Below are 137,160 nucleotides of genomic sequence, written 5' to 3' on the forward strand. Positions count from 1 at the left end.
GTCACCTGAGTAGTGCAAATGCGTGTGGAATGAAGATAAGAAGCAAAACGTCTTCAAAGAAAAACAAAGTCCAGTTGCCTCGTGAAAAAACACCTTTGGGATAACTATGACCTGGATGACTGAGAACCTCCATAGACTTACCATAAGATAATTTGTTAGAGCAATAAACTGCATAAATCCTGACTGGTTTACAAATTGCTTAAACTGTGTGCTTGATTTCTCGCTTTCCTGAAGACTGAATGCTTAGCCTTAAGCATAAGGTTATTTCTCATTGTTTGGGCGTTTCCAAAAAAAGCATGAGCAAAATGCTATTGCTCACTTGACAACTAGGCTTACACCCCTAAAGTTGCAGCTATCACTTCCACAAACATAACATTAAATATTAAAATGAACAGAAATTAAGTTAAAAAGAACCATACTGTTTGCTATCTGTCACTTTGAAAACAACACATCCATTTTTCTTTAGCCACTTTAAACCTTCTGCATATAGTTAAATTTTCTGATCTTTCAGGACACATCCAGAAGAATGTTCTTATCAGCCATTTGTTCTGTGCATAATTATTCTGTGTATAATTTATTTCACATGCAAAGCTACTTCTCACTAGGAACACTGACACAGAGACTGTCTTTTATTTTTAAGTATGCGACCAATTATATCTTGAAGTTAATGAAAGGAAAGATAGAAGTGGGTAGCCAAGGAAATGAGAAGGAGGGCAGGAGGGCAAATGCAGTCAGATAATGCAGTGGGCCTTGGTGGAGCAGTGGGCTAATGCCTCCTTAAGTAACACCAGCTGCCTGCAATTATTGCAGGTTTGCATCCCACCACGCTCAAGGTTGACTCAGCCTTCCATCCTTCCGAGGGAGGTAAAATGAGGACCCAGATTGTTGGGGGCAATAAGCTGACTTGTAATAATGCCGCTTGGGGGGGGGGGGCGAAAGCCCTAATAATAAGCAGGCATATACATAGAATGAAGGCTATTGCTAAGCACATTTGATTTGTGCTTAGATTGTAAGCCGCCCTGAGTCTTCGGAGAAGGGCGGGATATAAATGGGATTAAAATAAAAATAAAATAAAATAAAATAATATACAGCAACTGGAGGCAATCTAAATTTTTGATCCTAAAAAGTTCAAAAATTCAGTTGTGTTTCTACTCTTCATTGTGTCACATTCCGGTTTCCCGTAGTTACATTTTTTCCACAGTTGGTTTCAGGATGGAAAAACAAGAGGAGTGATTATATTTGTCCGTTTTCTCTCTTCCCTTGTACTGTTTTCCATACCTCTGGTGCTATATTTACTAAAGTAGAACAAAGATTCGTGGACAACTACAGCAAATCAAGTTTCCACTTTGGCTTAGGTATATTGGCATATTTAACAACTCCATGTTCATCACAAAGCAAAAAAAGAAAACCAAAAGACCAGAACAGCTTTTTGCCAGCAATCAACAACCTGGTAAACAGGGATTAACACCAGGATTAACACCAGATAACCACTCAAGCCATAAACAATTCCCTAATTAAGGAACTACCAACTCAAGCCATAAACAAGAACCAAGCTCAGGGGCCATCAAGAACTTTGTAGTTCAACCTGAGCTACAAATATTCTCTTCTATTGCTATTCTTTTCTTGGTAATATGGGCATGAAAGTCACAAATATATCCTTAGGGTTATGAATGTACAAAGTTCTTACCTATCTATTTTCAGAAAATATCTTGCAGAAAGAGGCTTTGTAGTAGAGGTTCCACAACTTTTCCTTTAATTCAAGTGAAACACATTCAGGACTTGGAATTCCTCTGCCTTATATCTTCAAATAAGAAAACAGACTATTACGGTAGTTGCAAGTAGAAGCCACTTTGGTGATGAATACATTCAACAAACAATTTTTGAAGAGTTGCTTCAAGAAAAGGAGGCACTTTTGTTTTAAAATGCCTTTTGTGAGGAGCTACAGAAGTTGCATGCAGCAAGATCCTCTTACTCAGGAAGAGACCACTATTATAAATGTAGAGCCTGCAGTGAGGGAGGAGGTGAATTGGATGACTTGGAACCTCCATCCAAGTCTACGATTCAGTAAAATAATTAAAATAATGTAGCAGAGTACAGGTAGTCCTCGACATACGACTGGTTGCTTAGTGACTATTCATAGTTACGATGGACCTTCCTGGAGATATGACCTGATTCCAAAGTTCCACCCTCCCTCTGGTCACATGACCGTGTCAGGCCATCAGCAGCCAGCATGCATTTATGGTGAATTGCAGCAACCCGTGGTCAGATGAGCATATTTTACAGTGTTTTTGCCAAAAACTAACATTTCCTTCCAGTTTTCAGCAAAACCTGCCCACAGCAAACCATTGGTTTGCTTCAGAACTGCAGCATTCACTTTAGACCACCAGAAAAGTCATAAAATTGGTTTGATCACATGGGGGACCTGTTTTATGGCTGTCACAACTTAGAACCGTGATGGGCAGGCTCCATTACAGTCATAAGCTGAGACCTCCCTGTAGCTAAAAGCACAGGAATAACTTAGGGCTCATCAAGGCATTGTTACTGCATTGAGCTCAATTGTCTCCACACCAGGTGGCACTAGCTCTCCACAACCTGCCTGGTAGTATTGACCAATCTGGTCAGGGATGCAAAAATAATGGTCATTAGTTATTATTATTATTATTATTATTATTATTATTATTATTATTATTATTTATTAAACTTATATACCGCCCTTCTCCCGCAGGACCCAGGGCGGTTCACAACGCAATTAAAACACAATACAAAAATTAATAACAATTAAAATAGATTAAATTATCCTTAATTAAAATCTAAAACCCCTATAACTCTGATTAAAAACCCAATTACAATAAGTTAAAAAATTAAAAAATCCTCAGTCCTGGCCGGAAAGCTCAAAGAGCCAGGTCTTCAGGTCCCGGCAGAACGAATGAAAATCAGGGGCAGTCCTAAGCTCTACGGGTAACTGGTTCCAGAGGGCAGGCGCGCCCACAGGCGTGCCCACAATACTTTGCCGGCGGCACCCTGAGAAGGCCCTCCCTGTGGGAGCGCACAGGACGAAGGGAACTTGATGCCGGCAGCAGGTGTTCCCTCAGATATCCCGGACCCAAGCCATTTAGGGCTTTATAGGTCATCACCAGCACCTTGAATCTCACCCGGAGGGCAACTGGAAGCCAATGCAGCTCGCGGAGCAGAGGTGTTATATGGGAGTATCGGGAAGCCCCCATCACAACTCGCGCGGCTGCATTCTGCACCACTTGAAGCCTCCGAGTGGTCCTCAAGGGCAGCCCCATGTAGAGAGTTATTCCAGCCTCAACTCTTTTTTTTTACATAATGGGGACACTATAGAGATGGAAAGTAGGATCCCAGATGACCTTCTGTTCTGCACCATGACAAAAAAAATATGGTGGACGGGGATGATGCGTCCAATCTGATAAAATATGTCCTTAACAGTTGCCAAGAGAAATGCCTTGTGTCTGTGAAATCACCGGAAACTGAGCTCCACCCAAGAGGGAGAGAGATGTTACCTAGAATTGCCACAAATGTTTTGCATGAAACACCAGCAGCCACAGGTCTTAAATGTGAATTCAGACAATTCAGATTTTGGACAAGCCCAGCATGGTTGCTTAAGTGACACATGCTTAAGTGGTTTATGTAAAAATGAAGGACCAAGCAGACAAATCATCAAGCATCCAATAAAATGGAATATTAATTAAATATTTGTCACATCTGCACCAGGGCAAGACTGAATTTCACACAAGATTATTAGACCCTGAAAGCTTGGCCTTTGGCTCCAATTCAGCCCATTTCTTCCATGCAACTGATCCATTGCAAAATAGAAAAGGGTTATTTCTTTCCTTGTTAGAATGTCTATTTAATTTTAAATTAAGAAATTAGATGATGGGACTTATCAGATGGAATATTTAAAGATTAAGCACTTGTTTGAATATGGTTAAAGAAATAAAATTTTGGATATAAATGAATTTTAGTTTAAGAGGGATAGGCTTTTTAAGCAATATAATCAGGGCTTTTTTTCCTCATAGAACGCTCAGAATGGAGTTCCGGCACCTTTTTTGGATGGAACCTTGTAGGGTAGGCAAGGCGAGTTGTATGACATATGTGAGTTCCAGCACCTTTTTCTTTTACAAAAAAGCACTGAATATAGTATTCTTTGTTTATGATACAAGAAATATAAAAATGTTGGGATGATTTATACGAGGGAAATCTTTTAGACACTTAAGGATAATGGATTTTGAGAAAATTTTAATAAAAATGTTTTGACTAGTTTTAAAAGATTAGCTGTGGATTTATTAGATGGAATACTTAAAGATTAAATATTGGTTTGAATATGTTTAAAAAATAGAATTTTTTTGGACATAAATGTATTTTAGCTTAAGTATATTACTTTTTTCTTTTTGTTTTAAGATATGAGAAATGTAAAAGTGTTGGGATGGTTTGTATGAGGAAAAATACTTAAATACTTAAGTGTAATTAACTCCGAGAAAATCTTAACAGGGAAAAATGTCTTTTGAACACTGTGGGGAAAACAAATTTAAATGAGAACTTTAAAACCAGGATCTATGACAAGGTGATTAAGATGATTAATTAGAAAAGAAGATTTATATTTATATATATTTATATTATATTTATACAAGAGCCTTGGTGGAGCAGTGGGCTAATGCCTCCTTAAGTAACACCAGCTGCCTGCAATTAGTGCAGGTTCGCATCCCACCAGGCTCAAGGTTGACTCAGCCTTCCATCCTTCCGAGGTAGGTAAAATGAGGACCCAGATTGTTGGGGGCAATTAAGCTGACTTTGTAATAATGCCGCTGGGGTGTGTGTGAAAGCCCTAATAAGCAGGCATATACATAGAATGAAGGCTACTGCTAAGCTTGTAAGCCGCCCTGAGTCTTTGGAGAAGGGCGGGATATAAATGGAATTTTTAAAAAAAATTGATGTGGTTGTTACCTGTAGAAATATTAGAAAAATGTCTATATTCAGTTGTTATCTATAAAAATTACTAAGAAATGTACTAATTTAAGGTTGATAAAAGAGAATATTATTGGAAGAAGAGAAAATAAAGGAAAGCTATTATGTGGAGTATGGAATTATTGAAATTGTTATTGATTGTTTGTAAACATATACCCAGATAACACGCTGTTTACCAAATATTAATGATGATTGTTAAAAAAATCAATAAAATATATTTTAAAAAATAGTAGATTCCACACAGCTGCTTTCTGATTTCTTCCTTTTCTAATCCCAACAATTGTTATCACATTTGGGGATCTCCCTTCTCCAGCTTTGTATGGAACTGCTGAAACCTCTGGTGGGCTGGGTTACTAATTACAACTTCTTTGCATCTTTCATTTTCATTAATTATGTACCATCTAGCTGGTATCATCTCTTAGCAGCCACATGGATAGTATGATCTGTCCGCAGCCTGGCACTTCAGATCTTCCTCATTGTTTGAGTCTGTCCATGTTGAAATTGTCTTCTTTTCCTTCCAGTTTTCCCAGGACTATGGACTTGTCAAGAGATCAGAATTTTATATAATGTGCCAAAACATCAATTTGAACCTGGGCATTGGTGCCTTGAGTGAGAACTCTGGATTGGTTGTTCTATGTTCCATTTATCTGATTTCTTGGCCACCCATGATTTCCTCAAGAATCTTACAGCAAAGTTCAAAAGCACGAACATCCTGCTTCTTCAAAGTCCAACATTCACTTCCATAGAATGTCACAGAGGAAAATCCTTGATCTTCTATCTTGCTGGTAGACACGTCACAGTATCTGAATATCTTTTCCATGGTTTTCACAGCTATCCTATCAAGTACTATTTCTACAACAGGTTTCTAGTTTTACTTTCATATACATCTCTAATAATAATTCTTGATGTTTATCCTTTCATTTTTGTTTCATGACATCTTTTGAGCTGTGAGTGCTCATTTTCTATGGATTTTGTACCTTCTGATTTTTTCTTCCTTGCCTTTTTTCTTTTACTCAACAGCCATCTTTAACTAGTTATTGCGATGCTCTCACAACCAGCAATCTCCTACTTATCCAGTAGCTATTCCACAAGGTCTCAACTGTCCCTGTTTAATACTTCTTGGCTCCACCAATTTCTGTATAATACAGGACCTGAACTGTTGGCAAGCTATCCCAACAGATGGCTAATGAGTTTATTTAATTTACAGGCAGAGCCATTCAATGGTCCATTGAAAGAGCTTTCCATTGGTTTGTTCCTGAAGTTTTTTTTTAAAAAAAACTTTCCAATTCCAACGATGGTCATGATCTTGTGCTCTTTTACGCATCATCAAACCCAACCTTGCTTAGCAAGCATGACTAAGATCAGCTGAGCTGCTACCCGCTGAGGTACATATTTTTACAGTTATGATAAAAAATAAAAGACACTAACATTCCATAAACAGTTTTATTTAGGATTTGCAGGAAGTACAGGAAATTAATCTAAAATGTTATTGATTAGGCAAATCAAACAAGAGCGAAAAGTTAAGTCATGTCAGAATTCTCGACTGGTTCACTCAATACTTTCATTGATAACGTGGGTGGTTTAAGTTAACGTGACATATCAAGCCAGCCACTTTTAAAATTATTCCACGAACCAAATCTAGAAAAGTCATGGTTTAGTGCAGCCAAGCCAACCACATAGAAAAACTATTAATCCCAGTTTGGTGATTTTTATACGTCATTAAAATAGACCAATATCGTATCTTACTCTGTTCCAAAATTGTGTGTTTGAGGACAAAAGAGATTCATTGCTGTAAAGCAGCTCCTCCACCACTTCCAAATCTGTTAGATTAAAATAGCCAAATTTCCCATCCATTATTGGTAGATCCAGGATCTGAAGCAGTTCAAATGGTCTGGCTGTGAGATTTGTAACAAACAGGAGTGGAGATCTTCCAGCTCTCTTAAATATTGCTTAAAAGTTCCCAATTCCAACCGGCCCCACCATCCCGGCAAGTCTCTTAGGATGAGAGAGGAATGATCTGTATGCAGAGGTCTCCACTGAACTATACAGCAACTTTCCTGGGTCTTTCAATTTTTTCCTTCCTCATGTTTTGTTCTTTTTGCCCATCTTCCTGTTTCTATATTTTCTACGTACTCTCTTATTCTATATCTGAGCTACCAGGTATCTAATTACTTCTCTTTTCTAATTACTTCTCTAATCGTTACTCAATCTATTTTGAGAGACAACCTCTGTCCCAGTTGGGTTGCCAATCTATAATAAGAAGAGGCAACAATGAAGCAGGTGAAAAGGAACGATTGCAAGTGTATTATTACAAATTTAAAAAGATTTGTTTTTGTCTGGCTCTGCTACTTTCTGAGTGACATTCCTATCCTGGTCAAATGCAACTCCCAGCCCTCCAAATAATGACACCCATTTGCCGGTAAAATTTATCAGAAATCCCAAGTTAAATAACCTCAAAGGAATTTGTGTAATGTCCCCTTGGATAACGGGACCCCAAAGGGATACATCATAGAATGGCTTGGAAGATGAAAGGCCTGGAATTTAGGGCAAAGAAAATGTCTATTCTTGAACAAATGTAAAGCTGAGGGGTATAGTCAGAATACCCCATATAATTCATGTCTATAATTTTCAGCAATAACTCTGTAAGGTACATGATTATTAGAATATCATATTTATTTATGAGTATGCTGTGCAGGTAATTAAGTGAACTGGATGTAATTTAAAAATAAATAGCAGGACCACAGGACTAGGTTGTGTCTGAAGGGCCAGTCAATAACCTCACATTGGAACAGCAGTGTTCCAATATCTCAGGGGCTGCCACAAAGCAGAGGGAGCCAAGCTATTCTCCAAAGCACCTGAAAGCCAGACAAGAAGCAATGGATGGAAACTAGTCAAGGAGAGAAGAAACCTAGAACTAAGGAGAAACTTCCTGACAGAACAACTAACCAGTGGAACAACCTGTCTCCAGAAGTGGTGAATGCTCCAACACTGGAAGTTTTTAAGAAGAGACTGGACAGCCATTTGTCTGAAATGGTATAGGGTTTCCTGCCTTAGCAGGGGGTTGGACTAGATGACCTCCAAGGTCCCTTCCAACTTCTTCTTGTTGTTGTTGTTGTTGTTGTTGTTATTATTATTATTATTATTATTATTATTATTATTATTATTATTATTATTATTATTATTATTATTATTATTATTATTATTACCTGTAGCAAATGTCTGGTTTCGATAGAAGAATCAGAGAGGTAGAAAGGATGGCAACATAGGGCGGAAAGTACTAACTCTTCATTTGGGGGACACTAATCATCACAATGCAATTACCTCTTTTCTATTTGCATTCTGTTCTGATACATAATACCTAGGACAGCTTCCCTGATTTCAGGGCATCCAAACCTTGCAATGTGAATTTTTGGGTAATCCTAACAAGAAGAGTGTAAAATCCATTAGGGTTATTCATCCCTACACAGAGACAGAGACAGAGACACACACACACACACACACAGAGAGAGAGAGAGAGAGAGAGAGAGAGAGAGAGAGAGAGAGAGAGAGAGAGAGAGAGAGAGACAGAGACAGAGACAGAGACAGAGACAGAGACAGAGACAGAGACAGAGAGACAGAGAGAGAGAAACTGCCTCAACACTTCTGAGTAAAAATATGCAAATAGGATTTTCCAAGATGCAGGTCAGTAATTTAGTGCTTATGTTCGACCACTGATTCCTGACCATAAAAAAGCTGTGGCTTGCTTTTTGCAGTGTTTTTGAGTAACAGGGAAGGATTTCATTCCCCAGAGATGGGGGGACAAGTTTAAAGTAAGCTTAAACACATCCATGGAGATCAGATTAGCAACAGGTATATAGTAACTAGATGGTCCCCTCAGGTTAGAAGTAGCTTTTCGTAGGAACATAACTGACCATTTTGGGAACCAAGGTTAGAACAACCTCTCTGTTCTTTGCAAGGCATGTTGGCAGGAGGAAGGTGGTAGGAAAAAAAGACACAACATTCGTTCATTTTCAGACTGGCATCACATGAAGGGAGCTGCCATTTTAAATATAGCACAATGCCAAAGGGTAACACTCTGTGGGGGCACTGTGGAAAATGCAAAGGGCAACTTCCAGCCCCAATCAGAGGGCTGCTGCTAGTGAAGTCTACCAACGGAAGACAGCGTTCTTCAAAAGCTCTTTCCAGCTTCAAATCTGAAACCAATCCTGGCAAAAACGTTGGGATTGCACGTTGCATATGGTCAGAACATGGTTTCTTTGGTTTGGGTACTAATCTGGCCAAGTGTCATTTATTCTATGAATCACAACTAATGAATGAGTTGTGTCTTAGGGCAGGGCTTTTCAACCAGTGGTATGGGTACCACCTGTGGTACATTGGCACCTGGCAGGTGGTATGGGATCATCCTAGAAAAGTGGTAGCTGGGGAGGGGAATGAGCTGAACCGGTGGCAGCACCGCACAAGCCTGAGTGAGAGATGGCTGGAGTTGCAGGGCTGTCAGGGCTCAGCAGAAGCGCCAGGATCAGCGCCAGTCTCCAGCTGGAGCTCGGCGCTGATCTTGGCACTTCTGCTGAGCCCAGAAGAAGCGCCGATCAGCTGGAATGTTGCAGCATCTCCAGGGTCTTGTGATTTACATTCAGATGCTTGGCAACTGATTCATATTTATGACGTTCAGTGTCCCAGGGTCAGGTGAAGTGACCAAAACCTGCTGCAACCACCCAGCAGACGGGGGGGGGGGGATAAAAATCAAACACCCCCCCACCCCACCCCCGCTGCCAATCCTCAACAGAAATGCTCACAACAATGAAAACCTCGGACAGGAGGAAGAGTGCCGCCGGGCGGGCAGGCAGGTCTCTTGCTTGGCTGTGGCTTGGAGGGCACTTTTTTCAGTGCCATTGTAACTTCGAACAGTCACTAAGCGAACTGTTGTAAGTCGAGGACTACCTGTACTTCATCACTTTTTTCCTTTTTTTGGTCATCACGTTTTTGACACCTTGCTAGGCAACTGGGGGTACTCGGATGTTGCCATACCCTAAAAGTGGTACAATGGGTGAAAAGGTTGAAAATCCCTGTCTTAGGGCACATTGTGCTAACCTGGGTAGCTGATGCCTGTAAAGGCAGCAGCCTTAGATAAGAAAGGTGCAGCATTAAGGTTGCTGCTTTCTGGGCAGAAGCACCACCCACAGGAAGGCTACGGGAAACCCAGAGGCAGAATTCAGCCTTGGCCATCTGCTTTCAGCCAAGGTGGAGCGGGATAAACTGGCCACCCACTATCAGAAATGGGTCAGTTGCATTTTAACCCCAGTAGTAACAACTTACAGACACACTCAAGTGGGGCTAGAATTTCCATTGCTAAGCAAAGCAGTTGTTAAGCGAGTCATCCCCAAATTTAACCATTCTGCCACAGTTATTAAGAGAATCTCTGGAATTGTTTGATGTGGTTGTTTTTAGCAAATCCGGCTTCTCCCATTGACTTTGCTTACCAGAAGCCGGCTGGGAAGGTCGCAAATGGAGATCACATGACCCTGGGCCCCTGCAACTGCTGTACGTACGTAACAATTGCCAAGCACCCATATTGAGATCATGTGGGGATGCTGCATAAGTGCAAGGACCGGTCGCAAGTCACTTTTTTTCAGTGCTATTATAACTTTGAATGGTTGCTAAATGAATGATTGTACGTAGAGGACTACCTGTACTCAGAAAAGCAGCAGACAAGAGCCTGCTGTCTTTTCCCCAACTTCTTTTTCAAGGTGGGGTAAGGGAGGAGAAATAAGCATGAATTCCATCCTACTTTTCCTGTTCTCTCCTTTCCAAGTAGGTGCTAAAAAGGTCCCTGATCTCCCGGGCGGGTGGGTGGGACACGTACATCAGCTGTCTTTCAGGCTGCTGGTAAGATCTTGACACAGACCTCACCACCTCTTCCCACCCTTCCTGCAAAGGCTCCCCTTTGCTCTCACAGATGTTGTGCAAAATGCAGCAGGCTACAATGACCCGTGGGGCGTAGCGTTCTCGCACGTCGAGGCGGGAGAGGAGGCACCGCCAGCGGCCCCTGAGCCGCTCAAAGGCATAGTCCACCACTGTCCGGCAGTGGCCGAGCGTGCTGTTGAAGAGCTGTTTTCGGGAGTCCAACTGGCCGCTGTAAGGAGTCATTAGCCAGGGCAGAAGAGGGTAAGCAAGGCCTCCTAGGATAACCGGCTTTACTGGCTCCCCATCTAGGTCCATCGTAGTGCTAGGACCAAAGGTGCCTTGATTCATGGCCCGGAAGATGGGGGAGCTGCGAAAGATCCGGGCATCGTGAACTTTCCCGGATCGCCCAGCATACACATCGATGAATTTGCCTTCATGATCCACCAGGGCCTGCAGAACCATCGAGTAATAGCCTCGGCTGTTGATATATTCTGTGGCTCGGTGAGCAGGAGCAATGATAGGGATATGGGTGGCATCGATCACCCCAATGCAATGAGGGAAACCTTTGGCCGAAAAGCCTTTTATGACCTCCCGGGGCCTGGTCAGTAGGACCACATGGTGATAGACATCATAAAGAGCTTGGCAAACTTCCATGACTATCCTGGAGACAGTGGAGCGCCCAACGCCAAAACACTCTGCTACCGAGCGGTAGCTGTCTGGGGTGGCCAGCTTCCATATAGCTATGGCCAGCTGCTTCTCAACAGTAATGGGAGCCCGCATGTTGGTTGTCTGACGCTCAAGAACTGGCCTCAATCTGTCACACAGCTCCATGAACGTCTGCCGACTCATCCGGAAGTTCTCCTGCCAAAGATGGTCATCCCAATGGGGCAGCACCACCTTTTCCCACCACTCGGAGCGGCCTGGCTGCACCCAGAAAGCCCGCTCCATGATGTAGAGTTCGTCTATCAGCCCAGCAAGAACCGCCGGGGACTGGAAGAGGCACGAACACATCATGGCACGCAAAGAGTCAATGCTGGACTCCACCACTGCTCGGAGGCGCACGGCAGCCGCGTTTTCCACCATCTGCTCAAGCTCCAGTAGGTCACGACGATGGCGGGGCAGAAACGTCCGGCGGGTGGCCAAGCGGCTGAAAAGTTGTGACTGGATCCCGACAACAGTCTTAACAGCCGCTACAGCAGCTGTGGCCACAGTGACGGCCGCAGAGGCCACTTTGTCACCAGCAACAGTAACTTCTGAAAGTCAGAAGATAAGCAAGAGGAAAACTGTTTTTAGAAAACAAAGATCAGCCCATCTCTAATCTGAAAAAAATCTCCAGAGCACTTCAGCCGATCCTCTTAACACTCCACCCACTCTGAATTCATCTCAAGTAGCCTGATGATATTTTGGGGAGGTCAGCTTCCATGACTTACAAAAAGAGGTTATGTTTATTCTATCCACTGAACAAGTTATCTGCAAGTGTGTTTGGAATCTTTTATTTCACATTATACTGGGAGAGCTGGTTTAGTGCAGTGGTTGAAACCGGGAAACCATGATTTCTAGGTCTGCCTTGAGGCACAAAGCCAGCTGGACGGCTTTGAGTCACTCATTCTCTCTCAGCCCTAGGAAAGAAGTGAGGACAAACCACTTCTGAAAAACCTTGCTGAGAAAACTACAGGGAGTCACCAGGAATCAACACTGACTCCAGGACACCGAAAATACCCCTCCCTCCCAATACCGAAGCCATCTGCCATCTTAGCTAAATTTCAATCTCATTTCACCATCACTTTATAAGAACTCATCAGGCTGGCCGTGTAGGTTTCAACATATCTACAAAGCAACAAGTTACAGAAATGCGAAACCTACCTCATCTATGGATTAGTATCAAGTCTTCTCCTGTATCATTTTGCACTTGAGGAAAGATGCAAGAAAAAACCTTAATTCCTTCATTGACTCCTGGGAAGTCAATGATGGGCAGACCAATTATTTGTCAGCTGATGAACTCAGAATGATCCGCAGAGTTATCATTTAAAAATATTGTTATGTTTTTCCATCCACTTCTTTACCTGAGGTGGTCTCATTTCTCACTGTCTCTTCTCCTGTGCTTTGGGAATCTGGATTTTGTACTTCTTCCTCTTTCTCCATCCTAGATCTTAATTTAGACTTTAAGATAGGAAATCCTAAATAGAAAAGAACAGTTTTTTTAAAAAGGAAATGGAAATGAAAACAAGTCAGAACTGCAATTAGACATGGAGGCATTCCAGCAAAACTGTGAGAAGTTTCATGCATGAAACCTCTAAATGCTGAGGCAAGATGGCAGCTTTCCAATCATGGATTGTATTTTGGGAAAAATGTTACCTGTCCACATTCTGTAAGTACATTCAGGGATTTATGGTCCTAATGTATATGGATGCCAGTTTGGGGGAAGGTTTGATCGGGGAACTTAAATAATCTTAAGGGATTGGAGCTAGCTAAGATGGAAAAATTGACTGTTTTGGTTAGAGACAACAATTTTAACTATATTTCTTGCAGCTTAGAGGCCACTTTTAGATTTCCTACAGGAAAAGGAGAAAGCTGAAGTTTTGACTTTGGGATTTAATATTTGATTTGACCAGAGAAATATTATGGGTTGTTAAATGGCTATGGGTTTTCTATACTTAATACATTTTTAATGTGTTAAAAGTTAAATTAAGAATATGTAAATATTTTTTTTTAATATTGGTTTTGAAGAAAGGAAAAAAGGTTTTTGAAAGGCCCTGCTGGTGCAATTATTTTGGAGAAAGATGATCCAGCAGCCACGTATTAATGCAAAGTGAGTGGTGCCCAGTTCCTTATTTCCTGCTGTGGAGATGGGTGGCATAATTAATAAATGAATAAATAAATAAAAATAACAGCAGCAGCAGCAGCAGCAACCAAGATGAGTGCACAAACAGCTTTTAAAGGCAAGGCAGCTGCATTCAGCACCTCTTCCCATGCTGTGCCTTTTGAGGTCAGGCATTTCAAGGGCAACCCTAAGTAACTCCAGAGTGCGCCCTTGGGCATCGGCAGGCCAGCCTCCCCTGCCTCGGCCTGGGTGGCTCTCTCCGCAGGCGGTGGAGGATGGGAACGGCCGCCAGAGACGACTCAGGCGAGACGGGCTTTCGCTCCATACAAAGAAAGCAGCTTCTGCCTGCCGACTGCCCTGCCATTCTATAGGCGACACCCCGGACTTTTAACCTAGGCCGCATTTTCTCCTTGCGCGGTGCCTCCAACCCTTTAATCAGGGGTCTTCAAACTTGGCCCTTTTATGACTTGTGGACTTCAACTCCCAGAATTCCTCAGCCAGCAAAGCTGGCTGAGGAATTCTGGGAATTGAAGTCCACAAGTCATAAAAGGGCCAAGTTTGAAGACCCCTGCTTTAATGGTGCACTTTTGTTTGTTTCTCTTCCTCCCTCCCTCCTCCCGCCCAGCCGCCCTGGAGGAAAAGGGCTGCCCCTCACAGTCTCCGCTCCCTCGGCCGCGAGAGAGGCGGTCGTCGATCGTGGATTCTGCCGACGGCTCCTTCCCTCCCGGCTTGCCTTGGGAAGCCGAGCGACTGTCGGACCCCAAAGAAAGCCTCCGGCTTAGAGCAGGCGACCGACAGGGATCTTCTGCCGGTGCTGGGAGAAGCGGAGGCTGCCAAGGTCCGGGAGGAAGGAAAGGAGCCTGAATTTGCGCGAACAGCCCGACTTCAGACCCAGTTATGGTGGCGCTTCTCCTCCTCCTCCTCGCAGCCTCCGCGGTGCTCAATTATTTCGGTTCCCTCCAGGTCCTAAGAGGCAACGCTGAACAGGAAGTTACGGATGCCCTTGCAGGCCTTCCGCGGAGCCACAGTGGCTTGGAGGACGCACCCACGATTCCACCTCCTGCTCCGGATGCCACCAGGTCCCGAGGCCGCTGATTGCCAGCTTTTCAGCCTGGCCTAAATTCACTACGTCCCTCCAGATGCCAGCTGTTCCAGCTGTGTGGCGTAACAGTTGGATATGGCAGGGGTCTTCAAACTTGGCCCTTTTATGACTTGTGGACTTCAACTCCCAGAATTCCTCAGCCAGCATGCTGGCTGAGGAATTCTGGGAGTTGAAGTCCACAAGTCATAAAAGGGCCAAGTTTGAAGACCCCTGGATATGGTTTGGGGAGATCAAGGTTCACAGATGCCAGCTGTTCCAGCTGTGTGGTGTAACAGTTGGATATGGTTTGGGGAGATCAAGGGTTCACAGATGCCAGCTGTTCCAGCTGTGTGGTGTAACAGTTGGATATGGTTTGGGGAGATCAAGGGTTCACGTCCATCCCCAACTACAAATATTCGATCTTGGGGGCCAGTCACAAGCCACTCCAAAGGGCAATTAATTATGGGGCTAGCACGAAAAGGAGATTTCCACGTTGTCATCACCTTGAATCTCAGGGGCTGGAGGGGAGGGATGTACGCCTAATAAATAGATAAAATGAGTGGCTGTCGCTATCACTATCTTCTGAGCGCTAATTGTGTTTCTTGGACATGAGCAGACCCATAAGTCTTAGCTCTGAAAGGATGCACAGGTCAAGCATCATGCAAGGCATAAGTAGAAAGAATTGGATGAGAAATTGGCAACCTGCACAATGTGGTGTTCAAAGACAAAAACACACAGTGGACTTCTGTGCAGTTCCAAGCTATACCCAGGAAACACAAATATTTGTACAGAGAGTGGTCTTCCTTTGTGATGGCAAGCATAGGTGTGTATTTGCTTTTTGTGTGTGTGTTTCAGCAATGGTGCCCTGAAGCTGAAGGACCTCCAGTGCAAACTGCCAATGGTGGGGGACAGGCTTGCGTAAGGTATCCTTAGCGGGCTCCCTCTTATTATTAGAGCCTGTTTCAATTCACTGGATACACAGTGCTCCTAAATATATCTTCCTTGCTTAAGGAAAAGATGCAGTTATCTCCCTTTCATTACATGATCAGACTGCTAGTATTTTTTCATGTTGGTGCTGTCAACACTGGATATTGCATTATAGTAGCTATGACAACCTCATGGTGCAGCACAATCTGGTTGTACAATACCTGCAGTTCTCCAGGAAATGACTCCAGCTCCCCTTTATCACGCTGCTTAATGTGAGGGTCAGCCTCTAAAGATAATGTATGCAAAGGCTTGAGCATGGCTGGCTGAGGAATTCTGGGAGTTGAAGTCCACAAGTCTTAAAAGTTGCCAAGTTTGGAGACCTCTGATCAAAACAACACGAAGAGTAAAATCCCAGTGTTTTGCATGTGTGACATTTTAGTATGGTACCTGGGAGTTGCCAAACAATACACAGTACAGGGCCTGCTAAATATCATCCAAGTAAGTGATTATGTGTTGCTGACTCTTAATGACCACATAATTTTTCTCCACATGATTTATCCCTAACTTGCTCTTTTGGGTCTTCCAACAGTTGCGCCCATTGCCGTATAACTGAGTCCATCCACTTTGCTGCTGGTCATCATCTTCTCTTTCCTTCTACCTTTCCCAGCATTAGAGCCTTCTCCAGAGAGCTGGATCTTCCCAGAACATACTGTATCTGAAGCAGGACAATTTGAACCAAGTCCTTTGTGAGAACTTTTGGGTCGATGTGTCAATGATTCATTTGTTTTGTTGGCTGCCTGTGGTATTGTCAGGAGTCTACTCCAACACCAAAGCTCAAAAGCATCAATACTCCTCTCACCCTACTTCTTCAAAGTACAGCTTGAACTTCAGTAGGGAATGCTATGGTCTGCACAAGTTTGATCTTTGTAGGTATAGACACATCAGGGCACTGGGGTATTTTCCAAGGCCTTCATGGCTGCTGTACCAAGTGCTAGACATGGCATATTTCTTGACTGCTTGTTCGTTCAGCCACAAACTAGAAAAAATAAAAGCAGGATATAGGTACCCCCGTTTGCCCTCTCAAAGGAGAGGTAAGTATATGAATTTGTTAGTGGTAAGAGCCTCTCACATAGACGAACTGGACAAGTTTGACAAGTTCTCATAATCTCTCCCTACTTTTGTCAAAAGATAGTTATTTTAAAACAATAGAGTGGGAAGCAACTGCTACGGCATCTGCAAACAGAAATTCATCCTTTTTGCCAAGTTCCACATGGCTCCTTCTCTTTTCTTCTTTGCCCATGTAGTTTGTTTATTAGCTTCTTGGTGCCCCAGGGTGCCCTGACACTTTTTCCAATGCTTCTACTATGTTGTCTTTGATAAGCCAGGAAAATGTTCCTCCCCTTTCCAAGCAGAATGGATAATCCTATGCTGAAGATCAGCCCGGGCTTCATTTTCAGCACACGTTCATGGAAATGAAAATATCCTAGATAATATGCAAGAAGAATTGTCTTCCTATCCACAGCATAGCTTTTTAAACACATTATTTCACCTATCATTTATTGGAGCAATTAAGTTTTCCTAGTAAACATAGGTAATCCTCAACTTATGACCACAATTAGGACCAGAAATTCCTTTGATATGCAAAGGGGTTGTTAAGTAAGTTGTGCCTGATGTAACAACACTTTTTGGTCCAGTTAACGAATCACTGCTGTTGAATCATAGAGTCCTTAAGCTTCCCCCATTGACTTTGCTTGTCAAAAGTTGACTGGGAAGGTTGCAAATGAGGATCACATGATCCCAGGTTGCTGCAACCATTGTAAATACACACCAATTATCAAATGCCAGAATTCTGATAGGTCTGTCATAACTTTCAATGATCGCTAAGTGATCCATTGTAAGTCAAGAACTACAGTACCTGTAGAAACTAAACGAAGGATAAAATGAAACGGTAATTTTTTAATCAGTATAAAAGCAGCACAGTGGCAAGGGACATTGTATTTTATGTAGAAGGTTGCTGGTTCAAAACACAGCAAATTATTTTGAGAGCCAGTCTGGTATGGTGGGTTAAGGTTGGACTAGGACAGGGGTAGGCAACCTTGGCTCTTTTATGACTCGTGGACTTCAACTCCCAGCTTGGCTGGCTCAGGAATTATGGGAGTTGAAGTCCACGAATCATAAAAGAGCCAAGGTTGCCTACCCCTGGACTTGGAGGAGGGAGACTCAGGCCTTAGTCCCCTTTCAGTGACAGAAGCTCACTGGAGGACTTTGGGCTGATCACTGTCTCAGCCCAACTTCTTCCACAAGGTTGGTGCTGCAGGGGAAAAAAAATCGCTCCCCTACAAAAGGTGGCATATTAGCCAAATAAATAATAATTCAAACTAAAGAAAGAAAGAAAAGGATATGGATTCAAGAACACAAGTTCTCACCTTTCTAGTTAGAAAGTTGCCAGCATTCATTGACTGAGTTCAAACATTATGCTAAGCCATGATTTACTTCATCATGATTTGACCAAGCAACAGTAGCTGGCTTTACTTACACCTGTAAGACTTAAATAACAGGTTACAAACAATGGTTAAATTATCTAATCCTATGACTTGTGGACTTCAACTCCCAGAATTCCTCAGCCAGGCACACTGGCTGAGGAATTCTGGGAGTTGGAGTCCACAAGTTATAAAAGGGCCAAGTTTGGAGACTCCTGATCTAATCCCTTAAATTAAAATCCAACCAGCTACATGGCCCGAACCAAGTCATCAGGGACTGAGTCACTAAATCCCATTTAGTTTTAGTCACTAAAACTTTGAACTGCAGACACTGAAAACTGGATGCAAAATACTGGCAGACATTAGGAGAAAAAGGATTTATCTGGACACATGTTCAGCCCCAATATTTGTTCTCTGAACTAACCTCCTATGCAAATACTCTCCTCTTTAGCCCCAAAGCATTCTTGATTTCAGATTTTTATTTTAGGAGGAAGAAAGTGATTTTATTCTCACTATTGTGAAAACACTGGGAGTCAGGAGACCTTGCTGACTTACTGCAACTCACCTGAAGATTTATCAGCGCATCCCATTTTTCTTTCTACCCATTGCTTGGATATTGTAGAGTCTGCTGGACTAGATTTTCAAGCCTGGGATATATGTGTCATCACCATGAACATGGGAAAAATGCTTTTTCTCTGATGCTGATTCATCACAACCTATTCCTTGTAATCTGGAAAGCAAGGACTTTGTAGTCAGAAGGAATGCTAAGATAAAAATCTAGGAAAATTGCGTAAAAATTTGATCTTCTACCCATCCAAATTGGACAAGGCATTACATTTTGGAGCTGGAGTCTCAATTTTTCCTTCACACACACAAAAGTTATCAGCAGTGTCCATTTTTTCCTAAATTGCAAGTGGAAAAATATAAGAGATGAAAGGCACCATGCTAGATTAACTTGACAAAGCATGACTGCTGAGAGAGAATTAGTCTAAGCCTAGGCTTTCACCAGTGTATACATTTGGGTATTTTACTTCCTTTGAATGGTTATCTGAGTTTTTAGACTAGAGGCTGTATATTGTAGACATGCATACTTCCGTTATTGCATAGAGCAGCATCTTTGAAAAGAAATTGCCTCAAAATGGCCACTAAGTGGCAGCAGACGGAAAAGGAAGAGAAGGCTGGAGGTTTAAAAATGTAGATAGTATTGGTAAAAACGGACAGCGAGGGAAATATACTGGCTCTATATTAGAATGTATGAAAAAGCTTTGCTCCCCTCAGTCATAATCCATTTTCCAGTCCAATAACAAGCTAATCCAACAGGTTATAGGAGAGACCCACAATCCTTGAATGCTGTCCTAAATTCCTTAGACTGTATTTCAGATTTATAGCCAGCAAGTGGCTTATATTGCACCTTTGTAGTTCTTTAAAGCAGCTGTATCTTTTTCAGAAATTACACAGAAAAAGAAAGAACTTCCAGAAGCTTTTTCCTTGATTGTGGTATGTTATGTATCCCTAACGCTTAATAATATTGGATATTTTTCTGTAATATGATTCAACAAAATTAAATCTTACGTGTGCCCCAGTCATACTATTCAAACCACAAATATTAACTGGACAATATTCACAGAAAACACGGGGAGGCAGACAAAGGATTTATTTCTCCTTTTAAGTCTTAAATGAACTGTAAATTCATAGCAGTGTCAGTAGCCATAGTAACTTCAAAAACGTGAGATTTGCCTCACACAAATGGCAAGACACAATGGTTATGCAGTTTAGATGTGAGGACACAAACTTCATTCATTTGACTATGGCTTGTTAGATTATGCATCATTTAAGATACTGTAGGTCAGGGGTCTTCAAACTCGGCCCTTTTATGACTCATGGACTTCAATTCCCAGAATTCCTCAGCCAGTGTGCCTGGCTGAGGAATTCTGGGAGTTGAAGTCCATGAGTCATAAAAGGGCCGAGTTTGAAGACCTCTGCTGTAGGTGGACAGCCCTGTTAAGTCTATGGTGGCAAAATTGTATTGAAATGTATCTGATGAAGTTGGGTGCAAGTTCATGCTTCTGAATAAATTTTGTGAGTCGGAAAAGGCGTCACCAGATTTCCGACTTAAGGCTAAAGCGAAACAAATCCTCATTCAAAAGCAAAATCCATATCAAAAACTACCAGAAGGTAATAACTTCATTATATTTATATTTATATTTATTAAATTTTTATACCGCCCTTCTCCCGAAGGACTCAGGGCGGTGTACAGGGCAATAAATATTAAAAATTAGGTCAAGCCAAGGCCCCAGAAGCGCCTGCAAGCTTTCAATCTCTCCAGGACTACTGTGATGTGGACTCCATAGTGCCTGCGTTTTATAAAGCACGTATGAATAGGTTGCGAGTCAGAGATTACAGTTTGCAACTGGGTTCCGCCTGCAGATGACTGGACGAACTTCCTTGGGCCAGGTTCAACCCCCGGCGTTCCATCCACTAGCAACCAATAGGAAGGCTCATGCCCGTCTGTAGGAGCCAATCACGAAGCCCGTTTCCAGTTTAGAGCCGCAAGTTTTTTTTTTTTTACAAACTGGTTTGCGGTTTACATTTTCTTCTGGCTCCAGTTGCGGTCGTTCGTTTTCTCCGTTCTCACGTGTGAGCAAAAAAAAAATCACTCGCGCTCCAAGTGTTTTTTTTTATTTCGAAATAAGCATAAACTCAGATCACAACGCACGAGGAGATCAGGCTGAGAAAACATAGAAGCAAAGGGTTCATTTTATAAAAAACGCACCTTTCAAGAAATATGTGGCGCCTAATCCAGCATATCATATACTTATTTAATTTTTAAAAGTTGCAAAGGGGCAAAGGGTAGGAAAGCGAAACCTATTCAAAATGCTCGGCTGCTGCTGTTTGCTCGATCAAGAAATTAAAATAAGGCTTTCGAGGAAAAAATAAAAACAAATCTCCTTCGAGCCGGAATCGAACCAGCGACCTAAGGATGACTGACTCTAGCAAGCCTCTACAGTCCTCCGCTCTACCAGCTGAGCTATCGAAGGAACACGGAAGATACCTTGGGTTATTTCCTATATATCTCGTTGGTAGGAAGTGCTGGGTTTCACCCCACCTCCCCCGTTTCATTTCCCTTATTATTATTATTATTATTTTTTAATCCAAGTATATCCCTACAGCCATACAGTATATATTTCCTCATTCTAAAACCAAGTCACAGTCCAACCATGACTGGTAAACCTGATTCAAGTAATCTGAGAAAATATAAACAGATGGTTTTGGTTGTGCACTACGATTCCTTTGCGAGGTTGTTGGGTTTTTTTTTAATGCAATAAATAAAGACAGGATTCGGCAGACAAAGAACATGGCTGGCATTGGCGGAGGATTTGAGCTCGTTTTGGGAAAACATAAGTCGAGAAAGGACGAGCCTACTGAACAGCCCGCAGGGAAAGGTTTCCAAAGTGTGCCCAAGACCATATTAGGTGGCAGGAAAAAAAAACCACACATCTATGTGTGTGCACGTGGGTTAAATGAAACGAGTATATCTGAAGAGATCCAAGTGAATAATCCATCCAGATTCCCGGGAACAATTTTTTTTATTGAAAAGTTTTTCAGTACATTTTATCTTTAACAAAACAACCCCTCCCAACCCACCCACCCCCCTCCCCCCCTCCCCGACTTCCCAGAGCTAAATACAAGGTATAAAAGTAAAAAAAATCATAATCTACCATATGCTAACAACAATGAGTTATTAAGTCTATCGCACTTTAACTCTTGTAAAATGACTACAAGCAATATAAATATCACATCAATACTTATTCAAATGCTAAATGAAACTTTTTAGTCCCATATTTATTCTGGATGTAATCAATCCATTTTTTCCACTCCACAATATATCTCTGTTGCGAATGGTCCTTCAAATACGCCGAGATCTTTGCCATTTCCGCCAGGTTGGAAACTTTTAGAGTCCATTCTTCTATAGTCGGCAGTTCTTCCTTCTTCCAATATTGCCCTACTAAAAGTCTTGCTGCCGTAATTAAATTCAACATCAATTTAATGTCCACAACAGTAGTATCAGTAATAATACCCAGTAAGAACAATTGCGGAGAAAACTTTATCCTTCTCTTAAATATCTTCTGCATATTCCATCGGGAACAAATTTTTAATAGCTGAACAGCCAAACTGCACTTCGCTCATCCGGCCACTTAACCGGTTGCCATTCCAGCCTTCCCCCAGCAGAGGGCGTGGCGTCAACAAGCGGGAAGCTTCCGGGTCTCCCACGTGCTCGAGTCAGAGGATCCCGCCAGCTGCCCATCACCTTCCCTTCAGGTGCTCGAGGGCCTGTGAAAGTTTTGGGGCCCCTTCCAACTTTTCCAAAGTTTAGGCTTTCTTGGCATACATCACGCTTGCTTGGAAGTGCATATCAGTTTCAGCGATGTTTTTCAACCGTAGCTCTGAACTAAGCTTAAAGAGCAGCGCTGTCCGCTCCCTTTCTACCGAATCCCCATGGAACGCCTTAAATTTGGGGGTATTTCCTCCGATGACACACGCGCGCACACACACACGCACCCCAAAGTCGTATGCTCGGGGTTGCAAAGGGCCAACTCGTCTATACGAGGCTGAGTCGCCTTCTATTCCCCACCCCCACCTTTTTTTTTCATTTAGCTACGTGGTAGGATTGCGCCACTACTAAGCAGTTTCAAGTTTATTAGATAGTTTTGGGTTAGAGGGTGGACAGGAAGAGTTTGCTCAGTAGAGGTGTGTGCATTTTGATGTGTTAAGAATCATAAATAGTCCCCAATTGCAAAGGTCTCCCTCTTTCTTTTTCAAGGGTCCCATTTCTTCATACTTTCTGAAGGCAGCTTGTTCTGAATTGGTTTGTTTATTTGGGTCAGAAGCATTGCGATTATAATAAGACAGGGGTGTCAAAGTCAATTTCATTGAGGGTAGCATCAGCATTGCGGTTGCCCTCAAGGGGCCGGGTGGGTATGGCCAGGGTGGGCGTGGCCTACTGCTTGGGCGTGGCTAGAGTGGGTGTGGCCTACTGGGTGGGTGTGGCCAGCTCTACATCGTTCGCATCAAGGGTGCCTATGGGGGCCTGGGCAGGAATGGGACAGATCTGAGGGTCTTTGGCAGAAGGAGGGTCTCTGGGCCAGGGCCAAGGCAGTGGGGGCTGTTCCCTCACTGTTTCCAGGATGGCTTCGCGGGCCACATGAAACCACTTTGCGGGCCGGATCCGGCCCCCGGGCCTTGTGTTTGACATGTCTGAAATAAGACATACTATATGACTTAAAATATAAAACACAAGATTAAACTGTGTACAAATTAAACAGCTCTTGCCCAGAAACTAGCAACATTGTGTTCTGTCCCACTGCCGTGAGGTCCTCAAGTACACACCGATCAGGACACAAAGGGCAGGTAAACCGTATGTGTTGTCTGCATGTCACCACACTCACAAAGAACAGAAGCCATTGGATAGCCCCATTTGTTCAGAATGTCTCTGGATCTTGTACCTGTGCACAGTCTGTTTAACAATTTTCATACTTCCCAGCTGTCATCAGACCCAAGTGCCAGCTCCTCAGTGGGTTCGATCCAGTGTGCATCTGAATTGGTGATGGACTGAATTGTTAGTTTGAATTGGTGATTGACTGTCAAATGGGAGAGATCCTTGTGGTTCATAGCTGATACACTGAGAGAAAATTTTTTTTGAAGGAGCATGATTGACAACAAGTCCTTCTTAAAATTGGTCCTGGCCTTTTTGCTGCTTGGATCATCAGAAGACAAGACAGAGAGATGGGACACTTTCCTCTGCTCATTTCCCCTATGACCATTTCTCATAACTTAAAAGAAGTGTCTTTGCAACATTTCCTGTAGGAGACTGTCATTTGCCATTGAACACCTGCATGCGATTAGAGAATTCTGAGATGTTGGATGCACAATTAACCCGGAGTGATTGGTGGGCGTGCTGATTAGCACCCAATTTTTGCAAACCCGTAGAGACAGAAATGCAACCTGTTGTTCATTGCAATGGCAAATCAGCTGCCTCTCTGCGTATGTGTGTTGCTTCCCCAGGATTCAGCTGGAATAACCATGTGCCAAAAGACAATATGTTTTTTATTTTTTTAAAAAAAGAAACCACTAGCCACTTTTTTAAAAAATCCAATTTGGACAGAAAGGTGAAAAATCACCGGGTCTTGGAATATATCTGTGTCTTTATAATCTCATTTATTGCCTTGAGTTTTGTCCTAAATAAGATTTGCACAGAATGGGGATATTTAAATATCTGCACAGTTCTAGATTTTGATGGATATAATTCTTTATGAACTGGTGTGACATACATTGTTTTGAACATCCAGGGATAAAGCTCAAATGTATTCTGACATCCCCTTTCTTAGCAAAGATAGCACTTGGATACAACTCACTCAGTGATAATTAATTAGACTTTGTGATTAATCCTTTAATATTATCTTTATCCAGGTTTATGCTCCAACCACTGATGCAGAAGAGAAGAAGGCTGATTAGTCTATCAAATTCAATCTGAAATCAGCAAAGCATATAAGCAAGTTCTCCAGCTTATGCTCTGGTACTGGAATACTGAAGTTGGAAATATTTTTAGGAGGAAAGTAGTTGGGACTATATGCCTAGGAGGTAACCAAAATTAAACCTGATTTACCACTTTCTGCCAATCCAATTTATTACTAACAGTCTTCAAACAACCCGTGGATATCACCAGATGGCGTATAGTCACATTGATTATATTATTACCACAAGGAGATGAAAGAGTTCAGTAATAACAGCAAAGACATGACTAACGATTGATTTTGTAACAGATCATCAGCTGATAAAAATCAAGCTCAGGCAGGAAAAAACAGCCAATTATTTTTCATGATATGATCTTGAGCATATGACCCATCATTTTCAGGAAATTACTTTGAAGTTCTGAGTCTCACTGGTAAAGTCCAGAGTTTAGTTACACTATTTGCACTAACCTCTAATATAAAAGATACGTTTAGAACTGGTCATTACTAATTCAGAAGGCTCTAGGAATTGATGGAATGTCTACAGGAACATGGCAAACCACAGGGGGAAAAAAAGCAAACTAGGCCAGGAAATCTAAAGAATGACACAATGGCCAAAAGATTAGAAGAGATCAGCCTACATAGCAATTCCATAAAAAGGAGATTTAACACAGTGTAGAAGCAGTCATGCAATAGCCTTAATTCCAAATACTAGCAAAACAATGCTTATGAAAATTCAACACAGATTAGAGCTGTAATGGAAAGAGCTATGCTCAATCTGGTTTTATATAAAGCCAAAGAACAAGAGACATTATTGCTGATGCGTGCTGGACAATTGAAAAAGTCAAAGAATGACAAACAAACAAAAAGTCAATATGTGCTTAACTGATTACACAAAGGCCTTTCATTGTGTCAGTTAGCTGGAATGTCCTTAGGTAAAGGTAAAGGTTCCCCCGCACATGCGTGCTAGTCGTTTCCGACTCTAGGGGCCGGTGCTCATCTCAGTTTCAAAGCCGAAGAGCCAGCGCTTGTCCGAGGACGTCTCCGTGGTCATGTGGCCGGCATGACTAGACGCCAAAGGCGCACGGAACGCTGTTACCTTCCCACCGTAGTGGTCCCTATTTATCTACTTGCATTTTTACGTGCTTTCGAACTGCTAGGTTGGCAGAAGCTGGGACGAGTAACAGGCGCTCACTCTGTTACGCGGCACTCGGGATTCGACCCGCCAAACTGCCGACCTTCTGATCGACAAGCTCAGCGTCCTAACCCACTGAGCCACCGCGTCCCTGGAATGTCCTTAGGAAAATGTAAATCCTAGAAGATTTCATTGTTCTCATGGGAAACCTATACATAGGACAGAATGCCAGCAAAACAGGCTGGTTCTTCATCACCAAAGGATGTGAGACAAGGCTGCATATTCTCTCCTTATTTATTTAACCTTTATGTCGAATATATATTGAGAAAAGATCAATTAAAAGAAGACGAGTGTGGCTTTAAAACTGGAGGAACCTGTTTTATGCTAATGACACTATTCTCAATAGCTGAAAATGCAAATTATCTGCAAATACTGGTAATGAGAATCAAGGAGCACAGTGAACAAAAAAAACCCCACCCCAAAATATTAACAGAATACCAGAGTTGGACGGGACCTTGGAGGTCTTCTAGTCCAGGGCTTTTCAACCTTTTCACATATTTCATCACTTTTAGGACAAGACAATATTCGAGTACCACCAGTGCTTAGCAAGGTGTCAAAAACTTGATGACTAAAAAAAAAGGGGGGGTGGGATTTTGGGCTTTACTGGTTAGATTCATTTGTTATAGAAATGGCTAGTTTATAATATTATGGAAAAGTAAAAAGTTGAGGTTCAATGTTAATGATTCCTTCCTACTGCAACAGTGGAACTCAGAAGTCAATGTCTTTTCTTTTTCCCTTCCCCCCCTCACTTTTCCCTTTTTCTCTCACCCTTTGCTCACAACCCCCTCCCTCACCCTTTGCTAGAAAAAGCCTCTAGTTTGCTCTCATTCACTCACACGTGGCTTGCACAAGCTTCTCTCTCGCTCCCATTCACTCACATGTTGCTCATACAAGATTCTCACACCATTCGCTCACGTTGCTCGCAAAAGCTTCTCGCTCCCATTCACTCACATGTTGCTCATACAAGATTCTCACACCATTCGCTCACGTTGCTCGCAAAAGCTTCTCGCTCCCATTCACTTACAGGTTGCTCGTACAAGCCTCTCTCTATTCACTCACACGTTGCTCGCAAAAGCTTCTCTCGCTCCCATTCACTCACATGTTGCTCGTACAAGCTTCTCGCTCCCATTCACTTACAGGTTGCTCGTACAAGCCTCTCTCCATTCACTCACACGTTGCTCGCAAAAGCTTCTCTCGCTCCCATTCACTCACATGTTGCTCATAAAAGCTTCTCTCTTGCTCATTCACTCACACGTTTTCGCAAGTTTCTCTCGCTCCCATTCACTCACACGTTGCTTGCACAAGCCCCTTGCTCACTCTTTCACTCACCCTTTGCTCACAAAGGCCGCTCACTCTCTCCTCACCGCTTCGCTAACAAAAGCCTCTTCTCTCTTTTTCTCCGTGTTTTTTCCCTCTCCCGCCAAAGCCTGATTCTTTTATAGCTTCTCCTCTCTCTGCCCTCCTCCTCTTCTCTTCTGGGTGTGCCCGAAGCTCCAACCAGCATGCAGCCGCGTGCACAGATCCTGGGGCTTCTGCCGAGCCCTGCAGCTCCAGCTGGTCTCCTCCAGGCCTGCGCAGCACCGCTTTAGCTCGTTCCCTCTCCCACTACTTGGCTAGGGGTTGTGTACTGCCTGCCAGGTGCTAAACTACCACCAGTTGAAAAGCCCTGTTCTAGTCCAATATTAAATACTTCTGTGTTTGTGTGCGTATCAGTGGTGGATATTTTCTGCTTATTAAGTTTGGCTATGGGGTACCTTGGTGCTCTCTGAGGTTGGTTGTTTTCTTGTAGACGTTTTATTTCCAAACTGAAAGGGCAAGCCACTAGTTTATAAAATGACAGCAAACCCCACTGTCTACTAGAACTGATGATATTACCTAGTTGGGAAATGGAATGTTTGCAAGAAAACCAAACTCAGAGAGCACTAAGGACCCCACAGTTCAACTTTGAGCTACAAATATTCTCTTCTGTAAGTTTGACTATCTACAGAAAAGGAACCAGAAATCAAGAAATATGTCACAAATTAGATACATAGCAATAAAAGGGTTTTTTTTTGGAAAAACATATTCAAATGCCACAATGGGTCTATATCTGCAAAAATCAGAATGGCACAAAGAGTGGTTTTCTCTTTGTAAGTGCAATTTGGATTTTGAGGAAACAGGAACAAATACTTTGAACTTTCACGTTGGAGAAGATTCCTGAGAATGCCATGAAAAGTCAAGATAAGTGCATCATAGAATAAATCAACCCATACTTCTTACTCAAAGCAGAAATGACCAGACTCAAATTATTCTATTTTGGAACATTTGCAAAGACCTGAAAATCTAGGGAGCTCCTTGGTGCTCTCTGAGCTTGTTTTCTTGCAGATGTTTCATTACCCAAATTAGGTAACATCACCAGTGCTAGAAAATCTGTTTGCCCTAGGCCAGGGATCAGCAACCTGAAACAGTGAAAGAGCCACTCGGAACCGGTTCCCTCACAAAAGGAAAAACTGTGAGCCGCAAAAAAATGTGTGCACATGCGCAGAACAGGGTTTGACTGAAGAGTGGAGCCAAGGCGAGATATGCACCTACCCTGCATATTTGAATTGATTGGTTGAACTTTTTTAGTCCCACTTTTTTTTTTGGACTGCACATGTCAGAGGACTGGGAGCCGCAGGAGACGGCTGAAAGAGCCGCCTGTGGCTCCGGAGCCGCGGGTTGCAGACCTGTGCCCTAGGCCTTTCATGAGAGGAACAAGGCCTTCACTTCATCATGCTTGCTACGTTTTATATTTATTTGTTATGTTTCATTGATTTTATTGTAACTTCCTCCAGGCTCATTGAGAGTCAGGCAACATGAATACTGGTAATAATAATGTAACACTGTCAGACATCCACATCTGCCTATCCCACTTCCTTGGGGAGAACTCAGTAGATGGACAAAAATGGCAAATCCAGTCTGAACATCTGGTTGACTGTGACAAACAATAACAACATAATAATGGTGGAAGAGGAGGAGGACTAGCTGCAAGATGGATGGACTTGATTGCAGCGACTGTCTGTGTGATCACCAACGGCCAACAACAGTTTGATAACACATATGTAACTCCGTTAAAGGAATGTGCATGAATCTGTGTAACAATGGACAACTGCTCTAAAATCAAGATTTCCTATCAGAAGTCAGCCAAAGGGACATAAGCTTATCAGAAACTCAAAAATGGCTATCCCATGACCTTGGGACACTGCGACCATCATAAATGTGTACCAGTTGTGAAGTACCTGGATGAAGATGATGTCATTGTGGACACTGAGACAGTCATTAAGTTGGAAGGCTGGTTGTAAAGCTACTTTTTCAGCACTGCTGTAAATTTGAATAGTGGCTAAACTGAGCAGTCGTTAACTGAGGACTACATGTAGGTCAACTGGTACCCTCTATGATTAAGGGAGAGAAATCTTGTTGCTCTCCTGATGTGGGACTGCAGTACTTACCAGTAATTAACTGTGGCAGCCAAAGAGCTGGGCATCTTTATTTGGAGGATTACCAGTCTTCCGTTTGTAGTCCAGATTAGTTTTCTCCAATCTGGCAACTTCCAGATATAGATATAGCCTCAATTTAGCAATGGTCTTGTTGGCTAGAAATTCTGGCAGCTGACGTCTGCACATCTGAAGAACACCAGTTAAGGAAGGCTGATCTGTATGTTTCACTCCATCAACTTCAAGATGTACTGCTAATGGTAAGTGTAAAAACAAAAATCCAGAAGACATCTGTTAGGCATATGGTGCTAGCCTACAATGTTGGGTTGAAAATATATTAACCATAATGCTATGGCTTTAAGTTGTTAATTGGCCAATGGGTGTGTAAGTGTTCTCATGGCCATAAGAGGAAGCTAGGAACGTAGCTTCTCTCTCTCTCTGAATTCACTGATCTCTACTATTACTGTTTTTGCTCTGCTGTTGGTTTACTACTGTTGTAACCTGAACTGTGTATTGACCTCTGGACCGGTAAGAAGACTTTGTAGTTTGGATTACTCCTTGGACTGTTGCTATTGTGTATGACTTGGACTGTTTATTTTTGACTGTGCATTTTTGTTTTTACACCACCTCAAAGTAAAATACTTTTTGCTTTTAGAACTCAGTGTATTTCTGTGTGTGATTTTTACTGCTCTCAGTGCCCTTCCTTGTCTGTGCAACTCTTTGGTAGCACAAGGAGACCTCTGCACAATAAATTCCATAACACTGGTTATGGGCCCAGGCCTGTACTGAGAGTAAGTACACACAGTATTCCTAGCTGAGTTTGTATTTGGTGTAAAATGGCACAAGAACAGTTGTCAGGCATCTCCTGGATAACCCGGTTGGATGGGACAAACTATGTTTCCTGGTCCACAAAATGCTGCTTGCTTTTGTGCAAGGAAGGACTATGGACTGTTGTAAATAACCCACCAGATACTACTGCTTGGGATCCAGATGACGAAGAGGATGCAAAGAAGTTAGACAACTTTAAACGAAGCAATGAGAAAGCTCTTTGCATTATTGGACTAACACTGAATGACCAGCAGCTTGTCCATATTCGTGGTGAGGAGTCTGCTGCTAGGTGTTGGGATATTTTGCGAAGGCTTTATGTTCGAGACAGTGTGGGTGCACATATACACCTTACGCGTAAGCTGTTTAGGGCTCGTCTGCAGAAGAATGGAGATATGCTGACCCATTTAAATTACATGAAGGCAACTTTTCAAGAGCTTCATGAAAAGGAGCTGATTTTTTCAGAGTTGCATCAGGTCTACATTATTCTGTCATCTTTGGATGAGAGTTATGATGGATATGTTTCTTCTTTGGAAGTCCTGACCAGAGAGGAACTGACATTGACTAACATTACTGGGAGACTGCTGGAAGAGTCCAGAAGAAGGCGTGACAGAGACCAGCTGAGAGAGACACAGCCACGAGAGAAGCAGCAATTCACCACTGCTTACAACGTCAAGAAATGTTATTCTTGTGGGGCTAGAGGGCATATAGCCAAATTCTGTAGAAAGGGAAGAAAACAGAATGTAAATAGCAGTGAGAAGGCTAAAAAGAGCATTGGTTTGGCTATTTCTGATGAACCAACATCCAGAAATAATGAATTGTGGGTTGTTGATAGTGGGGCTTCACAATGCATTACTAAAGTGAAAAAGAGGTTTGTTAATATGAAAAACAGCAACCAATATGTTTCACTGGCCAATGGTTGGAGGATGAAGGCCTCTGGTGAAGGTAATTCCTATTGTCCATGCATTGATGAACAGTTACCTATGTTATATATACCTAAACTAAGATTCAACTTGTTATCTGTAAGGGAATTGGTTAAGGTTGGGTTTGTGGTAACATTCAGAGGGGAGCAATGCACTATTGAGAGGAATGGAACCTGTGTAACTGCTAATTTGAAAAATGGTTTATTCGTTCTCACAAGTAACCAGGTTAGTACAGTTAAAGCTAACTCGATATGTGAGAACAAGAAGCCACATGATGAATGTATACATTTATTGCATAGGCGGTTAGGGCATGTAAACTTTAACTCACTACGTAAAACAGTGGAATTAGTAGAGGGAGTTAAACTGAAGCCATGTAGTAAGTATTTGAATTGCAATGCCTGTAAGCAGGAAAAGAGTAAGGCAACTCCTGCAAACAGGATAAACAGCTTCAAAACAACTGTACCTTTGGAAGTTGTGTTTGCTGATTTAATTGGACCCATGAAACCAAGTTTAGGAGGGTCATGTTATATTTTAAGTATATTGGACCACTACTCTAGATATGGTTTTTGTTATCTGCTTAAGTCAAAGGCAGATACTTTCCAACAATTTGCAAACTGGCTGAAGTTCGTGGAGAGAAAAACAAAGAGAAAGGTTCAGTGCATAATTACTGATAATGGTACTGAATTTACAAATAAGCGCTTTGTTGATATGCTACAATCAGCTGGCATTGAGCATAAACATTCAGCCCCTTATAGACCTCAACATAATGCATTTGTTGAGAGACGTGGGCAAACGTTACAAGCCATGATGAGAACCATGTTACAAGATTCAGGCTTAACAGATAGACTGTGGGGGGAGGCAGCAAAATGTGCAAACCATGTTCTGAATATAGTTGTTAATACTTCTACTGGTAAAATACCATATATAATATGGCATGGTAGAAGACCAAACATTGATTACCTGCACACGTTTGGCACCCCAGCTTGGGTCCACATTCCTGCACAACTCAGGAGTAAAGGCCAACATAGGGCTAGGCAATTATACTTTGTAGGTTACGAAGCTAACCACAGATCCTATCGTTTCTGGGAACGGGGCACAACTAATGTATATAACAGTGCTAGTGCAAAATTCCTTGAGCACGTTGGTTGGGATAGGTTAGAGCAAGTAACTGTTAATACTGATCCTCTAGTGTTTGAGGACTCCTCTGATAACGTAACTAGTAATGATAATACATCTCCTGTAAATATAAAAGATGAAGAGGAGATAGGGGAGATAAAAGAGGAATCAGAGGAAGGAAAGGAGTCTGAAATTCAAAGCCCTGTAATTCCTTGGCGTTCAATGCGTATCAGACATCCACCTGATCGCTATGAAGCTAGTATAGTATGTCAAGTTAGTGTAGAGCCATCTAACTATGATGAGATCAGGATGTATCCTGAAAAAGAACAGGCATCATGGAAAGCTGCAATGAACAGGGAGTTGAAGTCTTTGCAGAATCTTAAGGTTTATCAGAAAGCAAAACTGCCACATGGTGAGCAAGCTATAGGTTGTAAATGGATATATAAAATAAAGAAGGGTGTAGACGGAACTATAACCCATAAGGCACGTTTGGTTGCACAAGGTTTTGCCCAAACTACTGAGGATTATGACGAGGTGTTTGCACCCAGTCTAAGGGCAACTACTTTAAGAGCAGCTTTAGTATGGGCGGCTAAAAACCAATATATGGTTAATCATGTAGATGTTGAAACTGCATATTTACATGCTCCATTGCAACATACTATTTATTTAAGAATACCACCAGGATTGACCAGTGATAGAGACCATGATTGTTGGGAGTTAAAGAAAAGCCTCTATGGATTGAAACAATCAGGCTATGAGTGGAACAAATGTATAGTTAATGAGTTGAGTGCAATAGGTTTTGTAGCCAGTAATGCTGATCCTTGTTTGTTTAGAAGAGAACACAACGGAGCATTATCTTTTCTCTTATTATTCACAGATGATATTGCAATAATAACAAAAACTGAGTTAGAAGCACAAACTATCATTTCAAGATTGCAAAATAAATTCACAATTAGAAATCTTGGAGAAATTAGCCGCTATTTGGGGTTAGATATTGTGAAAACAAATAGGGGTTTTAAGGTGTCGCAAGCCAGTAAGATATCTCAGTTATTAAAGAGATACAATATGGAAATGTGTAAACCAGCAAAAACTCCGATGGCTATGGATTTTAAGGACACTAATGTTGAGAGTCCTGTATTTGATAAGACTATGTACCAATCTTTGATAGGAAGTCTTATGTATCTGAGTAATTGGACTAGACCTGATATTTCTTACTGTGTAAATCAATTAGCTAGGTACAACAATAATCCAACTGTTAGACACTGGCAATCAGCTAAACGAGTATTAAGGTATTTGAAGCAGACTATTCACTACTCGTTATATTTAGAGCCAAATCGTGAGTTAATCCTTACTGCATATGCAGATGCGAGTTTTGCCTCTGATACAAACACTCGTAAATCTACTTCAGGGTTGGCTGTAATGTTGGGTGATTCTTTAATTGGATGGAAGTCTATTAGACAAAAACACATAAGCTTATCTACAATGGAGGCTGAATTTTCATGTCTATCAGTGTTATGTACAGAACTGCTAGTGTACAAACAATTATTGTTAGATATGGGTTTAAATGTAAATGATCCATTTATTGTGTATGAGGACAATCAAGCTGCGATAAAGATGGCTAATAGTGCTGCAGTAAGAACAAGATCTAAACATACTGATCTTCGTTATTTAAATGTCAGACAATGTGTCAAAGATAAATTAATACAGCTAGAGTATTGTTCATCTGATGTAAATATTGCAGACCATTTTACGAAGGTACAAAGTGCTGTGAAACACAATGCTAATTGTGAAAGAATGTGCATAAGATTGTAAGAGTTATATATTATTCTACCCAAAGGGGAGAATGTTAGGCATATGGTGCTAGCCTACAATGTTGGGTTGAAAATATATTAACCATAATGCTATGGCTTTAAGTTGTTAATTGGCCAATGGGTGTGTAAGTGTTCTCATGGCCATAAGAGGAAGCTAGGAACGTAGCTTCTCTCTCTCTCTGAATTCACTGATCTCTACTATTACTGTTTTTGCTCTGCTGTTGGTTTACTACTGTTGTAACCTGAACTGTGTATTGACCTCTGGACCGGTAAGAAGACTTTGTAGTTTGGATTACTCCTTGGACTGTTGCTATTGTGTATGACTTGGACTGTTTATTTTTGACTGTGCATTTTTGTTTTTACACCACCTCAAAGTAAAATACTTTTTGCTTTTAGAACTCAGTGTATTTCTGTGTGTGATTTTTACTGCTCTCAGTGCCCTTCCTTGTCTGTGCAACTCTTTGGTAGCACAAGGAGACCTCTGCACAATAAATTCCATAACAACATCCAATTGCCTACCTTTGAAAAGATAGGGAAGGCTAGGGGAATAAGAAGTCACCACAAGTAAGCTCTACAAGTAATAGCACTCAAAAAAGGAAATGAGAAATTTCTTGGCCTCCTCAATATATGAGGGCAATTTGGAAATAAACCTGTTTGGTTGTCAATGATAGACACTTGCAGATACAGAACTTTTATTATGCACATTAGAAAACTACACTACTTTTTGACATAATTGCCATTCAAATTGAGGCATGTCATAATGTCTTACATGGTTCAAATTCCTCAGTAGTAGTCACTCGGCGCCAAACTTGGGCTATGCAGGGGTGTGTGATCAAAAACATCCCAACGGAACTGCTTCAAAAGTTCTTGGGTGCATGTAGTGGTGTGCGGGTGAGCATTATCATGAACCAACACCACACCGGAAGTCAGCATGCCCCAGTGCTTGTTAAGGATGGCTCGTCTTGAGTTTTTGTAACGTTTCACAGTAGACTTCTGAATTGATGGTCGAACCAGGTTCCATGAACCTCACTAGCAGTACTCCTTTGGCATCTTCAATGAACTTCACTAGCAGTACTCCTTTGACATCTTCACATTTGGTAGGATTTCCTATGGCACCTCTTCCGTTGTGGTGTTGGTTCATGATAATGCTCGCCCGCACACCACTAGACACACGCAAGAACTTTTGAAGCAGTTTTGTTGGGAGGCTTTTGATCACCCCCCTCCCCTCCACACAAATAGCCCAGATTTGGCACTGAGCGACGTCCAAGAAATTTCAAACCTTGTAAGACGTTATGACAAGTGCCTCAGTTTGAATGGCGATTATGTCAAAAAGTAATGTAATGTTGTAGTTTTCTAATGTGTATAATAAAAGTTCTGTATCTGCGAGCGTCTGTCATTGATAACCAAACGTAGGTTTATTTCCAAATTGCCCTCGTATATTCAGATCCTGTCCTGTTCAGGTCATAGCAATGATCCAGTGGACTATCAGTTGCCCATAAAAAGCCCAGATCCCACATAATCTTCTGAAATGCAGCTGTTTTAGGTTAGTGAGCGGAATGTCTAATCTTGCCATTTCTTTATAATATATCCCAGTAGTTTTCATCCAAATGAAATCCAGGCTCCTTATTTGAAAAAAGAACCAAGCAAACAAAACTAGACGTTCTTTCTCTAAAAAATATTGTTAGTTCTCAACAAAAAGTATCATAACATCTGCTTGGAGAACTTCTCTCTGGGGCTTAGTTTGAGACGGTGAACATGGAAAAAAGAGAGGTTCGCTTTAGTTCTTTTCTGCATGTCCTTAGGCACTTGATTCTCTTTTCTCAGCACTGCCAGAAACTAACATAATTTTCTCTTTTGCAAACGGTTGGTTGACACAGGATTTGTAAACCATTCTTCGGTTTAATTGTTAATCAGATTGAACCTGCCACCTGGCAGGAAAAATGCCTGAGACTAAAAAATCAATCAGCATGGCACAACTACTCGGTTTTTTGGATGTTCTTTTCAGAGTACATTAGCCTATTGCCAAATTTTTAACATGCAATGCCCACATCTGTGTTTATATAAGGTTAAGGCACTTTCTGAGAGCCTTGAAAGCAGTGCCACAGTGGTGTTTTTCCTGAAAAATCAGTAAGGAAGGAAGAATGGCAATTCTCCACTAGTAGCTTGCACTAGTACCCTTTTACCAGTTGCTGCCGCTCCACAGGATTCTGAAAATTATGCGTGTGTGTGTGTGTGTGTGTGTGTGAGAAATATTGGTCAAGTCATTTGAATATGCCTTGCTAATTAACTCTTTCTTTCCTGTTTTGGCCTAACTCAAGGCTATCCACAGGATAGAGTCACAACTTATGACAGCTCATTATTTGTGTAAATTATTCAAATTGCTAATAAAGAATTTTTTAGGGAGGCTGAAATGATCATTTCGAACTTCTTATGTTCTCATCAGTCAGTCATACCCTTTTTATCTGAGATTCGAACCTGGGCTGATTATATATTAGGCAGTTGCTTCCTGAGCCACAGGTTCTTTATTAGCTAGGAAGCAAGGGAGATATATGTGTTAAATATTTGTCAAGTCATTTGAATATGCCTTGCTAATTAAGTCTTTCTTTCCTGTTTTGGCCTAACTCAAGGCTATCCACAGGATATAGTCACAACTTATGACAGCTCATTATTTGCGTAAATTATTCAAATTGCTAATAAAGAATTTTTTAGGGAGGCTGAAATGATCATTTCGAACTTCTTATGTTCTCATCAGTCAGTCATTCAAATGACTTGACAAATATTTAACACATATATCTCCCTTGCTTCCTAGCTAATGGAGAAAGAACCTGTGGCTCAGGAAGTTAAAGCAATTGCCTAATATATAATCAGCCCAGGTTCAAATCTCAGATAAAAAGGGTATGACAAATGCAGTATCTGGATTGTTCAATTTGAAATTGAATAATCAAGAAATAATCCCATAAAAAGCTAACCAAGTGGAATTGTGTTGCATTTGCAATACCAAAATAAATAGCAACATTCATTCTAAATAAATGCGAATTAAAAAAAGTGCCTAGAACCTGAGCAGCTTAGAATTTGGGAATTTCAGAGAGCAGTAATTTTTCAATTTGCTAAGGCAGCAAACTGCATATCCCCACCAATTAAGAGGTTGGAGGAAATTTAAGCAGTTTTGAGAAATATCTTTTTTTTTTGCTCAACAAAGCAACACCAGCTGCCCAGAAAAGAAGAGATCATTGGGAGTGCTAATGCGTCCTTCCATATATTTTGGTCAAACACATCAGTACTGAAATACAAGGAAGCTTCCTGGAGCTTTGACAGCTGGGTTACATAATAATGCTAATAATAATATAGGGCTTTGCATAAATACAGGATAGCAAGGTAGGAAGCAGGGATTGGAAAGAGAGAGGTGGGGGGTGGGATTAGGGTTGATTGCTTTTGAAGTGTTGGGGAAATATCAGCGGGGAAAGTGATGGTCCTGGGATTTCCATGACGGAATACTCCTTGTTGCTGTAGGGCAGTCTCTCCACCTCAGCAACCTTTAAGATTGTGTGGACTTCAGCTCCCAGAATCCCCCCCCCCCCGATTCCTCCTGATCTATCTTCATAAACCTGGAGGTAGAATTGAAGAATTAGAGCACTTGGGCCATTGAGTCTAACCCTCTGCTCAGTGCAACCCAAGCTCTAAAGCTTCCTCAAGGGATGGTTGTCCACTGCTTCTTGTGACTAGTTAGCCCTATCAAAATGCTTGGGGAAAAAAAACCATTACAGTGAAAAACAATTGGAATTTGTCTTCCTATAACTTAAACCCATTGTCCCATGTCCTGCACTCTGGAACAACCAAAAAGGAGGATCCCTTTTGATGTAAATATGTATTTGATGTTCCCCGAAAGACCAAAGCCACTTTGGATGCCGGGAGTTATTCCTGGTTCAAGTGGAGGGTAACAAATGGGTGTCGGAGGCCTCTAAAGAGACGACCTTATGCCCCCTCCCCTTTGCCGAATTACACAGGCTGTCTGAAAAGGAACTGGCTTTTATTTTATGGTGGAAAATAGCTTTTTTTTGGCTTCTTTAAGCTCTTCTCACCAATTCGTTGTGAACATAAAATTAGCGTCTCTCCATCAAACCACCTTGATTCAAACATCCAGATGTAGTGACACTTTTATTTTATTTTTTCAGCTGGAATTTTCAGCTGCAGAGATATTTTCAGGAACAGAAAAAAAAACAGCTCAGGACAGACAGACAGACAGAAAGGGAGAAGAATGGTGGCTGCTGGTGGGTTGTTTTTTTTTCTGCTGGGATCTCCCGCTGAGCGTCTTCCAAATCGTTTCACCAAAATCACAAACTGGACTGGGAAACGTGATCATTTCACTGTGACCTAGGACAAAACACTAATAAGGAAGGACAGTAGGCCAAAGGAGAGAGAGAGAGTTTGGGCTACAGATGGTGTGGATTAAGTTACACAGATCTGAGGATTCTGGAAAATAATAATAATAATAATAATAATGATTTATTTATTTCCATCCTCCTATTTTCATTTCCCTGATTGGTTGGCTGACTGAGCACCAGAGGAGAGAACCCAAAAAGAGATTTCCATTTTCCCTTCCCTTCCTCCGTGAAGTTCCAGTAGCTGCCTTCTACCGAAAGGAGATGGCAATATACTTGCAAACTGAGACATCAAGGCTGAGTCCCAGAAGAACAGCTCTCTTGCTGTTTCTAGTTTTAAAAATGGCAATTCTTTACCCAGGATCCAGCGGATCTTGACATTTGGGATTAAAACAACCTACCCCCCAAAAAATAAATCCAATGTTCCATTACAACCCTCTCCTCCACACACACACACACAAACCCTCCCCATCCAGATAAGATGGGAGTACAGCAGTTCTGAAGGGGAGCACATTGTAAATGGATGACTCAAGTGATCATTTCCGCATGTCCATTCAGGACATTGTTAAAGGTGAGCAAGATCACGCCGAAAGATCTGAGCTCTCCGTGGAGACTTTTCCACTCATGTTCTATACACGTGTCTGCCCTACTTTGCTCTCTTTTCAAATGGAAGCCTGACCTAGAAAATCATCACAGTATAGTCTCTCGCAGAGAATTAAAAGCGAAATCAACATACGAAACACGTCCAAATGATCAACCTTCCAGATGCAGGTCACAGTAGGTCATTTTTTAATTTTTTTTATTTTTTAAAAGAGAGCCTCATTCTCTGCAGCATTAGTTTTCTTTTTCTTTCTTTCTTTGCCCCCCCCCCCAAAAAAAAAGAAAAATCTCAGGACGTTAAGCAGATGCATCCAGCCATTCAAAGCGGTCTCCCCAAGGCACCGTTCTCCTACCTGCCCCCTTGCACCAACTAGAAGAGCAGATATACGAAGGGGAAAAACCTCCCCCGCTCACTGAAGTGGAATGGCAAAACGCAATCTTCCTTCCTCCGTTCATGAACGGAGATGGTCTTATGCAATGTTGTGTTTTTTTTAAAAAAAAAAGAAAGAGAAAAAAAGCAATAAGCATTCAAATAACGCAATATATATATATACCCTTTGGTGTGGTCTAAATTTTGGCCAAAGGAGGTGTGAAGTCGCTTCCTCATGCCTGCCTCCGTACAGTGGCATCTGGAGGAGCAGCTCAGTGGCAACTCCCAAAGGCAAGGATGGGGAAGGTGGACTTTGCCCCACTGAATAAGGCTGGACTCCTTGGTTGGAGAAGTCCTTTCGTGAGATGCTCCGATGCCTGCAGAAGTCTCCTCCCTCCGCTCTACTTAGCGCCCACAGTGTCCCAGATACGTAGCAGTGACCAATTCCAATATGGCCATTCAGAAAAAACAACAACACAGCAATTTAAAAAAATGCAACCGAGCCACCAGCACGCTCTGCCGCAGATCTGGATGGTGTTCCTACACCGTGGAAATTAAGGCAGCCTTGGGCAAGTTCTCCTCGTGAACCTGGGAAGAGAACATGGCAGCAACATCGAGACATCGGTCGGCTTCCTTTCAATATACAGTCAATAGATACCTTGGAAGTCTCCCTCACTTCAGATAACAAGCGGAGGCTGAAATGTCTGGATGTCCCCGCATGTGTCATAAAGGGCTGGCCTTGGGCCTTCCTCCCCCAGAGCCGTTTTCAAACTTAATGGCCCACCTGCAGCCCATCATTTCCCAACTGTGGCTTGCTGAAAGGGCCATTTGATAGCAGGCAGTGGCTAGAAGGCTGCAAAGCCAGACCTTCATGCATCTCATATGACCAGGTAAGAGGATGAGAAGAAAATGCCCGCCTCCATCCAAAACTTTATTTAAGCTACAGTTAACAGGTCCCAGCATGGAGCTGTAAAAAGGTAGCACGTTTTTCATGCTCTCCGACTACTCTTTATCTTCGTGCCCAAGTAAAAGCAATAAAAGAGGCTCTGACCTTCCTTTCCATCTCATCTGAGTGACAATCATATTAAGTTTGTTATTGTGCACATTGTGTCTCCATCGTCCCATTCAATTAGGGTTAAAGAATTAGGATATCTAAGAGATCAACATAAAAATGGCCAATATGGTCAATAAAGATGGTCCTTTTGAGGGGTTCAATGATCACCTGAAAGAGCTGCCTGCTTTCCAAACCTTACAGATGCCCAGGTGAGACGTGAAGCAGCAGCCAAGAGCTGAGAAAAAAAAACTTTTACTTTCTCCCTACAGCTTACCTGTGACCTAACAAGTTGAATGCAGTGTGCCAGTTTTGAATCAATAGTTTCTCGGGAACTTAACAAGTCCCCCCATTTTGCTTGGCTGGAATTTAGAGATACGCATGAAGTCTGTGGCCAAACTCGACTGAGGAGCTACACCTGCCTCATAAGGTCACATGTTGCTCTGGCCTGCTGTATCTCAACGAAACTGGGAGAATGTCAGTGGGTCACTGCTTTGGTTTTAGCATTCACTTCTGACCTCAAAATTTACCAATTTGGACAAGCCACCCAGGATCTAATCGGCGGACAGGTGGCAGCGTCAAGAAGGAAGACAGGCACTGGGGAAGAGAACAGGGAACTCAGAACGCTCCTTCTCATCTACGATGTTGGGGCTTCGGAATACCCCTGTAATCCATCCCTCCTGCCTTTTAACTCCTCCCCCAAATTCAGCGCACAAAACAATCCTCATTCCTGGAATGCACCTTGAATGCCACACAGGGGAAGGAAATACAGCGTTTTGCCCCCCACCCCCACCCCAGCACCCTTTTCCCAATGGGGTTTAGCATGCTCAAAAATCCTCAGCTGCTAACTCCAGCTGGGGTCATAGCCTGTCCAGTCAGGAGGAGGAGCCAGGTAAACACGGCGGCCTCGGTAAAGAAAGCTGACAATGCCCTGATAACCAGCACGGGGCACTCCTGATTTGAGGTCATCCATCACACCCAAGGCTTTTGCAAAAGCCTTGAAAGAGTCACGAGTGGTGTACTTCACTCGGACAGTACCTAACTCCCGGCGCTGGTTCCCCTGTAATTCTTCGACACGCAGCTCGGGGGCCCCATAGACTTGGGCCAAGAATGAGTGTTCATAGTTATTCTTCTTGAGGTAAGAAAGGTCCATCTGGGTGAAAGGCACAAAACGGTCATTGAGCTTGATGAACTTCAGATATTGGTCAAAGAACTGACCGTGGCTCACGCCTTTACGGCCAAAAGTCATTGTGCGTGACACTTCAGGCCTGATGCACGAACGGCCCTGCCGCTGTTCAGGCTGTCGCATCCAGTCGTCCCAGAAAGCCTTGGGCCACTTGGGTTCCAGCTCATCCCACAGGTCAGAGAGCAGAAGCCAGCCCAGGCCAGGGAAAAAATCAGTACGATAGAGAAGTTCGGGATGGGCAACATCTACCATCTGTTCCTTGCCATTATCGTTCCAGGCAGAGATACACCAAAGAGTTGGGTCAGCCAGGAGAAGTGGGAAACTCGCTTGAAAATATTCGAAGAAATCTGGAGCGACTTCCAAGTCATCTTCCACTACAATGGCTGCTTGGTATTTGAAGGTCCGGAAAAGTTGGCTCAAAGCCCAGCGATAGTGTCGAGCGATTTTGTAGTATCCCTGAAACTTGCGATGGTCGGTAGGCACAGGGATATCACTTAAATTGGGCTGCTTGATGTGCACGATAGAATCTCCATAGGAGGCAATGACTCGAGCTGTTTCCTCATGTCCACAGTCCTGGCTTACAATGATGGGGAATCGCTCCTTTGAGGGACGGTAATGCAACAGTTTATCTAGACAACGGCGGACTGTGCTGCGGTCGCAGGCAATCACCACCACAGGTAAAACAGCATCAGGTGATATCTGACTGTGATGGGGTAAGAGCGCAGCTGTGGAAGGCTGGACCGATGCCACAGCTGACAGGTGGAGATTTTTGGACTTCCGTATGTTCCAGAGTGAACTATAGCGGTAGATCTGATGTAAAAGCTCCTTCTGGCGCTCCAATTCTACCTCAGCATCCTGGGCCAGTCGGATCACCTCTTCAGTTAAGCGGCTATGGTCCGATAAAGACTGTGGCCGAGTCCACAGGAAGAAGAGGATGACAGCGTTCCAGGCCACAAAAAGCACCAGGCCCCAGAGAATCAGGTTACTTTTCTTCAGCATCCTTCACAGGCATAGGCCGCACTCTATCCTCTTAGGTCCACCCCTCGGATGAGCTTCAAATGGTCACCATCCACCTGAAAAATGAGTGATAAAACAGTATTACTGATTCATCTGTCTTTCCCCTCCTTCACTACTCTAATGATTACCATCCGGTTGCACTTATGTCCATCATGATGAAAACTTTTGAAAGGCTGATAAGAGGATTTTAATCTATCCAGCCTCCCTCCAGCATTCGACTCACTTCAGTTTGCTTACCGAGTGAATTGCTCCGCAGAGGACACTATTTCCTCTGTTCTATATCTGAGCTTGGCGCACTTAAGAGCAAAGGAATACTCATGTCTGAATGCCGTTTGTTGATTTTGGTTTGGCTTTTAATACAATTGCTCCTCAGCCTTTAGTAGACAAACTGGATCTTTTAGGTTTTAATATTCCTTTGGGCAACTGGAATCTTGATTTTCTCACTGATAAAGACTCCAGTATGTGCAAGTTGGGACTCAATATTTTTTTGAGCACAGGTTCTCCTTAAGGCTGCTAAGTCCACTGTTATTCACCCTGTTGACCCATGACTGTGGTGCAAAGTTTGCTACCAACCTTATGGTGAAGTATGCAGATGATGCAACAGTAGTGAGCCTTATTCAGGAGGAGGTAGAGGGTTTGGTGGACTGGTGTAATAAGTACAGTGTGGTTCCAAATGTAGGAAAAACAAGAGATCATCATTGATTTCAGGAAAGGCAGGCACACCCACATGCCTCTGTGTATGAATTATTCAACTGTGGAAATGGTTAGTAGTATTAAGTTTCTGGGTGTGCAGCTAACAAGTAGGTTAGCTTGGTCGCTCAACAGTGAGACAATGGTGCAGAAGGCACAGCAGCACCCGCATTTCCTGCGTATGAGAAGAGCACATCTTCTTTCCCCTGTCCTGACCACTTTCTACAGATGGAAAGCATCCTGTCATATGGCATTGCTGTCTGGTTTGGAAGCATTACTGCTCCGGACAGGAAAGCAGTGCAGAGAGAGAGTGGTGAGGATGGCAGAAAAGATTATGGGAAGTTCACTGCCTTCGATCCAGGATATGGCATGTAAGCGGGGCTTGACCAGTGTCCGCAGTATTATTAGGGAAACTACACATCCTCTCCGTGACCCGGTTTTCTTTACCTTCTTGGGAGGAGGCTTGGTGGTATCCGAAGCAGAACGCCTGGATTCTGTAATAGCTTTGTACCATAAAGTAACAACCTTGTTAAATCTCAAGACTCTTTTTTCCACTATGTATTCAAAATGGACTGTGATTAATATGTTTGTTAAGTATTTAGAATGCACTTGCTTGGTCCTAAACACGGGACAAATCTTATTTCCTGTTTCAGCCTACCCCAAGGCCATCTCCCTTGCTTCTCAGCTAACAGAGAGAGAGAGCCTGTGGCCTAGGGGTTAAAACAACTGCTTAAGACGCAGTCGGCCCAGGTTCGAATCTCAGAAGGGTATGGCTGACTGATGAGAACAAATAAGTTTGAAATGATCATATCTGTCTCCCTTTATTCTGTTAGCAAGCCAAAAAAATTTACACACACACACATCTCCTTAATAAGACTAAAAATGCCAATCCTGTGTGTGTGTGTGCATGTTAAAAAGAAAAAGAATGGAGCACCAGGATAGAAAAATAAACTGTTTAATACACTTAGCTTTCGTCGGCCAAACTGCCGATGTTGTCAGAGTAAGAATAGGAGATCCGGGAGTTTGCCTATATAGCCAGCTGCTTTTGCACCCTGCTCATTGAGCGGGTCACCGGTCTATTGACTTCAATCAGCCGTAGCGTTTCTAAATGTCCCACATTTCTTCATGTGCTTGAAGGATCAAGAGTTGTTTTCTTATTCATGGTCGAGCCGATGACCCAGTCGCAGTTGTTTTGTACCTCCCCCCCCCCTTCTTTGGTCGAACCTGAGCCTCCGTCTGAAGACCTAAAGCCGGGCATGTTGTGGATTCGTCCTTCTTGGGGATCATTGTTGTGGCCATGCCCTCCAAATCAGGATCTAATACAGGGCATGTCCCAAAGTCTGACACAGGGCACATTGAAGATTCATCCTTCCCAGGGATCGCTTTTGTTCTGCCTGTAGCAGTGTTGTTCAGGTCCTGCCAAGAGCAGGCTCGTTGTGCCCATCGTAAGTCATAGCGTTGTTCCTCCCACCCCGAGCATCTGGTAAGCAGGTAACAGGTCTATATGACCGTTAATGGAGTACAGTTAGGACCAAAGTCGAGGAGAGGAAATATCTATACCGTATATGCAGGCTTAACGGCTACCCTGCTGAGTTTGTTAGGAGATACAGCAGGCCACACAAATCTCGAAGTAACTGACCAGATAACATATCAACAATGCTGACCACACGGACGACACTCCCGTATATTAATGGAGTGTCCGAGGCTACTGCGCGGTTGTTAGCCCCTTACAATGTCAATGTTGCCCATAGACCGGAGCAAACCCTGCATGCCAGGTTAATGCATCCTAAAGAGCCACTCCCCAACGAAGAAAGATCATCAATTATATACAGGATTCAATGTAAAAATTGCCAATGCAATTACGTTAGGGAAACAACTAAGAGGCTCAAAACCAGGCTTCATGAGCATGAGTTGGCAATCAGGAGACAAGAACAATGCTCACAGGTGTGGGCACATATGGCTAGTTACAACCATATGTTTGATTTTGCCAACGCCGAGGCCATAGCCCGGGATAACACCGAGGGCGGACGGTTGCTCAAGGAGGCCTGGCTATCCGACGAAAACTCCATTAACCGTCATATAGACCTTTTACCCACTTACCAGACGCTCAGGGGGTGGGAGGAACGACGCTATGACTTACGACGGGCACAACGAGCCTGCTCTTGGCAGGACCTGAACAACGCTGCTACAGGTAGAACAACAGCGATCTCCGGGAAGGATGAATCTTCAATGTGCCCTGTGTCAGACTTTGGGACATGCCCTGTATTAGATTCCGATTTGGAGGGTGTGGCCACAACAATGATCCCCAAGGACGAATCTACAACATGTCTGGCTTTAGGTCTTGAGACGGAGGCTCAGGTTCGGCCAAAGAAGGGGGTGGGGAGGTACAAAACAACTGCGACTGGGTCATCGGCTCCCTGATGTGAATACGCTCAGCAGGGGAGCGACCATGAATAAGACAACAACTCTTGATCCTACAAGCACGCGAAGAAATGCGGGACATTTAGAAACGCTACGGCCGATTGAAGTCAATAGACCGGTGACCCGCTCAATGAGCAGGGTGCAAAAGCAGCCGGCTATATAGGCAAACTCCCGGATCTCCTATTCTTTACTCTGACGCTAAGTGTTTTGCATATTAAACAGTTTATTTTTCTATCCTGGTGCTCCATTCTTTTTCTTTTTAACATGTGTATATATGTATATATGTGTGTATGTGTGTGTGTGTGTGTATGGAATGGATTTTCTCTTATATCCCAGAGTGCATCATTTTTATTTTTACTAACTTCATGTGTGTGTGTGTGTGTGTGTATAATTTCATTTTAATGTGTGCCATTGTGTACCCAGAAAAGTGACAATAAAGTTTATCTATCTACCTTTTAAAATGGAATTCTTTGTTTCTCACGATTTGTTTTAAATATCAGATAAGATTAGATTTTGCTAAAGAGACTTACTGAGAGAATTTGCTGTGAATTAGATTAGCTGCTCTCTAATCTAAATGGTTCCCAAAGGTTTTTGGACTTGCTTCTTAATCTAATCAAAGAGTATATATGAACCTGCAATTCCCTTTCACTGTGGAACTTTATGTAAACAGGCACTCTCATTGATTTCTAGAGCAGAGGTATAAAACAAACAGAGAAAAAATTGCATTACACAAGGCAAGACCAATCTACCGAGATCAGGATATACATTTTCTTGACTGAAGGCCACAATTGCTCTCTAAATGACGTGGGTCAGTCTAGAATGTGAATAACATTTTATTTATTTCCATTTAATTCAATTCAATTAATAAAGTACAGTTAATATTACTCTCTAATCATGCTTCTCTTCTGTTAAATGTACGTTTTTGTCAGCAGAGAGAACGTACTCCATGCACTGTGTAAAAAGCCCATGTAAGCAAGTTAACAAGGAAGTTACATGCTTGCATTCACTTTAAACACCTCTTACATAAAATAGAACAGGAAATCTCACACGAGAATAAAAATGAGCTTGTGATATATGGTTTTGACTATTACTGACGGGCCAAATTATAGAAAGAACATGCTGTAACTTTGGAGAGAGTGGTTAAAATGCGTTTGTGCTTGTACCTTCTCTGAAGAATATCAGAAGCGACTTCTTAAGGTCATTCTTGTTTATTTTCTATTTTTTCTTTTCTTTCTGCTTTTTTATTTCTTTTTTCCTTCCTTCCTTTATATGTTTGTGCTAGTTTTTATATTCTTGTTTACAAGTTTTAATAAAAATTTATACACACACACACACACACACAAAATGGCAAAATAGAAAAACCAGCATATTTTTTTAAAAAAAATTCCCAATCTACAGCATCACCAAGTTTAAAATGACTGTTCTAGAACAAGGAACATAAAAATAGACTGTAAGATAAGCAAGTAAACATAACAGTGACTCAAGCCCTTATCCCAATGAGCAGTTCTCAAACAGCAGCCTAGGGAGAACTGAGGACCCCCAACATCTTTTCAAGGGATCTGCAAAGTCAAATAAAGAAATATTTAAACATTTCTGTTTATATTTCCAATACGGTAGATATTGATAGATATAACCCACACGAATCAATGTTCTTTGGGGTCCTCAAATTTTTTTTAAGAATGTAAAGGGATCCTGACAATGTTTGACAACCACTGACCAAGACTACTACAGTCTGTCTATATAGAGCTGCTGCTGGATATACCTGGCGCAAAATATTTCTGCCCACCTGCCGACAGATGAAAGCTGCCATGGCAGGAGAATTCCAATGCTTTTAGTAACTACTCTGGCTCCTGTTTTTCCCCCCGGGTTAATTCAAGATGCTGGTTATTACTGAGGTCCAGATTATATTCAAGACCCTTTGCTCTAAATGCCCAAAACTGTCTGGGGTCAGGTGGTTTCTAAATTTATTAATTAAAAAGTAAGCAATTAGAATCTGCTCATGAAGTAGGAGCAGGCCAAAGGCGCATGTAGTAGAAATAATAATAATAATAATAATAATAATAATAATAATAATAATAATAATAATAATAATAATAATAATAATAATAATAATTTTATTTGTATACCGCCCTTCTCCCGAGGGACTCAGGGCGGTGAACAGGGCAAACATATAAAATACAAAGGTACAAAAGTTAAAAAGAATTAAACACAATGCCCAAACTAAAACAATAAATAGATATATTAAAAACAACAATAAAATCCCAACCCATCCCCCATCAGGCCAGGCCGGCTTGTTCGAATAAGTGAGTCTTCAGATCGCGTCGGAAGGAGCGAAGGTCGGGCGCCATCCGGAGCTCGACCGGCAACCGATTCCATAAATCCGGGGCGCCCACAGAGAAGGACCTCTCCCTGGGGGCCACCAGATGACACCCTTCCCAGGATGTCAGTGGGTTGGGATTTGAAAACAGGCTTTTTTAGATATAGTCCTCTCACTATGGAGCAGCTTGCAAACTGACATCAACTCCTTTGTAGAATGTTTGGGGGGGGGGAAAGGGTGGCTTGGGGCAACTTCTGATTTCCATGCTGACTCATTGCTACGGGACAGCCTATATGTGTTTTTATAATGTGATGCTTTTATAATTCTTAGAATATTGTTTCATTTGTTACTGCGTCATTGTCCTATCACTTGTTGTGCTATGAGTCACCCAGTATTTCTTTGACTATTGGATGGAGGTGGCATGCAAATGATAAAACCAACTGAACAAAACCCATCAAGGTTTTATTTCTATCCTATACAATTAGGCTTTATAAGAATCAGAAAATATCTGAATTGTATTGCAACAGACTAACATGACCACCCCTTTAGAAATTGTATTGCAGAGTTTAGAATTCCTATATTAAAATTCATTCCTTCCTTCCTTCCTTCCTTCCTTCCTTCCTTCCTTCCTTCCTTCCTTCCTTCCTTCCCTTTTCTCTTTCTCTCTCTCTCTCTCTCACACACACACACACACACAATCACAGAATAAGTCCTGTATGCTATCTCATCTCCTGAAAGCACGTAAAAATGCAAGTAGAAAAATAGGGACCACTACGGTGGGAAGGTAACAGCGTTCCGTGCGCCTTTGGCGTCTAGTCATGCCGGCCACATGACCACGGAGATGTCCTTGGACAAGCGCTGGCTCTTCGGCTTTGAAACGGAGATGAGCACCGGCCCCTAGAGTTGGAAACGACTAGCACACATGTGCATAAGAACCTTTACCTTTACCATTAAATTATATTTCCAAAATGTGGACCATGTCCTTCTTGCTCATATTCATTCTCTCTCTCTCTCTCTCTCTCTCTCTCTCTCTCTCTCTCACACACACACACACACACACACACACACAGATGTAGTGACGATTATGCATTCTTGAAAGAACACACATACAAAAGCTGACATAATGGATCTGTCAACTCTCAGCTTTTGAATTGGCTGTCTATCAGCAGAGAGGAACCAAAGGTGAGATAATTCCATGGTCTAGATTTAATCTTCTGCTACAAAAACCCCCACAAAAAACTGAACTGTTGGGGGGGGGTCTGCTATAATAGTGGGGACTGTTGTTAACTAAGCCACAATTTTAATGAGCAGGATGGCAAGGTAGCTAACGTACTTTTATAAATAATGTGTGCTGAGCAAACGCATGGAAGGAAGTTCCAGAGAATATCAGCATGGAAACCTAACTGTGGGACTGGAATCATTGTGATGTATGTTGCGGTAAGAATCAGACAATATAAAATCGGGTTTGCCTGACATTTCAATTTCCTGTGACGTCATTTACGCCTAATTTACTGCGGCAAACGATATCTGGTTCACCTCCACCCTCAATTTGTGACTTTTGAGTGAATCGAGCTCTCTCTGTGAATAACTTACATCAAAGCAGGATTATTTCAGGGAAAACTGAAGAGAATGTTGTGGAAGAAAAAAAAATTGGGACATAAACTTAAAACAAATAATGACTTGACTCTATAGACCAGTTGGTCTCTTCAAAACAAATCCCTGATCGTCTTAACTCTGCTGTGGCCTCTGCTGCTTAGCAGCTGGATCAGTAGCCTTCTTAATTCCCCTTCAGCAAAAGTTCCAGCACTGCATTAAGTCTTTGGGGAGCTTCCCCATAATTAACAGGGCAGGTCTGCAGGCGCTTTGGTACCTGATCTTATTGCACTTTTTAAACAAATGGAAAGAAAACATTCCTACTTGTTACAGACGGTATCATCTACAGAAGGCACAGCTGTTACCTAGTGCTCTTTTTTTAAAAATTTCCATTTATATCCCGCCGTTCTCCGAAGACTCAGGGCGGCTTACAATCTAAGAAGCACAAATCAATGTGCTTAGCAATAGCCTTCATTCTATGTATATGCCTGCTTATTAGGGCTTTCGGTCCCCCCCCCAAGTGGCATTATTACAAAGTCAGCTTATTGCCCCCAACAATCTGGGTCCTCATTTTACCTACCTCAGAAGGATGGAAGGCTGAGTCAACCTTGAGCCTGGTGGGACTCGAACCTGCACTAATTGCAGGCAGCTGGTGTTACTTAAGGAGGCATTAGCCCACTGCTCCACCAAGGCTCTTTGTGGGATGTGAAACAAGTGTGTTGAATGGAAATAGAAGAGCCCCACGGCAACGCCGTATTTGGTTTACTCTATTGAGAACTGAAATGTAGCCAGAACTAAGGCACAACACATAATAATTAAAAAAAATAAAATGAACAGCAGTGTCAACTGAACTCCAGTCTTCTGCAGTCTAATTTTCTCCAGACAAATTAGCCTATGGTGATCTCAAGCTAGCACATCCAATCCAGATCAGGATTTCTAGCTTTTTTTTTTTTTTGAGGTCTTCTTACCCTGTCAACCAGCACTCCGGCGGTGAGTGCCGCCTCCCCCCACCCCACCGGGCCAAAAGCCAACTGGCAAAGCCAAGTTTTAATACCCTTCCGGGAGGCCAAAATAGTAGAAGATCGTTCCATAGGATCGGGGGCCACGGTGGACAAGGCTCTTTCTCCTTGACCCTGTCTACAGGAATTGCTTAATACATGGGGTTCATAGCAGGCCCCTTCTGCTGGAGTGGGGCAGGCTAGTCCCACTGGGTTGAAATGGCACTTCAGTTCTCCTGGCAAGATTTCAGAAGTGGTTTGCCAATGTCTGCTTCCTAGGGCTGAGAGAGAAGGACTGGCCCCAAGTCACCCAGCTGGCTTTGTGCCTAAAGAGGGACTAGAATTCTTGGTCTCTAGTCAAGTGCCTTAAATACTTCACCAAACTGGTTCTCTGGCAATTTTCCGATAACTGTAAACCCACAGGTTTCAATGGCATTACATCAGAAAAGTGTATTATGACTACGCTTTAACAGAGAAGAGTGGGAGGAGGAGAGAAACAGAATTGGGACAATTTCTCTGACATTCTGGGACATTCCCAGAAGTTGTTTTGAACAACAACAACAACAAAAAATGGCCCTCATTCTTGTAATAGGAATACGCTATATAAGGCTCCCGAATGTCTAAAGTTGGCTTATTTCAAAATGGTTTCTCCGGGATCGCAATGCCACTGTTTCTTTATTTAATACACACTGAAAGTTTTTGAGACACGCCACAAAGTTTACAGTAGAGCAAAACATGTACAGTATTCTGAAGTGCATCCATGACTTTGTAATAAAAGTATTGCCTTTATGTAACAGTGCATTCCTGCACAGACATACCTACATAATTCCAATTGCAAAGATTTGCCTTGTCTGATTTCAGCATTTTTTTTCAAAGGGTAACATGCTGTGCCTTTAGGCTTTGTCTTACTGGCCTAAGTTGCAGCTTTTGATGAGGAAACATACCAATACTTTTTCATATTTTGGAGATTTTCAGCAGTATGAAAGGCTCTTCTCCTGGACTTGTGACTCCTTCACCAAGGGGGCCCAGAACATGCCTCTTCTGCCGGCGTGGGTGTGGTGAGCTAAGCCCATCAGGATCACCCATATGCAGTCTTGTTAACAAGGGGTTTTACTATTTTATCTTTTAAAGCAGAAGAACAGTTTTCTAGATAGTAGTTTACTAATTGGGAGAAAAGGTCTTATTTTTCCTCCTCTTAAATCAATTGAAATTTATCCAAGCAGCAGCAAGTAACTGAGACTAGTCTTTTTTTTTAAAAAAAAAAATTCTCAACAAAACTGTTTTTCCTCTAATAAAAACAAAGTTCAGTTCCTTTTCAGAACAGGAAACTAGGTTTTTGCATTTGCCTTGCAAAATAAAGATTAGGATGTGCTGACAAAGAGTACTTCAGTATTAGCATTGTCTTTCCAGAATATTCCACAACACAAAACCTCTTATTATGTTTCAATTTCTTATTATGTTTCACCGAACAAAGTTTTGCCTACAGTGGAATCAGTGATTTGACCTACAAACATGACCACAAAGATAGTCAATTTACAGAATGTGAGATAATTGTGCTTAGGAATGAACACAACTTTTATTTTAGTAAATCTCAGAGACAATAATTCCATTAGGCATTCCTCTGAAACTGAGAACTACAAATCAAAATAATTCCTTTTCTCTCTCTTATACATATACACTCACCCATATAGACACCACAAGTAGTCCTTGACTTACAAATGGTCATTTAATGACCATTTGGAATTACAGTAGTCTCAGAAAGGGTGCTTTATGGCAGGTAAATATCTTCCTGCTGTTGTAAAATGTTGTGCTTCCACACATTTCGGGCACTTGGCAAGTGGCTGACATTATGATGGGCTGTAGTGTCACATGGTCACATGACAGTGATTTGTGACTCTTTTGCTGGCTTCCGGCAAAAAATGCTCAGATGGGAGAATGGATTCAGACTTATCAAGTGATTTGCTTAATGAATGCCATCCAAATGGTCATAAAATCAGGCCCGGTCATGTGGATGCCTCAACTTACAACTGTCATGATTTATGACTGAAATTCCGGTCACACTTTCAGTTTAAGTTGAGAATTACCTGTACTTTCCAACTACAACAAAAGAAGATTGTCTCACTTTGTCTAGTGCAGGGACAGGCAACCTTGGCTCTTTTATGACTCGTAGAGTTCAACTCCCAGAATTCATAAAAGAGCCAAGGTTGCCTACCCCTGGCTAGTGCTTTGACTTTGAACTCCTACTACATGTTTCTGATGGCCATTTGGACTGCGACTTACAAGAGCTGAAATTAACAATTCCTGGAGGACACCAGGCTGATTATCTCACTCTCACAGCAAAACAGAACAGAGGTTGATCCTCTAGAGCAGGGGTCCTCAAACTTGGCCACTTTAAGACTTGTGGACTTCAACTCCCAGAATTCCTCAGCTAGCCTGCCTGGCTGAGGAATTCTGGCAGTTGAAGTCCACCAATCATAAAAGGGCCAAGTTTGAAGACCCCTGCTCTAGAGGATCATCCTCTAGAGGATCAAGAAGGCAGTTTTAAAACCAACACAGGTTATTTACTAATCCAAGGCAGATTCAGATTTCAGGCAGGAACTATTGTTTGTCTCACAATGAACTCTTGCAAAGTCATTTCAATTGGAATGACTAATAATCATGTATTAGCACATCCATCCCATAAATTGCACTGTAATCATTATCAGTTCTTCAGAAACAAGAGGCAGAAAGATGTTTTTATATTTTGGGAGAAAATCAAGGATCATAGTCAGTGGTGGGATTCAGCCAGTTCGCACCAGTTCGGCAGAACCAGTAGCTAATTTTTTGTTGCCCAGGCCCAGAATGGACTTCCGGAAGCGGCATCCAAACAGAGGACCGGTTGTTCACATATCTGAATCCCACCACTGATCATAGTTACATTGGTTGATTTATATTTCAATGGAAAGCAAAATAATTTGAATTTCTCAAATATGCACAGAGCAGAACACACTATTTTACATTTCAAGTTTCTACGAAGATAATTTTTTTTAGAAAAACACATAAATCATGTTTTCACAAAAATTTTAAAAGCAGATGTGAAAACGGTACCCATATGCCCAAAATGCAAAAATTACAGCAACAAAATTGTATCTGTTTTATGTATTCGACCCTAAGAATCTCTAATGAAAATAGTGTGCTAAATTAATAAACTTTTATTTTAACCTTTATTCAGCATGCAGGATTCTGTCTTTTGCAGCTAAATAAATGAACCTAGGAAAGACAGTTTGGTGAAGGAACCAGGCTAGAAACCAAGAGATTGTGAGTTCTAGTCCCATTTAAACACAAAACCAGCTTGGGTGAACTTGGGGCAGTCAGTCACTCTGCCGCAGTCGTAGGAGGGAGGCAATGGCAAATCATTTCTGAAAAACCTTGCCAAGTAGACTGCAGGGATTTGTCCAGGCAGTCTGGAAACTAACATGATTGAACAGAAGAAAAACAGGTACTTAAATGTGGCATCATGTTACCACCCACCCCACTTAAAGAAAAAACATTTCAAATCCATATTGCATGAATTCGTAAGATGCAAGTCCTAACTGAGGGAGGCTTAATAGAATTCTTTCACATATGCCTCTGTGGAGTTCCAGTTTGAAGACCATCAAACTTTTAGAACCCAGTGGTAAGTAAAATCCCACTTTCCCTCACAGCCGAACTAGATAGAGAGTACATGATTGCAACAAAATTATTTTTTTCCTTCAAGAACGGCAGGGCATAGCAATCGTGTAAGCCACAGTTCTAAGCAGTAGAGGACAATGACAGCAAAGAGTGTCTTAAGTACTCACCTTCTGACATTCAATCCTTCGAGGAGGGGGAGATTATGTGTGTTGGACAGAAGTTGACTTATGACTGATGAGAACATAAGAAGTTCGAAATGATCATTTCAGCCTCCCTAAAATTCTTTATTAGCAATTTGAATAATTTACATATATATATACATATACAATATATGTATACATATACAATATATGTATATATATATACATATACAATATATACATATACATATACAATTTACATATTTATATACATATATATTTAATTGTGTTTTAATACTCAGGACTGTCCTTTTCTCATATATATATATATATAATAAAAAGTAATGTAAAGCTCATGTTACCCTTTGTTAACTATTTTTAGATTACCTTGCTAGGCCCCAAACATGGGACAAATCTTTATTTCCTGTGTCAGCCTAACCTGAAGGCCATCGACAGGCAGTAGTCACACCGGTGACAGCTCATATTTGTGTAAATTTTAAATTGCTAACAAAGAATTAAGGGAGACTGATATGCATTTCAAACTTATTAGTTTTCATCAGTCAGCCATACCCTTCTGAGATTCGAACCTGGGCTGATTGCACATTAGGCAGTTGTTTTCACCTCTAAGCCACAGGATCTCTCTCGCTTTGTTAGCTGAGAAGCAAGAGGAGATATATGATATATATATATATATTTCCTATATATATATATATATATAGGAAAAGGACAGTCCTGAGTATTAAAACACAATTAAACAAAGGAGTCAAGCCTTTGTGGATTCATGAGAAAGGAAAGGCCAGACAAATCCATCTAGGAGAAGTCAGTAACTCATGTTCTGAGTCTTACCACCAGGCCAGTGTTTTTCAGCCTCAGCAACTTTAAGATGTTGGTTTGACCGTTCTGGGAGTCGAAGTCAACACTTCTTAAAACTGCTGAGGTTGAGAAACACTGCTAGACTTAATAGCTACTCTAGAACATCGGGAGCATTTATCAAGCTGTCAGAGGAAAGTTTCTGGCAGCTGAACCAGATTGATTGCCTACCACTGAACTCTGACCTCATTTGAACAGGAAAAGGAGGTCAACAGATCGGGGGCTTCCCCTGCTTCATGTGGTTCCAGCTTGGAGCCTCAGAAGGGAAAATCTGGTCTAAAAAGAGAACACCAAGAGCACACGCAGGCCAATTTCTCAAAGTGCTTTGCTCCTTTGGATTCATTAAAAGAAAAAGAAAAAAGCATTCGCTTCAGTTACCTATCTAGTAAACATGCTTCCCTCAAAAACACTGAATTCAGAATTATTACCGTACATATTAAAACATGCATATACATACATATGCACCTCCACCTTGAGATAACTGCATTTTAACCTCCAATGTACTTCAAGATGGATTTAGTCTGAACTTGGTGACAATTTAGATTTATTTATTTATTTAAATTTAGGTCCTGCCCCACCTCGGCCCACCATAAAACAAGACAAAAGAAGTATAATATAGAGAAAAATAGACACACGCATACAAAAAAAAAATAGGGAACAAGATAGTGAATCTAACCAACAACCCAACGCATACAAACATATCCAATAGGTGCCCCAATAGCCTTAGGTCAAGATATCATAGAATAACCAGCTTTTTAAGACTTCCCAAGAGACCAAAAGTGTGGGAGCTACGTAGATATGGAATTCATTCCATAGGGGAGACACGCTTCCTGGATCTCAATAGATGACACTGTTTAATCAAAGGGACCAGCACGGCAGACACTAAGAGAGACAGCCATTCCCTCAGATAATCAAGACTCTATCCCATAGTGTTAGTCCTCATTACAGGTAGTCCTCATTTAACAATTGCCTCATTTAACAATCACAGTTCACACTTATGACAGTGATGAAAAAAAAATAACTTTACAAATCAATCACATTTGCGATCTTTGCAGGCCTGTAAAAAGCAAAGAAAAAGTTGAAGTAAGATCATAAGAAAGAATTCCAGTTTCACTTAGCATCAACCGCTTTGCTTAGAGATCAGGTTTTCAATTGTAGTCACTAAAAGAGGACTCCCTGTATAAGTCTAACCAAGACCTTGTCACCTGCCAATTGAATAGGAGTGGTAGGTCCAGAAAGATCCTGAAGAGGAAGTGCAATCCCATCTAAAGTTAAGGGGGGAATATTCCCAGATCCAGTTGGTTGTTAAATCCGTTCAAGTCTTGGTGGGATTGAGTTGGAGTCAGTTTCTCCCCATCCCAGGCCTACATAACCTCCAAGCGCTGGGACAAAACTCTGACAATATCATTTAGCAGGGCTGGGGGGGGGGTCAAAAGATATAAAAGATAAAGAGTAGTATCAATTGATGATCTCAGAACGCAAAACAGGGGATAACTTGGTAACTGGTTTCACATAAATGTTGAAGAGAAGGAGACAGTGTGTCAAGGCCTGTAGCACCCAAGAGGGGTGGAGAGATTGAACTGTCCCAACAGCCAACACTGACAAGAGAACACCCGTCCAGTGGCACTCCTGATCCCCAAACCCCCAGACCAATCTACTGAAAACCACTAAAAAAATCATGGAGCATGAGGACAGATGCACCACCTCCATCTCGGTTATCTCCATACTAAATCCTGATCTGAAGCTGAACTGAAACCATTCTACGGGTAGATAATCTACTTCCTCCAAAATCCCACATTTTTTTAAAAAAAAAATCCTGCCTTTTGTAAAAACATAAATAACTCAAAAGCGGTCACATTTCTAATACTCCTTCCTCCTCCGATTTTCCCCATAGCAACAACCCTGTGAATTGAACTGGGCTCAGAGAGAATGATTGGCCCAAAGTCACCCAACCTTCCCGCCTAAAGGGGGACTAGAACTCACAGTCTCCTGGTTTCTAGCCTGGTGCCTAAGCCATAAGACTACCTTCCCTTTTTTAGGAAAGACAAGGATAGAACCCCTGAGTGCAGGGATTGCCTCTTGAGGAGGGGGAGGGGCACTCTCACCTCCTTCAAGACTCCTTCAGAGAAGCCACCACCACAGCGTGGCCCCAACTCAAAGTCACCACAGATCATATAGTGAACAAGGTGCTGGTTATAATTGGGGAACCAGGCTCAATTTTGGACCAATTACGTAGTCACTAGTGGTCTATCAATTCAGCAGATCTCATAGGAAAGTTGTGGCAGGAAAAAAGAAAGAAATCAATGTCGATTGGTGGCCCCCAGGGGGAGGGCATTCTCTGTGGGCGCGCCAGACCTATGGAACCGCTTGCCGGTTGAGCTCCGGATGGCCCCCGACCTTCGCTCCTTCCGGCGCGATTTAAAAACTTATTTATTTGAACAATCTGGCCTGGTTTGATGGGGTTGGGGTTGGGTCTAATTTTAACATAGTTTTAATCATTGTATTATATTATTATTATTATTTATTATATTTTTATACCGCCCTTCTCCCGAAGGACTCAGGGCGGTGTACAGGGCAATAAATATAAAAAAGCGGAATACAAAAGTTAAAAAAACAATTAAATATTTAGCCCAGTTTAAAACAGTATTAAAACATATTAAAACCCCAACCCTAACCCATCAGACCAGGTCAGACTGCTCGAATAGATATGTTTTTAAGTCGCGCCGGAAGGAGCGAAGGTCGGGGGCCGTCCGGAGCTCAACCGGCAAGCGGTTCCATAGGTCTGGCGCGCCCACAGAGAACGCCCTCCCCCTGGGGGCCACCAATCGGCATTCTTTGACCGGAGGCACCCTGGACGGAGGGAAGTTGATGCCGGCCGCAGGTGTTGCCGTAGGTAATCCGGACCCATGCCATGTAGGGCTTTGTAAGTCATTACTAACACCTTGAATCTCACCCGGAGGGCATGTTTATTTAATTCTTTTAACTTCTTTTAACTTTTGTATTTATATTCTGATATTTATTGCCCTGTACAACGCCCTGAGTCCTTCGAGAGAAGGGCGGTATAAAAATTTAATAAAACTAAACTAAACTAAAACTAAATGTTACGCACTGTACCTGGGCGCCTGAAAGAAATATGTTGTTCTAATAAATAAATGAGCAATCGGTTCTAACATCACACTTTGCTTCCATTAGAATTAAACTCTATGAAAGTTAGGGGGCCATTTCTAAATTCTGAACTGGGTTTGGATCTTCTCATTATATTTATGGAGGATCTGAAGATATTTCCTCCATGTTTCTAGGGATTTAAATCTAATTACTAATAAAATAAATAGCTAATTCAGCAAATTGTAAAGCACAAGGCTGATCAAACTCCAATTCTCTTAAGTTTATTTCTAGCTCCATCTGGAGATGATAACTCCCTTTATCCTTGACTAGGATTATATAGCCCATGTGTAAACAGACAGCTGAAGATATATGAGAAACACTTCTCAAATAGCTTAACAACATTAATTATCTTTGACAGGAATAAAATTGGATAGGTGTGCTTCAGACATATTTTTAAAAAAAAGTTGTTTAGCAAATTCTAAATGAAGTCCTACCCAGAGAAAATGTGTTTTCATGCTGTATTGGGCTAAATAAACTACGGTAATTTGGGCTATTCAGGAATTCGGTGCAGCTGCAGCCTCAGCTTAAATTTGATGGAAACACCCTCTTCCATCCTGTTTTATATTCACAGGAACCCAGTTCTGCTCTCTACTCTGCTGTCCAGGAAAGAAATGAGGGGGGGGGGAAATTGAGAGAAAACAGATGCGTTCCCCTAACCCACAATTCTTCAATCTGGAAGGAAGACCAAAAAGCATTGAAACTTACAAAATTTCAGTTGCCTCAAAATGGTACAATCAGGTTCAGCAAACATTGTAGCAACAAAAAAAGTAAATAGCAACTATCAGCAAGTTATCCTAAGGTAGATTAGCGACACAGGCTATCCACAAGCAGTCCTTTAACCTTGAGTTTTAGTTATACTTCTACACACACGCTAAACAGTGTCCAGAAGCCACCACAAATTTGTTGCAATTATGGCACAGCTTCAAAGAATACATCCCTTAGTGCACATTCTGTTGGGCCAGAATGTGGAGAGATTAATTATAAATACATAGTATGTGATACTGCCAAATTATTCCTGCTTGTCTTCGTCTCTTGGGGGTGTAACTAAGCAAAATCACATCCATTACTTATTTTGGGCTATGTGCACACTGGACCCCTAGCTTGTTTCTCCCTTACCAAAGCAGCATTTTCAATTCTCATAAATAATATTTAGCAGTGCACAAAGCAAGGCACACCAAGTCTGTTTAGCACTTCTTACTAGTAGAAAAAAGCAAAGCTGGAATGAAAAATCAGTGACCATTCATGATTTACCTTTAGCTTCAGTCAGTTTGTGAGTATCTTGAACAGTTCTTTTTTATATATATAATCCATTCCAAGAAGACAAACTGAAAAGTGTCGAATACTTATAAATTCTTATAAATAAATTCTTATAAATAAATGTCACCTTTGGAGAATACAATTTCCCCACATTTATTGAAAAGAACACATTATCTAGTTTTATTATTCCTCAACTTACAATCCTTGGTTTAGCGACTGTTCAAAGTTACATCAAGAGGGACCTTACAACAGTGGCAACCTCTTCAAAGTCATGTCATCAAAATTTGGGTGCTTGCCAACTGGCATGTATTTACCATGGTTGCAGCATCCCCAAGTCATGTGATCGCCATTTGCAACCTTCCCAGTTGGCTTCCGACGAGCAAAATCACTGGGAGAAGCTGGATTCACTTAATGACTGCAAGATTCAGTTTAACAACCATGGCAGAAAAGGCTGCAAAATTGCCTGCGACTAACTTAACAACCACCTTGCTCAGCAATGGAAATTCTGCTCCCAAATGCGGTCGTAAGTACTGGCTTTCAACTCTCATTGCCCCACACCAATAGGAACCAAGACGACTGATGTGACAAAAGCACAATTCATTAAAGAAACTATTCAGGCTCTCAATGATTCTGGATATTTATTTTAGGGAAAATATATACAAAGGTAGCAGGAATCTGCGGGAACACCCACAATTCACACAGCACGGCTAGGAAATTATACTATTTTAAAGAATAAAAAGATACATGTGCTGTATATGGTACAGCAATTCAAGTCCACACCTGAATATAAATTCCTGCAATCAGTTATTTCCAAGATCACGCATTGTATTCCCAAATTTTTACACAGAGCCACAATCACTTTCCAAGACATATATGATTGCTTATATACTGTCCCTACGCACCATATTCCTTATAATCCTTCACGGAATTACTGAGTACAGCTGGAATTCATTCATTTTTAGAAATATGCAAAGGCCCTCGCAACTTTAAACTTTTGCTTACAGTGTTCCTTAATCCCTCTCTCTGTACAGCCATTCTTTGAGGGGGGAAAAAAAGTTCAGCTTGTACCATCATCACCATATCCCTGTCACACATTTGGTACCAGCGTTTTCCTCCCTCTACAAAGCTGTTTAAATCAACAGATACTAAGCAGATTAGTATCAAGCCTACTTTGGAGACACCACCTCCTGTGTCCTAACACAGAAACAGAGCCAGCTCGAGAACACTCTGCTGTTAAGTTCTGCCTTTACCTGTTTGCTCTGCCCTTTTCTCTACCGCTCTCCATTCTCACCCATTGTTATGAAGCTGCTGTCCGTCAGGCACCATGAATCGCTTGAACAATCTTTTGATACCAGGATCCAATTCCGAATGGCAAGAAGGCAGCAAAGTTGCCGTTCTCTGTCAGATCTGTGTGGGGATACAGAGCAAAAAACGGCAAAGCCAATGCTTGGGACAGCAGCCCTGCCAAGTCTGAAGCCCTGAATGCTTGTTTCATTTCCCCAAAGGGAAGTCGAAATCGTGACCCCTCCCTTGGAGGGGGAAGGAGGGCAGGGTTAAAGAGGTTGCACAGGACGGCCCTCGCAGTCAGGAAGTCAGGGCCCCTTCTTCCCTCCAACCTGAGCAGAGAAAAAGGCTGAAGTCTCACATGCCCAAAGCAAGCCACGGGGCTTTCGCTTCCAATACTCACAAACCTACGCAGCCAGCTGAAGATGGTAAGACAAGCTCTCGCACTCTCTACACGGCTGTGCTTTTAGTCAGGCCACCTTTGGAGTTGCTGCCCTGACAAACGTGGGGAAAGGCGAAGGCTTGGATTTTTTTTTTTTAATTTCCGTTATTGGTATCGCACTGGATGCCGCAATTCCACTAAAGTCGAAGCAGGAAACAAATTCCAATTCCTCCTTTCACATCATATGACAAGATCCTTATCAAGGTGCAATTAGCCAACCCGGGAAAAAATAAAATAAAAATCAAATCAAATGAGGTCCTGTTTTATTAGCCGTGCGTGTGGGATGGGGCTGGAGTTAGTACCTCCAATTAGCAATCTTAGGGAAAAGATGAATACAAATTACCGGTAGAAAAGGACAAGTTAAAAATGCTGGGGGGGGGGGGAAGGAAAGACTCTAGTCGAGAAAACAGCTTTCCTGGAGATGATTAGCTAGCAAAGCAAGCAAAGGACCACAATGAGCTAATTTCTGCTGCCACGTTTCACCACAGAGGAGAGTTAACCATTAACTATTCTCTTCCCAGTCAATTGTTGGCTTGTTTCTTTTGGGCAATCCGAAGGAAGAGAAAGCTGTTCAGGAATAAACAGGATACAGGACGGGGAAAGCAGAACTGAAGGGAAGCCAGTCAAAACATTGAGGTCTCTAGTGCATTAGATCCCCAACTCTGGCCATCCCACCCAAGTCCTGTAACGCAACAGAGGCTGGAAGATAAGACGGAAGCGCTAATCCGTCCTTCCTGTTGGGATGCACTGTTGACTCTTCCACCAGCACAATGAGCTCTGGCTGAACGGGAAGGCGCATCTAGCATAGCTTATAAGTACTTACGACCGCTACTGAGCCTAACATTTCTGTTGCTAAGCAAAGGCAGTCGTTAAAGTGAGTTTTGCTCCATTTTATGACCTTTCCTGCCACAGTTGTTAAGTGAATCACTGCAACTGCTAAGTGAATCTGGCTTCCCCCTGCTTGCCAGAAGGTCGCAAAAGGGGATCCTGTTACCCAGGACACTGCAACCATCATAAAAAAAAAAAAAAAAACCAGTTGCCAAGTGTCTGAATTTTGATCGTGTGACTGTGGGGGGGATGCTGCAACGGTTGTGTGAAAAATGGTCCTGAGTCCCTCGTTTCCAGTGCCATTGTAACTTCAAGCAGTCACTAAACCAGACATGTCAAACACAAGGCCCGGGGGCCGGATCCGGCCCGCGAAGTGGTTTCATGTGGCCCGTGAAGCCATCCTGGAAACAGTGAGGAAACGGCCCCCGCTGCCTTGGCCCTGGCCCAGAGACCCTCCTTCTGCCAGAGACCCTCAGATCTGTCCCACTCCTGCCCAGGCCCCCATAGGCACCCTTGATGCCAATGACGTAGAGCTGGCCACGCCCACCCAGTAGGCCATACGCACTCTAGCCACGCCCACCCAGTAGGCCATACGCACTCTAGCCACGCCCACCCAGTAGGCCACGCCCACCCTGGCCATACCCACCCGGCCCCCTGAGGGCAACCGCAATGCTGATGCGGCCCTCAATGAAATTGAGTTTGACACCCCTGCACTAAACAAACAGTTGTAAATCAAAGATAGCCTGTATTACCTGTTCTGTGACAGATGAATTCAAAGAGCTTTGTGGTGCTTTGAGTTTAACCCCTAAAAGGTGCTTCAGAACATGAACACAGCATCCACCTGCCACTCTTTAAAGCAGCTGTGTCCTGTCCTGGGAATAAAAGGCTGTACTCTGCAGTTGCCACGTAGTTTATGTGCACATGTAAAAGCACCCTTCTGGAACTAAGCGCTGTACTGCACAGGCCTGATTTAGATTACGTTAAAATTCTTTCCAATTAAAAGTGTTTGTAGGGTAGAGGGATTTTGATTTATTCTATTGGAAATCAAATAAATTTAAGAGGACCAGGTTTAACTGTAAACAGATAATGGAGGTCTTTTAGCATTTATACTTTGTGATGTAAAAGCAGTACTTCTAAACTGATTACATTTGGTTTTGCTTTCCAAGGCAAATCCATAAAATCAGTTATCGAGAGGTTTGGAAGGTAGAGAAAAATACTCTAAATTTTCTTTGTCCTCTTAATTAAATTGGCTTTTATTGGAATAAATCAAAATTCTACTCTGTCTGCAAGAGACAGGGAAGAAAGCCTGACATAAAATTAGGAAAAGACAATCTACCTCCATTTGCAGCACAGCTGCCTGATCACCAACGGGAAAGAGAAATCTGCATCAACTTGATCTTCTGTATAATACTGGGATGAATTAAAAAACAAAAGAACAACAACAAAAACCAGAAAATCCGAATCCAAAAGAGATGTAGTTCTAGGGAATTGTTTGAAATCATGGAAACCTCTATCTGCAAAGAATCAAATCCATCCTTCCTTCCTTCCTTCCTTCCTTCCTTCCTTTCTTTTTCTTTCTCTTTCTTTCTTTCTTTCTTTCTTTCTCTTCTTTCTTTCTTTCTCTTCTTTCTTCTTTCTTTCTTTCTTTCTTTCTTTGTTTCTTTCTTTCTTTCTTTCTTTCTTTCTTTCTTTCTTTCTTTCTTTCTTTCTTTCTTTCTTTCTTTCGTTATGGTTGCTATATCACGTGCCTTCTGACCATGGGAATAACATGTCTTTCCATGAGAATCAGCAGGAAGGAAGAGGGACTTGACAACCAGAAAGGATATCCAGAGAACTGGTATTATTTGATTCCAAGAAAGGACAAATAATTCTCCATTCTGTTTCAAAACCGGTTTCTTGAAAAGAAGTAGAGAAGCAGAAGACTGACAGCTCAATTTGGCCTAAAGTGTTTTCATTCTGACCTTCAAAAGGGAAAAAAAAAAGCTTCCCTCCTTAAGCCACTTTCTTTCATGTAACTTAAGACGTCAACAAACTGCTCTTCAAATTTTTGCCCGCCATTACCTACTTTCTTCAAACAGTGTACGAGGCTTTGGCAGGACTCTCCCATCCATCGCCTCAGCTGCTCACTCCCGTTTCCTTACATTTTGGCTGACACAAAGGAACGTGCAGCTGGGATGCTTGTAAGGGCAAAGCTTTTCCAAAGACTATTTTTGCTTAAGACGGAAAGGGAGTCGATCGTCCAGATTTTGATCAGGCCTAACGCAGGTTCTCCCACAGAAATAACACCAGTCGCTCTGACCCAAAATGCAGCAGCTACTCAGTTAGGTCAAGTACTTCCCTGGACTGTCCACAAGGCTAGAAAACAATGGACTTACAACCCAACAATAAAGGCACTTATAAAAAAAGAACTATACAAGCATTCATGTCTGAGCACAAATAGCAACGCTGAAAATTCAGCTCAGTCACCGATATTAACATCTCCAAATCCACCTGCACGCGATTCACAAATATTGATGGCAAAAGGACATTCCAATCCTTTACCTTCTAGCTCAGTGGTGGTGAACCTATGGCACGCCTGCCAGAGGTGGCACTCAGAGCCCTCTCTGTTGGCACGCATGCCACCGCCGCCGGCAGCGGATCCATTAGGCTACCACCGCCGCCCGGAGCAGGAGCCCCACCCAGCCTTGTATCGGCACCCCGCGGCACGGTCGTAGCCATTTTTGTGCCTTGCAGCACGGTGGCCCATTTTTGCGCCCCCATTTTTTTTGCGTGCCAGAGGTGGCACTCAGAAGCGCCTCCCTGCCCCCCCCGAGGGCACCACAATGCTGATGTGGCCCTGGCACTTTGCGATAAATAAGTGGGTTTTGGGTTGCAGTTTGGGCACTCGGTCTCTAAAAGGTTCGTCATCACTGTTCTAGCTTATCAATGTAGTCGAATAATACCTTTATCACACACTTAAATTTGCTCAAATGAGTCCAATCCTTCATGAAAATAACTGCGCAATATACATGATGCCTTAGCACTTTCGACTGTAACACATTTTTGTATGCAGCTACTTTTTTTTTTTTTTTATTGAAAAGTTTTAAAATACAATTTTCCTTTAAAAAACCCCCCTTCCCCCTCCCTCCTCCCCCCCTACCTCCCCTCCTCCCCCCTCCCTCCTCCCCCCCCTACCTCCCCCCCTCCCCCCCCTACTTCCCAGAGCTGAATACAAGGTATATATATATATAAAAAAGCAAACCTAAGCAACCATATACTAACAACTATAAATTCTAAAATCCATCACTCTCTAGCTTATATAGGATAAAACAAACCTTAACAATATTAAATATATATATAAAAAAAAAACTAGAATAAGAAAAGGACACTCTCTAGCTTGTATAGAATGGAACAAACCTTAATAGTATTAAACATATATTAAAAACAAAAAAAAGGAAAAAGAAAAAAAAAACCCTTCTCAACCCTATACTTATCCTAAATAAACTCCATCCATTTTATCCATTCCATGATATAACCTTCTTACAAATAATTTTCCAAATTAACCAAGGATCCCAAATCAAAAAACTTTAAAGTCAACTCTTCTGTAATCGACCGTTCCTCTTCCAGTACCACATCTATAATTATTCCAAACACAACAAAAAAGAAAAAAAAAAAAGATTGCAAACAAAACTTGAACTTTAATCCAAAAAAGCTCACCCTTTCCACAAAACCACCAAATATAAAAATATATTGCGTCTACACCCAAATCTTTTCCCCCCTCCCCTACTTGACTATTTGACTATATCGTAAAAGTTCCAAAGACTTCTGCGATTCCTGCTACTTTCTCTTCTTAGATCGTTTTGCAGCAGCACGCGTCACCCTCTGTTTTATAGATTCATCCGACGAGGTTGTATCTTGATCTCCTCCAACACCGTTGTCTTCTATCTGACCATCTTCGGCCTCTTGATGGACTCCTTCTCCAGATCCCTTTCCAGCTTCCAAAAGTGTTAATGGCGTTGCATTTAAAACATTATTGTAGAAATCACACGCTTGCATCACAGTAACCAAACGGTACTTTTTACCTTCATGCGTCACCATCAACCCCACTGGGATCTCCCATCTGAACCTTATATCTCGTTGCTTGAGCTCTTGCACAAGAAATGTAAAATCCTTCCTTCTCCTTAGAATCTTTGGAGGAATTTCTTTTAAGACCAAAACTTCTTGATTAGCAATCATAACTTTAGTATCATAAGCAGCTTGTATAACTTCATCTCTAGTTTCCCTTTTTGCAAAATATACCACCACATCTCTAGGCAACTTCCTCTGTCTGGCAATCCATGAATTCACACGAAACACTTTGTCCATGCCTCCTTTTATTTCAGATGCTGGCTGTTTCAACACTATTTCAAAAGCCTCAGAAACCAGCTGCTTTAGATCTTCCTTAGTATTCTCCTTTAAGCCTCTAATTCTAATGGCAAACTGCATCTGGAAATATTGAGCAAGACACAGTTCCTTTTCCATTTTATTTTCATTCTCCAATACTTTTGCTTCTAATATAGCATTCTTTTGAGTCAAGTCTTCTAGCTTTTCCTCCAATTCTTCCACACACCGAGCCACTTTACACACTGAAGTCAAGATGTCTACCCTCATCGCTTTGAGCTTCTGTTCCATCCTCTCCTCCATTCTCTCCTCCAATTTCTCCAATTTCTCCTCCATCTGTGCAAATCTAATATTAATTGATTCCAAAATTACCTGGGTATGTTTTTCAAGAGCATCTTGTAAGTCCTTTGATGTCAATACATCAGGAGGATGCAGCGCCTGCAATAATGATTGTTGCACGGGAGAAGTTCCAGCACTCCGAAGAGTTTTAGGGGGTGGTTTAGCCGCCATCTTTTACCAAATATGACGCACTTTCACTTCAGATTTGTAATCCAAAAAAGTCCATCAAGCTGGAGAGTAAAACATAGTAATCCTCTTTACCATTTCCTCTTGTATCGCTCTGCCTGCTCCTTTAAATCATAGTCATTCCTTCAGGCAGGGGTGGTCGCAGACGGCTGGCTCTGCTCCAAGAAGTCAGGAGCAGAGGCGACGGCCAGCTGGGAGCAGCCCAGGCTACGGGGGAGTTCAATCCTTCAGCCGCCCAAGCCATAAGCTCAGGCGGCCCTGGAGAACTCTACCCCTACCTGGGAGCTCGCCCCCTCCTCTTCTCCCGAGGAGGGGGCTTCGTATTCGCCCGAACAGCTGATCGGCGCTGTTTCGGGCGAAAAAAACAACAGCTGAGCCGCGGGCAGCCCGGGAAGGCTCCCTCCGTCGCCGCGGAGCCACCGGAAGTCCTATGCAGCTACTTTTGGGAAGCACACCAAAACTGCAGTCAATTCACAATCTCTGCAGATGCAGTACTGACTAGTAAATTACGGAGAGTATATTCAATCCTAATCAGTTTCCTTAACCAGTGGTCAGATTCTGAATACAACTCAAAGTGGTAATTATGACCCACAAAGCCTGATACTCTTATCAATTCAAACTGAGAAACCGCAAGTGCATCACGTGAGCTTTCTCAGATTTTAAGAATCTGCAGTAGAAGATGTGCTCTCTTTCTTGCTAACACTTGTGGCACGTTTTTTTTAAAGAGACTTGAAAGTGGGCCGTCTTGGCAGTTACTCCAGATTTCTGGAAGGCCATGAAAAGGAAAACAGGACTAGCTCCATTCTTTTGGTAGCTGAGGAAATTATTTTTATTCATGTAATATTCTTAAAGGGACGCGGTGGCTCAGTGGGTTAGTTAGGACGCTGAGCTTGTCGATCAGAAGGTCGGCAGTTTGGCGGGTCGAATCCCGAGTGCCACGTAACAGAGTGAGCGCCTGTTACTCGTCCCAGCTTCTGCCAACCTAGCAGTTCGAAAGCACGTAAAAATGCCAGTAGAAAAATAGGGACCACTCCGGTGGGAAGGTAACAGCGTTCCGTGCGCCTTTGGCGTCTAGTCATACCGGCCACATGACCATGGAGACGTCCTCGGACAAGCGCTGGCTCTTCGGCTTTGAAACGGAGATGAGCACCGGCCCCTAGAGTCGGAAACGACTAGCACGCATGTGCGGGGGAACCTTTACCTTTAATATTCTTAAGTCAGGTTTGCTGAAATACATTTTACAGACAGGTCCTACTCTTTTTTTTTTGCTTATTATACCGTATCTTAATTATAACAGCTTGTTTTCTCTGTATTTTTACTGCTAATGGTGTTCTTAATTAAGTCAGCTTATTATACAGTCCATCTGGTCCTGGTGATTTGGGCTCGTCTAGGGTGGACAGGTGCTCACTTACCATTTTACTGCCTATTTTAACTTGTGTTTCTAATCTGTTTTTTTATGCTACTGTTTTTGATATTATAAACTAAGTATTAAAAAAAATGCAGGGTGAAATATTAGTACAAACCCAGAGTCATATCTACATAAAGAAGAAGAGTAGGGGAAGCAGAGCAGAGAGCATTCCTCAAGCAACTGGGCTTGTCTGAAAAAAAAACAAAAAACCACTTAGAACTTTCAAGAAGGCACCAGATGTTAAACAGAAAAAAACAGACTCAGTTTATCTTTAGCTGAGCAAGACCATCAAAGACAGTTTCTAGCACTAAGGGAAAAAAAAAGCTGTTAGAGCCACTTGGAGACCACACTTTTCATTCTGGAAACTTCCTGGTCAACAACTTTTGGTACACTTGTTATCTTTAACGCCAAATTGCGTAACTGGCTTAGGGCTGTAGTATATTGAATATGTGTGGGCTGTTAGGCATAATTTGGTTCCTTTTTAGCAAGTCCCTAATTCAATCCAGCTTTGAACTGAAACAAATAGGGAGAAGCTTGAATGCTATAAGGAAGGAGGAAAAAAGCTTCATCCTGGATTTAAACCATTTATCGCAGTTACTTGACCTCAGTAACAAATCCAGAAGCTAAGCCAGGTTCTACAATTTATCTATGACAACTCCATAAATTTACTTACGTAAGGTTATTACAGAAGAAGACCCCAGTATATGCTGACCTAGAATTATGTGTGTGAACAGTCTTTCGATTGTCCTGTTATTATGAACAGTCGTTATGCTCTACATAAATGTTACAGTGAACGAATTCAAAGCCTTTCCATCCAATTTCCTTCCTTCTTTCCAGTGATATTTACTGTAACAGAGACAACGGCCTTTGCACTTCCCGAAGTAGATTCTAGCTCAGGGGTAGGCAACCTCGGCTCTTTTATGACTCATGGACTTCAACTCCCAGAATTCCTGAGTCAGCAATGGAAGTTGAAGTCCATGAGTCATAAAAGAGCCGAGGTTGCCTACCCCTGTTCTAGCTCATGACACAATGAATCTGATAACCTTTAAGATTTCACAAGATATTAATTTTTTTATAGTAGTCAGTAAAGTTGCCCGAGATGATTTAAATCTAAGTTGGGAAACTAGACAAAAAAAGAAAACTTGCTGGGCTGTCTTCTTAGAATGGATGAAATCCCACTACTAGACAATTTCTCCTCTCTGTTCTGAGTTCAGAACTATATGATGCTGTACCACTCACTATTTTGATTTATAACCACTCTTTTAAAGAAGCTGTTACACTGCCTTCCATTGAGGACCTGTGTACTGGACAGGTCAGAAAGAGGGCTGAAAAACTATCTACCAGATTCCTCACATCCTGGATATAAACTGTTTCAACTCCTACCCTTAGGATGCCGCTATAGAGCACTGCATGCCAAAACAACTAGACACAAAGACAGTTTTTCTCCCACAGCCCTGTCTTACGCCTAAGGATATTTACCCATGTAGTAGGGCTGTATTGCTATTATCCTTCTCATTTTTCCTATTACCTTCTCCTATTGGTATCTTGCAAGGGACGCAGTGGCTCAGTGGGTTAGGACGCTGAGCTTGTCGATCAGAAGGTCGGCAGGTTGGCGGGTCAAATCCCGAGTGCCGCGTAACAGAGTGAGCGCCTGTTACTCGTCCCAGCTTCTGCCAACCTAGCAGTTCGAAAGCACGTAAAAATGCAAGTAGAAAAATAGGGACCACTATGGTGGGAAGGTAACAGCGTTCCGTGTGCCTTTGGCGTCTAGTCATACCGGCCACATGACCATGGAGACGTCCTCGGACAAGCGCTGGCTCTTCGGCTTTAAAACGGAGATGAGCACCGGCCCCTAGAGTTGGAAATGACTAGCACGCACGTGCGGGGGAACCTTTACCTTTACCTTATTGGTATCTTATGCTTTATCAGTTTGTTGTTTCTATCTTATGATTTACCATGGTATCTTACGATTTACAATTTACGATTTATCACTTTGTTTTTTTGCGTGTACACTGAGAGCTTATGTTTGTATGTACACTGAGAGCTTATGCACCGGAGACTTAATTCCGTGTCTGTCCAATCACACTTGGCCAATAAAGAATTCTACTCTATTCTACTAACAAATCCCTACACATACAAGAAACTGACTCCTATTTGCTCCGTCTGGGGCACCGTGTTTGATAACAGCAAAGCAAATGTGTACAAAGAGACTGAATATCCGAAGCAGGTTTATAGACACACATAAGACAACATTCGTAATGTGTCATAAAATAGATTATTTGGGAGGACCATTTCTTTCAGGCTACATCTGTTTTATCTTTTAACGTTTTTTTCTGGGCCGGTGACTCCCACCATGAAATGCAGTTGGTGGCCTCATGACAAAGGACCTCTTCTAGTCCATGAATAACTCAAAGGCTAATGAAACAAAATCTGACTGAGTGCAACACATTCAGAGGTTCCGTTTATATGTGCCACTTGGGGCCCCTAGACAACATTTACAACCGGATGTAGCAAAAATACATGAATAAGCAAGTAAAATATCTGCTATCTTTCTGTTTATAAAACTCCTAAAGGCAGCACATCAGTCTCTAGGAAAGGAATAGATAACAGTCAACTGAACACAGAAGCATTTCCTGTGCTAGAGATCCCTAGGCAAATGTGCCTCTTTTAGTTTCCAACTACTACAATTGGCTCTCAAATTGTACCAATCTGAAAGTTGCTACGTCCTTGTGGACAGACACCTGTTGAGCTAAATGCACTCATCTTAGCAGCTCTCCTCTCATTTCAATTACTTAAAATGCTTACAACAATTTTATTTTAGATCAGAAAGATTTAAGTTGTCATTTCCGGTCCGGGTCTGGATGGGGAGGAACAGGCTTTGACTCAACCCTGACAAGACTGAGTGGCTGTTCGTGCTGGCATCCCGGGAAATTCCGATTATTCCATCATTGGCCATGGGGGGTGAGCTATTACCCCCCGTAGATAGGGCCCGCAACTTGGGGGTCCTTCTAGACTCACAGCTCTCTTTGGAAGAGCATATTGGAGCTGTGACTAGGGGGGCCTTTGCCCAGGTTCGCCTGGTGCGCCAGTTGCGGCCCTATCTAGACCGGGATGCCTTGCGCACAGTCACTCATGCGCTCGTGACCTCTCGTCTAGACTACTGTAATGCTCTCTACATGGGGCTGCCCTTGAGGTCCACCCGGAGACTCCAACTGGTGCAGAATGCAGCCGCGCGAGTTGTCTTGGGAGTTTCCCGATACTCCCATGTTACACCTTTGCTCCGCGAGCTGCATTGGCTACCGGTTGCTCTCCGGGTGAGGTTCAAGGTGTTAGTTATGACTTACAAAGCCCTTCATGGCATGGGTCCGGATTACCTACGGCAACACCTGCGGCCGGCGTCAACTTCCCTCCGTCCAGTGCGCTCCCACAGAGAGGGCCTCCTCAGGGTGCCTCCGATCAAAGAATGCCGATTGGTGACCCCCAGGGGGAGAGCGTTCTCTGTGGGCGCGCCAGACCTCTGGAACCGCTTACCGGTTGAGCTCCGGATGGCCCCCGACCTTCGCTCCTTCCGGCGCGATCTCAAAACATTCTTTTTTGAACAAGCTGGCCTGGTCTGACGGGATGGGGTTGGGTTTTTAAAACTAGTTTTAAATTTTAATATGTATTGATTTTATGGGCATGATGTTTAATGGCTTTTTAATTTTTGTATTCGATTTTTATTGTGTATTGCCCTGTTCACCGCCCTGAGTCCTTCGGGAGAAGGGCGGTATAGAAATCAAATTATTAAATTAAATTATTAAATTATTAAATTTCCAATTTAGCATTTCTTTTTCAGTGAAAATTTCCCCCACTCTTTTACAGCAAACATCTTGGTATTTTAACAGACCAATACATAAGACACACACATAACAAACCTTTGAAGCAATCTTTGGTAAATTTTGTAAGCAATTCATTTGTTCAGTTGATAGTGATAAGAATTGTTTCCAGATGAGGAAGCAAAGATGATGATGATGATAATGATGATGATGATGATGATAATAATAATAATAATAATAATAATAATAATAATAATAATAATAATAATGATGATGATGATGATGATGATGATGATGATGATGTTGGAAGGGAACTTGGAGGTCATCTAGTCCAACCCCCTGCTCGGGCAGGAAACCCTATACCATTTCAGACAAATGGCTGTCCAGTCTCTTCTTAAAAACTTCCAGTGTTGGAGCATTCACCACTGGTTAATTGTCCTAACTGTCAGGAAGTTTCTCCTAGGTTGCTTCTCTCCTTGACTAGTTTCCATCTGTTGCTTCTTGTCCTGCCTTCAGACACTTTGGAGAATATGATTTTGCATAAAGCACAAGCAATCCTAAAAGAGCACTTGTAAAAAAATATTAATGGGCTATTATCTTTGGCAAATCAACTGAAAAGTCAATTTGAATTGGTTCCTTTAATGTATGTTATCCCTTTTTTAAGAAACATTAACGATGTACTACTGTATTGAAAAAAGAATTAATCCTACCCTAAAGGTAGTCTTTGAAGCATAAGGCGTGTTGCCAACGGATCTTCAAAACTAGAACTTTCAAGTTAAGTTTATAATAATTATTATTTGGTTATGCTTTGTTCTTTTAAGGAATGTATAAACAGCACTGTGCTTTGTAGCAGCATGTCATTGTGCTGGGAGAAAAATAAAGTACCACAACAGCATTGTTTTTAAAAAAGTAGGTCTAATGCTTTTTTTGTATATCACATGTTTTAAAGGGTACAGAACGTAAACAAGATAGATTTGATATTTGCAATGAACTTGGGATGAAGCCACTGTATTTACTGTTCAAACCTAAAGCCAACATCTTAAACATGAGAATCCTTGTATTATGTTTTGGAAAGTGAGGTTTCCAAAAGGTTTCAGTCTATATTTCACTGTGCCCAGATTTAACAGGTTATTTAAAAAGTATATCCTAGGATTTCATCTATTATACAACTTAACTGACATTTTAAAGCCTGTGACCTCCTCGTATTTTTAAACAAATACATAATCTTCCTTTGGTGCCATATATGCCAAATTTATACACGCTTCCAAAAATTCAGAAAACCCCAGATGTCCTTTAAGAGGTATGCTATTCCACTCTTGAAGAAACAACTGAGCATCACCACTGTAGCCTGCTGTGTCATTATGATTTCCACATGTATCTGCAGAAGATGGAACATAAAAAGTCCTTACAAAAATCTGTCAGAAAGCTTACTTGTTATGCCTCAAACTGAGATGCTTAGGTGTATTTTTAATTACAGATTACATTCAGCTTAGTACATATGCTTATACACACTTCCTATCCACCCTCTCTATGTTGTTGTTGTTGTTAGTTGCGAAGTCGTGTCCGACCCATCGCGACCCTATGGACAATGTTCCTCCAGGCCTTCCTGTCCTCTACCATCTTCTGGAGTCCATTTAGGCTCACGCCTACCGCTTCAGTGACTCCATCCAGCCACCTCATTCTCTGTCGTCCCCTTCTTCCATTGCCCTCAACCTTTCCCAGCATTAGGCTCTTCTCCAGTGAGTCCTTCCTTCTCATTAGGTGGCCAAAGTATTTGAGTTTTAGCTTCAGGATCTGGCCTTCTAAAGAGCAGTCAGGGTTGATCTCCTCTAGGACTGACCGGTTTGATTGCCTTGCAGTCCAAGGAACTCGCACGAGTCTTCTCCAGCACCATAGTTCAAAGGCCTCAATTCTTTGGCGCTCAGCCTTTCTTATGGTCCAACTTTCACTGCCATACATTGCAACTGGGAAGACCATAGCCTTGACTATACGCACTTTTGTTGACAGGGTGATGTCTCTGCTTTTTAGTGTGCTGTCTAGATTTGCCATGGCTTTCCTCCCAAGGAGCAAGCGTCTTTTAATTTCTTGGCTACAGTCCCCATCTGCAGTGATCTTGGAGCCCAGGAAAATAAAATCTGTCACTACCTCCATTTCTTCCCCATCTATTTGCCAGGAATTGAGAGGGCCGGATGCCATGATCTTGGTTTTCTTAATGTTTAGTTTCAACCCAAGTTTTGCACTCTCCTTCTTCACTCGCAACAAGAGGCTCTTTAGTTCCTCTTCACTTTCTGCCATTAGAGTGGTATCATCTGCATATCTTAGGTTGTTGATGTTTCTTCCGGCAATCTTAATTCCAACTTTTGATTCATCTAGCCCTGCCTTTCTCATGATGTGCTCTGCATATAAGTTAAATAGGCAAGGCGACAGTATACAGCCTTGCCGGACTCCTTTCCCAATTTTGAACCAATCAGTGGTTCCGTGTCCAGTTCTCCCTCTCTATAGATAAAATAAAAATCATATACTTACGTTGAACTAATAAGAAAAAGCATAAAAATAAGACTACAATGAAACCCAGGCTTCTGATCTGAATAGAAGTCTGAAGAATTCCATCTATCTGTTAACCCATTAGAACATGGGTGTCAAACTGTCGGCCCGTGGGCTGGATGCATCATAGCGAAACCGTGCCCACCCCACTGCCGACAATGGCAAAAAAGTCACGTCACATGACATTGCGAGTTTGACACCCCTGCATTAGAACCTCATGATTGACACCTAGAAGTATGTTGCTTCATGATTCCTCCTCTTTTACCCACTATCACCTACATATATTTCTCCTACCATAGTTCCCCACGCTCTTAGCATATACACTTAAGCAGGGTACCAGATGATAGGTGACTGCAAATTCAAAGGAAATTACTAATGTGAACATTTACTTGGGATTTCACCCTTGTCTTCTTCCTCCACTTCTGCATACAGGAGGGACAGTGCGCAGCAAGCTAATGTTAGTGAAGTCATCACATGGCTATTTTCTAGGGGGTTACAAAGGAATCCTTGCTTACTGAAAGTTATTGGGATTGGGAACTCTGTCATTAAGTGATGCTGTTGTAAGGTGCAATGTCATGCAATCATACTGATTTACGACAACAGTTCTGGCAGTCCCAGTTGCCGGTAGGCAAACCCCATACTGTTGCAGCGACCTGTGATCCAATGATTGCCATTTGTGACTTCCTATCAGCTTCCCTGTTGTTGAAAGTCAGCACTGAAGGTCGTAAATGGTGACCACATGACTGAGAGACACTGTGACAAGGGCCTGTTGCAAGTAGTCCTTGTTCAGTGCCATTGTGACTTTGAATGGTTGCTAAAGAAGTGGACATTGAATGAGGAGTACCTGTATCAACAATGGAAGCAAAAATCGATCCATGTCAAAATGGGAGAATAAAGTAAGATTGAAAGGGTCTCTGGGTCTAAATATAATTTAAATATAATTGCATTACCATATGGAAGAATGTTATCCAATTTAGGATGATTATGACTAAAAGATATTATAATGGCAATCAGGATTGGGATTGCCATCACTAATGTTGCACTTTATAGCTGCACCGCTTAGCGACAGCAGTCCTGGTCCCTGAGTCCTCCGGGAGAAGGGCGGTATATAAATCAAATAAATAAATAAATAAATAAAATAAATAAACTATCACTGTAACCCAAGGACCACCTGTATGTTTTTGTACATAACCACCATTTTAAGCCGGACAACAAAAGTCTTGCATATGTCTGCTGATATGTCTCTCACAGTTGTGAGCAGTATTTCCTAACTACGTAACTACATTTTTGAGTTATTTTCCCCCAGAGAAAAATTTACATTATCCAGAATGAAAGCATATAAAAATGACAATGTCAAAATACTCAAAATCTGTTTTGGTTCATTTACAAAAATTTCTAGACAGCTATAACTGCTGAAAGCAGGTCACGGCTTATAACTACAAATGATTTAGTATTCCCTCCTTGTAAATATCAGAAGACCTTAAGAGTTTTCCAGAGAATGTAATGCTTACAAAAATACAACCTTCCAAAGTAGCTAATGCTCATCAGATTCCACTTTTCTGGCAGTGCTGATTGTGATCTTCCGAATTTTGTTAAATATTCCATACAATATGCCCACAGGCCGGTGGCATTCTTTCTGGATTGGATCATTTATTAGCATTGGCCACAGAATAGCGAGATCTGTTTTTTGCTCAACCACAGAAGAGCCAGCATTCATCCTAGAAAACTCTTCCATCCTGACCTATTTCTTTTAAGACTTGTCACCAATTGCCAACAACACTCTCTTCAAAGTTTTGCTGCTTTCCCCAATTAAGCTATATGACCTAGCTTTTCCTACTGGCAACTCAAAGTGGAGGCAAGAACAGGGTATCAGGAACAAAGTGTGCAAAAATATACAACCAAAGTGAGCAGTGCAACTTTAGTGAGCCAACCAGACAGAATGTTATTAAACTGGTTGAATGTCAATAGGGAGATGTTGAGGCAAAGCCAGCAGGTCAGGCTGTATTTTTATTGTGTCTACGTGCAAAGTTGATCGCTATAAAGAAGGTAACGGTCTGTAAGGGCTGTATTTTTTTTGCATTTCTCGATTGTTTTCAATTTGCTCCCTATCTCAGAAGATACAGGAGGCATATTATGTCCCAATAAACCTAAAATTCAATCTATCTGATGAAGTGGATACATCCCACAAATGTTTGCATCACTTATCTTTACTTTTTTATTTAAATTGTTTACGTGGCCACCTTTCTCACATCAGTGACTCCAGGCAGCCTGTAAAGATTAAAACACGGACCATTATTATATTAACAGGACATCCAAGATAATGTAGTTGCTAAAGTGCCACATTTTTTTTGATTGCATGGCTACTGTTATTTTAACGAGACAGAGAGAAACAATTAAATACCTAGCTAGCAAACACTTTAAAGCAGAGGTCCCCAAACTTTTGGGCACCAGGGACTGGTTCCATAGAGAAAGGTTTTTCTGCGGACCGGAGTGTGTGTGGTTTTGTGTGCTGCCTGCATCCCATGGATGGGGCTTTGCTTGTTTGTGCTGACTGGTTGCTGGCATGCAACCGGGGGTTGGGGACCCCTGCTTTAAAATAAGCACAATGACCTGCTGAATTTCTTATTTTTTTTAAAAAAAAAGCCTTTTGAAAAGTGAAAAGGGGAAGTTTGCATCTTCTGTGCAATCATTTTTTTAAGTCAAAAGGTAACGCAAGTCATTGCCTTAGAGCAGTGTTTCTCAACCTTGGCAATTTTAAATGCATTTGGACTTGAACTCCGAGAATTCTGGGAGATGAAATTCAAATATCTTAAAATTGCTAAGGTTGAAAAAACTCTCCTAGTAGTCAGGCCTAACATAGGCCAATGCACTTGTGGTAAGGAGTAGCCTTTATATTTACTATTACTCCTGTTATTCACGACTATGGCAGTGCCCAGGGGGTCATGTGATCCCCATTTGTGATCTTCCCAGCTGGTTTCTGATGGGTCAATGGGGGAAGCTGGATTTACTTGACTGGTTCACTTAACAACTCTGGCAAAACTGAGCGTGACTCACTCAACAATGCGCTTGCTTAACAACAGAAATTCTGCTCCCAATTGTGATCCTAAATTGAGAACCAATTTACTTATTACAATTCTGTTTGTTATGTTGAGGGAAAGTGCACCAAGACTAGCCAGAAATCTAAAGCTGTATTACCCAGCATCGCAATTCTTTAAACATTTATAATCAGCATTTTTCCAACTTGGCAACTTTAAGAAGTGTGGACCTCAACTTTCAGAATTCCCCATCTCGCACACTGGCAACCAAATGCTGAGCATAAAACCTCAGCACAACCAGTCAAAGATTTTTTAGCTTTGCAAAAAAAAAAAAAAAAACTCTTGAGCTTGGCAATGTTTATTCATAGATTCTGCCAAGCCACACAACTGCACTGAAATGGCTTTCAATATTTAATGCTAATAAAATTAGTTCTTCTCCAGAACTGTAAGCATTCCTAGAACACTGAATTCATGTTAGCCTGTGCTGAACCCTAAATCTCATCGCTTCAGAGAGTATAATGGTCATTATTCACATACTAGATTATATCAAGCTTGCAGGATCCAATCTGGGCTGGTCACTGAGACTAGTTTTGTCTTCCAACGCTTTCGGTCTCCTGCCGGAGCCCCCATCCTCAGGATAACTTCTCTGTGTCACCTTCCTGCAACATTATCCTGGGACACGTCTATTCGCCTTCATTTGTGTATCAAGCATGTTCAATAAACCCCAGCAATTCATGGCTCATCGCAAAAGTGAAGCTCAAGGCAGCTTTTTTTTTAAAAGATCAAGTCAATTTATAAATTTAGGTTTTTATTTATTTATATCCCACCCTTTTTATTTTTATAAGTAACTCAAGGCAACAAATATACCTAATATTAGTTCCTATGTTCCCCACACCCACCACCATCGGATGACTGAAAGTGAGGGACCGCTTTCATGCCTTAATTGGGACTAAACTCACAGCTTTGTGGGCCAGCACCTTAACCACTAGGCATTACTAAATAACTTAGCATAAACTAAACAATACACATTACTAAAGATGAAGTCTGATAACTAAGTGGAAGTTATCGCATATGAAGCCAGCACAACTCTGACCATTTGCTGATCGGGGGAAATGTCTTCATATTTTGTCTATCGCTTCCTAACTCTATTTGAGAATAGGCCATTAGCCAATCCAGTTAGTTGATATTATTATTCTTGTAAAAGATATTAAGCTTTTTTTTACAGTCTTACTAAATCATGTTTCTTTATTTAAAATAGAGTGATTTCTTCCTGGAGCAGTGGTTTTGCTGACAGCTCTGAAAGTAAAAGAGATCTTCTTGAACACAAGTCATTATTGACACATGAGCTTTTCCTGGATCCTCCCACATGTGACTCATATCTGAGCCAAAATGGTTAGTTCCAATTTCAGCAAAGGAAGTAGTTATATGCTCTCATACTGAATTAACTAGCCATGGGAAGACTCTTTAGATTAGAATCACACATGAATTCTTCATTTTATTCTGGAAGAATACAACTGATCTAAAAATGAGGGACAGCTTCTAAGCAATAAGACAGAATTTGAAATGTTCATACAGAATCAAGGTCACTTACTAGGGTGTATATATACTCATGGAGACTGAAGAAATTAAAAAAAACCCTGCATGATACAGTGTTTTAAACCTTAAAGGAACAATCACAAACCAACAAAGGGAAGAATTATGGAATATAAATTTACTCTAGATTGTAAGTTATGAAGAAACCAATGGAAAACATTTTATAGATGGTATACAACTCTGTCAATAATTGCCAGCATTGACAATATATATAGTAGTAATTATTGGAAATGTCATCAAACTGAAAAAAATTTTTTATCAGACATTTAAAAAGCCCCCTAGTTCTGGAAAGAAATACAGGTAATCACTTATAGCTCGTTTGAAGTTATGCGATAAGTGCCCCCTAGTGCTTACGAGCAAGTCCCAAAATTACAAATATTGCAGCACCACCGCAGTCGTTCACCCTTATGAGTGACCTCAGTGGCGCTGCAACATTCACCCTGGTTATTCCCTCCATCGCCAGCCCCGCCCCGGGTCTCCCTAGGCACCAGGCCTTCAACACTCACCTTGCGAAGATCGAGATCCTTCGCTTTCTTAGCTGCTCCAGGCCTTCAGTACATTCTCGAGAGAATGGAGGCTTAGAGTAACGCAGGATTGAGCAAGATCGGTGGGGCGAGATCTCATGCTACTGATCTCGTGTGATCTCATGGTATTTTAGGCCTCTGTTCTCTGCAACAGAGAATGGAACCGAAGCCGGGGGGTGCTTTTTGGCCCTCCGGCGGCCTGATCCAGGCCCCAGATGCCTTCTCTAGGCCGCTGCTGCCCGGAAATGGGCCACCGGAGGGCTGTGGAAGTGTCCCCTGGCCTCAAAATCCAGTTGGTGGTGGCCTGGAGAAGGCATCCAGCACCCAGATCGGGACACGGAACGTGCCCTGGCCTCAGATCCGGGCGGCAGCAGGAACTGAGGCAGAGAGGAGACAGATCTTTTCAAGGTGAGTCTGGTGCGGCAGGAAGGGAGGGGGAAGCATGAGGTATCTTAGTGGGTCGGGAAGGCCTTGGGGGCCTGCTCCATCACTAGGTCCCCCATGGCCTTCCTCACCCTGAGATACCTCATGCTCACTTAACGAGCTGCATGCATGCGTTTTAACGAGCCAGGGAGTGATCTTGTTGGAGGTACAAAATTCACCCCGAGTTTTCGAGTTACGAGTGGACTGGGCAGGCTCCGCTGAACTCGTAACTCGAGGACTACCTGTACAGAGCACTATTCAGAGAACTTTAGAAATCAGATTTGACTTGAAACCACAATTCTTCTTACTAGGCATCATTCCAAAATGTTAACAACAATAATCGCCAAGAGACATGTTTACGCCAGCAAGGGTAAATTTAGCCCAATACTGAAAAAAGTTAACCTGAATTCTGATAACCTGGGAATATTGCAATGGTCGTATGTGCAAGAACCGGTCACGTGTCACTTTCTCCAGCACCTCTGTAACTCCAAACGGTCGCTAACTGAATGTTTCTAAGTCAAGGATTACCTGCAAGCATCTGATAAAGGTGGACCAAAACCTCCTTTTGGGTACCAGCCTGACCAATTATCATGGAAGCAAATTCAGCATTGCTGATCTGTTCGTATACTGTGCAAACTGAACAGACGTACATACAATGTATTTAAACACAGAGGCTGCATATGTCTGATTACTCAAATTACTTCCTTCAGTATATCAACTGATCAGTTATGCTGAAGGAGACAATTTGTGAGAGCACAGTCTCACATGACTAAAAGCCAAGAGACTGATAAAGAGATCAGTCCATTACCAGAAATAGGGCCAGGTAGAAACTGTCCCTCCTAACTAATATGAAGTGGCTCCTAGACCATTACAACTTGGACATGTGAGAGAAAGAGGCACAGAATGTTTTATTACCTTTAATAGTATGTAATAATAAATTACTTAGCAAAGCTTTGGTGTCTTGAAGGTCTACCACAGTTCCTTGTCTTGCTAGTTAAGAGAGCTGATATCATTTCTCATTTCCCTGCACTACTGGTTGAAACAAAACCATACAGCCTCTTTTATTTGGCACACCCAGCATATTGGAAACATCTTTCTTGTCTTTTGTAGTGCTTTATTATTCACACTGTATTGTTTTTATAATGTAAGGCGCTGTGCAGCATCTAAATGAAATAAATCAGTTTATCATTCATCTTCTCACTCCAGTTCAAAATAACTGGCCAATTTAGTATTGAGAATGATTTGAAGATTTGAGAATGATTTGAATAAATGAAGAAATCCACATTCAACTCTCAAGAGAATTACGGGCTCTTCTGAAACTTGTTATGCTTGAAATAAATTATGCAGATATTTTAATAAATATGTATCATCAGGACCCCTATAAAGAAGGGTACTTAAATCTTTGGTCAAAACAAAACACTTGCATCAGAGAGCTGCAAATTACCGTACATAAATATAAACTAAAAAAACCTTTTTAGCATCTGCTGCTTTAAATAAAATAATGATATAGTTTATGCATAACAACTTTTACTTGTAAGATGTTGCAGATTTTAAGAATGCAACAATTCTTGATATAACTATCAAACCAGGATAGCTAGCTATTCAAATGTGGTCAAAACTGGGCTTGACAAATGTCAGGATCAAATTGGGCATTGTCCTATTCATACCTTTTCTCAGTACAAATGATTATAAAATCTGGCATTATTCAGAACATATGAATAGGAACACATTTTCACATTAAGTTTCCAGGAATCAGAGCTATAATGGTCCTGAGAATACTTATCAAATATGTCTCTATCATTCTAAAAGAATACATATGGACTAATATGTACAATTCACAATGTAATTATCCTATGTTATTGGCCTCCCCCCCCAAATTTATATATGGTCTTTCTCTGCCCTAAAAACTAATATAGTTCCAATTCCTGGATTCTCCTGAAATCCCTTTATGAAACTGTGGAAAGTTGTACATTTCTTCAAGAACATATGTTCATGCTATAGGACCATAAAACCTGTTCCTGCATTAATTATTGCTAACTTCTGGAGGTCCAAGTTCTATATACAAATATTCAAGTACTGCCATTAAAAATATTTTCACAAGAAACTTCAAATATTTAAAGAACTGTGACTATGAAGCTACATTGAAACACTGCCCAAGAATAAATAAATGAAAGCCAAACAAACATCAATTCATCAATCAACTTACCTTATATGCTAGAAGAAAATTACACACAAAAAGAAATCTAAAGAAGTTGGCTTTTAACTGATCCTACTCCTAGGACAGACATGTCAAACTTTTCATCAGAACTTTTCCCCCCATTGCCGGCAATGGGGTGGGCGCGGTTTCCTCGTGATGCATCTGGCCCGCGAGCTAGCAGTTTGACATCCCTGTCCTAGGGCAAGAAACTTAAAACAATCATAAGCATGTAGAAAATGTACTGAACGTTGACATGCAACCACATTCCTCCAGCATTATAAATAAAACACCTCAAATGAATTATACCCAATCCCATTCCACTATAATAAATCTCACCTGGTAAACAACTTTGCTCCATAGATGTAGGATGGAGAGTCAAAAACACTCTCTTGGGGGAGGGGGGCCCTCTTGACACCCCCCTCCCCCTTCCAAGCTGCTTCTTGAAGAATCAGTGCAGATGAGTGCACAAAATGAGTGATGCTTCTTTAGCTGCCTAGATAGATCTTCTTATGCCCGAAATATGAAAGAGTACTCGTGTAATCTCTGCCACTACTTCAGGGTTTATGACTTGGTTTTCTGATCCCAAGATAATTCCCCTCAAGTCTTTAAGGTTCTTAAAGAATTTTCCATCTCATAACATAGATGTCCATTCTACAGTACGATGTCCATTCTACAGTATGTGTACTGTTGCGTGCACAAGTCACAATGTCCCATTATCATATCCTGGCTGACTCCTCAGATCTTGTCCTCAAACTTAAATCTGTCCATGGAATAGTTCTCAAAGGCAAACACAAATAAACATATTTGTTCTGGATTGAAATTATTCATGCAGGATCTTCTTCCAGTTGTTCCAGTCTCAGCCACCGTGCCCTGCATAACAGGTAAATCCGGGTTAGAAAACATTCCTGATCTTGGGATAAGTTACTGCCACCTGGTTTGACCAGCATTGCTAATTCCAGAAGCATCGTTGGGCTTCAAGCTTTCCCTTGATCCAGCTTTCTTTTTTGGCATCCCCTTAACAAAATCTAAAATGTTAGGCTCAGCAAAGACATCCCCATGATCCAAAAGATGGAAGCAGCAGAGTTTCTCCGCCATCTCACCTCCAGAATTAAGGCAAGAAAAGAATCCGCCACTGGCTATCTCCTCACATAGGGGGTGCACAAGCATCCACTGTACACCTGCCTCTATAACCTGCCCAAAAAACCAGTTTGGGAGATATCTCCACTGACATCTCAGCTGCCAATCAGAAAGGCCAATACTAGACTAGACAAACCAATACCCTGGCCCGGTCTTAGGTAGGTAGCTCCCCCATGTTCATCTGTAGTTATTAATGCTGCGGTTGTTCGTGCACCCATCTTTAGGAGTTTTCCCCATTGGTTTCCCTTGTCGGAATTGAACGTCGGGACTTGGATCAGGCGCTATCCCGGCCTCAGCAACGTTGGGGGAAGGGGTCCTCTTCCTTCCCTCGCCACAGGTTTTATTAAAGAAGAAGACAAGTCATTCCCTGGAGAGAAAAGCTGGCGTCCCGAGCTCCACCAGCCCCGCGCCCCCTCCCGGTTCCTCCCCCAAACTGCCTCGGCCAGGCTCTCCCTCTGGGAGCCGTTGCCCTCCCTCCTGCGAGCAGTCAGGGTAAAACGGGACACCCGCCTGCTCCGTCCTCTCCCTCCCCACACCCTCGCTTACACTGAGCGACGGCGACGACGCCAGACACCAACCAGCAGCAGAATTCCAGCCACTTCCGCCCGGCAGCGCCGGAAGCGAACCCATGGCAACCAGCCGTCTCTCTCTCTCTCTCTCTCTCTCTCACACACACACACACACACCCCTCCCCACCCTCCCTGAAACCGCGCCCCCTTCCTTCGAGCGTAGTTTACGCGCCGCGGCGGGGGTGGGTGGGTGGTTGGGTGGTGGCTTCCCCGGGAGCCACGCCCTCTCCCTCCTCCCCTGCTTCTGATAGGGGAGAGGAACCGTTCTTTTACTGGGACGGCCACGCCCACTCCCGGATCGTAAGGCGTCTCCACCTGAAGTAGCGTCTCCTCCTCCTCCTAAACAGCGAAGCTCCTCCTCCCCTTCGTAAGAGCGACGTTTGGAACAATGACGTCAAAGCCATAACCCTTCGGTTCGTAGCCGCGCCCTCTCGGCTTCGAGCGCTCCAATCTTCACCCGGCAATCTCATCAAAGCCGCGCCCTCTTTTGGAACTCCTTTGCCCTCTTAGGTTGCGTCCGTGAGTCTCTTGTGCCCCCTAGCGGCGGAGAATAATCGCTTGAAATTCGGTCGGAGTTGAAATGGGGAAACGATCAGCCTCTAGAAGGCGGAATTGGGCGAGTAGTTGATGCCATTTTTGGCTTCTGCAGAAGCTCAAAATAATGCAGAGTAAAAACCCGTATATACGAGTCCAGTGTCCTAAATGAGTCCTAAAACTTCCCTAATTAATTGATTACATATCATCAAATCACTGTTGGCTCTTAGTGATCACATAGATTTCTCCATAATGAGTTGTCATCAACCTGGTCCTTCAGATCTTCCAACGGTGCCCCCATCGCCACTGTAACCGAATCATACGTGTTTTCTTGGCTGTCCGTGCTATTCTCAGGAGTCTTCTCCAACACCAAGGTTCAAAAGTAAATGTTTCCTATCCACCATTCATTTCAGCAGTCGCAGGGAGCAACACTGTTTGCACTGTTCTGAGCTTTGAAAGTGTATAAATAGTCCTTGACTTACAAATGTTTATTTAGTGACTGTTTAAAGTTACAACAATAGGTAAAGGTACTATTTGCACTAGCATAGTATTTAGACTTACATACTGCTTTACAACACTCTCTGGACAGCACTGAAAAAAGTGACAGGTCGTTTTTCACACTTACAACCATTAGAGCATTTCCACGGTCACGTGATCAAAATTTGGATGTTTAGCAGCTAGCATGCATTTACGGTAACCTCTGCGACTTTTTGACAAGCAAAGTCAATGGGGAAACCAGATTCATTTAACAACCATGTTACTAACTTAACAACTGTAATGATTCACTTAACAACTGTGGCAAGACAGCTTGTAAAATGGTGCTAAACACAGTTAACAACTGTCTTGCTTAACACCAGAAATTTTGGGCTCAATTGTGATGGTACGTTGAGGACCACCCATATACACATCATAGTATTAGAATATCTCTTCCAAGGCTTTCATGGCTGTTCTATCATGGCTAGTCTGTTTCTTCACTGCTTGTTCCTTTGCTGTTGATGATTGATCCTAAAAGGCAGAAGTTATCTGTAAAGTATTGGGCTTGTTTTGTTAAGGGAACACCAGGGGTAATTGCTGGAAGGTTGCTTGAGCTGGGAAGCTAACGGCTCCCAGCTCCTCAGACAACCCATCTCCAGCGCCGCTATTGGTTGCCTCTAGGGTGGCAATAGGTTGCTTTAAACCTATTGGCCGCCACCTAGAGACCAGGGTATAAATTGCTGCATTTGCAGCCCGGTTTCTCAGTTTTTTTTTTAAAAAAAATCCATTTATATCCCGCCCTTCTCCGAAGACTCAGGGCGGCTTACAAGCTTAGCAGTAGCCTTCATTCTATGTATATGCCTGCTTATTAGGGCTTTCATACACCCCCCAAGCAGCATTATTACAAAGTCAGCTTAATTGCCCCCAACAATCTGGGTCCTCATTTTACCTACCTCGGAAGGATGGAAGGCTGAGTCAACCTTGAGCCTGGTGGGATGCGAACCTGCACTAATTGCAGGCAGCTGGTGTTACTTAAGTTCAGATCCTGCAAGCAATAAACAATGATCTTTGCTGAACTCACTTGCCTCGTCTTCATCATTAAGCAACAAACCCAGTACATAACATTATCCATCACTGGATGTCTTCCCTGTCAAAAATTAGGTTGCTGTATCCCTTATGATAAACAAAACCTCTCTCATCTGATGAGAACAGGACACCCCCTCCTCACCCCAAAAGACAAAATACCTTGGCAAATACAGGAAGAATCCTGTATTTGTCTGTATTCAGACTAGTCTGAATCAGTGGCAGGCTGAGGCTAAATAAACACTTAACACACATGTTGCAAAGTATCAAATTTAAACCACAGGAATGCAGAACCAGCTAACAGCAATTAGAATTGACAGGATTAGAATAAAGACACTAAAAAGTACACAAGAAAATAATTACACCGGATCCCTCCTGGAACAAAAATTAACACTTTTTAGACAGAATTGATAAAGGAATTAACCCAACAATAGACACTGACCAACAAATCAGAAGAGACAAATTTTAAACTCACCAATTTCGGAAACCATGAAAGCGTATAAGAACTCACGTTTGAGGACCATTCTGTCTAGCTAGCCAGAGATACAGTACATGCTGAATTGTCACTCAACTTTAAACTCCGTGATTAAACCTCTCTTTCCAGTGTGGGAAGTCAGCTCCCCAGAGAAGGAACTATTAAAAGGGCAGAAAAGTATATTTCCTCAAAGGATCTTAAAGAGGCAGGAAAACATGCCCAGTTTTTCTTGATAGCCCCAGGTCTCCCTCCCTCAAGCAGAAACCAGTTCTGTACAAATGCAGATGTAAATCCAGGAAGGTTGCAGGCCCCGGGCTGGGAGATTAAGAAGAAAAAGACCTAAAATCTACATACCCCAGCCCCAGGGAAGCAGGACATGACCTTTGGACATAATAGGATTAACTCATCACCAGCAGAATATCAGAAAGGCACACTCAGACTCAGGTCAAAAGTTCATGACACAGGAAATAGCCTCAAACAGGAAAAGGAAGCAGCTCCAAACAAAAGGCTCCAGAGGGTATAAAAACCCACTCCCTACATGTGCTCAGTCCTTTTTTTTCTGCCAGACCATCTTCCTGTCTGGCTCACCTCTTCAATAAACTACAACCTTCTTCCTAAAGCAGTCGCCATGTTTATTCCCAGCTTGGATGGAACCATGATGAAGACTTTTCTTCCAACACCAGTAGCTGGCTTCACGTTCTATTTGTTCTCCTCTGCATTGCTTATGAGAATCACAGCTGGAAGAGCCTGAATGGGGGAATTCCTCCCAACACATCAAAATTATTTGTTGCATGAAACTCAATATAGTGTTTTGTAAGGCAAGAATTGAGAGTGAAGATTTGCCTCTAAAAGGGGAAGCATGGTGTGGCCCCAATGCTGCAGAAGGCTCCAATAGTCCCCCCACCCATCTTTGTTGCCCCTTCCTGTCTGAGGGGGGGTGGAGACAGGCAAATATTGATAGCTCTTTTCACATGCCTGTTGACTTGCCAGTTGGTGGGTTAAAAAAACATGAAAAAGCCAAATGAATTTTCAATACTAATCAAATTAGGGGGGGAAAACCCTTGTTTCTGGAATTTGCTGTTAAAAACAAAAGCCAGTATGACATTCTATCTTCCTTTCTCAAACTTTTTTTTTTATATATGAGCATATGCTTTAAATAAAATGAAGCATTAACAAGAGTGCCATTTTACCATCTTTGAAAACAAAGCATACTTGTGTGCTCAGAAATGAGAGAAAGCGTACAATTCCACTAAGATGTATTTTAATAAGCCACATGATTAAAAAAAACCTGTTCTCACTGTTTGCATTATGGAGCACATCCAGTTGCAGAAGTTGCCAATAAAAGCTCCTTAAAGACTGCCAAGCACCAGCAAATTAGCCAACAGGGCAGTTTATCTGAATCCAAGATTGTAAGCCAGAAACCTAAATGAGATCCAATAAAATCAAATAAAATACAGCATGTAGACGCCATACAAACTAAGCAGCAACAAAGCAGTCATCAAAGTTAGAGATAGTGTGAATTAATATCTAATTAGAATACAGATGAATGCAATTGAAAAGCCTGGGAAAATTTTAAAAATCTTTACCTGAGGCCAAAATGATGCTAATATTGGTGCCAGTCATGCCTGACAGGGGAAGGAATTCAAGAAATTACAGGTTTATTATGGCTTGTGTTTATCTAGGGAATCCACTTAGAGCCAGACAGTATAGCAATATTTGTAATGAATTAGTAACGTTGGAGTGTGGGAGAATGGTGTGTTTCTAAAATGTAGAAAAGATTGGAATTTAGCTAATGACACTGATTAGTTGGCCAGCAAGAAGACTTGTCTCAACCCACATACTATAATGAACTGGTGGATTTGAATATGTTGAGAGAAGAACCTGTTGTGGGAGGACAGCACCCCCACCCCACCCCCGAGAAAGAAATATTAAGGGAATATTAAAAGGCAGAATATATTTCCCCAAAGAATCGTAAAGGCAGAAAAGCAAGCCCAGTTTTTCTTAATAGCCCCAAGCAGAAACTAGGCAGAGGCCAGCTTTTAGAAATGCAGATGGGATAATCCTATTCAGAAAGGTTGGAGCCAGGAAGCTAGAAATTGATGAGATTAGGAAGACAAAGACCCCTAAAATCTACGTATCCCATCCAAACTCATGACCTTTAGGACATAATAGTATTAACCCACTACCATCAGAATACCAGAAAGACAGACTGAAGCCCAGGTCAAATTTCATGCCACAGGAAGAGGAAACAACCTCAAAAGCCCAAGAAGGTATAAAAACCCACCACACACGGCTACGTGTGGTCAGCTTTCCCAGAGCCATCTTTGTGTCTGGCTCTCCTCTACAATAAACTACAACCTTCTTTCTAAAGCAGTCTCCATTTTGTTTATTCCGGTTTTGGACTGGACCCTGATGAAGATTTTTCTTTCAACACTGTAATAGCTCTTATGTAAGTGATGTGCTGATCCAAACTGAGAAGCGATATGGCTCAACTTTCAGGGGAAGTAAGGTGAACCTAAGATGGCTCTGTGAAAGCAGAGATGATGACTGTGGTAAAGACCAAGGAACCAAGCAGTGAATAAACTAATTCTCTGGAAACTTTCTGGATAAGGAGAGGATTGGAGATTTCCCACATATGTTCCAAATGGCTGTTCCTCATGAGCAGATTGCAGGACAATGGTTTTATTTTGAATTTGAGTGCCAGAAGATTATAGAATCAGCCATCTTGCTCACAACCATGGCAAAGACTTTTAAAGGATATTGAATTTGTAAATCTCAGTTTCTAAGCATTTTCAGAAATTGACTATTAACTATTCTAAAAAAAACTATTAGAGCCCTGTGGAACAACAGGCTTGAAAAATCTTCATGGGGATAATTTTTCTGGAATTCTGAACCAAAAAATAAATAGATAAAGAATCACAAGCCTAAGAATTTAAAGAATGTGTAATAAACAGCAAATAGCTAAAGATTTTGATTTAAGAAAGTTATAAATGTATTAAGGTTCCATATACATTTGGTATATTGACTTTTACTATAAGAGATTGGAATAGAAAATAAAAAATAAACAACTTCTCATGGGAAACAGACTTATTTTGGCAACAAGCTGGCAATTGTAAGTCATGACAAAAGGTAAGTGTTGATTTTAGAAACTGTGACATAGAACAGGAGTCCCCAACCCCTGGTCTGTGGATTGGCACCGGTTTGCGGCCTGCCAGAAACTGAGTCACGCAAACAAGCGAATTCCCATCTATGGGATGCAGGCAGCACATGAAACCATGCCCCCTCCTGTCCATGGAAAAGCCTCTCTCCATGGAACTGGTCCCTGATGCCCAAAATGGTTGGGGGCCGCTGACATAGAATGATACAAAATGTTGTAGCATCAGAAATATTAAAGGAAATCTTTGAAGAATAGGGCCAAAAGTTACAATAACAACATAAATCCCTTTTAAATTTCATCCCCTTCTCTCCTTTAGTCACTGGGATAATGAAATTTTGCATTTGGGTGGTTGCTAAAATAGTCCTTGAGTGGTGGATTCTTTTGCTTTCTTTCCCCTCTCAACCTCACCAAGAAAACCTTTGGTGGAGAGTTCCTTTGAGATCTGGTAGGAAAAAAAGAAGGATTTTGCAGCTCTTCCAGTCAGTGGGAAATTGCACTCAACTTCTATCATTTTTGATTCTCCAACAAACTGATCGATCATTGAGCAAATCAACCCACTCAAGGCACTATCATCCAAGGGACACCCTCACATCCTACTATATCCACTGCTTCCCTGTGTAAAGGGTGGATCCCTTACCAGGTTTTTGCACAGTGGTGGGATTCAAATAGGTGAGCAACCGGTTCTCTGTGTGGATGCCACTTTCGGAAGTCCATTCTGGGTCTGGGCAACAAAAAATTAGCTACCGTTTCTGCCAAAGTGTTGCAAACCGGCTGGAAGCCACCACTGGATTTGCATTATAATAAGAATCGCACAAAGCTTGAAATAAGTGGGAGAAGTTTGCAGCACATCCTGCATATGATTTCACAAATGTTGGAGTGGGAATGACACTGATAGCTGTATTGATAAGCAGATCATCATGAAATAGAAAGACTAATAAGACACATAGATAATCTGAGATCCCTGACTAAGCAGCTTCGTGTATATGAAGATGGGATTGTTTCAAAGTAGGAAAAGGTCTTCCAGATGGAAGAAATAGACTTTATTACCACCTGGTTACTGGTGTTACAGTATTCTGCAATCTTTTAGAGAGAGGGCAGAACCAAATTGTCCTTTCAACACACAACGCCAGAACACCTGAAGGTCTTGCAAGTTGGAGGGAACAAAGTATTCATGTCATGGTCATATGAAGATGTAAAAGTTCCTAAGATCCTCAGTGTAGAATCCAGGTGTTCCACGCCACACAGAAAGATGGAGCATATGAGTCCTACATACAACCTTTAGGAACTCTGTGGAACCAACTGTGGAACCAACCCTGTGGAATCAACTCCCCCTTCAGCTCCGGATGGCCCCGGATCTCTGGTCCTTTCGCCGCGGCCTTAAAACTTTCTTTTTTCATCAGGCTGACCTGGACTGACGACAGGGGTTTTTTAAATGTTTTTTAATTTTAATTGTTTAGTTTAACTTATTTTGGGGCTGTTTATTTAATTTCTTTTAACTTTTGTATTGTTGTTTTTATTGTTGTTAACCGCCCTAAGTCCCAAAAACAAACAAACAAACAAACAAATAAATAAATAAATAAATAAATAAACTCAGGACTATCCAAGGACAGTTGGTGTCATGCATGTATGGCTGGCTCTAGGCTCACAGAAGACTTTCAGATTCTTACCAAAAAGTTGTCCTGCACAAGCTAAGTCAGGATATCAGTTAGAGAGGACAAGGTCTTGGCAGGATCAAGGCTGCTTGGTGGGTCTGAAGCCTTCTCCACAAGGAAGCACAAGAGTAATGTTGAGACAATAACACAGAGAGAGAGAGTAAGGAAGGAGAGGGAGGGAAAGAGTGTGTGTGTGAGAGAGGATGAGATAGAAAGGGGGTAGACAGGGTAGACAGCCTAATGCTGGGAAAGATTGAGGGCAAGAGAAGAAGGGGACGACAGAGAATGAGGTGGCTGGATGGAGTCACTGAAGCAGTAGGCGTGAGCTTAAATGGACTCCAGAAGATGGTAGAGGACAGGAAAGCCTGGAGGAACGTTGTCCATAGGGTCGCGATGGGTCGGACACGACTTCGCAACTAACAACAACAACAAGACAGGGAAAAAGAGAAGGGGAGAAAGAGATAAGTGGGAGGGGGAAAGGGAGAGAGGGGAAGAAAGGGGGAGACAGGAAGAAAAGTGGAGAGGGAAAAGGGGAGAGAGAGATTGGGATTGTGAGGGGAAGGGGGTAGAGAGAAAGAGAGGGGAAGAGAGAGAGGGAGACAAGGAGGAGGAGAGAGGCAGAGGGAGGGAGAGAGAGCAAATAAAAACCAGTTTGGTGTAGTGCCATGGTTTTCAACCTAGGCAGCTTTCAGATGTGGGGACTCCAAGTCCCAGAATTCCCTAACCAGCAGAGAAATTCCCCAGACATGTGTTTCTCTTGCTGGACATTTGGTAGCCCTCCCCAGGATGGATGGGATACATGTCTGGCCAAGATCTTTGCTCATTCTGCTCCAGCACCCTACAGGGTCTGTTTATGTCTCACCATTCCTGAATTGACTCTGCCCCCCCCCCTTTTTTGATGCTATTGAAGCCTGGAGCACCACCTGAAGGCACGTGTTGCCTCTCACTTCTTTCAAGTCCTCTTCAGAACTCACTCTTTCTGTGAAGTCTTTGGCACAATCCTTTCATCCATTCTGGAGGCTCACCAAAGAATTTGTGCATTCAATTAGATCCTGCCTGGGAGCAAATAAGGAAATCCAGTTGGAGACTACTAGGCTGGGAAACTGAAAAGCCTCTGAAATAACGCGGTGGCAAACTACTTCCATCTTGTTGCCAAGAAAATAGCTTGAATGTATCCAAGAACTGCCCAGAGTCAAGTTTGACTTGAAAACTATTCTTTTTTCCCTAGCAAAAGGCACTTTGGGATATTGTTCCTTCTTTTGCTCTTCCCTGTTATGTGCTCCTGGCCACTTTCCTTTGTGATCAGAGGCAAGCTCGTCTGCCCTATAAATAGCCAAGACACAATGAACACCTCTCTGTTTTGTTTATTGCAACAAACGGGGAGAGAAGCTTATCAAAGTTGGGTTCTCTCCAAAGTTTATAATCTCAAATCAACATCTTTATACATTCCTTGCACTGACCGTCCATCCTGCTCATTCCCCATTGGCTGTGGCACTATGAGGTTACATTCCCTCCAAATGTCTTCTACATATTTTCTGCAACCCTCCTGAACATACTAAATCATACATTGCATCTGCATTATAATTAGCAGGTAATAAAGGCAGCTAATATTCAATAGTCTATTGAGCATGCTTTCTTAGCTTGTTTTTGAGTTCTGGGATATTTTATGATTTCTTAGAACAATAGATTTTTTCCTGTTATTTAGTTTTAGTTTTGCCTTTCCTGTTATCCAATTGCAATTTTAATTTTTTTTTACAATATTAAATTTTGAAGAGCATTCACTTAATCCTATCATCCCCATTTTGTTTCTCTTTTTTATCATTTTAATTTTTACCTACATTGAATGTAGGTGGAACTTTCCTCTTGTTCCTTGTAAAGTCTTAACTTACCTTCCTCCTCCTATTTTCCCCACAATAACAGACCTGGGTGGTTGAAAAATTGGGCTGAGAGACAGTGACTGCCCAAGGTCACCCAGCAGGCATTCATGGCTACGGGAGAACTAGAACTCACTGTCTCCCAGTTTCTAGCCTAGTGCCTTAACCACCAGGTCAGGGGTGTCAAACTGCCGGCCTGCAGGCCGGATGCATTGTCTGGAAGCCCCACAAACCCCATTGCCAGAAATGGCAAAACCTTCCCAATACGTTTCGCGATGTCACGTGACGTTGCGAGTTTGACATGTCTGCACTAGATAAAAGCACTATTCAAACAAAGTTTCCTGATGAATGTAAGACCCTATTTATAAAGTTACAAATTTTATAAAGGTATAAATCCCTATTTAAGAAGCTACCAGGCCTGTAATTATTTCTGTTGGATTGTTAGTGAGTCCAGTCTGGTCAAGCTCAGTTCAAAATAGATCTAGATAAAATTCTGGGAGATAAAATTTGCAAAAGCTTCATGAACCTCTGAAGAATTGCTGAGCTGGATAGGATTATCACCACCTTCTTCCTTTTGCACATGATTATGTACCTTTAGGTTTGCATGACTGATACCAGTTTATTAGGTGGGTTTTCTCCTCCTCTCTTTCCAGTTCATTATCTACCTGCCATGAACCTATAAAATGCAGAGGAATAGTACTAGAAGATGCATGGAGTGGTAATTCCCAGAATAGGGTTCCCCAGTCTGGTGCTTTGCAGATATATGCTACTTTAGATCAGGGGTCTTCAAACTTGCCCCATTTATGACTTGTGGACTTCAACTCCCAGAATTCCTCAGCCAGGCACGCCAGGGCTAAGTTTGAAGACCCCTGATCTAGATCAACAGTCCCAACCTTTTTGGCACTAGGGACCAGTTTCATGGAAGATAATTTCCCCACAGACCAGAGTTGGGGGAGGAGTAGTGTGCAACCTAGATCCCTTGCGTGTGCAGTTTACAGTAGGGTTTGCACTCTTATGAGAATCTAATGCCTGATAATTTGGGGTAAAGCTGAGTCGGTGGTGCAAGTGCTGGGAAGCAGCTGCAAGTACAGATGAAGCTTTGCTTACTCGTCCACCACTCGCCTCTAGCTGTATAGCCCAGTTATTAACAGGCCACGGACGAGTACCAATTCATGGCACGGGACCCCTGCTCTAGACTGAATTCCAAGCTAGTGTTATTTTGTAGGATTCCTGGAGTTGAGATCTTAATGTATCTAGAGAGTAGCCGCTTAGGGAAGCTGCTGAAAGATTCTCTGAGGACTACAGTAGCTCATTAAAGCTTTTTGAAAACACATCGTAGTTAGCCACTGTTGGCAACTCATTTGGGATTCATCAATAAACTTTCTGCCCTTAAAAATTTGAAGATATATTTTTGTGGTTCTATAATTATTAATAACTATCAGTGTTAATATAAAGCACAGTCCTCTTTGGGTACAATTTACCAGCAGAGAAAAAACTAATGAGACTCATTGTGCCATTTAAAACAATGAGATGTAATGATGACCTCAACTGGGGATCGGCCCTCCTTAGATAATACATCTCTCCTTACTCATTCAAATGCTCTATGAACACAAATTGCTAAAAAAAAAGAAAGAAAGAAACAGCTCGGGAGATTCCACATAGGGTATTTCTGAATTTCAGATCTAATCAACACAAATGGCTGCATGTTTAACAGAAGAAACTTTATTTGAGATGAGGTGAAGTTAGTCCTTCCCCCCTGTGTGGTTTCATGGAGGACTTCCTTGAAGTTGCAGGATGTTTCCCCATCTCTTAAAGGGGTTAGCAACAGCTTTAAGAGCTGGCCAATCGAGAGCATAGAAATGGCATCATCCATCCAATTTCCCTAATCAAAATAAGGGAAACTTTGAAAACAAACACTTTTAAGACCAATGCTGAATAAACCTTTCTGGACTATAGTCCCAACAGATGTCTGTGGAGGTTCTCAGTCACCCAAGTCAAAGTTGTCCCAAAGGTGCTTTTTCAAGAGGCAACTGGACTTTCTTGGTTTTTCCTTGAAGGCGTTTTGCTTCTCATCCAAGAAGCTCCTTCAGTTCATGGCAGTTGGCTTTTGAAAAAGCACCTCTAAGCCCTACTAGATGGTCACCACTCTGTCTCAAGTGAGTAGAAGAAGTCTAAAGAAGTTAGTAGAAATCTAAAAGGAGATTACTTGAACCCTTTACAACTGGACTGCTACTATAGATCTGGAACTGAAGCAGCTGTGCCTGTACGTCATTCCAATAAAAGGTGTACAGTATTTACTCATATTTGTTCTGTTGGTCTTCACAACCACTTTACATACCAACATCAGTGATAATTTCAGAGTTTCTACTAGAGATAACAGAATAACAGATTTGGAAGGGACATAGGAGGTATTCTACCCAACCCCTACTCAAGCAGGAGACCCTTTCAGATAACCCTCAGATAAGGTTATCCATTCATTAGAGCAGGGGTCTCCAAACTTGGCCCTTTTATGACTTGTGGACTTCAACTCCCAGAATTCCTCAGCCAGGCATGCTGGCTGAGGAATTCTGGGAGTTGAAGTCCACAAGCCATAAAAGGGCCAAGTTTGAAGACCCCTGCATTAGAGGATAGTGGACATTATTATTTTGCAGTCGCTTTGATCCAACAGTGAAGCAAGTCCAAGAAGATGGTGGTATATGTGGCATCTGTTCCATTTCCTGGTTTATGGTCTCTGGAATTCCTGCATTTTTTCATCTCATTGCTTCTGTTAATTAGAATAATGAAATTGGAGATGTATATCTTCAATATGCTTGTCTACCAGCTCAGAATTTTCCTTCTCTTGCGAGTCTGGGAAGATTGTGGCAATCTTGAGGCAATCAAAAATGGAATTAGGGAGGATGGGAACTACCAAGTAACAATTTTATTCCAGGCAAGAAAGAAATTATGGTGGTCAACAAGAAAATCAGTGTCAGATTTGGAGTACTATCTGTTTTGAACAGGTTGACTTCATTCTTCTGAGCCTGGACCTGGCATTGCTTCTGAATTTATGGCAACTACTGCAGGAACAGCTTTTCCAGTGCTTCAGCTAGTGACCCACTTACATCTTTTTTGGGGTTATGAACTGGGGCTTTCTACAAAATCAGTTCTCTTTGAATTTTGAACACCAATCTATTATTATGAGCCTTGGTGGAGCAGTGGGCTAATGCCTCCTTAAGTAACACCAGCTGCCTGCAATTAGTGCAGGTTCGAGTCCCACCAGGCTCAAGGTTGACTCAGCCTTCCATCCTTCCGAGGTAGGTAAAATGAGGACCCAGATTGTTGGGGGCAATTAAGCTGACTTTGTAATAATGCCGCATGGGTGTGTGTGTGAAAGCCCTAATAAGCAGGCATATACATAGAATGAAGGCTACTGCTAAGCTTGTAAGCCGCCCTGAGTCTTCGGAGAAGGGCGGGATATAAATGGAATTAAAATAAAAATAAATAAAATAAAAAATAAAAAATATTAAACAGGTCCATGTGTTCTGGAAGCTCCAAAATGCAACTATCATTAATAACCCATCAATACCATTTATTAAATAATCATTTTGGGGGAGGCAACTGTTTTAAGAGGACTGAGATGGTAAGATCAGAATCAAACCGTTGAAAAATGTTAATGAAACCTGAGGCAGATGCCCTCTATGTTCAAAACTAGAGAAACAAGAGAAATTAGTTGCCATGTGAAAACAGGTGAAACAGACCTCAAAGTTAAAGCCTGTTAGATTTTGCAGTAGTTTATTTTAGCTGGAATAATTTTTATTTGCAGCTTCTTTTATTGATGCTTCAAATAAAAGCAATTTCTTTGTCTAGGTATTGTTGGAATGTTTAGCTCTAGATTTGAATTCCTAAAGAGAGATATATTGAGCACAGATTTGAATTCCTAAAGAGAAATATATTGCGAAGGAGTGAGACTTTTAATATAACCTGACTCCTTGACCTATTCTAAAAATGATACAAAACAGAAAGAAAATGGTCAAGAGTTTGTACGAAAAAAGTATATTAACAACAACATTGAGCATTTGTTAAAAGTATTAGTCTTGTTTTGCTAAATAAAGTTGTGACCTTCATTAGTCATTGACCTTCATTATTGATCATCTTTATTCTTGATTTTTATCATTCTTTGGATGGCTTTATGTACCTCTTTGTTCCTAAGAGTGTAGATCAGTGGATTAAGCATGGTGGTGACAAAGGTATAGAAGAGGGAAATCATCTTGCCTCGGTCACGGGAATAGTTGGACGGAGATTGGAGATAGCTGGAGATGGCTGAGCCATAGAAGAGTGACACCACCATCAAGTGGGAAGCACAGGTGTTGAAGGCCTTCCGCTTCCCTTCAGCTGAGCGGATCCTTAGTAGAGCAGCCACAATGTAGCTGTAAGAGATTGCGATGAGACCCAGAGGTAGTAGAAGGATCACCACACTTGAGGCAAAGAGCTCTGCCTCATTAACAGAGGTGTCCACGCAGGCCAATTTGATCAAGGCTGGTACCTCACAGAAAAAGTGGTCTATCTGGTTCTGCCCACAACGTGGAAGACTAAGGGTCATGACTGTCTGTACTACTGAATTGCTGAAGCCACTTCCCCACGAGATAGCAGCCATTGTGAAACACAGAGATTGGCTCATAATGGTAGTGTAACGTAGTGGATGACAGATGGCGGCATAGCGATCATAGGCCATGACAGCCAACAAAACACACTCCGTGGAGCCCAGAGCAAGAGAGATGTATAACTCACCCACGCAGGCACCATAAGTGATAGTCTTGCTTTTTCTCCAGAAGTTCACCAACATATGCGGCCCAAGACTGGTGGTATAACAAAGGTCAAGAAAGGAAAGGTTGCTGAGGAAGAAATACATGGGGGTATGGAGATGGGGATCTAATCTTGATACCACAATGATGGTTGTGTTGCCCAACAGGACCATCATGTAGCAGGTCAGAACAAGTCCAAAAAGCACCATCTCCAAGTATGGGCGGTCAGCCATTCCCAATAATATGAATTCTCCTTGATACTTCTGGCTACTTTCTTTCCATGATGCATTTCTGTAGAACATCTGCTTAAAAAACAAAGCAAAACAATAACAGAGTTGGAAGGGACTTTGGAGGTCTTCTACCGCAACCCTTTGCTCAAACCGGAGACACTACACCATTTCAGACAAATGGCTGTCCAATCTCTTCTTAAAAATCTCCAGGGATGGAGCACCCACAACTTTTGCAAGCAAGCTGTAACTCTGGTTAATTGTTCTTACTGTCAGGAAATTTATTCTTAGTTCTGGGTATGTTATCTCTTTGAGAAGTTTCCAATCATTGCTTCTTGTTCTGTTTTCAGGTGCTCTGGAGAATAGGTTGACCCTCTCTTCTCTGTGGCAGCCCCTCTATTATTGGAACCCTGCTATCATGTCACCCCTAGTCCTTCTTTTCACTAGATTAGACATACCAATTCCTGCAACCGTTCTTCATATGTTTTAGCCTCCAGTCTCCTAATCCTCTTTGTTACTATTCTCTGTGCTCTTTTTAGAGTCTCAACATCTTTTTGATTCAATGGTGACCAAAACTGGATGCAATATTCCAAACATGATTTTTACCAAAGCATTATAAAAAAGCATGATACATGTGGATATGGAGATGGGGATCTGACCATGACACTATTTTGATGATTGTGTTGCCCAATAGGGTCATCATGTAGCAAGTCGAAAGAGCAGCATCTCCATGTAAAGGCGGTCAGCCACACCCAATAAGATGAATTCTTGGTAGTTTTGGCTATTTTCTTTCCATGATGCATTTTAGAACATCTGTTTAAAAAACAAAGCAAAATAATATGCATGAAAATATATTAAAGCATTATAAAATGGCAAGATCACTTCATAGGATGTTGATTCTATATCTCTGCTAATGCAGCCTAGGACAATACACATGAAAATAAACAGATCACCAGCACAATGCCTTGGTCAGCCCACACTTGGAACACTGCATCCAGTTTTGGTCACCACGATGTAAAAAAGATGTTGAGACTCTAGAAAGAGTACAGAGAAGAGCAGCAAAGATGATTAGGGGACTGGAGGCTAAAACCTACGGTTGCTGGAATTGGGTATGCTCAGTGGGTTAGGACGCTGAGCTTGTAGATCAGAAGGTCGGCAGTTTGGCGGGTCGAATCCCGAGTGCCGCATAACAGAGTGAGCGCCTGTTACTTGTCCCAGCTTCTGCCAACCTAGCAGTTCGAAAGCACGTAAAAATGCAAGTAGAAAAATAGGGACCACTACGGTGGGAAGGGAACAGCGTTCCGTGCGCCTTTGGCATTGAGTCATGCCGGCCACATGACCACGGAGACGTCCTTGGACAAGCGCTGGCTCTTCGGCTTTGAAACGGAGATGAGCACCGGCCCCTAGAGTCGGAAACGACTAGCACGCATGTGCGGGGGAACCTTTACCTTTACCTTTACCTTTTAGTTTAATGAAGAGAAGGACAATGGGTAATATGATAGCAGTATTCCAATATTTCAGGGGCTGCCACAAAGAAGAGGGAGTCAAGCTATTCTCCAAAGTACCTGAAGGCAGGACAAGAAGCAACGGATGGAAACTAATCAAGGAGAGAAGCAACCTAGAACTAAGTAGAAACTTCCTGACAGTTAGAACAATTAACCAGTGGAACAATCTGCCTCCAGAAGCAGTGAAAGCTCCAGCACTGGAAGTTTTTAAGAAGAGACTGGACAGCGATTTGCCTGAAATGGTATAGGGTTTCCTGCCTGAGCAGGGGGTTGGACTAGATGACCTCCACGGTCCCTTCCAACTTTATTATTATTGTTGTTGTTATTGTTATTACAACATGGAAGGCTACAAAGAAGTGATATAGAAAGAATTGTGACTTGACTGAGCAGCAAATATAGCTTGGGACGTGAATCTATGATCCAGAATTATAGTTAATCTTGTTCCTAGCTAACTCAGTCTTTTAGCTTTGAATTCTCCATGAATTTCTATGTGAGAAAAGAATATAGTAAAAATGATTTTGCTACCCAGATATTTGGACAGAATTCCTTGTACAGGATTGAAGAAATTACTTTTCATTTACACATCTGTCTATCTTGATTAAGAGTCTAAGACAGGGGTCTTCAAACTTGGCCCTTTTATGAGGAATGCTGGCTGAGGAATTCTGGGAGTTAAAGTCCACAAGTCATAAAAGGGCCAAGTTTGAAGACCCCTGCTCTAAGACATACAATAGGAGTGCAAGAAATCCAATCATCAATATAATCATAGAACAAAGTTGAAACAATAAAAACCTGACACCTGTTTGGATGTTAAGACCTATCAAAATCACCTGTACATTTATGAAGCTACAGTTTGAATTAGAGTGCCATTAATAATGTCATAAAGAAATCAACAAACTTTTGATTAAGTCAATTAGCTGCTGATTTCTTTATGGCATTATTTCTTTTATAATCTCTGTGAACGTACGCAGAATTGACTTGGGAGGCCGGTGTGTGGTGTAGTTGGTTCGCATGGTGTGGTAGGATGGAGGGTTTGTTGTCACTGTGTGTTGGGGGGAGGGAGCACGGGGAGAGGCTCAGCTAATCTCAATGTACACACGTTGTACTTTGACAATAAAGGTTTATTATTTATTTATTATTATTATTATTCTAACCTTATTTGATTCTTCTCTTCGAAAGGTGGGCATTCATGTGAATTTCTCCTAATGTCTTCTCCATCTATCTTTTTCTTGCTTCTTTCTTTATCTGTTTCCAACCTTTTATCCTTTGAAGATCATCTTGCTTCCCTGTCTCCCCCTTTTCTCTCTTTTATTCTTATTTTCATCTTTAAAAATATTTTTTTAAAATGTAAAATTCCTTGAACAAATGATTATAGGAGAACAGTACTATAGTGAGCTTTAGCTCTGAAACATTATCTAGGGACAGAATTTTCATAACAAACCATCTATGACAGTACAGAACACACTGCAGGTTGAAAGTACAGATGCCAAATTGAAAAAAATATTCATACAATTAGAATGAAATAATAGAATAGAATAGAACAGAACAGAACAGAACAGAACAGAAACTCCAAACAAACACAAAAGCCCAAGAAGGTATAAAAACCCACCACTCCCAGCTACATGTGGTCAGGTTTTCTAGACCCTCATTTCTGTCTGGTTTTGCTCTTCAATAAACTACAACCTTTTTTCTAAAGCAGTCCCCATTTTTTTTTATTCCCGGCTTGGATTGGACCTTGATGAAGTATTTTCTTTCAACAACTTTTTTTTAATGTGCCTGAATTAAAGATTACAATTTTATTAAAACAAAAAACAAAATCTAGAAATGAGCTGAAAAGGAGATGGAAGGAACTGAAGTAGAGTGCTACACGAGAGAAAAAGAGCAAGAGAGTCAAGAAAAATGCAAAAGAAAATAGAACAGAAGAAGATGGAAAGGAGGAGATCAATGTAGAAAAAGGCTGAGAAGGTCTAAAAGATTAGAGACATCTGCGTAATAGTACTCTTGAATGTAAGAGGGAAGATATAGCACTGTCCCCTACTACTCACCCTGCCAGTTCCTCTTCTGATCAGCCTCTTTAATTCAGCCTTGGTTATCCTGGTTCAACACTGCATCCCAAGGTATCAGCTGTGACTATGTGGAGGGTCTTGTGCTGCAGAAAGTAAGGACTGTTTTTGTGGGTGTCAGCATGGAGAGGGAAGCTGTTATCTTCTCATTGTCTGCTGCATTCTGAAGAAAAATTTTCAAGAATCCTAGACTCCAGTCGAACACTAATTAGGGGAGAGATTAATCATTGCAGCCACATGTATTTCCCCTCCCCAAAAGGCCTTTCACCCTTGAGTAACATCCTCTGAAGTGCTGCTGTGCAGAGGGGATACACAGGGAAGGTCTAATTAATACTTTAAGTAAGATGAAAGTTTTAAAAGTTTTTTTAAAGTTTTATCATGATTTATTATCCAAGCAATATAAAAAGCCATTTGAGGAGGAGAGAAAGGGCCTCTGAGTTTTGGATTTTCATCAGCAGGGTACAGCCACAACTATATTTGTATCTGTAAATGTCTCTTTGAATTATTAAAACCTCAACCAATTTCACTTGTACAGTATATCCAGGATAACATCTTTATATATATCATCCTTGTAGCTTGCAATTTTTAAATAAACATTCAAGTCAATCTCAGTTTTGTCTCTTAGAGCTTGTTCCTCTCCTGTAACAACACCTTTCTATGATGACAGATATATGCTTAAAATGAACTCCATTCATTGTTCACACAGGTCTTTCAAAAGCCTAATGTTAGTGTCTTGCTTCATTCTGTTTTAACAAGTTGACTGTAATTCTTCTTCTTCTTTAATCTTTAGTATTGTCTAGTTCTGTCTAGTGTCCATTAAAGTCTCATCCTATTATTCCCCCCCCCCCCACAAGGAATCTAAATAACAACAGTATCCCATTAAAAGGATTCTTATAATTAATTTATTAATTTCAAATCCATCCAGATACTTAGTTCATTTTTAACTTTTCCAAATCAACACTCTTTCGCTGCTTATTCCCAAAAGTAAAAATAATTCTAAGGCCTTAAACTGAAAAATAGAGCATTGTAGAATGGAACAAATTCTTAAATTTGTTATCCCATTTCACTAAGAGATTCTTTATTTTTTATTAAACTTCACTAAACTTCACCATACATTCCTTCAAAATGTACTGAATTGGCATGGTATATGATAATGGATCCTTTTTACTTGAAAACATCTTTGATCACCTCTTTGCCACATCCAAAATTCGGGTTGCAGAGTATATATTTTAAATTGACAGGTAAACCTACATATAGGTATGATTTCAGGACAGTAGTGACTTAGTTTATTATTTATCACCAATGGTAGCTTGGTTTGCTTGTTGAATTCTTCTTTTAATGATTTTAATTGTATTACCCAAATTCTTTTAAAGTTACTTTACTTGAAAGTTATCCTAGATTTAATAGAGATACGTTTGGTTTAGAAAATTGATATAAAATATACAATAATGTTGTAAGGTTTTAATGGTGTACCTCTGACTAGGGTGACCCTGAGGTCACAGATAAAACCCCATGTAACCACAGTGGCTCTCAGCGAACAGTTGATTGCATAGAACACCCCCCTACACACACCCATACACAATTTTTCCATTTCCATTCCTTCCCTCCATCATCATGTGTCGGAACCTCCCATTATCCCTCCCACTAACTAATCTCAACAGTCAATGCCTGTCTTTCCATCTCCCACAGCATCCAATACAACTGATGAAGCTTCTAGGATAGGAAGTGGTTTGGGTCAATCTCAGTGGGGTGAGATGGTCCCTCAAGTAACCTGGACCGTACCATGACAGGCTTATAAGGTGATCACCAATACCTTGAATTGCACCCACAAGCAGACTGATAACCAATGCAGCTCATGAAGCAGTAGTGTTACAGGGGCCATTATTGGGCCCCCCAAAACTGCCTGTGTGCCGCACTCTGTACTAGCTGTAGCTTCCAAATGCTCTTCAAGGGTAGCCCCATGTAGAACACATTACAATAGTCCAGCCGTGAGATGACTAGGGACTGAATGACTGAGTGCAGGGAGTCCTGATCCAGGAAAGGCCACAACTGGTGCACAACACAAAGTTGTGCAAAGGCTCTCCTAGCCATGACTGCTGTCGCGTGCTTCACATAGAGACGGACACAGAGCTGGGGTAACGATGAGTTTATTCTGAACAGAACGAACTGGGGAAACAGGGGAACCTGGCGTCTATTTGTACCTGCCCAGGTGGATGGCATCCAATCAGTGCAAACCTGGGCTTCCTGCCAGGCTGACCATGCCTGGGGCTGTCAACAGCTTAAGTTGTTAGGCTTATCCCGCCGTGAGCGGTTATCGCCCAGAGCTGTCCAACGCTCCTGCTGATCTGCACCAGCAGCCTCCTGCTGTGCTGTCCTTTGTGTATGCTGGGAGGCATACACTGCACCCCTTCCCCCATAGTGAGGAGGATCCTCTGTCGTTCCTTCTTAACTATATACAGCTTATTTACAATTTTTACATTTAACCCTCCAGATTCCTCCTCCCCCCAGGCTTAAGAGCGAACATAATCACTGAGGTAGCTGGGGGCTCTGTGTGTCCTGTTTGATCTTCTCAGGCTTGGCTCTGTAGTGGTTTCGGTTCTGATTCCTGTTCCTTGGTCTGGCTGTGTTGGTCTGATTTGTGTGTGTGCATGTGTTTCTGTGTTGGCTCTTTGTGACCTGCTGCCCTCAGGCTCTTGCCTACTTTCCCTGTCAGCTCCCTGCCAGGCAGATGGATGCCCCAAAACCCTTCCTGCTGTTCTTCTGGGTGACTGTGACTGTGGCTGTGTGTGTGTTTGTGTTTGCTCTGCCTCCTCCCTTGCTGTTTCCCTTGATTCTCCACCCGTCCTCTCAGGGGCTCTCTTCCTTAGTTGATCTAAGGAGTCCCCCCTCCACCCTTACTCTGTAGGAGAGGGGGCCTGTCCGTTCCAACACTTCACCTGGCACCCATGGATGGCCTGTGCTGTAATTTCTGGCCCAGATCTGCTCCCCTATGTTGAAACTTGTTTTGAGGGTTGGGGGTTCTGTGTCTGCTGAAACCCTGTCTGGGTGGAGTCTGTCTAACGTAGTTATGAGGTGTCTGCCCCACCTGAGCTCCGCTGGGCTCTTTCCTGTGGCTGTGCAGGGTGTTGCGTGTTGATGGAGGAGGAATGTGGCCAGTCTCTGTTTCCAGTCCCCTTGTACTATTCATTTGAGTGCATCCTTGGTAGTCTGCACGAACCTCTCTGCCAACCCGTTACTGGCAGGGTGAAAGGGCGCTGAAGTGGCATGCCTAATCCCCAAGGTCCTCAGGAACACCTGGAAATCCGAGGAGGTAAATTGCGCTCCGTTATCAGATACTACTACATATGGTAACCCATGTGTGGCAAACACTCCCCTTAGTGCCTGTATTGTGCCCACTGATGTCATGTTGGACACAGGTACCACCTCCAACCACTTGGAGTGACTATCCACAATGACTAAGAAGGTGTGTCCCTGAAATGGCCCCGCATAATCTATATGGACCCTGGACCAGGGGGTGTGAGTCTGTTCCCACTTGTGGACTGGAGCGTGTGCCTGCTCAGGGCGAGACCTTTGGCATGTGTAACATCCTGCTACCAACCCCTCTATCTCTTTATCCAACCCAGGCCACCACAGGTAACTCCTGGCCAGAGCCTTCATCCTTACCACTCCCGGGTGACCCTCGTGAAGGGACTGAAGGACTTTCTCCCTAAGTTTTGTGGGGATGATGACCCTGCTCCCCCACAGCAGGCAGCCTTTATGGGTTGAAAGCTTGTGCCTCCGCGTAAAAAATGCTGTGAACTCAGGTCCCGGTGACTTGTCCTGCCACCCGCTGCTAACCCAGGACTGAATTCTGCTAAGAATCTTATCCCTGGGAGTTTCGGCTGCTATGTCACTAGCGTCTAATGGGCACTCAGCCAGCTCCTGTATTGCTAATATCTGATTAGCAGGAGCGGGATCCGGTCCAGCCTCCCTTAGGGGAAGTCTGCTGAGACCGTCGGCGTGTCCCATTTCCTTTCCTGGTCTGTGGATCAGCTTACAGGAGTATGCTGAAAGAAAAATGGACCAACGGAGCATCCTTGGTAAAAGGATCTGTGGCGTTTGCTTCTCCGTGGTGAATAATCCCAGCAGGGGCTTGTGATCCGTGTAAATGAGGAACTCCCTCCCGTACAGGTAGTCGTGGAACTTTTTTACCCCCGCGACCACTGCCAGCGCCTCCTTATCTATCTGCGCGTAGTTTCTCTCCGCCGCTGACAGGGTCCGGGAATAGTATGCTATGGGAGCCTGCGTGCCGTCCTCCCTTAAGTGGCTGAGGCCTGCCCCTATCCCATAAGGGGATGCATCGCATGCTAGGCAGATGGGCTGGTCCTCCCTGAAGTGAGTGACCGTTGCGTCCCCGGCTAGCATGTTCTTAAGGGTCCAGAACGCGCTTGTGTGTGTGTGGCAGTCCAGTCCCAGGGCGTTTGTTTGTCCAGGAGCCTGTGCAAGGGCTCTGCGATGGTTGCCTTGTGCGGCAGGAATGTATGATAAAAATTTAAGAGACCAAGCTGTAACACCAGCTGCCTGCAATTAGTGCAGGTTCGCATCCCACCAGGCTCAAGGTTGACTCAGCCTTCCATCCTTCCGAGGTAGGTAAAATGAGGACCCAGATTGTTGGGGGCAATAAGCTGACTTTGTAATGATGCCGCTTGGGGGGTGTATGAAAGCCCTAATAAGCAGGCATATACATAGAATGAAGGCTACTGCTAAGCTTGTAAGCCGCCCTGAGTCTTCGGAGAAGGGCGTGATATAAATGGAATTAAAATAAAAAAATAAATAAAAAATATTTGTTTGTGTGTTCACATGTGTGTGTATTACATAAGAAACCCCATTCCCCAACCTCACCTGTGTCTGGATTAGAAAAATTTGCTACCTCTTGGATCATCTGGATGCATTGACTTGGAGGATCTTAGATGCCTGTATGATCTCAGCTAAGAATCCCTAATTGTGACTCTTTTTCTACTTCTTATGAAGAATCAGCCTCAACTCAAGGAGCAGCTGATGTATTTTTCAGGCCAAAATAATTCTCACTGGAGCATCTCTGAATGGACCTTTCTACTCAGGAGAGTAGAGGTTGAGCTGAAAAGTGGGGAGACAGATGGCTGGGGAAGGGAAACTCCCTAAAAAGAGAAGAGAAGGAGTCACTGATGAAAGTGGATGCAAGCAAACAGAAATATTTAGATAGGAACAGAGGAAGAAAGAATCGAAAAGGGTTGTCAGGAATGAAGGTTGAGGCAATGAGCAACATGAAAATAGACTGAATAGCCCACAGAGCCCAACAAGGCTTAATCTCAAGCAAATGGAGATAGCATTGTAGCAAAAATTTCAGGACCATTTTTCACTTGATCCTATAGGGAAAGAAAGGTAAAAGCAAATGCATCCGTTTAAAAAAAAAGAAAGAAGAGAAAATACACTGGAGAGACAATAATAAGCAAGAAGGGGAAAACTTGCAAGTTGAAATTTGGAGTGTTGCTGTCAGAATCCATTTATATCATATTCATAAATGGAATGTTTCAAACATTATTCCATGGATTCTGCCATCTCCCGAAGAGGAGGGAAAGGATGTGTATTGAACCAGTATTAGGCATTTCAAAGGAAAGGAGAAGCCTTTTGAACTGGGGAAACAAAAGGGGAGGGCTAGCATCTGGCTTGTGTCACGGAAGAGAGCAATAAACATGAAGGGTCCTAAGTTCCTTTTTCCCCACGAGAGGGATGATACGAGATAAAGGATGGGGGACTGACCAAATGGGGTTAAGGGGGGTTAAACCGGGAACTCTTTATAAGGGTTTACTTCATGGAATAATATTAAGTCCTGTCTCGTTTCCTACAACCAAGCATGTCATAGTAAAGATTCTTTTTGGAATAGATTTGACTCCAAGAATTTTGTCTTCCTAAGACGTGGTTTGGGGGAATAGGCAACATCAAAGGAAATGGGAAAGGTAGAAGGGGAAGATTCCTTCTGTCAAAACTCTGATCAGCCCACCTTCTTCAGCCCACCATCTTGGCTGTTCCAAGTCAGTGGTGCTCCAGAAAATGTGATCTCATACAGACACACAATAATCAATCTGAGAAAGCAGAATGGTAGACTTTATGGGCGTTTTCTGGGAGTGGGAGAGGGAGGAGAAAGGGAGGAACATTTAATGAAATTGTTATGTAGTTAAGTTGCTGTGTAGTAAAGTTGCCATTGAGCCTCAGGGCACCAGGACTCATGATGATCAATTAGTGGCAAGCAAGACACTTCCCTCCAGAGTCCAGCAAAGCTCTTGAAACCATTTGCAAAGGCTCAGCCAGGAAGGATAGAGAGGGTGTCAGAAAAGTGACAGGAGCAAAAATGCAGGAGTGGGAGGAAGTGATGTTCAAAGGTTTGGACCAGCAAACAAAGGAGTAAATTTCAAATGGTGTCAGAAAATTGAATTTGCCATTGCAGGAACTGTATGGGGGAACAAATTTCTGTGTAGCTTTTGCAGCACAAGATGCCAGGTTAAGGATGGTTGGCAAGAAACACACACACACACACACACACACTTCAATTGTTTGCTTCTTATTTTATTAAAGTTGGACATACACATCTACACACAATTCTGGGTAAAACTTCTAGAATGCCTTTCCCACCACATCCAATCTAGACCCACCAGGAGGACATTGGGCCCTTAAGTCCTCCATGGACGTTCTACATTTTTTGCCACAAATTGTAATCCAAATGTTGGGAGCATTGCAAAAAGCACATGTGAATCCAGAAGGTCTTTATACTCTTGCTCTATTCTCTCTCTTTCCCTCTCTCTCCTCTCTCTCCCCCCCACCCCCCACCTACCTACCCCTGTCCTAAACAAAGCCAGCAGTGATCTACTGTGCGTTTTTGGTTCATAATGAGTCCTGCTGGGCCTGCATGGCTGGTACTCAAGGTGAATATTTGGATGCCAGTCGTCTCCATAGCAGTTGATATGGTGGTTTATATGTGTTTATAAACAGGATCTCTTCAGCTCCACCCAGCTCTGGCCTTCTTAATCTTCCCTTCCACTTGAGCTACTTACTGCTTTATTTATCAATTTGTTTTGCAATCATCTTTACACACACTCTTTGTGTGAATAAACTGCCACAATGTTCTTTGTTCATCCTGGTCATTCAATTTATTTTCAGCCCAGACTGATCCTATCACTTGTTTTATCACAGACTTTTCTGACATTCTCCATTCACACCACATTCAATTTATCTGTGTGTATTTCTTTATATATTGGGACGCGGTGGCTCAGTGGGTTAAGACGCTGAGGTTGTTGATCAGAAGGTCAGCAGTTTGGCGGGTCGAATCCCAAGTGCCGCGTAACAGAGTGAGCGCCTGTTACTCGTCCCAGCTTCTGCCAACCTAGCAGTTCGAAAGCACGTAAAAATGCAAGTAGAAAAATAGGAACCACTACGGTGGGAAGGTAACAGCGTTCCGTGCGTCTTTGGCGTCTAGTCATGCCGGCCACATGACCACGGAGACGTCCTCGGACAAGCGCTGGCTCTTCGGCTTTGAAACGGAGATGAGCACCGGCCCCTAGAGTCGGAAACGACTAGCACACATGTGCGGGGGAACCTTTACCTTTACCTATTTCTTTATATAACCAATTCTCATTTCCATATCAGTATCTACAAACAGGTCTTCTTCAGTCCCATAAATTCCCTCCAATGAGCTATAACTAGTGCTGTCTTCATTGTCCTTTAATGCCTGACAAGGTATTTTATTCTCCTGAGCCTTTTAATAGTATGCTAATATTGATGTGATTATGTACTTTCTATTGCTACTGTAACTTTTTTCATTGATAGTTAATTTCATTCTTTAGTTTATTTGGCATTTCATAAAATATTTTATTAACTGTTGTAACTACCACATATAAGTTCAAAACACTTTTAGCTTTATTTTCTAATGGCAAGCAGCAGAGACATGTTTCGTATCAAATAAATTAAATGTCAACTATTTACACCCTGTAGGGATCATGGAAGGGAAGAAAATCATGAGCAAACTCTTCTCTAAGGTTCAGGAATTAGGAGTGTCTGAGAAGGAGGGAAATGCAGACAGGAATTGGTCTAACAAAGCGACAGTGCAGACTGGATTTGCAGGACTGGAACGATATCATTAGTTCAAGTTCTTATTAAAATAAAATTGGAATAACTTCAGAATGTGCGTTTTTCAAAGGGGAATGAAACCTCAGAAACATAAAGGGACAGAGTTGACACAAGATAATAGTATCTTATCCACAACAAGCTAAACACATTTCAGAAAATAAGTTCTGAAGTTTGTATACTCTTTAATTTATTAATTTTGGGTACTGCTGTGGTACCAAGATGTATTGCACATTTATTATGAACAAAGAGAGAGAGAGGTACAATCAAAAATACTGCAAAAATAATGAAGACCATTCCTGTGGAATTTTGAAATGCAGTTTCAAATTATCGGTTTAGTTCTTCTTGATTAGTCTTTGGAGAGCTTTATGTACCTCTTTGTTCCTCAGAGTGTAGATCAGTGGATTAAGCATGGTGGTGACAAAGGTATAGAAAAGGGAAATCATCTTGCCTTGGTCATGGGAATAGTTGGATGGAGGTTGAAAATAATTGAAGATGGCTGTGCCATAGAAGAGCCACACCACCATCAAGTGGGAAGAACAAGTGTTGAAGGCCCTTTTTCTTCCCTCAGCTGAGCGAATCCTCAGCACCGCAGAGGCTATATAGCCATAGGAGAGCATGATGAGACTAACTGGTACTAGGAGGAACACCACACTAGTAGAAAATATCAGAACCTCATTAAGGGACGTGTCAACACAAGCCAGTTTAAGAAAGGCAGGGAGCTCACAAAAGAAATGATCTACCCGATTCCGTCCACACAGAGGAAGCCTAAGAGTCATCACAGTATGAACTAGTGAGACACTGAAGCCGCTTATCCAGGTGACAGCCACCATCTTGAAACACAGAGAATGGCTCATAATGGTAGTGTAGCGCAGTGGATGACAGATGGCGGCATAGCGATCATAAGCCATGACAGCCAACAAGATACACTCCGTGGAGCCCAGAGCAAGAATGTTATACAACTCAACCGCACAGCCGCCATAAGTGATAGTCTTGCTTTTCCTCCACATGTTCACCAGCATGTGGGGCCCAAGGCTGGTAGTGAAGCAGAGGTCAATGAAAGAAAGGTTGCTGAGGAAGAAATACATGGGGGTATGGAGCCCTGGATCGAGTCTCGAGACAACAATGATAGTTGTGTTGCCCAGAAGGGTCATCATGTAGCAGACAAGAACAAGAGCAAACAGCAACATCTCCAAGTGTGGCCGGTCAGCCACTCCCAGCAAGATGAATTCTCCTTGGTAACTTTGGTTTTCCCATGAAATTTCCCTGTTCATTGTCTATATACGAATTAGAACAAGTAAAGACACAGAAAAGGAATCCTGTACAAAAATGACAAAAATCCAGCATGGTCAAATGATTCCTATATTTGGAGTGAGGCTTTTATGTTGTACCCAGTAATCTAGATTAAAGTTGAATTAGTGGACTCTGTGAAAATGATTGGAGGTCCATATCAATTGGCACTGCTTTCTCAGCATTTTATGCCTTAAAGACCACAAGGGAATAATTGTGCATGGATGGAAATTTAAAACATTTACTCCATCCACTTTGTTGCCCATTGCCTACTCTTTGTCTAAAAGATTGATAATCTCAGATGATTTTCTTCTGTACATTTTGTTCACTTCCCCTGATAGGATGCAATTAGACAGGTGCTACATTTTCCCTTTTCATACATTGAATGTGTATAGCAATTTTGTGCAATAGTCTGACATTAAACCCCAGCAGAACTAAGAGATTTATTATTGCTACAGCTTACCTTTGGTGAATTCCACTGTAATAAATGAACCAAATTAGAGCATATTTCATGATCAGCATTAACTTGCTTGTAGAAAACATTCAAAAGATTTCTACACAGAACAAATTCTATGCCTTCATAATTTAGAAAAAGTACTCATCATGGAGATAGATGTTAGATGGATAGAAGATAATAATAATAATAATAATAATAATAATAATAATAATAATAATAATAATAATAATAATAATAATAATAATAATAATAATAGATGATAGATAGATGATAGATGGAGGATAGATGATAGATAGATAGATAGATAGATAGATAGATAGATAGATAGATAGATAGATAGATAGATAGATAGGTAGGTAGGTAGGTAGGTAGATAGATAGATAGATAGATAGATAGATAGATAGATAGATAGATAGATAGATAGATACATAGATACATAGATACATAGATACATAGATACATAGATACATACATAGATACATAAATACATAGATGATAAATAAAAAAGGAGAAAGAGATATGACCCTGTTACTTATAATATGACCCCATTACTTATATATTATATAAACTAAAACCCCAAAGCACTTTTATCCCCAACCTCACCTGTGTCTGTGTAAGAAAAACATTGCTACCTCTGAGCTCATCTTGTGCTGGTGTGGAATATCTTGGATGCCTGTATGATCTGAGGTAAGAATCTCCAACTGTGACTCTTTTTCTACTTCTTAGGAAGAACTGGCCTCTATTCAAGGAGCAGATGACACAGTTTTAGGACAAAATACTTGTCACTGGAGCATCTCTGAATGGACCTTTGTATTCCAGGGATTAGAGTTTGAGCTGAAAGGTGGGGAGAGGAGACAGATTAGCAGGGAGGTGAAATCCCCCCAAATGAGAACAGAAACAAGCCCCCAGGAAATAGATAGGAATAGAAATATAGAAACCGAGTCCAAGGAAAGAAGCAAGGCATGAAAAGGATGGACAGGAATGAAGGTTGAGGCAATGAGCAACAAGAAAATAGTCAGACTGATTATTCTACAGAGTCCCATAGGGCTCCATCTCAAGTTAATGGACCTAGCATTGCAGTAATAATTTCAGGACCATTTTTCACTTGTGCCTATAGAGAAGCAACACAGTACATTTTATAGGCATTTTCAGGGAGGAGGAGGAGGAGGAGGGGGAGGGGGAGGGGGAGGAGGAGGAGGAGGAGGAGGGGAAGAAGGAGGAGGAGGAGGAAGAGGAAAAAAAGGAGGAGGAGGAAAAAAAGGGGAAAAAATATTCCTGTCTATTTCTCACTATTTACTGAAAGTTGCTATGCAGTAAAGTTGTCATGATTCCCAGGAGACCAGGACTCAAGATAATAATTAGCAGCAAACAAGACACTTCCCTCCAGAATCCAGCAAAGCCCTTGAAACCATTTGCACAGGCTCACCCAGGAAGGATATAGAGCAGTGATGGCAAACCTTTTAGAGACCGAGTGTCCAAACTGTAACCCCAAACCCACTTATGTACCGTCAGATGCTGGATGGGCGTGGCCCATTGGATGGGCATGGCTGGGATGGTAACGGGAGACTGGGTGGGATTAAAAAGTTCGTTCAATCAATCAATTCCAACTTTGCAAGATCTTTTTTCCCCACAATAAGTTGAAATTGATTGATTGACTGATTGAAACTTTTTTTTTGCACACAGCGGCAGAGGCCCAAAGCAAAAAGCTGAAGGCCTAGGACAGAGGCAAATGGCGCATGTGCCCACAGAGAGGGCTCTGCGTGCCACCTATGGCACGTGTGCCATAGGCTTGCCACCATGGATATTAGAGGGTCAGAAAAGTCACAGTAGATGCAGGAATGGGAGGAAGAGATCTGCAAAAAGTTTGGATCAGCAAACAAATGAGTAAATTTCAATGGTGTCAGAAATTGTTTTTGCTATTGAAGGAACTGTATGGTGGAACACATTTATGTGCAGCCTTTGTATCATAAGATGTTATGTCAATGGTGGTAGGCAACACAAAAACACACATTTTGATTGTTTGCTTTTGTTTTTAATTAATGTTGCACGCGCACACACACACACACACACACACAGGCAATTCTGGATAGAATTTCTAAAATGTCTTTGGCCACCACATCCAATGTAGACCAGCCACGAGGGGATAAGGGCACTTACCCCTCCATGGACTTTCCATCCAGTCTGCATTCCTCTACCACAAATTTATTCCCAATGTTGGCAGCACTGCAAAAACCACAAGCCAACCCAGCAGGCCTATGTACTCCTTGTCAAAGGAGTAAATCAAAAACTCCTTATCAGAAGTCGATGAACCGTGGTTCATTTGAGGCATGGTGAACAACAGGTAAAGAAAGAAAACCTGAAACATATTTTACTGTAAAAACTTTAATCAGAAAATAAAAGAAAGACTCTTAACTGACTACATGCTCTGTCTCACCAGACAGCAAAGAGAGAAAGAAAAAGAAGAAACTTTTTGTTTGGACATGCGCACACAATAGTAGAGCCAGACATGAAACCAAAACATGGTTGAACATGTGACACTCACCATGGCTACAATGATAACAGTACAGCTGCAGAACAGACTGAAATGTGCTTGCTGACAAACACATAAAAATGCAGTGACACTCCTGAACTGCTGCTCAGCAGTAATTTCTCTCTTTTTCTCTCCATTGAGGTGCCACCATCTTTAGCACTGCCAAGAAATGGTAGGCAACTCGCTAAGTGCCTAGCTGCTTTCTTACTTCATCTGATCAATGTGGTCTCAGATTTGCCATTGTGGGATCCTAAAATTTTAGTTCTGAAAGACTTCAGCACCCATTTTCAATACATTTGTGTGTGGGTGGTGGTGGTGTAGCAATCACTACAGTGGTGGGATTCAGCCGGTTCACACTACTTCAGCAGAACCGGTACCTAATTTTTTTGTTGCCCAGAGCCAGAATGGACTTCCAGAAGCAGCATCCACATATGTTCACATATTTGAATCCCATACTGAGTGAGTATTATTCTCTGCAGAGGGATGGAGCAATTAGATTGGGCTTGTGTTGGGAGTTGAGGGATTCCAATGATTTCCAGAAATCCCTGGAGGATTTTCCAGTCAGTATGGCTGGTACTCAGGGTGAGGATTTGGCTGCCAGTGGTCTATCTTGCTGTTGGAATGGTTGTTATCTGTGTTTATAAACAGGGTCTCTTCAGTTCCATCCCACCGTGGCCATCTTAGTCTTCCCTTCTTCTTGAGCCATTAACTACTTTCTTACATGTATGTTTTATCTTTACACACTGCCTTTGTGCGAACTGCCCCAATGTTCTGGTCACTCAATTTATTTTCAGTCCAGGTTGATAGGCTTCTCCATTTTGATTTTCATTTTGTGAAATAAATGATGACATGGTGTAATATGTCATGTGTTGTTGTTCATCTGAGGTTGTATTTACTACTTTTAAGAACTGCTAAGGAGCAGAAGATTTTTACTATGTAAAACCAAAGAACTCAAAGAGGGTGTACTCTCTTTTTCACAAAAACTTATAAATAAAATCCCTAATGACTGCATTGCTGACTCTGGATGGTATTATAGTCCTCAAAAACTGCATAGAGGGAAAGTTTGGGAACTGCTCTCATAAGAGAAGAAAATCATGAGCAAAATCTTCATTTAGATTCAGGAACAAGGAGTGTCCAAAAAGAATGGAAAAGTCACAATGCAACTAGGGTTTGGTCTAGCAAACGTTACAACGGAGTTAGGACAGACAGCACCCAGGGTTCCATCTTAGACCCAGTACAGTACTCTTCAATATTTTTATAAATGATTTACATGAGGGTGCTGGAATACATGTTCACATGGTTTATGCAACAACTACAGCCAATCAGTAGATGGCAGTGTTTGCAAGTTTGCTAAGTATAATATAGTATATAAAAAGGTAAGGGACGCGGTGGCTCAAAGGTAAAGGTAAAGGTTCCCCTGCACATGCGTGCTAGTCATTTCCGACTCTAGGGGCTGGTGCTCATCTCCGTTTCAAAGCTGAAGAGCCAGTGTTTGTCCGAGGACGTCTCCGTGGTCGGGGCCGGCATGACTAGATGCCAAAGGCGCACGGAACGCTGTTACCTTCCCACCGTAGTGGTCCCTATTTTTCTACTTGCATTTTTACGTGCTTTCGAACTGCTAGGTTGGCAGAAGCTGGGATGAGTAACAGGCGCTCACTCTGCTACGCAGCACTCGGGATTCGACCCGCCAAACTGCCGACCTTCTGATCGACAAGCTCAGCGTCCTAACCCACTGAGCCACCGTGTCCCTTAATATAGTATATAGGGACTCCCCAAAAATTGTATTGATGATTTTGGATTATATAATAATCCTCAAAAACTCATGATAGCAATGTCACATTCTGCATAAAGAAAATGTTTAGGAACTGGTCTCATAAGGGAAGAGAATCATGAAGAAACTCTTTTTTTAATGTTGAGTAATTAGGAGTGTCCCCAAAGAATGGAAAAATCACAATGCTGACAGGATTTGGCCTGGAAAAAGCCACAAAGCAAGCAAGATTTGCAAGGGTGGAATAATAACGTTAGTTCAAATTGTCATTAAAAGAAAATTGCAAGAACTTCAGAAGATGCCTTTTTCCACAGGGGAACAAAACACCTGAAACATCAAGGGACAGAGTTGACTCAAGATGTGTGTTATCCAGGACAAGCTAAACACATTTCAGAAAATAAGTTCTGATTGTCGGTTTTGTTTTTTGTGTATTCTTTAATTTTACAGTCTTGAGTACAACTGTGGTACCTAGATAATAAGACATGCTTATTGTGAAATAGAGAAAAGAAAATGCAATGAAAATTACTGCAAGAATAACAAACAAACAGCATTTTTGTTGAATCTTCAGATGCAACTTCAACCCATGGGGTTTAGTTCTTCTTGATTAGTCTTTGGAGAGCTTTATGTACCTCTTTGTTCCTCAGAGTGTAGATCAGTGGATTAAGCATGGTGGTCACAAAGGTATAGAATAGGGAAATCATTTTACGTTGATCATGGGAGGAAGTGGACAGAGGCTGGAGATAACTGAAGATGGCTGTGCCATAGAAGAGCCACACCACCATCAAGTGGGAGGAACAAGTGTTGAAGGCCCTTTTCCTGCCCTCAGCTGAGCGAATCCTCAGCACCGCAGAGGCTATATAGCCATAAGAGATTGTGATGAAACTAACTGGTACTAGGAGGAACACCACACTAGTAGCAAACATCACAATTTCATTAAGGGAAGTGTCAACACAAACCAATTTAAGAAAGGCTGGGAGCTCACAAAACAAATGATTCACTTGATTCCGTCCACACAGTGGAAGCTGAAGAATCATCAGTGTATGAATTAGTGAGTTGATGAAGCCACTTATCCAGGAGACAGCAGCCATTGTGAAACACAGAGAGTGGCTCATAACGGTAGTGTAGCGTAGTGGGTGACATATGGCTGCATAGCGGTCATAGGCCATGACAGCCAACAAAGTACACTCCGTGGAGCCCAGAGCAAGGGAGATGTAGAGCTCAGCCACACAGCCGCCATAAGTGATAGTCTTGCTTTTTCTCCAGAAATTCATCAGCATGTGGGGCCCAAGGCTGGTGGTGAAGCAGAGGTCAAGGAAGGAAAGGTTGCTGAGGAAGAAATACATGGGGGTATTGAGCCCTGGATCTAGTCTCGAGACAACAATGATGGTTGTATTGCCCAGGATGGTCATCAAGTAGCAGACCAGGACAAGGGCAAACAGCAACATCTCCAAGCGTGGCCGGTCAGCCACTCCCAGCAAGATGAATTCTCCTTGGTAGCTTTGGTTTTCCTGTAAAAATTCCCTGTTCATTGTCTATACATATTAGAACGAATAATGACATACAAAAGGAATCTGGTTCTAACAACTGTCAGCAATCCAGGACGATCAATTGATTCCCATAAAGTGGGGCTTGAATTTTGTCCCCAGTAATCTGGATTAAACTTAATTAGTGAACTCTATGAAAATGATTGGAGGTCCATATACATTGGCACTGCTTTTCACCATCTCATGCCTTAACAACCACAAGGAAATTATAGTGCATGGATGGAAACTTAAAGATTTACTCCATTTACGTTCTTGCCTATTGCTTGCTCTTTATCAAAAAGATAGTTGAGAGTTGCTACGGTTGTATCAGAAACCAGATGTAATCAATACAAATAATGAACATCAAACAGTGTCCACAGTTTGCTGGATCCCTTTTCCAGTCCCAGAATGGATAGGATCAAATGTTTTGGTGATTATTTTTAAAGGCTATGTTGAAAGATAAGACTCAAATTGTCACCTCAAGCCATTGTTCTTATGCGTTGGTCTCCCTTGACATAAGATCAGTGGCTCAAAGCAACTTATCCTTTATAAAAAGCCCTTAAAATTAAAATATAAATAAGACAACAGTACCCCAGTTTGTGAACCCAAGAATTTCACCAATGGACAAGATGAAGAATGTTTATCTCATCCCTACTATTTGCAAGTTTCCTGCAGATGCTGTTTTGCCTTTAAATGATCCTCCTGACTGTGCACATTCCCCAAATGCATAAAGGTCTATAACAATATTTAGATCAGAACTTTCTTTGAAAACAGCCACCTCCATCCATAAAAATTAAGGATTGTGTTCTATTTATGTCCCCTGCTCTTGTCATGGATACAGTCTAAGAATTCTCAGATAGTTGGATACCAATCATAAGATTGAGCAGTCCTGAACTTGTTTGGGACAGGACTCAACAGATTGGAAGACTGGTTGACTTGGAAATCCAATTTTGTGCAATGGGGCTGGGCTTTCTTGAGATGGGGGAAAATCAAAACCCTAAAACTCACCTGAGTCTAGGGTGATGGAAGTTGTCCATCTCTGTCTTGTAACTGAGTGGACAAGGATGAATATCCTGATTAATCAATTGGCTGATTGATAATGTCCCATCCAGGGATTCTCACTCTTAGGGAATCACATAGATTTTTTTTACACAGCATGTTACAAAAATGTCCTTTTTAAAATTGGTTGAAAGAGACCAGGAAGAAGCTATAATAAGTCAGGGAAGGGAACACTTTCCAGCCATTTCAGATGACTCTAAGACTGCAAACAAACATATATAAATCTCTGCCTTTTCTTCAGCAAAGGAGAGGGAGCTGCATCAATGTGATCCTCAATTCTGGAAGCCATGGATGAGTCTCAGCACCGCATAGATTTGATTAGGATTTCAGGCATTAAATATCCTAAACTTCTGTGAGTCAACCACATCCTTCATTTCCATCACCATTTCCAAGATGTCATCACCTGTCTAGTACAGGTAGGTTTTCCAGAAGCCACCCTCAGGTTTCTATATAGCAATGGAAAAAAATGTCCCAGTTAGGTCTGTTCTGCCGGATCTTCTCCCCACCTGCAGCCCATTTTTTCCTTTATCCCAGTATTCATTTATTTATCACATTTATACATTACTAAAATCTGGCATCTCAGAGGTTTAAACAAAAAAGCTTGCTGAAGTGCTTCTTGGCAAATGAAGGAAAGTTTCAGCAAAAGGGGAGAAAAGATGTCATCTCCTATCCTACAATAATCACATCCACAAGGAATTAAGGACAGGATTAGGAAATTGACAGCTAGGAGCAAAAGAAGATCAAGTTCTGACTTCCGATTTGCCGATGCAGCCACCATGGGCGCTTGAGAGACAAGCTCCATCTCCCTCATCCAATTTCGTATCGCTGGGATAGGCATCCTGAACATCAGATGTTGTGGGGAATTCTGACAAAGGGAATTGGGGCCATTTAAAACTTGGAAATGATTACGAATAAACATTAAACTTCAATATTAATGGGAAATTAAAACTGGGAAATTTCACTAGGTTATTGATGGTCTAAAACAGTGGTGTCAAACTGCCGACCCGCGGGCCAGATGCATCATGAAGAAACCGCACCCACCCCATTGCTGGCAATGGGGAAAAAGTTCCGATACATTGCGCGATGTCATGTGACGTTGCGAGTTTGACATGTCTGGTCTAAAAGATGGAATGTTAAAACAACTAAGACATACATAAACTAAAAGTTATTGATAAATGTAAGAAAGCTATGTTGTATCTGATTGATAGAATAAGAAGTATACTAATAAGAGACAGTACACATTAAGGGAATTAGAGAGGAATATTGGCTGAATAGATGGAGATTTGTATTAATAATATCCGTATGGAATTGAATCATTGTAACTCAGCCACCACGTTGTTTTTCAAAGATACAATTGTAACATTAAAAAATAAATAAAAAGTTTAACTAAAAAAAAAGATCAAGTTCCTACAGGTTTAACGGGGAAGGAATTTCAGCAGGTGCAGAATCAAAGAATGCGAAAACTGAAGCAAATGTTTGTGTGCAAGAGAGGAGAAATGAAAGAATACTCCAGCCCCTCCCCCCTCCGCCCTTTTCTTTTGACCATTCAGCAGCCTTGCCTGTCCGATGTCTGACAAGTCTACTTTTCTCTCTTTCACACTATTTATGCATCATGTTCGTATCCGACCTTCCATTCAGGAGCTCAAAGCCATTGTATGTAATGCCCCTTCCTCCTTTCTTTCCCACAAGTGCTCCACAAAGTAAACTGGCGTGGAAGTGAGAGGAGTTATGTGAGGGAAACAGAGAGAGAGTCACTCAGAAAATGTCTCTTACTAAACGTGTACTTGAACCTGGATCTTTGAACCCAAGTTTGTCTCTTGAGCAAACACAAAAGACTGGACCAAAGTCGCCCAGGAAGCCTCCACTGTGTATATGTGGGAGAGATTACAACTTGGGGCAAGTCTTTTCCATATTTTAACTAGTATCTTACCCTGGCTATGTATGATGAAGGCATAGATATAACATTTCCATGTAATGTTCCATGCAATACTCCTACAGGTCTCCATTCATTCATGTAAATGCAACATAACAGACAGAAGACGGAACCCACAAGGACTTAGCTTGGCTTCTCTCTTGAAATTGCACAGCAGAACGTTGGAAGATGCTTGACAGGTGCTATGCTGCATGGTCACAGCTAACCTAACTTTTAACTTTCATGTAGAACAAGATACAGACCAAATGCATAGCTTAATAAGTGTGCAGACTGGCAATGCACTGTGCAGGTGCTTTAATCAGGTGTACATCCTACAGCACTTTATGTTTTTTCAGCAATAACACCTTAATTCTGCTCCATAAGCCTTTCATCTTTACAAAAAAAAGAAAACAGTCCACCCTAAAGTAAAATAGGAAAACAGGACTGAGGTTAATAAATGTAGGCAAGCAATTTATATTCAGGAAAGGTTGGAATTGTTAGAAATGGGTATATGGGTTAGGTTCAGCTATGGTCAATTTCTCAGTAACTCTTCAGTTTGCCCCTTTCCAATTTGATATCACTTTCTCATTCTGGTAAAGTCCAATTTTTTAAAAAAAAATTACACATTTTAATTTTTCTTACACTTGCATATCTGTGCGCATTTTCTATAGTTTTCTATCATACAGTTATTACTGTTCATATTTTAAAAAAAATATATATTCCTATATCCCCTTAAAAATGATATTTATATAAACATGCTTGTGTATGTGTGTGTGCAGTTAGAAACCACTTGACAGTTTGTGGATTGCATTATGTAGCTGCGTTCCATTTTGTATATTAATTTGGGATGAATATTTCCCAAATCAATACAAATTAAACAAAGGTCTTCCTTATTTCTAGGACTATTATCGGAGGCTTGTCAAGAAATATGTCTAACATAAAGTGACATTTCATGATGAACAGACACATTCAACAATCACCTTAGCAACTTTGAGTGGATCCTACCAGAGATTAGGACAGGATGTTTAATGAATTCGGCTATAACCAGTGGTGGGATTCAGCCGGTTCGCACCCATTCAGCCAAACCGGTAGTTATTTTTTTGTTGCCCAGGCCCAGAATGGACTTCCAGAAGCGGCATATACACAGAGAACTGGTTGTTCACATATTTGAATCCCACCACTGGCTATAACCAATGAATATTTACATGACAACATGCAGTATTTCATAATCAAATGAAACAACAAAAAACATTCAAGGGAGTTCTAAAAAGAAAACAACAACAACACTATACCTTCATGTTGGCTCTTTCAGAACAGTGGCGCTCCAGAACATTTACAGATCTCACAGACACATAATAATCAACTTGAGAAGGTGAGAAGTGGAGCAGGATGGTAGAATCATAGTAACACAGGGCTGGAAGGGACCTTGGAGGTCTTCTGCTCCAACCTCCTGACCAAGACAGGAGATCTTATTCCATCCTGGACAAATGGTTGTCCAATTTGTTCTTGCAAACCTCCAGCGATGGCGCACCCACAATTCTGGGAGGTAAGCTGTTCATTGATTCATTGTTCTCACTGTCAGACTTTATAAACATTTTCAAGGACAAGGAGGAGGAAGAAGCCGGATTATTCCTGCCCACTTGAAGAAAATAGTTGTAATGTTGTCACAGACTCGTGATGGAACAAGTAGGAGCAAACAAGGCATCTCTCTCCCCAGAGTCCAGCAAAGCCCGAGAGCTCCTTTTTTGCAAAGCTCACCCAAGAAGGGATAGATAACATCAGAGAAGTGACAGGAGCAAAGATGCTGGAGTGGAAGGAAAAGACCTGCAAACGTTTGGCTAGGATCAAAGTGGAGGACTTCTCAGATGGTATCAGAAAATTATATTTGCTATTCGCAGGACTATTATGATGGAATAAATGTGCCTGCAGCCTTTGTAGAACAAGGCGCTACATCAACAGTTGCAAACAACACACCCCATAGACATTTTAATTGTTCTCTTATGTTTGTATTATATGTATGCCCACATATATACATGCAATTATCGGTAGCACACTTCTAGAAGCATATTGACGCAGTAGTTACTTTGTTACTCTGAGAGTAACAGAGATGGTGCAAGAAATTGAAGGCAAGCTAAAGGAATTTGGTTGTTCAGCCTAGAAAAAAACAAAACACCAAGGCTTAAAGGAGATCTGATAGCTGTGTTCAGATACATTAAAGGGAGTCTTAGGGAAGATTGTCAAGAACTATTTTCCAATGCCACAAAAACTAAAACCAGCTCCATAGGAGAACGTTTCCTGATATGGTGCCTGCCTTGTGGAACATAATTTTCCAGAACTTGAAGGACTGAACTGGGGAATCCAATGGGTTCCATAAATCCCTGGAGAGTGGTTGGTGTCCAGTGTGAAGATTTGGCTGCCACTGAAGCACACAGCAGTTTTAGACGTGTATCTGAAAGGAACTCTTTCAATTCAATCCAATCATGAGGAGCCTTAATTTTTAATATGACTTTGGAGACTTTGTATATATACAAAGAGACTTTGTATATATGGCATCCGGAAAGAATGCATTGCTGACTCTGCTTATATATGATCTTCAGAAGCTTGTGGTGGGAATGCAATGGTCTGCATAGAGGGAAAAATTGGGAAATGTTCTCATAAAGGAAGGAATCATGAGGAAACTCTTTCCGTGGAAGTAGGGATAGGCAGGAAGGCTGCAAAGTACAGCACAATAAGCACAACGCAGCCAGGATTGGTGACAGCAAAAGCTATAAAGCAGACTGGATTTGTCGAAGCAGTAATAAAATCAGCTCCAATTCCCATTAAAAGAAATTTCCAAGAACTTCAGAAGATTCCTTTTTCACAGGGGATCAAACAAAATTGAAAAGAAATCATGGGACAGACTTGACACAAATTGTACATGTGCTAGTGACAACAAACTAAACAGATTTCAGAAATTCTCTCTTTATTGCATGAAAGTGAACTATAAAATGAGGACCCAGATTGTTGGGGGCAATTAAGCTGACTTTGTAATAATGCCGCTTGGGGGGTGTATGAAAGCCCTAATAAACAGGCATATACATAGAATGAAGGCTACTGCTAAGCTTGTAAGCCGCCCTGAGTCTTCGGAGAAGGGCGGGATATAAATGGAATAAAAATAAAAAAATAAAAATAAAATAAATTGTGTGATCATCTCTGTGGCTTTGGGTTTTTTTGCTCTTTTATTTATAGTCTTGTCTATTGCTGTGTAAGGTACAATAAAAAAATCCACACAAGTAACAAATAGGGAGCACTTATCATTCACCTTCAAATGGGGCTGTGAATCATGGGCTTAATTCTTCACTGTTAGTTTTTGGAGAGCTTTGTATACCTGTGTGTTCCTCAGCATATGGATCAGTGGATTAAGCATGGTGGTGACAAATGTGCTGTATAGAAAAGGGAGAAAAAATTGCCTCAGGAACTGACAGGCTGGAGATAATTGAAGATGATGGGTCCATAGAAGAGGGACACCACCACCAAGTGGGAGGAATAAAGGTTGAAGTCCCTCTTCCTGCCTTACAGCTTCTATAAAGCCATTACAGCAGGGATGTCCAACCCAATCGCATCGCAGGATGTATTGTGACATATCGGGATTTTTTTTTTGCAGGGCTGGGGTAGGCATGGCCTGCGCAGGCCGGATGTGGCCTGCAGGACATGTGTTTATGATAAAACTAATTAGTGCTAGAAGGAACATCACACTAGTAGGAAACATAGCTTCGTTAAGTGAAGTATCAACACAGGCCGTTTTTAGAAAGGCAGGAACCTCACAAAATAAATTATTCTTACTGGTCTGTATGAAAGAGTTGCTGAAGCCATTCACCCAGAAGACAACAGTCATTCTGCAAGGGATGACACACTGCAGCATAGCAGCTATAGGCCATGACAGCCAACAAAATATGCTCCGTGGAGGCAAAGCAAAACAGATGTCCAGCTGGCTCAGGAATTCTGGGAGTTGAAGTCCATGAGTCATAAAAGAGCCAAGGTTGCCTACCCCTACCCTAGAGGGTCTTGAAACCATTTGCAAAATCTCATCTTTGAAGGATAGATTGCATCAAAGAAGTGACGGGGGAAAGATGTGGGTGTTGTGTAGTGAGTTCGTTGCGCAGGAATGAAGACAAGGCGAGTGAGTTCAGCAATAGTCATGTTTATTTGTTACAGGATCTGAACTGAGGAACTGAGCTGCAGTCTGCAGCAATTTATAGCCTGGCCCTTAGGTGGCAGCCAATAGGTTTAAAGCTACCCATTGCCGCCTAGGGGCAGCCAATAGCAGCACTGGAGACGGGGAGTCTGAGTTGCTGGGAGCTGTTAGCTAGCTCTAGCTTTTGTTACAATTAAGCCCAATACATAACAGTGGGAATGGGAGAAACAAATCTGCAAAGGTTTGGCTCAGTACAGAGTGGAATAAATCTCAAATGAATGAGATAATTGTATTTTCTATTTGCAGGAATTTCCTGATGGAAGATGTCCACGTGCAGTCCTTGCAGCACAAGATGCTAGGAGAAGGGTTGTGAGCAATACATTACACATACTGTTGTGTCTGTAGATAAATTCCTAAGGGTTTCCCCTGAAGCGGGAAAACTTGGGTGCAGTTATTGGTTAGTGCATTCTCGGCGGGGGATTCTGGGCCGGGGATTGGCTACTGTTCAAACGTATCTGGGTATTTAAGACGGAGTTTAACGGTTACTAGTTAGTTGACTTATGTGTATTAATAAACGTTCTTGTTGTAAACCTCACTGTCTCGCTCGTCCTTCCGAACACAACACATACCATCACCCAAACACTTTTATTGATTATATTTTTGTCAGATTTGTTGATACACATCTACACAGCACACAGGAATTATTGGTTCTTGAAAAAGTTCTAAGAACCTCCAAGATCACTCCCACCAACACTGACAGAGCAAGCCGCTAGTGAAAGCAAACCCCACTTCTTCCTAGCACTGAGAATGTTAACCTAGTTTGAGTAACGAAATGTCTACAAGAAAACCACCAAGCTCAGAGAGCGCTAAAGTCCCCACAGTTCAACCCTCAGCCACAAATATTCTCTTTTATTGGTATTGATAGAATGGAATGTATTAGCTTATTACAAACAAATGTTTCCTTATCTGTGGCAAAAACAGGTGCCTCCTTATGTATACTTAATACAGGTGTCTCTTTATCTTAGAGTTAAAACAGAAGTGTCCTTAAATGGGCATTTTATCTTTCTACACATACGTTTTTCTAGGCTACAGGTCTTCCTTTACATGGGCTTTGCTATTTGATGTGCCCATTTATTTATAACAACAGGAACCAGCCTTTCTAAAATGACATTACTACTGTCTGTGCAATCTTTCTTCATTTCTTAATTTTTAAACGCACTAGGAAAGCATTCCAACACAGGTTTATAGAATTAATTCTGTCTTTATCTTATTGTGATAAAGTTGAAGTTCTGTAGTTTCTGTTCCGTTTATTCAGAGTTACCAGATCAAAAGCAAAGGTGAAATGGAAGATTTTCATGGATGTTTTTCAGGCTGTGTAAGCAGCGCAGAGGACTTAATAGAACAAGGCATGCTAGTGCAAAATATAAACAATTCTGTAACCATCAAAAGGCCCAAATTCAAGGAGCATTCAGACTTCAGTGGAAAGAATAGAAGAGTGGAGGAGAATTACAGTGGAATACCATAACTAGTGGTATGGAATATTACTAGCAGTACTGATTTGTAAATTTTGATGGTATTCACACATGTCATAGGTGTGATTCATAATGAAATACAGTATCTTTTGAATTTTATATTCATGATGCATGGAATGTCAACCACCCTTATTCTCATCCTTAAGATAACCCTACACATTACCTGGAAGAAAGAAACATGGGCTACAAATATTCAACCTGCCTATTCCAGTGAAAATGTATGTTCAACCTAGATTCAGGGTGGGTTTTACAAAGCACTGTGCTGATGTAACCCAGTGAATTTGATGCACAGCTGTGTCTACAATTATTTGGAAAGGCTCAAAACAACTATTAGAACTCACATGTTTCAAATACAGAATGTCTGTTCTAGAGAAGAGTGATCAGTTCATCATCTCCTGTTTTAGATGAGATGAAATAGCATCTCTTAGTGACAAAGTATTTAGTGGAGTTTTAAAAACTTCAGTTAAACTAAAAGATATAATCAGGAATGCTTCTTCAAAAGAATAAAATAATCTCTGGATGTAGGTTTGTAGGTTGATGTATGGCTCAAAGGCTGTTGGGTTCTCTCTCTCTCTCTCTCTCTCTCTCTCTCTCTCTCTCTCTCTCTCTCTCTCTCTCTCTCTCTCTCTCTCTCTCTCTCTCTCTGTCTCTCTGTCTCTCTCTCTCTCTCTCTGTCTCTCTGTCTCTCTCTCTCAAGTTATAGGTTCCTGGGGATGCTCTGCCTCTGTGAGGTGGCCTTTGGGACTTCATTACCAATTGCCACCTGAAGAATATGTAGTTTGGCCCTAGGAGTTCACTCTGAGTTCTGATTCTCTAGAGCTCTATGGCAATTTTCCAACTGATGTCCTTGTTATTTGCAATAAATGTATATACTAGAGTTCTGGCAATCAGATTTCCTTCCTTTTTTTAAAAAATATAAAGGTAGGAAATCTGTTGCACATACAGGCAAAGACAGCAAGGTTCAGCTGTGCAGAACTGAATGGCCCCTCCATGATACAATGCAAGTGTTGTGATGAAATAAATGGTCAATCACGGTAGGAGTTGCAAGGGAGATCACCTTCTTCCTTGCTTTTTCTCTTTCAGCTTGACTGTTAAACTTCAGACTCTTAACTTTCTGACATTCTAAATCCTCACCACCATCTTTCTACCACTGTAGTCGTTTTTTGCTCTTATTTTCTTCCTGCTTCCATGTGTGTTACACGTTTGGCATCATCTTTTTTCTTTATTCTTTCACTAATTGTAATTCCTAGCTTATTTTTATTACAACCATAAGGCCAGAAAATGGATCTCATAAAGCCTGGGTCCATGTTCCAAATAAGCTAAATTTGCATCAGTCCATGTCTTTTGTTTCTCTCTTGACCAATTGGGTCGTTACTTTCTCTCCTTTTGTGCTTCTTCCCACTCTATTATTTTTGTGATTCCAAGAATGTCTGGGGAACCCGATGTCAATATCTTCCATTTGTAATTTTTCTACATTTTTCTACTTTTTCCATTTTCTTGCTCATTGCAAAAACATCTGCATAGCTGCAGAATGGCGTATCAAACATAACCTTTGGAACTGGCCATCAGGAACCTCACAAACAATCTTGCATTTTTATTTTAATCCCTTCCTCCTTCCATGTCTTTATCCCACAATTGTCTTGGCCCCTATTTGTTCAGCTCTTGTCCTCTTGTAACTTCAGCCTGGCTCTTTTTTGCCAGCTTCTTTCCCTGAAACTAGATTTATGTAGTTTTATCCCATTGGTTTTGATCTTCCCCTCAACTGAGTCTTCATCAACTTGTACATGAAAAATATTTGGCTTCAACTGTTGTGTAGCTTTTGCCTTCAACTGAATCTCTTCTGCTCTTCTGTTGTTTCTGGAGCTCTTTAGAATCAGTCCAAAATGTTACTGTGAATAGTTTACTCTCATCAAGGCCTCTCCTTCATGGACAATACTTCCATGAGACCAAGACAATATGAGACCAAGTAAACCATCCTCCTCAAGGAGAAGATGACAGTAGAAATCCTCCAGACTTTCATTCTGTACATGGGTTTTTATAAGAGGTTAATGTTTGGAGTGTTTTATTGCAAAGGACATTGTCTTACCAGCAATGTAGAAGTATTGCAAGATTCAACTCCCACTGACATGAAACCTTGGAAAGCTTCTCATTTTCTCAGAACAAGGAAGAGTAAGGAGAATCTAAGAAAGAGGAACATCTAAGAGCAGTTTTGCTGGAACAATTGAAAGCCCATCTCACTCCAACTTTTTATTTCTTGCAGTGTCCTGCCAGATGCCTCTCTGGGGTACTCACAAGCAGAAGCAGAGAATGTACCCCTCTCTCATAATTATTTTCCTGCAACTGGTATTTGGAAGGATGCTGCACCCAAATCAGAAGTAATCATGAGTTTTAGGATAAATAGCTATTGAGAGATATGTCATCCCTGCATTTATCCAATCTTCCTTTTAAGCTATACAAATTAGCCTATAGTTTGTGGGACTGAACTCCAGATTAAGACTGTTCTGTATGGCCTGGAAAGGTGGGGGGATCCTAAGTGTTTTGAGAGTGGGAGAAAAACTCCTATCTATTTCCTCTACGTAATGCATGATTTTATTTAATATGCCCTCAAACTGTCTTTTTTTTTACAAACTAAAGTATCTCAGTTTTCTAGCCTCACAAGGAAGGTTATTTTTTCTGCACCCCCAATTATTTTCATTACCCTCCTCAGGGCTTTTTTTTCTCATAGAACGCTCAGAACGGAGTTCCGGCACCTTTTTTGGATGGAACCTTGTAGGTTAGGCAAGGCAGGTTGTATGACATGTGTGAGTTCTGGCACCTTTTTCTTTTACAAAAAAGCACTGACCCTCCTCTGTGTGTTTTTCCAGGTCTATAGTAACCTTTTAAAAAAATTTGAACAACCAGATGTAAATGAACCAAGGATTTGTTTCAGGGCTTACAATGTTAATATATTTATTTCCAATACAGTTGACAGCAATTCCTAGCATAGAATTGTCTTTTTTCACAAATGCCATACTAAGTTGATTTCAGCGTGTTATCCATTATGACCCACGTAAGTTGCAGGCAGTTTATACCCCAACAAAATGTATGTAAAATTGAGAGAAGTAGATGCCTAGTGTGATAACTTCACTAACTTAAATTGAACTCCCTTCCTTCATCCAATTTAAAGAGATCCTTCTTGATCTCTTTACAACCATCTTAGGATTTTACCATTCTGAATTGTTTAATAACAATTGTTATTAAACAGTAATAATTGTTCTGCTATTCTGTTTTTTTTTCTGAAAACCAGACACTGCTTACCCATCAAAATAATTTATGAACAAATTAAAAATATCAGTCCCCACACAGATCCATGAGGGACTTCCTAAAGAAAAGTACTCTTTATTCTTATAAATAGAAATGTTTGCTTTGCTTTGTTAATTTGCAGTGCATTAAACACCAAATCCTCTTAAACCACAGCCACTAAGTTTTTAAGAACCCCTATGAGAAATTTTGTCAGAGTCTAATGTAAAATCTATTATATCCTTAGAGCTTTTTTAAGACTGTACAGATTATGATGTCAACATCTGATTTGCATTATCTCAAGCTCTGCTTTCCCAGATGTGTTTCTATATTACTTTCAGGGTAGTTGACAGTTTCCCTCAAATTTCTCTTGCTGTTTTTGAGCTTTCTGTCCTGGTCGTAGCAGTGAAGGGGGTTGTTGCTTTGTGTTACACATTTTTCCGTCTTTCTGAAGCTTCCCTGGCTGCTGACTATTCTCAATCTGGAAAAGGTGGAGTGGAAGGAATTTCACCTTGATAACTTTCTATGGATTTGTTCTGATGTTCAGAGAGGACTGGGGAGATAATTGTACAATAAAGGGCAATGTATTAATCTACGCTCTTTGGCTACCTCCATTAAAGAAGTGGAAGAACAACATTTTCTTCTCATTGTGAGAAATTTTGGAAGTGAATTCCCAGCCATCAGAAGACATTTCTCCAAGGCAGCCTTCAGCTGCTTGTTCCCTGTGAGTAAACTAGCTGGAGATTGAACCCTTTTAAGAAATGCTTTTCGGAATTTCAGCTCTTCCTCGGTTTCAGCCATAATGATGCATAGCCTTCAATTGCTGGTTTCCCCAGAAGTCAGGACCAACTTTTTTCTCTACGGGAGAAGGGGGGGATGTCTTTTGAGGACTCCACTCTTTTGGTCACTGGGCCTAGAAAGGGAAACAGAACTCTTTGTCAATTTCATTCAGTAAAAGGGGAAAAAGCAACAGTCAGCATTTCAACATTCTACTACAGTACTGATCCCACCATACCAATTCTTTCATCAGAGGCCACCCAGCAGTGTTGTATAAAATGGAGGCCAATGGCAAACAGCAAGATCCAACTGAGGATGCCCCTGTTGAACTGTAACAGAGATATTTGTGGAGTCCTTGGTGCTTTCTGAGCTTGGTTGTTTTCTTGCAGAAGGTTCATTACCCAAGTAAGTAATGAAAGATGTTTCTAGTTGAGTAATGAAACATCTGCAAGAAAACAACTGAGCTCAGAGAACACAAAGGACTCCACAGTTCAACCTCAGCTACAAATATTCTCTTTATTGGTAGAGATATTTGTGTAAGACAATAAGCACAACAAGTGATTGAACTGCCCCAGTTGCAGCAGCAGGAGAATCAAATACTAGTATTAATGTGGAGCAAAAAAAAATGAGCGAAAGTCATCTTAACCATGAGGAACAAGGACTTGTACTTCTGCCCTCCTGAAACTATAACGGTTTGGGGTAATAATGCGCCAGCAAGCAAGATCAGCTCTGAATAAGAACTAAAAAAAAATGGGAGGGGTTTTTTTTGCTAGAACTACTGAAAATCCAGGAATATTTTTGACAGAAGGCAACACCAAAAATATTCTTGGATTAATCAGAGCCAAAGTCAGAACTCAATTCAAATGTGGAAATCATTGGGTGATCCTCAGTAAACCTTAATATTTCACTTAAATTACTTTCATTCAAGTCAGCATCCATAATCTATTTCCATTTCTTCTGCTGCTCTTTTTATTTCCCTGAATTTTTTTTAGAGGATGTCCAGAGACTCAACATGGGAAAAAGGAAACCAAAGCTACCAAGGAGAATTCATCTTACTGGGAGTGACTGACCGGCCACACTTGGAGATGGTGCTCTTTGTCCTTATCCTAACTTGCTATCTGATGACACTGTTGGGCAACACAACCATCATTGTAGTATCAAGATTAGATCCCCATCTCCATACCCCCATGTATTTCTTTCTCAACAACCTTTCCTTCCTTGATCTCTCTTGTACCACCAGTCTTGGGCCCCATATGCTGGTGAACTTCTGGAGAAAAAGGAAGACTATCACTTATGGTGCCTGCGTGGGTGAGTTATACATCTCTCTTGCTCTGGGCTCCACGGAGTGTGTTTTGTTGGCTGTCATGGCCTATGACCGCTATGCTGCCATCTGTCATCCACTGCGTTACACTACCATTATGAGCCAGTCTCTCTGTTTCACAATGGCTGCTATCTCATGGGGAAGTGGCTTCAGCAATTCACTAGTACAGACAGTCATGACCCTTAGTCTTCCACGTTGTGGGCAGAACCAGATAGACCACTTTTTCTGTGAGGTACCAGCCTTAATCAAATTGGCCTGTGTGGACACCTCTGTTAATGAGGCAGAGCTCTTTGCCTCAAGTGTGCTGTTCCTTCTACCACCTCTGGGTCTGATCACAATCTCTTACAGCTACATTGTGGCTGCTGTACTGAGGATCCGCTCAGCTGAAGGGAAGCGGAAGGCCTTCAACACCTGTGCCTCCCACTTGATGGTGGTGTCACTCTTCTATGGCTCAGCTATTTGTAGTTATCTCCGATCTCCGTCCAAGTACTCCGGTGATGAAAGCAAGATGATTTCCCTCTTCTATACCTTTGTCACCACCATGCTTAATCCACTGATCTACACTCTGAGGAACAAAGAGATTTGGAAAGCCATCCGAAGAATGATGATCAAGAATAAAGAATAACAGGTTTTGAAATAGTGAAGAAGGTTAAATATCTAGGAGTATATATTGCAGCCTCAAATGTAAAATTGTATAAGAATAATTATGAAACACTATGGTTGAAGGTACAAAGGGACTTAAATAATTGGAAAAAATTACAATTATCATTACTGGGAAGAATTGCAGTTGTTAAAATGAATGTTCTACCAAAGTTTCTCTTTCTGTTTCAGATGATACCTATATTGAAAAAGGATGCCAACCTTGATCAATGGCAGAAGGGTATTAACGAATTTATCTGGGTGGGGAAAAAACCAAGAGTTAAATTCAAGATTTTACAAGATGCCAGGGAAAGAGGGGGACTCAAGGCGCCAAATTTGAAATTGTACTATGATGCGGTTGCCTTGACCTGGGTTAGTGATTGGCTTAATCTAACTAACAAGAGAATACTGCATCTTGAGGGATGGGATTTGGTATATGGATGGCATGCATACTTGCTTTATGATAAGAAGGTAGACAGGGCTTTTAAATCTCATATTCTTAGAAGTGCTTTATTGCGTGTCTGGAAAAAGTATTATTATAAGTTAAATTATAAAATACCGATTTGGGGAATTCCTGGACACGCGATAGAGGGCGTATCTATGGGAGTGAGTATGGATATGGTTTCTTATAAGGAACTACTTAGATTGCAAGGGAATGATTGGCAACTTAAACCAGTAGAGGAGTTAAGACAAGAAAACATAAGTTACTCTTGGTTTCAATATACCCAATTGAAAGCTAGGTGGAAGTCAGATCAAAAGGTTGGCATCACAACTACAGATCAAAATTTAGTAAAGCAAATTAGAGATTCAAATTGTGCACATATAAAGAGGATATATAATGCTTTAATTGAATTGGATTCGGAAACGGAACTGGTTAAAGACTGCATGATAAAGTGGACACAAAATATTCAGGAACCAATTTCATTGGACACCTGGGAGATAATTTGGGTCAGAAATGTTAAATTTACCCAGGCTCAAAATTTAAGAGAAATTTTTTATAAAATGTTTTATAGATGGCACCTGGATCCCAAGAAGCTGTCCAACATGTATCCTAATCTACAGTCTAAATGTTGGAGGTGTGGTAGTTTAGAAGCTACTTATTTTCACATGTGGTGGACTTGTAGAAATATAAAAGCTTTTTGGATTAAAATTTGGTGGGACATTCAAAAGATTTTTAAGAGAAAGATAAAGTTTTCCCCGCAATTGTTTTTATTGGGCATTGTTGTAGATTGTGATGTTAAAGAAACTAACTTGATGTTGAACATGATAACAGCAGCAAGGTTACTGGTGGGACAATATTGGAAGAAGGATAGTTTGCCCACTATAGAAGAATGGGTGTTTAAAGTTTCGAATCTTGCAGAAATGTCTAAGATTTCTGCTTATCTAAAGGATCATTCACAGGAAAGATATATTTCAGTTTGGAGGAGATGGATAAATTATATTCAAAACAAATATGGGACTAAAAAGTATCATTTAGCTTATGAGTAGATTTTAGTGGGATATTGTTATTGGTACGTTGTTTGTAGTTATGTTAAAAGAGAGTTAAAGCGCATTATGAATTTGCAGTGGCATAGCGTGGGTTGTCAGCACCCGGGGCAAGGCAAGTAATTTGCGCCCCCTAACCTGTGGATTTTAGCACTCGAGTCTCTTCCACTAGCTCAGGAATTCTGGGAGTTGAAGTCCATGAGTCATAAAAGAGCCAAGGTTGCCTACCCCTGAGTTAGGTTCAAGGCAAAAAAGGGTCTCTGGAGAAGAGGGAAAATGCTAGTTTAAAACTGAAACAAGGCAACTTTAAGGTGCCTCAGCTGTGATTTAGGATGAGACAAAGAGAGGACATGGTGTTGAAAATGGTTAATGGGGCATGTTTGTTCCACTCTTAGTGGATGTCAAGATAAACCCCATGAGAGAATGACCTTACAACAGATGTGAATAGGCTTGGACTACGTTTGTAGATTGAGTGCATACATCACATGGAGCGATGATGGGCTTCATCAAGATTTATGATCCCACAATTGGCTAGTTTTCTCCATCTTGTCCTAAACCCTGGATACCAACCACGGTTTATGGCTTAGCATGTGGTGTGGGGTGACCCAACATGTTAGGCAACAAACAATGACTTCCAACTTACAATGCCTCAGCTTCCCAAGGTTATTCCAAAGCCGGAAAAGCCAACCAACCCACCCTGCAGCTTTGCCTGCTTAGGCTGAACCCCAGGAGTTCATACTTGCTGTGGCGCCTGACCTATTTTCTGCCCAGACGCTGCTTATCCAAGCCAAGCCGCCTCCTTCTCTTTGGCACCTCGCCCCAAAGATTCGCCGGACTGGCTGGAAACTCTCGCTGCTGGCGACGTGTGTCGGGGGGGCGTCCTGATCGCCTCCTGCAGGGGGAACCGAGTGGCCACAGAGAGTCAATACGGCAGGAGGAGGAGGAGAAGGAGGAGGAGGAGGAGCAGCAAGCAGCCGCAGGTGCGGCGGCTGCAGTTGTTACCTTTACCTCCGGGAAAGGAGGAGACGGGGGCGGGAGCTGGGTCGGGGGGGGCGGGCTTGCAGGTTGAGAGCCAAGCGGAGGAGAGCCGCGGCGGGAGAAAGAGAGGGAGGCGAGATGCCGCCAAGCCTCCCCACCCCCACCCGAGAAAGGAGGCGATCTGCAGCCGCGAGAGGACGGGATCCCGCTCTGGCTGGGCGCAGCGAATGCGGTTGCTTTCTATGCTCCGCCCACTCGCTCGCTCCTCCGACCCTCGGTGAAGCAGAATCGTCCCCCTCTGGCGAGCTTAATGGGCGCCCCCCCCAGATGTTGCGCCCGGTGCGGCCGGCCCCCCCTGCACCCCCCACGCTACGCCACTGTGAATTTGGTTAATTGTATATTATGCATAATTTTTATTTAGAATATGATTATTGTAACTATAATCCTGTATTTAGCTCTGGGAAGTGGGGGGGGGAAGTGGGTGGGTTTGGGGTGGGAGGGATTTGGGGATATATTGTAAAATTTTGTTTTTGTAAAACTCTTTAATAAAAAAAAAGAATAAAGAATATCAATAATGAAGGTCAATGTCTAATGAAGGTCATTTATCAACTTTATTCAACAGACCAAAACCAATACTTTTAACAAATGCTCATTCTTTGTTACTCCAAACGTGCTGCAAAGACTAATGATGAAAAACTAAAACTAGTAGCTGCTATTTCTTTCAGAAAAAACATGATTCATGATAATTACAATGATGGTGATGTTTATAATTGCAGGGACAGTGTGCTTTATTTTTTATTGCTCATGTATATCACCTTTGGAATAATCCAACAAATTACACAGTGTTGGGAAAAATGGTATTTAACTATAAATGGTGTTTAATTTAAAAGCACTTCAAGAGTTTAAAAATAGGTAATTTACTCATTCCAGATCTTAGTTAATCTGAATTTCCACAAATATGCATTCTAATGGTCTATAGCAGCGGTGTCAAACTCACGTCACGTGATATCTTTTTTTTCCATTGCCAGCAATTGGGTGGATGCGGTTTCGCCATGATGCATGCAGCCTGTGGGCCGGCAGTTTGACACCCCTCGTCTATAGTGTGTACACATAAATGATTACCTATTTTAATTATTTGCTACTTTTGATCTTTAAAACTCCATAAAACAGTATATATATCCACATTTCTGCATAGGTCCATTCAACCCCTTAGCTATTTCCTTGACCCTTTGCATTAAATATATAGTCAGTGTGTGCTGTAGACAGAACTTCTTCATGTGGAATATCCTCTCCAAGATAATAAACTGTGATTCATGCTGTTGCTGCTGGTAGTGCTTTAAATCAAGTGCTGAAAAAGAATAAAATAGGTGATTGCTGGAAAGGCTCCTAGTTTAATAAACCCTACCTTTAACAATGTTTGAATAGTAAAAAGATGAGATATAAGTTAAAAAATACATATGTGTTTATGTGTGAAATAAATAAAACAAGGTTGTGCAGTCCTTTGGAAGAAGTGTATTAAAACACGCTAGAGCAGGGGTGTCAAACTCATTTTCATTGAGGGCCGCATCAGCACTGTGGTTGCTCTCAGGGGGCTGGGTGGGCATGGCCAGGGTGGGTGTGGCCTACTTGGTGGGCGTGGCTAGAGTACGTATGGCCTACTGGGTGGGCGTGGCCCACTCTACGTCGTTCGCATCAAGGGTGCCTATGGGGGCCTGGGCAGGAGTGGGACAGATCTGAGAGTCTCTGGCAGAAGGAGGGTCTCTGGGCCAGGGCCAAGGCAGCGGGGGCCGTTCCCTCACTGTTTCCAGGATGGCTTCGTGGGCCGCATGAAACCACTTCGCGGGCCGCATCCGGCCCCCAGGCCTTGTGTTTGACATGTCTGCGCTAGAGTGCAAATGCAGAACACATCTGCAACTCAAGTACTGTAGTGAGTTTTTCAAACAGCTGAGGGGAGGTTTTCATTTCACTTTTTCAGATCCATTCTCTTCTTTTACATTTTTTAAAAATTAAATCCAAACAACAACAGAAAGAATACACATAACTAGCCTTTGGATATTGAT

General features: G+C 41.8%; 5 protein-coding genes across 17 annotated transcripts; 1 reads left to right on the forward strand and 4 right to left on the reverse strand.

Moving 5' to 3' along the window:
* Window positions 1-9,574: 9,574 nt before the first annotated feature.
* LOC308663583 (uncharacterized protein) lies at window positions 9,575-15,133 on the reverse strand. Of its 3 annotated transcripts, XM_081320136.1 has the most exons (4): window positions 15,121-15,133; window positions 14,367-14,913; window positions 12,954-13,067; window positions 9,575-12,143 (listed from the first exon to the last, which is right to left on the reverse strand). In XM_081320136.1, exons 3-4 carry the CDS (start codon window positions 13,030-13,032, stop codon window positions 10,771-10,773), a joined length of 1,452 nt encoding a protein of 483 aa, XP_081176262.1. In that variant the 5' UTR covers window positions 13,033-13,067; window positions 14,367-14,913; window positions 15,121-15,133; the 3' UTR covers window positions 9,575-10,770. The 3 variants fall into 3 exon arrangements, with proteins under 3 accessions (XP_081176262.1, XP_081176261.1, XP_081176260.1); XM_081320135.1 differs by lacking the exon at window positions 15,121-15,133 and having other exon boundaries at window positions 14,367-14,962; XM_081320134.1 differs by lacking the exons at window positions 14,367-14,913; window positions 15,121-15,133 and having other exon boundaries at window positions 12,954-13,122.
* Window positions 15,134-38,158: 23,025 nt separating this feature from the next.
* Window positions 38,159-84,517, reverse strand: LOC308663589 (alpha-1,3-mannosyl-glycoprotein 2-beta-N-acetylglucosaminyltransferase-like). Of its 11 annotated transcripts, XM_081320154.1 has the most exons (4): window positions 60,986-62,320; window positions 46,377-46,430; window positions 43,207-43,277; window positions 41,243-42,689 (listed from the first exon to the last, which is right to left on the reverse strand). In XM_081320154.1, the coding sequence occupies exon 4, from the start codon at window positions 42,613-42,615 to the stop codon at window positions 41,275-41,277; it is 1,341 nt and encodes a 446-aa protein (XP_081176280.1). In that variant the 5' UTR covers window positions 42,616-42,689; window positions 43,207-43,277; window positions 46,377-46,430; window positions 60,986-62,320; the 3' UTR covers window positions 41,243-41,274. The 11 variants fall into 11 exon arrangements, with proteins under 11 accessions (XP_081176277.1, XP_081176280.1, XP_081176283.1 ...); XM_081320151.1 differs by lacking the exons at window positions 43,207-43,277; window positions 46,377-46,430 and adding an exon at window positions 38,159-38,401 and having other exon boundaries at window positions 41,469-42,689; XM_081320157.1 differs by lacking the exons at window positions 43,207-43,277; window positions 46,377-46,430; window positions 60,986-62,320 and adding exons at window positions 83,049-83,582; window positions 84,396-84,517.
* Window positions 84,518-97,787: 13,270 nt separating this feature from the next.
* LOC308662953 (putative olfactory receptor 2B8) lies at window positions 97,788-117,950 on the reverse strand (the record flags this gene model as incomplete). The annotated part of the gene is made up of 2 exons (XM_081319098.1): window positions 97,788-98,657; window positions 117,867-117,950. 2 exons carry the CDS (start codon window positions 117,948-117,950, stop codon window positions 97,788-97,790), a joined length of 954 nt encoding a protein of 317 aa, XP_081175224.1.
* LOC308661324 (olfactory receptor 2G3-like) lies at window positions 110,712-111,650 on the reverse strand (the record flags this gene model as incomplete). Its single annotated transcript, XM_081316247.1, has 1 exon — window positions 110,712-111,650. One exon carries the CDS (start codon window positions 111,648-111,650, stop codon window positions 110,712-110,714), a length of 939 nt encoding a protein of 312 aa, XP_081172373.1.
* A 13,722-nt stretch (window positions 117,951-131,672) lies between the features above and the next one.
* On the forward strand, window positions 131,673-132,623 carry LOC308662954 (olfactory receptor 2G3-like; the record flags this gene model as incomplete). Its single annotated transcript, XM_081319099.1, has 1 exon — window positions 131,673-132,623. The coding sequence occupies one exon, from the start codon at window positions 131,673-131,675 to the stop codon at window positions 132,621-132,623; it is 951 nt and encodes a 316-aa protein (XP_081175225.1).
* Window positions 132,624-137,160: the final 4,537 nt, after the last annotated feature.

Source organism: Vipera berus (genome assembly GCF_964194415.1).
Source record: "Vipera berus genome assembly, chromosome: 2".
NCBI classification, from domain to species: domain Eukaryota; kingdom Metazoa; phylum Chordata; class Lepidosauria; order Squamata; family Viperidae; genus Vipera; species Vipera berus.

What these genes read in the sequence shown, in the direction of transcription:
- LOC308663583 (XM_081320136.1), bottom strand. Translation starts at nt 13,032, where the DNA reads ATGGAGAAAGAGGAAGAAGTACAAAATCCAGATTCCCAAAGCACAGGA. An exon ending in GAGAAATGAGACCACCTCAG is followed by an intron (nt 12,144 to 12,953) that starts GTAAAGAAGTGG and finishes TCTGACTTTCAG; the next exon opens with AAGTTACTGTTGCTGGTGAC.
- LOC308663589 (XM_081320157.1), bottom strand. Translation starts at nt 42,615, where the DNA reads ATGCTGAAGAAAAGTAACCTGATTCTCTGGGGCCTGGTGCTTTTTGTG.